This window comes from Leguminivora glycinivorella, chromosome Z (assembly GCF_023078275.1).
Source record: "Leguminivora glycinivorella isolate SPB_JAAS2020 chromosome Z, LegGlyc_1.1, whole genome shotgun sequence".
NCBI classification, from domain to species: domain Eukaryota; kingdom Metazoa; phylum Arthropoda; class Insecta; order Lepidoptera; family Tortricidae; genus Leguminivora; species Leguminivora glycinivorella.
The window spans coordinates 42,172,035-42,316,213 of record NC_062998.1 but is presented as its reverse complement, the minus strand read 5'-3'; the positions used below and the strand labels follow the sequence as shown (position 1 = coordinate 42,316,213).

Here is a 144,179-nt window from a genome sequence, read left to right as displayed (position 1 = left end):
CGCCGAGCTAATATAAGGAAGAAAATGGACGAATTAAAAGTGCATGTAAGGCATTGCTTACTATATGAATTTCAGTCTGGCCATTCAGCCGCCGAAGCAGTGCGTAATATATGTCAGCGTGTTGCTCCTGAAGTTGTGTCTGAGGCCACGGCGAAACGATGGTTCCAGCGGTTTCGTAGTGGCGACTTTTCATTATCAGATTAACCTAAGTCTGGTCGACCGGTGAAGATTGATGTAGCCAAATTAAAAACCTTAATTGAAGGAGAACCGAGGCTAACGAGTCGGTACTCTTGCTACCGAGTTAGGCTGCTCTCATGTCACCATAGAAATACATTTACACGAGTTGGGAAAAAACTACAAATACAGTGTTTGGATACCGCACGAACTTGATAGAGATCAACTAAACCGCCGTGCCGATATCTGCATACAACTTCTGTCTTTTCGCCGCACATTCAACTGGTTGGACCATCTTATCACTGGAGATGAAAAATGGGTCTTATATATAAATCACACACGCAAACGTCAGTGGCTAGCTCCAAACGAAAAAGGAATGATGATGATGATTTTATCCTGTTGTCCCTCATCAGGGGCATAGGGCTCTCAGGAAGGATTTCCACTGTTCCCGGTCCGACGCGGCCTCCTCCAGGCGCGCCCAGCCGAGGCCCACTGAGCCAGCCTCCTTTTCCACCGTGCGCCTCCAGGTCGTCCGCGGGCGACCTCTCCCCCTTGATCTGGGAAACGAAAAAGGAATAGAGGCACCAAAAACAGAGCCTCACCCGAAAAAAGTTATGCTGTCCGTTTGGTGGGATATTCATGGTATTATTCACTGGGAACTCCTACCAAGTGGAATGACTGTTACCGCATCAGTATACTGTAATCAGCTTGAAAATTTAAACCAAAAAATCTGTCAGAATCGTCCACAGCATGCTAAAGTTTTATTCTTACACGACAATGCTCGCCCACACATTGCAAAAGTGACTCGGCTAAAGCTATTGGAGCTAGGTTGGAAAGTGATACCTCATCCACCGTACTCTCCAGACTTGGCACCTACGGATTACGCATTGTTCAGATCGCTAAGCAATGCCTTGAATGAAAAAAAGTTCGAATATCAAGCCCATCTACGACAGTACATAGCTGAGTTTTTTGAATCTAAACCTAAGAACTTCTTCGCCGATGCTATTCATTCTTTACCAGAACGATGGAGACAAGTAGTAGATAACGAAGGCCATTATATTTTTGATAAATGATTAAAATAATAAATTAAATAAAAATTACAATATTGGTTATGATTCGCTCATTACTTTCTTACCAACCCAATATAATTGTCATTATTATTTTACATGTTTAGGGCCTTGATGATAATGCTAATAATATTCATGAAATAAAGTCCTCCGGGAAGTAGCCTGACTGGGTTCGGCCTATTAGGCAACCAGCTATTTGTCACGCGACCTATAGAAACAGCGCCTACTTTTCTTTTATGGGGTAAGCCACCCACTGTTCGATAAATTTGTACCTAGAATTACCACTTAACTATATACATACCTCAACTCAAACACGGGCAACGTGCCAACTTGTAGGGAGATTCTTCATGAAAGGATTGAAAGGCATTAAAATAAAACCGATACTTAAGGTGAATGCATATCGGTAAGCCACACAAACAATGTTTCTGGGTTAGTCCCTAGTCCCTACCTAAGTAAAAGTAGCGCAGTTATGACCGTGTAGTAATATTGAATGAATTCAGGTGAGTAAAATGAGCTATCATTATACCTTTATTATTAGTATTATTACTCCAAACCTTTGGACGTGGAATAATCTTATAGGCAACATACCATACCATAAATAAATAGTTAAGTTATATAGTTTTACTTACCTACTTTATGTTATTTATTTACCTATTTTAAACTCCATATCAATAAAATATGTATAACAAAAGTGACTGTAATCTGTGTTGCTATACACATCTGAGGATTGGAGACCTGGTGACCTGACACACAGGTTCAACCTAGTTTGGGCACCAGTCTCCACCGCACAAGTTTTGCAATTATTGTAACCATCCATTAATTATAAGAAAATTATTGTACATGTATACTTTGTGGTGGAGTTAATAAATACTTTTTTCATTTCATTTCATTTTTTCATACAATTTTCCTGAAAAACCGGCCAAGAGCGTGTCGGGCCACGCTCAGTATAGGGTTCCGTAGTTTCTCGTTTTTTTTCAAAAACTGTTCGACCTATCAAGTTCAAAACAATTTTCCAAAAAGTCTTTTAAAGTTTTCTACTTTTGTGATTTTTTATTTGATATTTTTATAGTTATGGTTGAAAAGTTAGAGCCCCATCCCCCCGTCCCGTCCTAACTTTTGACACTTTTTTTACTTTTGGAGCTCTTATTTCCGAAAATATTAACAATATCAAGAAATGATTTTCGTAAACCCCTATTCATTTGTAAATACCTATCCTACAATATAATCACACGTTAGGGTTGAAATGAAAAAAAAATCACTCCCCACTTTACGTGTACAGGTACCCTAATAAAACATTTTTTCCACTTTTCATTTTACCACTTTGTCGGCGTGATTGATATACATATTGGTACCAAATTTCAGCTTTCTAGTGCTAACGGTCACTGAGATTATCAACGGACGGAAGGAAGGAGGAACAGACATGGCGAAACTATAATAAGGGCCTAGTAGACCACGGAACCCTAAAAATCTAAAAGTTCTTGAGTTGGATTATCTATGTAGTTTGATAGTCGCACGTACTCGTGCGCAATTGATGTCTGTTTGACAATGGTAATCGGGTGATTCTAAGTTAAGAGGTACTTTCGACGGCACTGACAAAAAAATATATTTTTTCAAGATAATACTTCATAATAACATATTTATTTTATAAAACTAAATGTTTTCTACCTGGGCACTCAAAATTATTACAGAAATTCATGTAAATTAGTCACAATCAGCTCTAATGTAGGAAAAATGTCTCTCCCCTGGCCTGTCCCCCAACCGAATTTATTTGTCAACAAGTAATTATGACTTTGTTAAAATTCACTTATTATTTTAATAGCCTTAATTTTACAAACACAAATAACTAAGGAACAGTATTTTATGAGTGGAATTTCTTATATTACTGTATTTAACAACAATTATGAACTCCAAACTTTGTCCTACGTGTTTCGTGTCTCGTCCCCTGGCTTTTTAGTTTTCGTTCAAAAGTCGGTTTAATTTGTTAATCTGTGGAGGTTCTGTCCTCTAATACTCAAGAGGCGCGTAAGGCAACTATGCATCCGTTTTGTTGATTATTTCGGCCACGGCACTCGCTGGGTACAGAAATGTTGAGTGAATGCAGTCTTTCCTCTGGTCACTTTTATTTCACAATCATTTGTTTAAATACTAATATATATATAACAATATCCACTGTAAATGTTGAATATATTGTTACGTTTATTTATGAATTGCGTACGAGAAACACTTTTACAGCTATTTTTGATTTTCATCGAAAATGTATCTCCCCTGGCGTATCAAAAAAGCCAGGGGAGATACTTTTGTACTAGTTTTGATTATTTTTATTTCCGTTTTCTCTTAACCTTTGTTTAGCGTTGTGCCTATTTTTATTTTAGCTTTACGATAGAAGGTTTTCTTTCCAGAAAAACGCAACTATTAAGAAAAAAGAGGACACATTCACATTCAACTTCATATGAAATTTTCGTGAAGCTGTTTAATAAAAAGGTTTAATACTGATATTAATAGGATAGGTTTTTGTTTACTTGTTGCCTATTGATTGTACATTAAAATTATTTTTGTTTTAATGGATAATATGGAGAAGTGAAAAATAAGACAACTCATTAAGGAATTATCACTTTTCTTGCTGTAAGAATGTTATGAAATGTAAAGTCTGAGTACAAATAATCAATAATTATAATAAAAACAATAAATAGAGTTAATTCTTAAAAAATAAAACTAAATTTTTCATACAACTGTCTCTTCCCTGGTCACAAAGTATCCTCCCCTGTGCAATAGTATCTCCCCTGGACTGAGTATTTCCCCTGGTCGCTGATAAAACACGATAAAACAAATAAATTGACTGGTCCTCTTTGTAAACACTTCAAATTGGCAGTTTTAACTAATACAAATAAACAAATAGGTAAAAAACAACAAAAAAGTTCGCGCCGTCTCTCCATACAACGTATTACCTCTTAACTTAGAATCACCCAATCATGATGTATGATAAATATGATAATATTTTCGAATAGCAATCAGCAGGAGTAGAATGTAATCGATTTCGCTGACTTGAATGGGTATCGGCAGCACTTATTATTCTATAGGGCGCTGCGTTTTGTCCTACGTATTTGGCGATGGAATGCGACCAGAGAGCATGTCCTCGTATCATAAGCGGTGACTGGTGACATAAAAAATATATATTAAGACGCTACAAGAGCGAAAATTCTAAAAATGGAAAGGAGCCCTCCTTTCAATTTGGGAATTTTAGTTCAATATGTGTAATATAATATGTGTGTGTCGTAGTGCTATCAACTAGATTTATCGAAAAAAAAAATGTCCATGCAGAACATCTCAGTTAAAAGATATTGCGAAAAAATCTTTAAAATCGAGGTTACGCTCTCGACTGTTTCCTCCTTCAAAACTTAATCAATTGTAACGAAATTTGAGAATCTCAATAACAATGAAATAATCAGTGTCGGACCGTTAAGTTTTCTTGGCTAATTTTTGCGCCATAATCATTAAGGCCGTTTTGGAAATTTTTGATGGGTTCTATTCTAGCGTCTTTAAAAATATCAAAAAATGAAAACGGTCCGACACAAATAAAAATAAATAATAATAATCTGTGTTGAAAAAAAACATTGTCTATCTTCAAAAACAGGAGGAAATAGTCGAGAGCGTTTGGAGAATTGACCCCTCCTGTATCGTCTTAAAGATTTTCAAAACTATGATGGATGTTTTTAAGTTGTGTATGTGTGTTGGGTATATTATACAGATTTAACTGATATCTAAAAAACCGGCCAAGAGCGTGTCGGGCCACGCTCAGTGTAGGGTTCCGTAGTTTTCCATATTTTTCTCAAAAACTACTGAACCTATCAAGTTCAAAACAATTTTCCTAGAAAGTCTTTATAAAGTTCTACTTTTGTGATTTTTTCATATTTTTTAAACATATGGTTCAAAAGTTAGAGGGGGGGGGGGGGGTGACGCACTTTTTTTCCTTTAGGAGCGATTATTTCCGAAAATATAAATATTATCAAAAAACGATATTAGTAAACCCTTATTCATTTTTAAATACCTATCCAACAATATATCACACGTTGGGGTTGGAATGAAATAAAATATCAGCCCCCACTTTACATGTAGGGGGGGTACCCTAATAAAACATTTTTTTCCATTTTTTATTTTTGCACTCTGTTAGCGTGATTGGTATACATATTGGTACCAAATTTCAGCTTTATAGTGCTAACGGTTACTGAGATTATCCGCGGACGGACGGACATGGCGAAACTATAAGGGTTCCTAGTTGACTACGGAACCCTAAAAACACACTGAGTTAAAATTTAAACTTTGAATTTTTAAAGTCGTCACATTACAATAATAGTTTTAAATAAGTGTGCAGAAGCGCTTGAAGTAAGCTACCTCTTTCAGTTACAGCGGAAGTATATAAGTAGGTAACCGTTGCATTATGCAACTATCACGTCGTCGCGTACCCGCTTATTCGTATTCAGCGCAGTCCGCCTTATAATATAGTCTTGAACCGTTAATATAAGCCTCCTAAACATAAGGCTCCTAAACTAGTCTAATTAGGATAGTCGGCGCCTAAATATCTATATAACTGTCGGTAGCTTTACAGACTGTAATCGTTAGGTGTAGTCACTCCAAACGATTATTCCGTAAATATAAGTAATATAACAGATATAAGAAAAGTTCAAAATGATATCGTATACGTTAAGTACGTATGCACGAAATCACTATTTATAATCATTATGTCAATAATAAGTAAAGAGTTTATGGGTGTCAGCCTGTTAGGCCAGAAAAGACGAGTGGCATTGGTAACAAATTGAGGCGAAACCGAAAATTATTAATAAATTGAATCTGTATGTTATGAATGTTGTAATTGAGCATTTCTTTTTTTTTGCCAATATTTTTTTTTATTGTTTTAAGGAATTTTAGGTCAGTTGTACTCAGAATCACGAGTACTTTCAATCTCACTGGGAGACAAAAAGTGTCCCAGAATTTCCATACATTTTTGTTACTTTCCTCTTTTGTTACCCCATACAACATGTACGGAAAATGGTAACAAAATAAGAAAAAAATCGTATGGGACATTTTTTTCAACTACTATTAGGATTGAAATGGCTAGTAATTCTGAGTAGAAATAGTAGAGGAGATATAGCCTTGGGGGTCATAATAATTACCACAGAACCGAAGTTTGTTTTTTTTAGTTCTTTGTGTGTGTCTTTTTGACATACTAAAAATATAGTAAAATATATTTATGCAAAATGCGTTTTTTCGACCGCCAAAAGTTGTATGAAAAATTACTATGGAAAAAAAATCCTAAAATTTAAAAATCGTCTCTGGTATCAACTTACGGGGAATTAGGCGGCAAATTTTTTTATAGCGTTGATGTTTAGCAAAAATATAAATATTTTTCACTATTTTGGTACAATAAAAAATGATAAAAATCATAAATTTGATGAAAGGAAGTAATTAAAACATAAATTTCAGCAATGTAATTTTTTTCATATGTCCCACACGATGGTAAATACGGGTACGATCCGCCTGGTGATTAGCAGTTACGGTAGCCTATGACGCCTGCCAATCTAGAGCCTCCACATGCGCGTTGCTGGCCCTTTAGGGTACCTTTCCACTAGAGATGCGCAACGTGATAGTGTTTGATATCCACCAATCATGTTCACTGTTCACAAAGCGTAGCGCTAGTAGGAACGGGTTCGACTAAGCTGATTGTGGATATCAGAAGCATCCATAACACATCTCTGGTGGAAAGGCACCCTTAACAATCCTCAGCTAGCTCGTAGGATAACGCGCGTCCGCGGGAGAAAAATCCTCCTATTGGGTAACCGTATTTACCATAAACTTGTATTTTGGTGGGGTTCAATATAAGTATATAAATTGTCGCATCCCATAAAAAAACTGTCGATAAAGCATTATATCGAACACGAGAGAAAACCAAAACCTAATAATCATCGGTTTTTCTAGTCATAAATCTGCGCATCCACACACCCTGGACCCGTATATGGTCGCACACTGCGGCTTCTTCTTCTTCAACCTAGCGTTTTCCCGGCCTAGCGCCAGGGTCCGCTTTCCTACTCAGTCTTCTCCACTTTGCCCGGTCTTCAGCATACTTAGACGTGAGATTGTTCTCTTGTATGTCCGCTCCCACGACGTCCAGCCAGCGCTTCTTTGGGCTACCGGGGCCGCGTGACTTAGAGCCTTGGACAGCGAGATTAAGGCATCTGTTTTCGATGTAGGCTTAGGAGGATTTTTCTCCCGCGGACGCGCGTTATCCTGCGAGCTAGCTGAGGACTGTTAAGGGTGCCTTTCCACCAGAGATGTGTTATGGATGCTTCTGATATCCACAATCAGCTTAGTCGAACCCGTTCCTACTAGCGCTACGCTTTGTGAACAGTGAACATGATTGGTGGATATCAAACACTATCACGTTGCGCATCTCTAGTGGAAAGGTACCCTAAAGGGCCAGCAACGCGCATGTGGAGGCTCTAGATTGGCAGGCGTCATAGGCTACCGTAACTGTTAATCACCAGGCGGATCGTACCCGTATTTACCATGGTGTGGGACATATGAAAAAAATTACATTGCTGAAATTTATGTTTTAATTACTTCCTTTCATCAAATTTATGATTTTTATCATTTTTTATTTTACCAAAATAGTGAAAAATATTTATATTTTTGCTAAACATCAACGCTATAAAAAAATTTGCCGCCTAATTCCCCATAAGTTGATACCAGAGACGATTTTTAAATTTTAGTTTTTTTTCCATAGTAATTTTTCATACAACTTTTGGCGGTCGAAAAAACGCATTTTGCATAAATATATTTTACTATATTTTTAGTATGTCAAAAAGACACACACAAAGAACTAAAAAAACCAAACTTCGGTTCTGTGGGAATTATTATGACCCCCCCCATACAAATTCTCATTCCACTCCTCTACTAAAATAGCATATTTTTTTTTCAAAAATATCACACTTCATAAAAGTGGCAAAAAAAAAAGAAATGCTCAATTAACAGAAACGTAATTCCATTTCACCCAGCCGAAGGATACTAAGTGGCCTAACAGGAGTCTATTTTTATAATCTTAATGTCTTTTGGCGGGGACACTGCGGCAAGTGGTGAACACATTTTGTAAATCCAGTGTCTTGTTAGCAATCTACTGAAATATTCTTACTCGTGCTTTGTAATACTACAAGTATACGTAATTACTTTTAGTATTTCACGATTTTGATCTTCATTAGAGATGGGCCGAATATGGACTTTGCCGAATACGAATATTCGGCCGAACATTCGGTTCAGCTCTTACCGAACCATTGAGTAATTATTACTTCGTATAGAGGAGCTATAGCAAACAACGAACGTGTCACCGCCTGTAAGCTGAAGGCGGGGCGAGGGGGCGGGGTGTTAACCAATGGCCTGCTTCCGTAACGTCGCAAGCGCTACGATTTTACTCGACGCTTACGACGTTTCGGTCGCGATGATGAGCCCTGCATAGAGTACATAGATTAGAAGTCGTAGTATAGAAGTGACATGGGTTTACATGGGCATTTTTTTTAATTTATGACTCTCAAATTAGCGTGAGTTGTTAACAAAAAACATAAATCGCTGTTACTTTTGTAACGACAATCAAGCTTGAAATCTGTATTTAAAACTAAACTTTTTTCACGTTCTGAATTTAGATTATAGCTTAGTATAATTTACATAATTAAAACAAAACGATGTTTTTATTGAAATTCCATGCTTAATTATCGTTGCAAAACTGACAGGGATTTAACTTTTTTTAACAACTCTGTGAGTCCCAATTTTTTTAAATGCCCACATATAAAGCTGCATACGGACTGAGCGTACATGTGTACACGTAGCCGCAACTGGATATTAGTTATTTATGTGTCATTTGCATAATGGTAGGATTGGTAGGCATTAAAACATGAGTGTTGTTTTTGTTGTGTTAATAACATGAGTGTTTTAATGCCTAATTATGTATAGTCGCATACATAACTTTATCTACATCCATGTATGTATGCGCGCGTGTTTATCGTCCCATAGAAAATTTGAATTTCGCGCGTTTTTATACTCTCATAATTTGCTTGACCGTCTACCTACCCAAATTCATTCAGGCAGGTTAGGTACTGCACTTACATTTACATACTCACATGAAATTCGACACGCGTATTGAGAATCTGTTATAGACGGACATGTCGGAAAACTGTGCAATTCTGACAATAATAATTAAATAACCTTTTTTGCGTCGATAAATAATAAATTTAATGTATGATAGGAAACTTGAACTAACTTGCGATATTGTCACGTCTACTTTTGTTGCATTTTTTAGTCTTTGGTTTCAACGAAACATGGCTGCCGCAACATGGCGCATCGGCATGAGTTTATATTGATACATTTTTTTTAAAGTAAGCGTGTTTAAACAAAAATGCAGTAAACCTACGTATGATAAGTCACTCCTTGGCTTTTGTTAGATTTTCCTGAGCAGTTTCTACAGTACCTCACTACACATGACGGCATTATTTAGACGAAATATTTTTCATTGCGATACGTCAATCTACCTCAGCCGTTCGGCACAGACTAAACGCGTTTGTGCCGATCGGCTGTAAGTGTTGTTACACAAAATCAAGTTGAGGTGCCCTCTCTAGTTAACATAATTACTCAAAGTACCGAACCGAACATTCGTCCGAATATTCGGTTACGCCATATTTTTAAAGCGAATGTTAAGATTAAAACTATGAAATGATTGATAATGTTCATACATACTACAACTATGTTCTTATGATTTAGTGGATAACTAAAACTTAGTTAAAACAACTCTGAACTCTTCTCAACTCTTAAACTACGGTTTTTTAACTTTTTTACAAAACAATTGTGTTTATATTTTGACGCATTTTTAGTAGTTCCTTAGAAAGCTACTAAAATAGGAGCTTATTCATCATCCTCCTTGCGTTATCCCGGCATTTGCCACGGCTCATGGGAGCCTGGGGTCCGCTTTGACAACTAATCCCAAGATTTGGCGTAGGCACTAATTTTTACGAAAGCGACTGCCATCTGACCTTCCAACCCGACGGGTAACTAGGCCTTATTGGAATTAGTCCGGTTTCCTCACGATGTTTTCCTTCACCGAAAAGCGACTGGCAAATATCAAATGACATTTCGCACATAAGTTTCGAAAAACTCATTGGTACGAGCCGGGGTTCGAACCCGCGACCTCCGGATCGTAAGTCGCACGCTCTTACCGCTAGGCCACCAGCGCTTTTTTTTAAATATGAGCTTATTATCCAATGGAATACGTAAGATCTTCATTAGTTATTTACTTTGTTTATTCGGTAAATATTTGGCAATGCAACCGAACTATTCGGCCGAATACGAACATTGAAAAACTTGTCGAATATGCCGAATACCGAATATTTACCGAATATTCGGCCCATCTCTAATCTTCATAAATCGGAGAAGAATCTAGAAACCAGACCAATTCTTTTATTATTTCTAATTGAGATTCAAAATGACCTATATTTTGAAATGTTTGAATATAACTAGTTAGTCATGCCTATCAACGTGATGGATGTTTGTAAATAAAGGTTTCCCCGACTCCGTAAAAGTAACGCACAGCTCGGGAGTCGCGCATGTTGCAATGAGATCTAGAAACCGCAGCCGCGAGTAAGCCAGTGAGCTATGAAATCATGACACGGTATGCCGACTGCACTTTCTCAACCCACTGCACCACGTCGCTGCACCTAATGTAGCCCACAATAACAATCAATACGAAACTAGCCTTAACTCTATGCTGCCTCACTGCCAATTCATTGACGCTAATGGAAATCTTTTTACACCATTCGAAGTATTTTAAACATTTATTTTTATTAATGTTTTGGTATTGTAAAAAAGTGATTTTTAAAATGCTATAAATAATGACTAATTCGAAAAACACGTACAAGTTAGGGGAATAATTATGATGACCTATACATGAATGTGAATAAAAAATCCATAACGGAGAATCGATATCCTCTGTCCTCCTAAGTAGCGAATCTTGTCGTTTCGTAACAAATAAAATGGCTATTATCAATTCGCTATATCAAAGACATATGTAACTCCGTATAGACGGATAAAGTCTAAGAAAAAAACGTACCTCAAAACCATAATGAAAAAGGTACGGTGCCAAAGATGGCGTTACACCTTCGGGGCACGCTCGGCTAGATGGCGCTAATAAAAATATTTGACATTTTAACACATATCAAGCTAAGAATATGGGCCAATTTGTGAAAACTGAGGTTCAAAAGGTTTTAAGCAAGTGTCGTGAGATGGCAGTCTACGCACTGTGATTACACATTTTACTTTGACAGTAACTGTCTATATTACTCAATCCTCTTTGGCTATACTAATCGATTCTAAAACCAAACCTATCTCGTCTGCGGAATGCGTGAGTCAGTCTTTAGTAATTTTTATAATGTGAATTTACATAATCTGCCTGCCTATCTTACTATGCATAGTTAAACTAACTTATTATGGTATGAGTAGCTTGTTATGTTCCCATAGTTTATACACAAAGGTGATTAAGACCATCATCGATTTATCTTGTACATACATAGTTAGTTGCCTTTGCATTTAACTTCAATCAGCAAAGTGGTCATTATCTTCTGCATTTTGTATTTGTGTATTTCAATGTCAAGTTACTAGGTATAAATTCATTTATTTATAAACAACATAAAAATAATACAATAAACACTTAAATTAAAACTTACAATAAAACTTATAAATAAAATATTTGGCCCAGGTCTTGCTCGTTGGGTAAGGTGCCCAGAAGGCTGGCCGCATTGCCCCGCTGGATAGCAATGCTGATCCGCTGAGCAAGGTATTGACCAGCCCTCTGGTCACCAGAAGCGTCTATAAGGCGCTTAGATAGCTCCTTGTAGAGGCAACGCGCACTTGGCCCCCACGGCCCCATGGTTTCGACCCCAAACGCCGCAAATATGTAACTACTGCCGAGGGTGACATACTTGCGACGCTTGAGGTCTTCAGCCAATGATGCAGCCGCCCCAGCACCAACTTTGGTGCCTGGAACATGGGACGGCGCCAGGGTATCTACACAAGTAGCATCCCAGACAAGCGGCCGACCCATACTCCAAGGCACCAGCGTCATTCCGTCAGGCCTCTTGCCGTCAACCCTGGCCAGTCCATTGGGTTCGAGGACGGCCGGCACTTTTGCACTAACAAGGGCCCTCCGGATGACATCGTTGAGGCTGGCGTGGCGAGGAATTCTCCCAGCACTTCGGCTGCATGAAAGGCCGTGGTGGCCAAGATTATCCACCATAACTCCGCACTGACACCGATGGGGCACATTTGTTGATGCCCCTATTCTGAGGCAGGTAGCCAACCGGAATGTGGTATTGTCCAGCAATGTACCTATTGTGATGGATGGTAGTGTCTGCAGCCACAGACCCGACTCCCATTCCGCAGTAGCGAGGAGGCGAGCCCGATCTGTCGAATCAAGAGCCGTCTCTAGAAGGCGGTCCCTTGTTAGACGACAGAGAGGTTCGTCCCATTGCCTCTGCGAACATGGGTTGACAGGCGGGTCTGTGTTGGGGCATGTTAGCTGCCAAACATTCTTGGCCTCGGTACAGTGCGCAGCCTCCAGGACCCCAATGGAAGGGGCTAAAATTTTCCCGATGAGGATTTGAGCACCGTGTACCGAAGCCAAGAAAGCAGGCAGCGCCACACTAGAAATTTTTCGGATGCCCAAGCCGCCCAACCTGATGGGTAGGCTAGCCTGGGTCCATGTTCTTTCGCCAAAGGATATATTGAAGATGGTGGTGAGAGTTTCCAAAACTAAGTTATCCAAATTAGTTAGTTAGTAGGGCAAGTAGGATATCGTTAGAAAGTGCTAAAACTGTACATACTTAATAAAATAATATAATGTAATAGTTAGGTATATGACAAAAAAAAATATTTTAACGATTGAAAATTTGTACAGAGAAACTGTTTGGCGAGTTCGACTCGCACTTGTCTGTTTTTTCTTTTTAACTATGTCAAAATATTGCTGGAATTGTTATTTAATCTTAAATTTCTTAGAGTCCTACGATAGGTATAAGTATACAATCATTACGATCGTAATAATACTAATAATATGTACTCTCTACCTCTGGCTTGCCTTGGCTGGCCGTCCAGAGTGGAGTCGTTAGGGCTACATGCCCCAGGGGTGGAAGTGAAAATTTGCATAAGACGCGAGTTGGTACAGTGGCTTAACAGCCACTGGGCAGAAAGCGGTGTACACCTCTCGACACTCTTGAGTTCTCACACCGGTGTTGCCCTTGAGCCATCTTGGATGTCGCTTTTTGTGGGGGCCCATCTTGTGGGGACGAGTCACCGTCTGCCGGAAATAAAATTGTATACCGTTTTATTAGGCAGGCGTCCGGTTTTTTATCCATAGCCCAGTATTTAGTCCATCACTTTCATCAAAATAGACCATTTCATTTTAGATTCCATTAACTCTCAAATAGTCCTTACACCCTGGCGGGTGTTGCCTCTGCGTGTGTCCCATGATATGGGTAAGGGCAACATCCGCTCGGTGTACCCCTTACATTTCATTAAAGTGTCGAAAGGGCCTCTACGCGTTGGCTTCGGCCCCGCGCACGCCTCCCAAAGGTCCGGAATACCATTGTTCCGTGATGGGAAAGACATACTAATAATATGTAAGTTACTTAAGTGTTACTCTGACAATAACACCGATTTAAACTTTCACGATTATTACACATTATTTTTAAATCGGGACCTAATCGCGTATGACTACATATTAACCCCTCAAATAAACGCCTTGTTCCAGATCTGTCCCAGACGAGTTAAACTGTAACTGGGTGAATCAACTTTCTTGCCTGTTATTGCCATGGTTACGGTCCCCTGAGTCACGCTGGTTTTATGCTACTGAAATTATGAAAGCATGCATGTAGTCCATGTTTGTAGGTGGCAAATTAAGGAAAGGGCTTGTTAACACCAGAAAAATGCATGTTTGCATAGTTTAAGCAGCATAATTTTGCATAAAACCAGCGTGACTCAGGGGACCGTAACCATGGCAATAACAGACAAGAAAAAGTTGATTCACCCAACTAACAAACTGAAGGTTATTAATTCAGTAGTACATTTTTGACAACGGCGTTCCAGGGGTTAAACTGACCTCTAACGTTTCAAGAACGGCGTTGTCCATGGTCTCGGAGAAGACTGGCTTGAAATGACATCAACACCTTCTGACAGCCGCGCGAGTTTTTCGAACTACCTGCACTTGGTCTTGATTATCAACTTTGAAGTGTTTGCGCACTAGTCCCGATTTAAAAATAATTCTGACAATAACACTTTCTAATAATGCCGATGTACGAATACATTAATATTTAAACCATTAATGGAAAATGTAATAAAAAAAACATTCACGTAGGTACTCCATAAATAAAGCAAGTATTCATCTTGTATACAAGAACGTCAAGTCTGTTAAACGTTAGTGTCATCGGTGGCAGTGGTATATTTTTTTTATTATTATTTGTATGTCTTTCCCATCACGGAACAATGGTATTCCGGACCTTTGGGAGGCGTGCGCGGGGCCGAAGCCAACGCGTAGAGGCCCTTTCGACACTTTAATGAAATGTAAGGGGTACACCGAGTGGATGTTGCCCTTGCCCGTATCATGGGACACACGCAGAGGCAACACCCGCCAGGGTGTATGGACTATTTGAAAGTTAATGGAATCTAAAATGAACTGGTCTATTCTGATGAAAGTGATGGACTAAATACTGGGCTATGGATAAAAAACCACACGCCTGCCTAATAAAACGGTATCCAATTTTATTTCCGGCAGACGGTGACTCGTCCCCACAAGATGGGCCCCCACAAAAAGCGACATCCAAGATGGCTCAAGGGCAACACCGGTGTGAGAACTCGAAGGGTGTCGAGAGGTGTACACAGCTTTCTGCCCATTGGCTGTTAAGCCACTGTACCAACTCGCGTCTTATGCAAATTTTCACTTCCACCCCTGGGGCAGTATAGCCCTAACGACTCCACTCTGGACGGCCAGCCAAGGCAAGCCAGAGGTAGAGAGTGCTGTTCCACCCACCCGCCTTACGGGTAACAGAAACTCCACTCTGGACGGCCAGCCAAGGCAAGCCAGAGGTAGAGAGTGCTGTTCCACCCACCCGCCTTACGGGTAACAGAACTCCCCAGGAGCACTCGGGTACGTGGGGTCGCTGTTCCCCAACAGCTCGCCACAAGCTGCCCTGCGTTGACTGATTGCACTGGTAAAACCAATGGGCGATGGGGTCGTCACATCCATCATTATAATTTTTAAAAAAGACGACAAAAATATTTTACTTATGTCATTTTAAGGGCAGTTTTAAACTTTACCGCGCTGTGTTAAAAGTTAACTTAGTGCCTAATTGTCTATTTATTACATGAAAAAATGAACCTGATAGATAGTATTATGAATTGTAATAAATTAATAATCCTTATTCAATAACTACCGTAAAATCATGAGTGAAAATATGAAGTGCCTTATTTCGAGTGATACCAATAAACAAGTCAAGGGCGTTCCGTCTATAAATGGCGCGGGATCGATTAAATTAAAACACGGCATATATAAGTGTAGGACTGTAGGTAGTAGGTATTCTTTTTTTTAGGTATTTCGCATGCACCATTGCAGCCTTGCTAAAGTGAATTTACTACCTAAAAATTTTCACACAATGCTAAGCGATTCTACGAATGCTTCTGTTTAAATAACGGAGGTACATTGTGTTCTGGCATTGTGTACATTTAACACCCTACTGAACAGTAACACACATTGTTAAAATTGACTTCGATTAGATGGTTGTTGCTTCTTCCACCTAGCAGAGCGCTTTTTCGTACTTAGAATATACATGTTAATAGCAGGATCGTGGATATCTTGCTTGATTGTATTTACATCATTTTTTAGGTTTATTAGTATTACTTATTACGAATACTTGGGAAATTATTAATTAGGTACTGCCTCGTAAAGTGCGTTGCCCGACGTTAAGTTTGTGTCAAAACTGACATGTGCTATGCGTCTCGTAAATGTGTACTTAGTGTATATATTATCATATCATCGATATCACAAAATATTCTATAAACTTGACGCCACAAATTGAGAGAGAAAAAAATGTTAAATTCATTATTATTTGGCATGTAATTTATTCACCGAGTGTCTGAATTCAAGCTGAAACGGAGACCTTTCAGCTTGGGCAAAAAAGCTTTCGTGTGTCGGATGTTCTCCTTTGAAAGTCGTACAAAATTTTACAACGTAAACGTGTTCGTTCAATATTAAAATTTCCATAAAGTTGGAAATATGTATAACTTGTCAAATCCTGTCTTACTTTAAAACATAGAGATTACTCAACAAAGTATTTTATTTTTATTTTTAAGCATCACAGGGTTTAAATAAATAAAATTGTAATTTTACTCTTAATGTGTGTGAATACATGTAACTACTTAATTTGAGAGACCCCGCCGTTAAATAATTTTAGCTTTTCAAGAGTAGTTAGGTACAGATTGAATGTAATTACATTATCGATTATTGGGATAGGTGTCGGCCGGGATTTAACAAAGCTGATTCGATATGTAGAGGTGGTGTATTATGTTATGAGTGGGAGCCTAGACGCGCGGGTCGGCGTCCGCGAGGGCTTCGACCCGCGCCGTGGCAGCGCCTGCGCGGTCGCGCCCGGCGCTCCGGCCATCGACCAACCCCGCGCCTCGTCTCGCCCGGGCTTCCGCCGCTCCCGGTCCCGGCGAGCTCCCGTACGACCCGAACCTAGCGCCCTTTGCTCTTCAAATCGTGTTAGCTTTCAATTTGGTCCCGATTCGGGGGGCGCTCTCGTAAGGACTGTCTGATCTTGTCATAAGTTCATTTTTATTTAGGAAATCATCATACAGGCATGCGAGTGCCAAATAAAATTATAATAAAAATAACCATGTTATTTTTTATTTAAGTGCTGTACTTTTTATTATTATTGAATTTTTTGTCTGGTATAAGTGCCAAAATTTAACCTTTGTAATAAAAAAAATATGACGTTAAAATTGTAGGTCTAAATGAGCTTAAACCGGGCCATTAGGTGACATTATGTTACGTTATCATTAAAAAGCGAATAAAAAAAATTATGCCACCAAAAATATTAACCACGTACGCACGAGCTAGACCCCTTTTTGGAAGAATGGCCGAGGACTGCTCAACACAGGGAAGAGTGGAAGAAGCGGGGGGAGGCCTTTGCCCAGCAGTGGGACATGACAGGCTCTCAATAATAATCTGCGCTGTTGGCTTCGGTCCCACGCACGCCTCCCAAAAATCCGGGACCCCGTGGTCCCGAGAACTGGAAAAGACAAACAAATAATAATAACTACATTACTTATTATAAAAATGATAAACACAAATTAGGTTCACTGAAAGAAATTTAAAAATAAAAGAGATAACTTCGTCTTTATATATGTGTAATATGTAGGGAACTTGTCTGTACTGTATTACTGAAAGAAATATGTACCTACTTATTTATACTACTATAAACGCTTTTTATTATAAGATAAATTATGTCTAATCTGTCAAGTATCAGGAAAACATTCCTACAAATTAATGTAAGAGAGTAGAGGTCAAAACACAAATACCTGCCTATCACCACTGCCATTCCGTTGTGCATAAATATTACGAATTTACGAGCTTTAGAACGGTCACTAACTGCGATAAAAATATCTCCGCTTATCGGAACTTCGAGCATGAATGTGTACCAGTCAAGACTAGATAAAGACCACCCGAACGTCCTGTTGCTTGCGCTTTGCTTTACATGTTGCTGGTTGCCGGTTTACGAGCCTTTTCCCTCCTGCCCTTGCCTTTATGTGGATTGTGGGTCAAGTCGTCCGGAAATGTAGCCTAGATTAAACTTATATCTGTTCATTTCACCTACATACTTATTTGTAAAAGTATAAATAACGGCTTTCTAAATACAGTACAATACAATAAGTAATTAACTAATTATAAAAAGTTACAGGATACTTACACTATGCACATGGGTGTATCTTAAACTATGGCAGATATCAGGCGGTCTTATCGATAAAAAGCGATCTCTAATTACAAATTAAGGAATCTAAGAAATGTTTTTGTGGAGAAAACAACCTACCTACAACTACTACTTGTCCAAATACAGGTGATTATATGCAGTTCTCGTGTAGTTTATTTTTATTTTATTCTTTAACGTATAATTGATCCGTATTTTCTAGGGACTGCTGTCATTGTGGTAACAGACATATAAACTATTGGCTCTGTGCGCTGTAGGCCTTCGCGATATGCTTAGAAAACGCAAAAGTGAAAACTCTTAAAGCTCGGCCACACATGCGCCTTTTGAGAGCGCAGCGTTAGCGGAGCGCAATGATGGCGCTGCGCCGGACGGAGCAGAATGCGCGCGGCTTGCGAGCGTATTCAAAGCGGCGCGCATTCTGCACATGGTAAATTGGTAACTTCTAAACCGCGAAATATATGTACCTAAATGTAAACTTCTAATAAGTATTGAATGACATGAGAAATCAAAACAACAATTTGGAGTAGAACAATTAGCTAAATGGTTAACATTTAATCCATATTCAGACAAGTCCTCTCACAACGCACGCTGTGTTAAGCGCGCGGTTGTTTTATGCGATAAACGCTACGTTACACGCAATGCGATAGACGCAGATCATTTCAAATCAGGTAATATAATTATAGACCATTGTTTTACGCGGTTAACGCAGCGGCAAGCGCAGCGTGAGACGCAATGCGTCAAACGCACATATAAAAATATTTTATCTTCATAGTTTATGTAGGAGCATCCTTGTTTATTGCGTGAAACGTGTCCGTTCAACGCAAGCGGCTAGCGCTTGCGCATATTAGTGTTGTTTTGTGCGTCTACCCGCATTTGACGGAGGAAGATTAGGAAGAATAATTCACTTAGCATTGCATCTCAACTCAGTTTAATTGTGACATGACATTAATTATTTATTAATTACATCACAATGGACCGGTACTCTATGATCTTTCACACTAACATTACAAAAATATCAAACATCGCAACCGAAAGTGGATGGAAATAGGCGAAATAATCGAAAAGTCTGGTGAATTTTAAACTTTTTTATGTATTTTTCAAATAATCATAAAAAAATATCATTGTTCTTGATAAAAATGATTTCGAATTTCTTTAGGGTACATAGGGTCGACTTTACTGTGTAGCGATATGATTGTAAAGAAATATAAAAATCTTCCTCTCCTTCTTCTAATAATAATAATGCTAGTACTTCTTTGTTTTGCCACAGGTTCACCTGCTTAAAAGACACATTAAAACTAATTTCCTAACAATAAACCTTGTCAAGTAATCGCTGCGGTAATCGCAAACAATTTAAAAAAGCGCTGCGAACGGAGCGTTAAACGCATAAAACAATATTGCACTATGTAGCACCCACGTAGAATAAATGACAATGCGCTGTCAGCAGCGTTTAGCGCATGCGTTTGCCGTAAAGAAAAGGGTGCCTTGTTTTGGAACGCAGGCGCGGCAGACGCATCCGTTGATCGCATTCGTCTGACGCTGCGATCTCCGCATAAAACAACCGCGCGCTTTAATGTGTGACCACGCGATCGTATTCAGAGCGCCGCCGATCCGCTTTGACGACGCTCGCATTCCGCTAACGCTACGCTACCGAAACGCCCTATGTTGGGTCGAGGCTTTAGTTCTGTATTCACAGTCAAGTTACGATGGTCTTAAGCGCGTACATGCTATTGGCGCTTATGACAATTACTGCATTTTGCAAAATTTCCAGAAACTGAATAGACAAGAAATCTGTTAAATCATAGAATCAGGTTAATACAATTTTGCGAGAACCGGTTGAGAATTGCGAACTCTAGAGAACATTCTGGATATTCTGCACGGGTAGCATGGTCGCGCGAATATAGTAGGGTTTCTGCTCGAGAGTCTCGAACTCGAGACTTCTCGAGAATTTCGGCTTCATTCGAGACGAGAAAAAAATGACAGGTACTCGAGACGTCTCGAGTCCCGAATGTAAAGTACGACCTGAAGTGAAATGCAATTTTTTGCGTTCTGCCCGGTCTCATCGCGCGGTGGTGGTTGCGGCATCGAACGGCGGCCATAAATTGGAACGTGTTAAAGCGATCTAACCTCTCGTTCCAACGTAAGCTGGCAGCGACTTTTTTGAGCTAGTTTTGACAGCCTCGTGTTATTTAAAAGCATTTCGTCATTACGAAAAAGTCAGCGCGTTCATGTATCTTGGGTCATTGATAAAAGAGTGCTATGGCTAACTTCGACAAGATTTGGAAGAACAGAGGAATCCGACGTCAAAATAAAGTGCGATTAGTTCGATCTCTTGTCTTCTCGATAATCTCGATATTTATGTATGGTGCCGAAACTTGGACCCTGAAAAGCTTTGACGTGGCTAAGATTGACGCTTTTGAGATGTGGTGCTGGCGAAGACTGCTACGAGTATAACTTGAAAAGCTAGAAGAACTAACATCTCTATTTTGCAAGAACTGAATATCACCACACGGCTCTCCAAAATATGCCAAGAGCCACCCTCAGATTTTTCGGACACATTATCACCAATGCATAATATGGCGAACATTCAATCAGTCAATTAATGGTAAACATTCTTGGAGTGGGGCTCGTAAGAGATGGTCTAACTGTGTGAAGAAATCGTGTGGCGGCAGCGTATACTGTGCAGTCCACATTGCTTATGACCGCGTTCAATGGAGACACGCTACTTGTGGTCGCGATCCTCAGCAATGAAGAAACGAGGAAGAAGATATTTTAAACGTTTAATTTCAATGACATTATAATGTAATACATGACATTTTAATTTACTTAACCCGTTCACAGGCGGGGAAGTTAAAGGATTAGGTGTTATTTTCAATACTATAATTGTAGTTTTCTTGTTAAAATTTGATTTATGATTATTTCAAAGAAGATTTTTTTTTGCTGTTACGCATTTTTTATCATAGTGTGGTGCAATAAAAAGTACTAATCATATTGTTGTTTATTATTTTACCAAAATTTTACCATTTATAAAAAAAGACTCGAGACTCGAGATGACTCGAGACTTTGGGCTCGAGATTTCTCGAAACTCGAGACTTCAAATAGGTCGAGAAATCAGAAACCCTACGATAGACGATAAAATATCAGGCCGTCCCTCTCGCACTATTAGTAAGTGCGATAGGGACGGCCAGATGTTTTATCATTTATCGCGCGACCATAATTGCCTGCCTGATGTACAAAAAGCAAATCGAGTTAAGCCGTCCGTAGGCTTACGCTATCGCTCCGATCAATGAAACAAACCTTCATAAATCTATTTTACAAAAAACTTTGGTAGGTAATACTCAAATTTGACTATCTACTCTCTCTCTTTCCTACCTATCAAAGCATTTGTGGTTAAAGTTGGCGAAATATAAAATTTTCCGGTTTTGCTCAGCTCGAGAGATCGGCTTACTTAAGATTTTGTCAACCTGACCTATATATATATTTAACCTCCTTAATCCTGGTTCTGATAAAGTAATTTCTCGTTTCCTTTCGCAAAACGAACAGAACCTCTACATGTTTCCAACGTTTCCATATATCAAGATGGCCGCATCACCAGCGATGAGTTAAGACTTATTCGTGCTAGATCCCCTAAATAATATCATCGTTACCGTAAAGAAACATACCAGGGAACTGTCCCTCACTAGTTGCGGGTCTAGTTTCACTGTTGCCACAGCCTACTAGGCATTGGACTGAAACAAAGTAACTATTTCACCCACCGCCCCCGTTTCCACCCTTAGTAACATAAGTTCAATGGGTGACGTCACGTTAGCTGTATAGTCGTACATCGCAAGGTTGTATAAGAGTGGGCGAAACTAAAATAACCGCAAGCTTGCGAAAGCGCCGCATACTCAAACTTTTGTTTTCAGAAATTATAGTAACTATGAAATATTTATCGTATTTATTAAAGGATACTATAGCTCTATAGTACACACACATAGGTACTACGTACATAACAATATATTCTTAAAACTAGAAAAAAAGAAATAACTTAAGAGAAAAAAAATATAAGCTTCGCTTTTCACTTCCTCGATAACATTCATCTATTACTTTAAATTATGAATAATGAAATGACAGCAAATGATAGCTACGTTCGCGTGGTGTAGCGTCGAGTTTTTTATCAATGACACTCGTCCCGCTCGTTCAAACCTCAACTTAATGGGTTGATTGTTAGCTTAGGAGAACTACGAGCAGCAACAAATCATTCAGTTAGATGCGGGTCACTTACCCACTTACTCAATAAAGTTAACGGAGATACAGGATACAAATACAATGTAAGGTACATCTGTTTTTATTCTAGGCAAACTTTATTTAATGGAAGATGTCTCATTTTAAAGATATTAAACTTATTAAGTATAACATTATTAAATTTAAATGGCTACCGACGAATCATCAATTTTGTTAAATCAGACATGACACGCCACAATTATTCACGCTGAGGGGAACGAACCTCGGGCCTCGCAACTTTGAAAAGTGGAACATTGGTCCACGTTAGTTGTCGTTAGTTCCTCTGCTCTTGAGTAGGTACGTTAGCTCGTGATCTAAATATTAATCTCTCGTAGTCTAGTCAAGTATTTTAAAATTAATGAATTTGTCCTTTTTTCATATATCATGAGAATTCTTAAAAGTAATGAAATCTGGAATAATAAATATAAGGTAGGTAGAGGTACCTGCGTAGGTAAATCATTACAAGACCCTGACGCAACAGAGCTTTCCACTCATTTATTAAGTGCCGAAATGTTTGCATGTAAATATTACAAGTCAATAGGGATGTCACTCGAATTGACAGATTGGGGCTATATAGGTTTGTGCGGCAGTGTCGCGGGACGAGTGAGGGCGGATGGCCTCGGCGGGGCGGGAGGGTAGCCGGCCGCTGAACCTCGCCAGTCGAAATCAATACAGCTGCTCTCCCCGCTCGTCTGGAGCCCGTTGCCATAGCTACGCGGGCAGATAAACGCCGCACCCGCACCCCCCGGCGCCGGGCGCACGCCACGCGCCCGCTCGCCTCCCCCCTCGCGGCGCCCGCTTTGTCCGAACTCGAGTACCGTTCACCGTTCCCTTACACTTACAGCCCTTTATTAGACTTTAACTGCTGTGTTGAAAGCCTATTATTGTGACAACCTGTTGTTGTTAAGCAATTTGACTGATCGACTCATACCTTCCCGGGGATGTCTTGTTTATTTTGGACTTATAAAAATAACGTTTAAGAAGTCAACAATATAAGTTTTGATTAAGTAGTCAAGTTCATACATTTACTACTTGCGTTTACTATCTAAATTATCGCGGCAAACGAAGACGATATTGAAGCTAAAGCTGTCCCAAACAAAAGCAACGAGCGGCAAGCATACATTAGAAAGAAACCCACCCAAATATAGGTCGCTATTCTCAGTTGCAATTTGTAATTGCACGGGCCCTATGCAGGCAATGAACTCGAAAACAAGAGGACAAAACGCGACAAAAATGACAGCGAGCGTGGCCGTGGGTGGATGTCGCAGTTGTTGAGATAGGGTGGCCATTGGGGTGTAATTTGGTCGCTTTGTTTGACGCTGGCGAAGCGTAAGTTGAAACTCCACACCTATTTATTATGCTCTGAGGGACTTGTTTAACACCGGCCACCCATTGAAACTTCACCCATTTTTAGGGTTCCGTAGTCAACTAGGAACCCTTATAGTTTCGCCATGTCTGTCTGTCCGTCCGTCCGTCCGTCCGTCCGTCCGTCCGCGGATAATCTCAGTAACCGTAAGCACTAGAAAGCTGAAATTTGGTACCAATATGTATATTAATCACGCCAACAAAGTGCAAAAATAAAAAATGGAAAAAAATGTTTTATTAGGGTACCCCCTCTACATGTAAAGTGGGGGCGGATATTTTTTTTCATTCCAACCCCAACGTGTGATATATTGTTGGATAGGTATTAAAAAATGAAGAAGGGTTTACTAAGATCGTTTTTTGATAATATTAATATTTTCGGAAATAATCGCTTCTAAAGGAAAAAAAAGTGCGTCCCCCCCCCTCTAACTTTTGAACCCTATGTTCAAAAAATATGAAAAAAATCACAATAGTAGATCTTTATAAAAACTTTCTAGGAAAATTGTTTTGAACTTGATAGGTTCAGTAGTTTTTGAGAAAAATACGGAAAACTACGGAACCCTACACTGAGCGTGGCCCGACACGCTCTTGACCGGTTTTTAAACTGGATTATAAGCCGACATAAAATTAGGTTAACATTACCAGACATAATATATTATGTAACTCCGTATAGACAGCTACAGTCTAAGAAAAAAACGTACCTCAGAAACATATAGAAAAAGGTACGGTGGCCTAGATGGCGTTACACCTTTTGGGGGACGCTCGGCTAGATGGAGCTACTATTAATATTTGACATTTTAACACATATCAAGCTAAGAATATGGGCCAAATTGTCAAAACTGAGGTTTAAAAGTTTTAAGCTTGTGACGAGAGATGGCAGTCTATGCACTGTGATTACATATTTTACTTTGACAGTAACTTTTCTATAATACTTGATTCTCTTTGACATTACCAATAACTGTTCCTTTATATCAAAGAGGATCGAGTATTATACAGAGTTACTGTCGAAGTAACATGTGTAATCACAGTGCATAGAATGCCATCTCTTGACACAGGCTTAGAACTTTTGAACCTCAGTTTTGACAATTTGGCCCATATTCTTAGCTTGATATGTGTCAAAATGTCCAATATTAATATTAGCGCCATCTAGCTGAGCGTACCCCAAAGGTGTAATGCCATCTAGGCCACCGTACCTTTTTACCCGACTACGGCAACGCAAAAGGAGGGTTATGATTTTGACCGGTATGTATGTGGGTATGTATGTATGTATGTATGTATGTTCATCTGTTCCCTCATAACTTCTAAAGTACTCATTAGAATTTGACAAACGATATGTCATTCGAATCGTCTTAATCGTCCGCTGGTTATAGGCTATATGACGTCACCGTAAACGAAACATGGCGCCCTCTAGAAGGCATAAAGTAACGAATCAAAAAAATAAAATGAAGTTAGGATGACATGTTGTATATCATTTGAAAGGGCTTGATTAGCACATTTCAAATATGTATATATTGTTAGCTTTTATTCCCAGCTTTACTTGATTACACCGGATAATTCATTGATTTCTCGGAAAAATTGACTCGGAATTGAAATCCGCAAGCGCTCTGACATAGTTTCACGGATTATCCGACTGCGGTTACACAAGAAGGCTTTTGCCAAAGGAACTAATTTGGCTGCTTTATATATTAATTTTATTAAAGATTTGCAATATTTTTTCGACCTAAAGTTCAATTTCGTACAGCAAATTGTCATAATAAGAACTAGATGAAGTTTGACGCTGTTTTGACATTCTGACGTGTATCATAGATTGCAGGAAACCCTAGATGAAAGGTATGTTACGTCATCATGCCCGAATGACTTTCTACTACGACAATATATTACTGAAAGCTAGTTAATCATCTAAAGTTATTATAATTTTCATAAAGAGAGAGAAAATGCGGTACCACGATACTGATTGCCAGCTATACCTGTCTCTTTCAGTATACGGTATGCTTCATGAGAGTGTACATACCATAGACGCGGTCCTAAATCTACTTAAAGAGTCCTTACAGAGTCACGTCGTAAACTTAAACTTATAGGCGCATATTTAAAGTGTCACGCGGTCCTAAGCCGGGCACCTTCGGCGCCTTCTAACTTGAAGTTAAACGCACTCGTTCCCAAGTCGGGCGCCTTCGGCGCCCTCTAAGTTAAAGTGTCGGGCGAAGCCCGAAACCGGGCGCCTTCGGCGCTCTCTAATTTAAAGTGTCGGGCGAAGCTCTACGCACGCGGTCCTAAACCGGGCGCCTTCGGCGCCCTCAAACTTAAAGTGTCGGGCGAAGTCCGACGCACGCGGTCCTAAACCGGGCGCCTTCGGCGCCCTCAAACTTAAAGTGTCGGGCGAAGTCCGACGCACGCGGTCCTAAGCCGGGCGCCTTCGGCGCCCTCTAACTTAAAGTGTCGGGCGAAGCCCGATGCACTCGTTCCCATCAAGCCGGGCGTCGAAGTTCAAAACTTATGTACCTTAAAGTTTATAATTGTCGCATAAGACCACGGTTATCTTCGGAATCTCTGCAAGTATATATAAAATTTACAAACTTATTATAACATTGAATTTACGTATTGAAAAGAATACACATCTGTGAATACCATGCATGATAATTTCATAAAATAATTCTATCTTGTTTCATACTTTTTAGAGCACATTTTATAGTAGTCGGGTTTTAGTTTTTGAACTTATTTTTTATTCTATATGGTACTGAGGTACGTTTTTTTCTTAGACTTTATCTGTCTGTACGGAGTTATATATCGTCACTACTTTTAGAAAAACTTGTATCTTCATCTGTCAATGAAAAAAAAATTGTAGTAAGTATGTATGGAATGCGTTACTGCGTTTTAACTTTGAGGAACAGCGTGAGATACGAGATTTTTTAAAAGTAGTGACGATATGTCTTTGTTTATATGTATACCGGCCGACCAGTGTTGTGTTTATGATGTTTTGACGACCGGTCTGGCCTAGCGCGTAGTGACCCTGCCTGCTACGCCGCGGTCCCGGGTTCGAATCCCGGTAAAGGCATTTATTTGTGTGATGAGCACAGATATTTGTTCCTGTCATGAATGTTTTCTATGTATATAAGTATTTGTTTATTACGAGTATATATATCATTGTATGAGTACCTGCAACACAAGCCATCTTGAGCTTACCGTGGGACTCAGTCAATCTGTGTAAGATTTTCCTATAATATTTATTTATTTATACCTACCTACTACCCCCATTAAACACACTTGGCTGGGCTGATGACTCAAAATAGACAACTTAAGTCCAATAACTATAATTAAGTCCAATAATATAAGAGCGCGGCACTTTTCTCGGCTTAGAACGGAGCGGTATCGTGCCCTTATCCACGCATTTGTGAAGCCAAAAGAAAGAAAAAATGTTATACAACTTTGAGCAAATTTTGACATAAAACTTACCTACCTACTACCCCCATTAAACACACTTGGCTGGGCTGATGACTCAAAATAGTCAACTTAAGTCCAATAACTATAATTAAGTCCAATAATATAAGAGCACGGCACTTTTCTCGGATTAGAACGGAGCGGTATCGTGCCCTTATCCACGCATTTGTGAAGCCAAAAGAAAGAAAAAATGTTATACAACTTTGAGCAAATTTTGACATAAAACTTGCTTATTGCTTTTTTTAATAATTTTCCACGGAAACCAATAAAAAAAAAATTGTACTTACCTTACTTTGAAACTTTAAAGAAAAGTTTATTTTTTACATTACTTTATTTGAAATAATGCATATTTGCGTTTTTTACGGAACAGAATACTTCTGTGCTAACTACTACTGCTATTGCTAAAGTATTACTAAGACTCATATTTTTACTCCTTGAATATTGATTTATATTATCAGTCAGTCAATCTGTGTAAGAATGTCCTATAATATTTATTTATTTATTTATTTATTTATTTATTATTGGAATGTTTTTTTTTATTATAAAATTCGGTGTACTAACCAAAGTTTTTCGCTTTAGTTTAATTACACGATAATGTCCACGACTGATTATCTAGTGTTGTCGATACAATGGAGTATCACATTCATTTCACGTCTTATGCAAGTTACTTGCATGAATGTAATAGGTAGGTATAAACACGCCCAGACTTAAAATGAAAATGAAAATGAAATATTTATTTTTCAAGTAGGCATATTACAATGCGCATATGAACGTCAAATAAAGCTACGCCGGCTCTAACCCTACGCCTCAGCCTCGAGAAGATTTCAGTCCCCCCTCAGTTGGGAGGGGGGTATCCACTATGGGACCGGCAAGAAACTCGGCGGGCAACTTCTTTTCAAAACATTACATCTTATAACTAACATGCATTAAATAACAAGATACAATTTAACATGCAAAAGTATTCATCAAAGAATATGAACAGACTAGGTACTCTATGGAAATTAATTTCAATAAATTATATTATTGCTTAATAATACGTCGTTCTTCTTCAGAGAAAACATATCAAATTGTCACAGAAGAAAAAGATAATATGAATCTCAATATCATTAAATATGTAATTTACCTACACAACATAAAATATTTGATGTGCTTTCTTATCTGAACTGTGTCCTCTATACATAATACAATTATTTTAATTGCTATTCGTTTTTTGTAGTTTCTGGTTCGGGCCATGCATCTTTGTCTGTCAAATAGTCCTCGACTCTGTAATAAGCCTTTAACATCAATGATTTTTTTAAGTAGTTCTTAAGAGCTGGGAGGGGTAATCTCAAAGCAGTGTCAGGTAACTTATTATAAAAATGAATGCATTGCCCAACAAATGACTTCTGTACTTTACGGACACGAAACTTCTTTATGGCAAGCTTATTTTTGTTTCTAGTGTTATAATTATGGATATCAGAATTCTTAGTGAAACAGTCTAAATTCTTAACAACATAAATTATACTATCATAAATGTATTGGGAAGCTACAGTTAAGATATTAATTTCTTTGAAGAGTTCTCTTACTGATTCACGTGTTCCCAAGTTGTAAATAGAACGAATGGCTCTCTTTTGTAATACAAAGATAGTCTGTATGTCAGCTGCTTTGCCCCAAACCAGAATACCGTATGACATTACACTGTGAAAATAACTATGATACACTAGGCGAGCTGTCTCAACATTAGTCAGTTGCCTGATTCTCCTAACGGCGTATGCGGCTGAACTTAATTTGCTTGCTAGTTTCCTTATATGAGGACTCCATTGTAGATTTTTGTCCAATGTTAAGCCAAGGAACAGTGTTGTATCTACCATCTCTAAGCATTCATCATTCAAAAGTATTTTTGTATCGATTGGTTTAACATTCGGCAGAGAGAATCGAATACACTTGGTTTTCTTAGAATTAAGAAGTAAATTGTTGACAGTAAACCACTGCAGTACATCACCTAACGTGCTATTAATTACATTGTAATCCGTAGATTTTCGGTCAACATTAAAAAGCAGTGATGTATCATCAGCAAAAAGTACTATTTCACAAAAGTTTTTTACTATACATGGCAAATCATTTATATAAACCAAAAACAGGAATGGACCTAAAATTGAGCCTTGTGGCACTCCTAATTGGACAACAGTCCCGCTAGAGCGAGTTTTGTTAACAACTACTGTTTGTGTTCTATTGCTAAGATAAGAAGACATAAAGTTTAGGGCATTTATAGACAAACCATAGTGTTCTAATTTCAAAATGAGCGTTCCATGATCCACACAATCAAAGGCTTTTGAAAGATCACAAAATATGCCAATTGCATCACAAGAATTTTCCCAAATATTATATATATGTTTAATGAGTACCGAAGCAGCATCGGTCGTGGAACGGCCCCTTGTGAAACCGAACTGTTTGCTTGTAAGTAATCTATGTCTGTTGAAGTGTCCCAGTAGTAAGGCGGCGGAATTGAAAAAAGTCGTCTAGTTTTAAAGTTGATGTGACTGGAGAGTATACTGCTGACAAGTGGTATCGTTGTGATCGGTAGACTTTACTGAGTACGAAATAATGACTTGTCGCATTCTCAGACTGTGGGGGGGTTAACTATGACGTCACAAAGATCGCGGTCCCGGGTTTCAATTTTTTGCCAATTTGTCTAGAACCCCTTATCCAATTTTGAAAAATGAGGTGTCGATTGAAAGCGCATAACATGCTGATTAATATTTGTTATAAGTGAAAAGTATTGTTTTGTTAGTTATTTTTTAATTAACAATAATGCAAAAAATACTTTTTTTTTACTCTCTTTTTTTATTTTTGTGACTCAAAAAGGCAATGAAAACGGCCACTTAGCTAAAAAATATGTTATATAAATCATTTAGCTACATTATTAAGCTATCTGTTGCTTTTAAAATTTGTACGATCGGATAATAAATAAGCAAACTACAAGCACATACCTGTAGGCGGGGAGTTCCGTTTGACACGCGTTCCCATACATTCGGCGTCTACCAAATTACACCTCGCGCAAAATTCGTTTCAAGCAGATATACCTCTAATCTTATTCATCGTAACCTATCAATATTGGTATCATTTGAAAGTACAATTAAAGTCCTTTAAGAAACAATACCAACCATTTTCTTAAAATCAATAATCGCCAGTCTACGGCGGTTACAAAGAAAAAAGCGGGGATTCAATTTGACTGGTTCCCTAGGTTTAATACCCTAGACGAGTTTAAAAGGGGAGGTAAAGGTGACAAATATGGGTTGTTCTCTGGCCTGAAAGCTACACAGAGGGCCAGGGGTAGAAAAACTAGGGTTTAAGTTTAGTTTTAAGTTATTTTTTCTTTTATTTGTTGATTTTATTGTGTTAAATTTTTTTGTAATTTTATCAAGAATACACGCTGGTTTCTTTTTGTGAAAATGCCCTTTTTTATGAGAAAATCGATGAATTTCATGGCATTTTCCGATAAAGACTAAAATTAACTTTCAAATAAGGCCACATAGTCATACTTTTACTTATATAATATTAAGGGTAATAGCCCCGGCGGAGTAGTGCAAGCGGGACAGCAGTGTAGCAATCCATAGACCTGACTTCACTGGTTCCTCAGTGCCACACATAGTGTTACGAGGTGCCCTGCGCGCCCTGCTCTCTAATATGTGGGTCAATGATTTTTTTGACACTGAGTGTATTTGCAGGAGCTGCATGTACTTAACAAGTGTACCTCAACAACTATTTCATATTTATAACGCATTATTAATAATAAATATGCTCTTAATGTTATCTTGACTTCTGTCGAATAATTATGTTCTGAGAAAAGTGGCTAAAAGTAATGATTATAATTACTAAAACATTAAAGGTAACTTCATTTTAGTGATTTAATGTGTATAACGACAGAAGTCTAATCGTTTTGATTTTAAGATTACTTTTTAATACCTACTGGGTCAAAAAACCGCACCTCTAAGTCGTTTGAGTTCAAACGGTATTACTTGGTATTACCCTTAATATTATATAAGTAAAAGTATGACTATGTGGCCTTATTTGAAAGTTAAGTTTAGTCTCTATCGGAAAATGCCATGAAATTCATCACATTTCTCATAAAAAAGTGAATTTTCAGCAAAAGAAACCAACGTGTATCCTTGATAAAATTACAAAAAAAATTTAAAACAATAAAATCAACAAATAAAAGAAAAAATAACTTAAAACTAAACTTAAACCCTAGTTTTTTCTCCCCTGACCCTCTGTGTAGCTTTTAGGCCAGAGAACAACCCATATTTGTCACCTTTACCTCCCCTTTTAAACTCGTCTAGGGTCATCAAACCTAGGAAACCAGCCAAATTCCATACCCACTTTTTTCCTTTGTAACCACCGCAGACTGGCGATTATTGATTTTAAGAAAATGATTGACATTGCTTCTTAAAGTACTTTAATTGTACTTTCAAATGATACCAATATTGATAGGTTACAATGAATAATATTAGAGGTATATCTGCTTGAAACGAATTTTGCGCGAGGTGTAATTTGGTAGACGCCGAATGTATGGGAACGCGCGTCAAGCGGTACTCCCCGCCTACAGGTATGTGCTTGTAGTTTGCTTATTTATTATCCGATCGTAGAAATTTAAAATTCAACAGATAGCTTAATAATGTAGTTAAATGATTCATATAACATATTTTTTAGCTAAGTGGCCGTTTTCATTGCTTTTTTGAGTCACAAAAATCAAAAAAGATAGTAAAAAAAAAGTATTTTTTGCATTATTGTTACTTAAAAAATAACTCACAAACCTATACTTTTCACTTATAAAAAATCTTAATCAGCATGTTATACGCTTTCAATCGACACCTCATTTTTCAAAATTGGATAAGGGGTTCTAGACAAATTGGCAAAAAATTGAAACCCGGGACCGCGATCTTTGTGACGTCGTAGTTAACCCCCCCACAGTCTGAGAATGTGACAAGTCATTATTTCGTACTCAGTAAAGTCTACCGATCACAACGATACCACTTGTCAGCAGTATACTCTCCAGTCACATCAACTTTTTCCGAGACCCTCTCGCCGCTCTACTACAGTAGATCATTTAACATTAGCTTCTCAAAGACTTTACTTAGAACAGGAAGTATTGATATGGGACGGAAATTGGTTATATCACTCGAATCACCCGATTTAAAAAGCGGTATGACTTTGCTACATTTCATAAGATCTGGAAAGGTGCCTTGTGAAATTGAAATATTATATATTACGGCCAAGTAAGGTGCTATTATATCTATGACATGACTAATTACTTTAACTGATGTTCCCCATAAGTCTTCCGTTTTCTTTAAATTGAGTGACTTGAATGTTTTAACAATATTTACAGAGTCTACTTGACTAAATTCAAATGAATTATTACATTTCTTAACATTAGCAAAAAGTAATGAATGGGCTTGAGCCGCAGAAGAATGTAAACATTTTGTGGTGTTAACGGCTATGTTTGAGAAATAATCTTCGAATGCCGAGGCAACATCGCTGTTCGACACTATTTGTTGATTATCTGATACAATGTTGACTTGACAATCGCGTGATTTACATTTACCAGCTTCTTTATTTATAATACTCCAAGTTGTTTTCACTTTGTTGTCCGACACTTTCAATTTAGAACTAATAAAGTTTTTCTTGGCAGTTAAACACACTTTCTTGAAGATTCTTGAGTAGTTTCTTACATAGTCCAGGAATTCTGAATTCTTGTTCAGCTCTCTCTCACCATAAAGTTCATAAAGTCTTTTTCTACTTTTGTGAATACCTACAGTAGCTCATTCACTAAACTTTGTTTTAACTTTTGACCCACTAATAGATTTCACTTTGAAATTGTTATTAAATTGATTCAGAATTACATTGAAAACTTCTTGATACAAATGATTACAGTCATAATGCGAAAATGGTATTATAGACAAACTATGTTGAATTTCATTTTTGAATGATTCCAAGCGAGATCCAGTAATGGGTCTATATGTTATTGTTTGTGGAGTATCATGAATAATGTTTAAGAAAGCTGCCCTTTGGCCGCTGTGATCGGAATGAAAACAGTTAAATAATTTCTTATCTATACATTCACAGTTACAAAAAATATTATCTAGGCATGTTGCACTAGTCACACCTACCCGGGTAGGTTCAAGAAATAAATTAAATAAATTAAATGATTTAAACAAACAGAGCATTTTAACAGTATTACTAGATGACTCGAGCAAGTTAACATTAAAATCTCCACATACAATAACATGTTTTTGGCCCTTGCACACTAACTTCAGAACATTTTCCATTGTAGATTCAAATATGCTGAAGTCAGCTGATGGTGGTCTATAAACACATACAATAATATATCTGTCTAATTCAACACATGAAATTTCTATAGTTCTTTCTATGGAATATTTTACAACATCTTTGCGCTCTTTACACTTCATACAATTTTTAACAATAATAAGGGAGCCACCATGAACAGCAGATTTTCTGGCAAAAAAACTAGCTAATTTAAAATTAACATAATCAAATATCAACTGTTCTTGTTTCAACCAATGTTCAGTAATACACATAACTTCAACATTATTACTATCTAAAAATAATCCTACTTCTAATTCTTTGCTGGAAAAACCCTGAATATTCTGGTGAACAACGTTCATACTCAGGTGTTTTTCCGCTGTCTTACAATCTAGTTTAAATGAGGCATGGGGTCCTTGGCTTTGTCAGCTGACTGAGACTTATATATAACACTATTACATCTATTTGGCTCAATATTGAAGGCCAATAACTCCACTAAATATACAAAAAATTTCTTTGGCAAAAATACCTTCCGTGGAGCTAGCATGAAGCGCTCAATGAATTTATTTAAGTCAAAGAAATGGTACTTTTTAGGGTTCCGTAGCCAAAATGGCAAAAACGGAACCCTTATAGTTTCGTCATGTCCGTCTGTCCGTCTGTCCGTCTGTCCGTCTGTCACAGCCGATTTACTCGGAAACTATAAGTACTACAGTGATGAAATTTGATGGGAATATGTGTTGTATGAACCGCTACAAAATTATGACACTAAATAGTAAAAAAAAGGAATTGGGGGTGGGGCCCCCATACATGTAACTGAGGGATGAAAATTTTTTTTTCGATGTACATACCCGTGTGGGGTATCAATGGAAAGGTCTTTTAAAATGATATAAAGTTTTCTAAAAAACATTTTTCTTAAAGTGAACGGTTTTTGAGATATCAGCTCTCAAAGTCGTAAAAAGTATGTCCCCCCCCCTCTATTTTTATAACTACGGGGTATAAAATTCTAAAAAAAATAGAGGTGATGCATGCTAATTAACTCTTTCAACGATTTTTGGTTTGATCAAAGTATCTCTTATAGTTTTTGAGATAGGTTGATTTAACTGTAATTTTGGCAGGTGTATAAATTGACATAATAAGTTTATTATATTTGCTGCTACGGAACCCTTTGTGCGCGAGCCCGACTCGCACTTGGCCGGTTTTATTAACAGCTATGGCATGGTACATTAAAGAATTGTAGTAAGCTATCTTACAATTATAGTCATATGATACATTTTCTGCATAAGGTAGTGCACATAATATAATTTTCCCCACACCAGATTTTTCAATAACATTTAGAGTGGACATCAATTTATCTATGCTAAGCTTATCTACATTAAGACTATTTCCTAATAAAATTACTAATGTAGTACTGCTATCATAACATCCCTTTGAAATAAGGTCACATAAATGAGACAAAGTAATGTTTTGATAACAGTAATTTGTCACTTGTTGCTCTAACTGGTAGCTTAATAATGGGCCCTTATAATTGTAAACAACACTCTTGTTGTTGTTGTCGTCCGTTTGTTTGCTCCAAGAGTCGAGTCCTATCAAGCTATTCTTAGAATATGTCGTGGTGTGGAAGCAAACGTACTAAGTTTATCATATAATACTATACACGCACTCTAACAAAAATCCTTTGTTTAAAAATTGCCTTGCGAAGAGTGATTGTTAAAACTACTTTACTCTATAACCATGTTTTAATGTCGGTTTCAGAACGTCGATCACAAGGCGAAGTTCCGTTCCAAAAAGGGGCAACTGCCGTTCGTGGAGTTGAATGGTGAAGAGATTGCCGACAGCACTTTCATCATCAAAGATCTTTCTGAGAAGTTCCACAAGGATCTCGATGCGGGTACGAACTGCCTTATCATTACCTCGTTAGTTATTTGTATCGTTCATGTAGACTCGTCGCAGTACAGTTCCAAGGCTCCTGTTACAACGTTATTTGATAACCTTTGCATTCATAACACGTCCAGTAATGTACACTTAAATAGGTACATTCAGGTCATTGCACCTTGCGAATGGTTCTTTGTCATATGAAAATCGGGATCGAGGGCCCGGGCGACCTAGAATCCTAGATTCATCAGGCACTTCGCGCATGTGCATTTGGAAGCGCAGCTTGGGTGCAAGGGACTCCAAGTGACCTATTTGCTTTATACACAGCGCTGACGCCGGAGCAGCGGGTGCTGTCGCACGCCATGATCTCCATGATCGAGAACCACCTCTCGTGGGTGCTGCTGTGGTGGCGCGCCAAGTACCCCGACAGCGTCATCAAGGGCTACCAGATCAACCTGCAGAACGCGCTCAACACCCGTCTGCCGAACCCCATCCTTAACTTCTGCTACAAGCTCACGTCTGGTCGCAAGGTAAATATACATACATAATAATCTGTAAGTAATTAATACTGACCTAATTTACAATAACATTTATCTCTCTCCCTGTTAACTTAACCATTGTATAACCTTTATTGTATCCAACATTTATCACAATTTTCAAAGCTTTTAAAAAAGAAGCTCGAACAGCTCCAGTTGTCTAGTCTATGGCATCCGGTACGACAAGTCATTAACTTTTTTGTGCACCAACATTGTCACGTTACTCTCAGAAAATCATCAGAAAATATTGTTTTATTAAATTGTTTAAATAAATATGCAGTGAATAACTATGTCAAAGTTATGTAGACAAGTGATTACAGTGAAAATGAGTGTGATTGACAGGCAAAATCATGTTCTTAGCGGTGATCCGCCTAATGTAAACAATGCGCCGGCGGCGGTCCGGCGCTCACTCCACAGCGACTCGTATTCAGTTTTGAGACTTATGTTTTAAACAAGTAAGGTAACAAGAACCTCAGGTATGTTGCGTTTATTGTTATATAATAACCAAACAAGATTATTTAGACAAATCTCAGTGTCATACATTCATATATCGAAATGGCGGAAGAGTACAACTTCCGTTTTGTTTTACTGTCAAACTCTATTGTTTGGATCAACACCGTCTCATGGACAGAGTATCATACCGTCTCTTTCTTTCGCTGTTATTAACCATACTTTAGAAAGAGTGGGTTATACTTTACCGTACTAGTAATACTGACTGACGCTTTATGTGTGCCAGACTTTATGACCAAAACGTTTGAATTGTTTATATATATATATTTTTTTTTTTTTTTTTTTTTTCTATGCTGGCACTTTCCGGTTGCCCATAAACTATGTTCGTTTTTTCTCTCGTTTGAATACTGGTCTCGAAGTAAAACTATCGTTAACAAGTGCGTCGAAATTACTCTTATTTTTTCGCGAGTGCTGTTAAAATGGGAAAAAGGAAGAGAGATAAAGAAAAAGATGAAGTTTATATTAAGAAAAAGATAAAAAAACTTCAAGAAAAGCTGCAAAGACATTCCGTCGAACCAGATCGCAGTTCTACTCCTCCTGTACAACCGCAGTCGAAGACTCCGCAGCAGCCGCCGACAGAAGACTCTTCACCATCACCGGCGTCTTCACCGTTGCATACTAGGCCACACGATGACCCTGATATAAATGCAGGTGCGTTTATGGTTAAATATACATAGTTCAGATTTATACTGAGGCTTCTTCTTGTCAACATCTCATACATATTAAACCGACCAATATAAGATGTAGCAAATACTGGCTAGGCAGAGTGGATATAAGACATGCCATTGACTATTATATCTTGTTTTATAGCAGGCGCTATCACAATGCGGATAGACAATGCTAATACAATATACAACTTTGCGCTATCACTTGCGGATAGACAGTTTAATACAAAATACACATTTTGCGCTATCACTTGAGGATAGACGAGCCTACATTCATGTACAACTTTGTCATAATATTACCTATTATTACAGAAATTGTGGACGATGAACTCCCTGAGGAGTTCCTACTTGCTCTGGGGACTGAAGGTCAGGAACAGGCAGAAGTTGGAAACCCTATCAGACCTGAATTGGCCTCCCGCTGGACAAAAATTATGAATGACGGCTTGGGTAAAGAGGCTAGAGAAGCAATTGTGAAAAAATACCCTCCACCAGCCAATTTTTCTGCTGCAATAGCACCGATAATTAATCCAGAGATTGCGTCTACACTCTCAGATCCCTCGGTCAAAAGAGATAAAAGGATTATGATAAGACAGGGCTTAACAGGCACATTATTGTCTTGCCTAGGAAAATGCTTAACTGACGTTTTACTAGGAAATATTAACTCTAAAAAGTTAATTGAAGAAATCAATGACGCTGCGAAGTTGGCTGGGGAAATCCACCACCATGATTCAAATTCGAGAAAATTCTTTTGTTTGGCTGGAGCGAATAAAACCATCCAAGATGCTATTCGTCATCAAAAGACCGATAAGTTTTTATTTGGTACAGATTGTGCTGACAAGATCAGAGCTGCACAAACAATCCAGAAAACTTCAAATACTATTAAGAACCATCCAGAGAAAGAAAAGAAGCAGCAGAAACAAGCAGCAAATAACAAACAGTTCAAGCAGTTAAACTGGAAGAGCCCACCACAATACAGTCAGCAGTATCATCGGATGCGTGGTGGGCAACAATACCATCAACCCCGGAAGCACTACAACCAGCCTCACCGGAAAGAGAGACACAGCTCCCACAAGCAGAGGTCCAGATATCACCGATAGAACCTGAGGTACATGCAGGTAGACTTAAACATTTTATTGACAATTGGCTTGAGATTACTGATGATCCAATAATTTTGAAATGGCTGGAAGGGTACGAAATTCCATTTCATACTATTCCTCCGCCTCATGAGGCAATACAAAAAGTGTGGCATGGAAAGGAAAAAGAAAGTATGACCTGTGAAATCCAGAAATTATTTAAACTTGGTGCAATTTCACAGTGTTCTCCAGACCCCAATCAGTTTACATCTCCAATTTTTTTAGTACCAAAACCCAATGGTTCATTTAGATTTATATTAAATCTAAAAAAGTTGAATGAATATGTAATAACACATCATTTTAAACTAGAGGATATTAGAACTGCTTGCAAATTGATATCAGAAAACTGTTTTATGGGTTCCATTGATTTGTCAGAGGCATATCTTTCCGTGCCAATTGCGGAGACACACAGGAAGTTTCTAAGGTTCCAATTTGATGGACAATTATTTCAGTTTAACGCTTTACCGTATGGCCTATGCTCAGCTCCCTATGTTTTCACTAAATTAGTTAAACCAGTTAGTACCTACCTCAGAGAACAAAATATAATTTTGACATGCTACCTAGACGACAGTATTTATTTTAACCAATCATATAATGGATGTTTAAATGATATCAAAGTAGCATGTAAACTATTTCAGGACCTAGGGTTTGTAATTAATTTTGAAAAAAGTTCTTTGACCCCTAGCAAAACATGCAAGTATCTGGGATTTAATCTCGATTCTACTAACCTCTCCTTATCAGTTCCACAGAAGAAACAACTTAGTATTCTGGAAATTATTCAGCAGTTCAAATGTAAAAGATCCTGTTCAATAAGGGAATTCTCCCAATTACTGGGAAAACTTAACTCTGTTTGTCCAGCTGTTCCATATGGCTGGGTTTATACTAAACTACTAGAAAGAGAAAAATATCTTGCATTATTAAAATCCAAGGAGAACTATGAAGCCAACATGATTCTTCCTAATATTATTTTTTCTGAACTTCATTGGTGGAGTCAAAATTTACACAAATTCAACATAATTAAAAATCACGATTTTTGCATTGAAATTAACACCGATTCGTCGAAAACGGGCTGGGGGCAGTATGTGCATCAAATAGAACATCTGGATCATGGTCAAAACTTGAACAAGAAAGTCATATAAACTATCTAGAGATAAAAGCAGCTTTTTTAGGTCTACAATGTTTTGCTAATAATTTACATGACTGTGAGATTCTTTTAAGAGTTGATAATACAACTGCAGTAGCTTATATAAACAAGATGGGTGGCATTCAGTTTCCTCATCTCAATCAAATTACAAGGGAAATGTGGAAGTGGTGTGAGGAAAGAAATATTTGGATATTTGCTTCCTATATAAACACTAACGATAATTTTGAAGCAGATGAACAATCCAGAAAAATTAATATTGAATGGGAAATTTCCCAGAAATATTTTGATAAAATCATACAAACATTTGGCCACCCTGATATAGACTTATTTGCGTCAAGGATTAATAATAAATGCCTGAAGTTCATTTCCTGGAAACCTGATCCATATGCTTTCACCGTAGATGCCTTCACTGTCAATTGGAGTGATATTTTCTTTTACGCCTTTCCTCCTTTTTCCTTATTGTTAAAATGTCTAAACAAAATTAAAAGGGAAAAAGCGGAAGGTATACTAGTGTTCCCATATTGGCCCTCTCAGTCATGGTTCCCTCTTCTAAAATCATTGTTAATTACAGACCCTTTAATATTCAAGCCTAATAAAAATTTACTGTCGTCTCCTTTCAGAGATGTCCATCCCCTACATCGTCATCTTACCCTGGCTGCCGGGCTGCTATCGGCGAGGCGTACAGTAGGCGCGGAACGCCAAAATCAGCAATTCAGATAATGTTAAATTCTCTTTCAAATAACACGCTGAAACAGTATGATACTTCTTTCAAACAATGGTGGCTATTCTGTAAGCAAAATAAGATTGATGTTTATCAGGCGTCTATACCATTCGTACTTAAGTTTTTAACAGAGCGTTTTGAAAATGGAGCCTCTTATGGCACAATTAATAGTACTAGATCCGCTCTATCTCTTCTTATTGGACCTAGAATAGGAAATGATGATAGGATAAAACGGTTTGTTAAAGGAGTATTTCGATTAAAACCTCCTACTCCAAAATATAATATAACATGGGACCCTAGCATTGTCCTCAATTATTTAAAAGGTTTGTACCCTAACGAAGTTATAAGCTTGGAACAGCTTACCCATAAAGTGGTGATGTTACTTGCCTTAACGACAGGACACAGAGTCCAAACATTATCCTTAATTAAGATTAATAATATTCAATTTACTCATGAGGGAGTTCAAATTTTTATACCAGATTTAATTAAAACTTCAGGAAAAAACAGTAAACAACCATTATTAAATTTAAAAATATTCAGTAATAAGATTGAAGTCTGCCCAGTCACTACTTTAAATTCTTATATCAAAAGAACACAGTCTATTAGAGATACTAACAGTCTTTTAATTACGCATAAAAAACCTCACCATGCTGTTTCTACCCAGACTATAAGTCGCTGGATAAAAAATGTACTTAAGGAGGCAGGCATAGACGTTAACATCTTTACAGCCCATAGCACTAGACACGCCAGCACATCAGCTGCAAGCAGATCTGGTATATCCATAGATATTATCCAAAAAACAGCTGGTTGGTCAGAAAACTCTATTTGCTTTGCTAAGCATTATAACAGACCAATTTCTTCAGAACCTGACCAGTTTTGTAGTACGATATGTAACTTGATATCAGACTGAATGTCATGTTGATTATAATTACATTGTTATCTTAAATGTTACTGATTTAATAAACAGCTTTATTTCTTAATCAGATTGTATGATTATGTACTCGCAACCCTATCTTTGAACATCTACAATGGTTAAGTTAACAGGGAGAGAGATAAATGTTATTATTAGATTAAACGAACTTACCTTAAGTGAAGTTCTATCTTAATAACATGATTCTCTCTCCCTGTTAAGAGAGTCCCATCCCTTCCCTTGTGTATATATGCTAATATACTTTTCCCATTTACAGGGTTGCTCTAATAATCTACTGAAATATACTTTAAACGAAATGACTTGTCGTACCGGATGCCATAGACTAGACAACTGGAGCTGTTCGAGCTTCTTTTTTAAAAGCTTTGAAAATTGTGATAAATGTTGGATACAATAAAGGTTATACAATGGTTAAGTTAACAGGGAGAGAGAATCATGTTATTAAGATAGAACTTCACTTAAGGTAAGTTCGTTTAATCTAATAATAATGTCTTTGTCTGAGTGATGGTGTTATTTGAAATGTTCGCAATACATAATTATTTGGTAATTATTTAATAGATTCAAATTTTATGTGCAAATTATTCCAGGGCATGAAGAAGGCGAAGGCCCACGGCATCGGCGTCCACAGCCAGGAGGAGATCATCGAATTTGGCAAGAACGACCTGCGCGTGCTGTCCGACCTGCTCTCCGACAGGCCCTTCTTCTTCGGCGACGAACCCACCCTGGTACGTCACTACTTTACTTCTCCATTACCAACTGTTTCAATTTGATATCTAGCACGTCAATTTGTTGAACGTTGTCTTGTGTTAACAACTGTTGGCCTAGGCATCATAATGGGGTGCCGCTGCCGGTGTTTAATGCGCGGGCTAGCGAACTTGAAACAAATCTAATCAGATGGCTGCGACAATAGGTTTTACATAATTTCGACCCTTTACACGTATAGGGTTCCTAATAGATGTTCTAGTGCATAAATCAGTTAAAAAGTCCAAATATTTACTTAGTTTTAATAACACCAACAATTAAGAGCCACAGGGTAGACTTGCGAACGTGAAGCATTATTCTCACTAGCTACCAACTTATCACTAACTGGTTATAACGGAGACTTTTTCTTAGGTTCCTTTGAGGCTGCTGCGAAAACTAAGAAAATATTTTCTCTGTCCTGGTACTGTCACCTGCAATAATATGTTACTTACACAACGAAGGCCGCTAAAATGTCTGACACAATCTTTTCTCTAAAGCCACAAGAGCATGCCCTATATTTTACCGGGCCTACACAGAGTAGCATATTAATTAACCCAACATAATGTTGTTTATGGATTTTATAACAACATTTCCTTGATAGACCTTCCTTTTACAAAAGTTATCTACTCTCATTGAACAAAGTTAATTGTTCAAAACCCTCTTATCTCCTATCTATGACTGTGCCCGAAAAATGTCCTGATACAATTCAGTCGTTGTTTGAACAGTTTCTTAATACGAGTAGGTACATTTAAGATAAACAAGTCCTTAGCTAAGAGTTCTCGCCTTACTTCCGAGAACTATTTATCGAGTCCCGATGTTGCAATGTTGATAAAATAAAGAAGACTCAAATATTTTAAACCATTGCAATAAGTCACGACGATAGAATAAGATTGGTTAGTAAACGCATTGCTTTTATTTAGGCTAGGTTTCAACGGTCTAGGTACAAGAGTAAAAAAGTTAAGTAGTTAGTACATGTAGATTATAAATGCTATGTAAGATACCAATAGTCCATAGTTGTTGGTGCCTTTCATTATGTATCAGTCACATATTATATTATTATGGATTAATTTATGGAAACAAGTGAGAAAGTTTTATAAAATTTTGGTAGGTACGAGTACTAATCAAGTTAAGTATTCATCGATCGCTTAAGTAATTTATTTATTTATTTATCGTATTATGGCTTTTACACACTGGTTAAAACTTATTACATGTAGGCACATTAAATTAAACACTATGTAAAATTTACAATTCTGCAGATAAAAACTAGCATTTTAAGTAATTACGTATTGAGGCCGACGTTCATACATTATTAGTACGAGTTGTAAAGAAGACCGTTCTCGACAGTTGATTCGTAATTGGGGTACTTCAGCCAAGTTAACTAATGCCTACATTACGTTCCTTTCATCACTGTAATGATATCGTGTCACGTCATCATTGACTTGAACACAATCTACTCATTTTAGTCTACCACATGAAAGTAGAAAATTAAGATAATTCTCCGAAACTCATTTCATACTTTCTAAACGGAGAATTGTATCGTGAGAGCGTCTTTAGTATTTGGTAAATAACAATTTAGCTTTTGACACGGTATTATAATAGTTTCGGAATGGCATCTAGTGCACAATATTTGCTTACCACTTCGAGGTCATATATGTTTGTGAAGCTATGTAGGATAAAAATATTTATTCAACATTAACACTTTCGCTACCAAGAACCCGACTGTCGGGTACACCGCTCGTAGAAGCGTAGCCGATTACATGGGTTTCCCCGTATGTAGCGAAAATGTCGTAGCGCCGCGTAGAGCCCGGTTTCGAAAGTGTTAATAATCAAATCACGTAACCTTAATAATATGAGTTATTCTGTCGTTAGGATATCCATTTTAAAATATTTATGTTAATTGACTAACAACAACTAAACTATTGCTTGGCGACATCTGGTTTTGGCGGATAGGAAGTCAATTTATTTAAGAATGAAAGTGGTCTACTTATTGTTACAAGTTTTACTACGCGAACGCGGCTGTGCCTGCGCGCAACCAGCGTCACCGTCACATTAGACACTCTGGTCACCTGACTTAATACTGATTGTTATCATCCACAGCTGGACGTGGTCGCGTTCTCCAACCTCGCTCAACTGAACTTCATCGACAAGGAGGTGGCCCACCCGCTGCGCGACGCCATGAACGACAGCTTCCCGAACCTCGTGGGGCTCGTGTCGCGCATCAAGGAGCGCGCCTTCCACGACTGGGACGACATCTGCACCACGCTCGACCTCAACGCGCACCTGCCCAAGCCCGTCAAGGACACCAAGGAGACCAAGGAGGGCACCGGCCCTGCTGAGAAACAGCCGCTCCCAGATGAACCTGAAAAGGGCAAGGTACGTTACAATACAATAATATTATAAACATACGACTCTCTCTGTGTCTGTGCGTTAACGGTCACAGCAGCGACTGCGTTGCAACTAGATCGCTGCCTTGCTTTGGACAACTGAGCCTTAGTTAGGTATTAGCGCTAAAATAAAATATAATTCTAAAATTCAATTACGTTGTTTGCCTTATAACACTGCAGTATTCATAATTCAAAATCCAATTCTCATAACATTTGTTTAAAATAAATAAAAAACAACTAAAAACGAACACATTTTACCTGTTAATTTTGTAATGTAATGTTACATTAATTGTGTATTGGCCTTAATAAACAAGTGTAGGTATATATATGTTGGATTCTAGGAACTTACCGGATCCATACATTGAGTATCAAATGGCGCAGGACACTTGAGAAGTTATTCCATTGCGCACGTTGTTTGGTTATTAGTATTATCACGGCTATCTCAATCAAGACCAAATTACACGACTTACGCGAAATCGCCTTCTAATAGATAGGATAAAATAAAACATTTTTACTATATTTATTGTACATCGAAAAGACATAACTAAGCGTTGGAAAACATTTTTCGGATGCTACTTTTATATAGGAGTTTTCAGCTTTAAAAAAAATAAATGAAATATATAACTTTTCTGAATTGCAGTAGAATATCAAAAAATCGAACAATGGCAAATGTAGTAGGTATGTATATGTCAAATACTCTGAGAGAAAATGGGGCCTAGGTGCAGCGTTGTATGGTTCTGCAACCATTTGATTTGGTATGAATCGGTTGTTGATGTGTAAAATATGAAAAAGTAATTTTGCGTTGTAGGGCGACGAGAAGGAGAAGGAGGGCGGGGAGGGCCAGGAGAAGGAGAAGGAGCCTGAGGACAAGTAGGCGGCGGCGCACTAGAGCCAGGCTCGGCAGGCTCGGCAGACATCCTGTACATTGTAAGCGTGTAAATCCATTTGTCTTTCCCGTTTTTTCGTTCACGAGGACGCCCGTGCGCCAATCGGTATAGTGTGCTTTTAATGTTTCATTCACATGTGTTCGCTCGATGTCGTCTCGTCTAGGTAATCTCGAACATAAACCTCTCCTGTCCGTTTCGAATGCTCTTTTTATTGTGACTGACATCTTTTGTAATTATTATTAAATTGTATTTCTATTAGTTTCATACGTCGATAGGAAATTGGCTAATGTAAGCTCTAAGATATATTATTGTTTAGGTACTTACAGGATTAGATAATCTTTTTATTCAGATAAATTATCTATTTAATAAGGGATACGTACGTAAATAATATTAATACTCATACATGATGAAATGTTTTATAAGTATCCGTGAGCGGTAAGTACTCGATCTGTAGTAGAGTAGGTTACTGAGCAGGCCAGGCCGTCGCCCGCGCCCGGCTCTCGTCTCGTAGTGTCCGTCTAGTTTAGCACAAACTATTCCACTATTGTTCGCCGTCACCGAACTCATCGACACATCTATTTCGTTCTCATCTCATTCCTTATGAATTTTAAATAAGCTACAATGTTTAGTCTAGAAAATTAATATTGATACCAAAAATTGGCTGATGTTTAGTAGTTAATTGGGTAGTATTATCAAATTATAAATTTCGGCTCGTCGATTAGAAATGAGCTGGTAAATAATTAGACTGTTTTGAGATTCTTGTACTTTATCAGTTTTTACAACTAAAAATTTACAATTTACAAATTTTTGATAAACGAAAAAGCCTGGAAGACTGTTTTTCATGTTATTATGTAATTCATAGTCCATAAAGTTTTTGATATTGTATTAATTGTTAAGATTAAGAACGAATATGTACTCAAATTTTAATATCTACGAATTAGAATCCCTTGTTTGATAAGAATAATTTGTTACGCGTACGAGTCGGCCGTGTAAGAGTGAGGCACAGGCGCGAGGCCGGCTCCTGTCCACATTCCACCGCATTCGCTCACGCGCACCGCGGGTGCCGATGCCGTGCCGACTCTCGGGCGCACCACTAGCTCCTGTCTCCTCAAATGGCCGGTTTGTTTTCGCACATTACTTAGGTACTTATTTCCAAGTTTTCCTTATTGTAGTAATCACTGAAACAGGCTTAAGATCATGTTTTTTGTCGCATCCAAAACATTCTAGCCCGATGATTCGCCTTGCAAGTTATTGGATACTTAGCATGTTTTTATACATCTAAGTGCAAACAAACACCAGGCTGATAGTAGTAGTGGAAGCTTGTGGGTTTACAGCCGTAGTAGGATGTTACAATATTGATTTAAAAAATGTAAACTTTTACTAACATTGAAATGATTCTTTACATTCGGCTTGTCCCCGTAGTCCCCGTACAACATTACTCACATAAGTATAATAATAAATGATACTTGTAAGTCTCTAGTAGGTCTGAAGATATTGCATATATCACTTATAGATAAAGATAGGATTAAGCATAACCAAATACGGTTTACGGTAGACTAGGAGGGAAGGAGTTGATGAAGATGAAAATATTCGTCGGGTCACTCGTGGATTCGATAATAGTTAACTCTGTATACAATAAGGTCAAGACTTTATTTGACGTAATTTTTGATTTGAGAATTTTTGGGGAATGGTTGACTACGTCCCTCCCGACAACTGCTGACCATCACTGCCATTAGTCTCACAATAAATATAAGGTTTAATATAGGAAGAATTAATGGATTAAGAAACGATTGTTATTCATAAGCTATGTACTAGTTTGAAGAAGTTTTTTTAATCAAACGAATCCTGAATGAACTATCAAACACAAATAATATCAAAACAGTTAAATAATAATGTAGAGATTGGGCTTGTGTAAACGAGTCAGTAGCAGAGCCTGTTTCAGTGTGACACGAACTGGAAAGAGGTACGCATGAGGCTGCCACTTGCTCACCACGGCACATGCACAGCCTGCGAATGCCACCATCGCGCGTGCGACATGGGGCGAGGCTAGCGAGGCCGCTGTCTTTATAGGGTAACCGTCGCGACACTTGCGTGCGAGCTGTCTATTTTAAATATAATAAAACATTTTGGGTTTTTCTTACTAATCGCCACCTAGTTGTCCGTGGTAATTACTGAGATTTAACTAGAGGTCATTTTAATTACCACAGATATTAACTTTGTGGTAAGTAGTGGAAATAACCAGAGATTTTACCCAACATCATTCGAATGTATTTGACCTGAATCTAGGTAGTTTTAGGTGTCAGGAAGCAACTATGAATGAATTAGAGAACTGTAAACGGAAGATTATGGTCGTTCTCGAAGTAGGTACCTATAATAATGTAATGATAATTTTAATGAACATGAGATACTTTTATTTGTGTTGTTGTAAGTTAGTACTATTATTACAAAGTAATTATAATTACCATACAATAGTGATAAGATTTTCAAGTATGTTCATATTATTATAGCATGTAGCAGACAATTTTGAACAATGAGTTGTAATATTCATATAGTTGTTTTTAATTCATATAATCATTCTTAATTCACTTAGTAATTGTGGTTTTCAATTATTGTGTCAATATTCTAATATTAAGTCATATTCAGCTAGATTATAATGGTTCGCCATAAATGTGCCGACTAAGTAATACACAACTGAGCTTTCAGTGGACACAATGTTCTCATTAGGATTTCAGTGTTATATATTCTGTCGCCATTAAAGTATATATCTACCAAATGTTTACTGTGAGGTGCCTCGACTAGACTTTTGACTCTTAAGCCTAGTCAATGTGCACTGAACGGTTTGTTTTATTTCTACACCTATTATAGGCGATGATTGCTTCCCATCAGACTGCCCGTCTGCTCGTTTGCTGCATATGTCTTAAAAAAATATTACAGCTATCAAGGACCATTTAATACAGGGACAGACAAAGCCCATACAAAAAAACTTACCCCTGAAATGTATGGGCCTTTTAGGCTTAAAACTAGATGGCGCGCTGTTTCGCAGCCTGGCAGTGGCCAAATCATACTGCTTTTTTAACATGCTTCTTTATTTTAATATCATGATATTACGTCAATACACATTTTGAAAAAAAAAATGTAGGCGTCAGTGTAGTTATGATAGTATTTAATAGATGGCGCTAAAAAATGGAGATACGATTCTTAGTACGAAGATTGTAAATCCTACATAAATAATCCTTGCAGCTATTAAATATGTTATGCCTATAATTACGGTTAGGTCAGTTGCAACCAACCGTATGCAGTTAAAAATAGTGGTTGGTTGGTGCAACGGTATTCTAATCCTCTGTGAGCATAAGAGCTGAGCATAAGAAACTATTTGTAAAAAATTAAATACGTAACTAGGTGATCTAAAATTTATAGAGGTAGGTTGGCATATTTTTTACTAAATGTTAGTATATAAATATTATATGTTAAATGAATACATTCACTGTTTTCGTTGGTAGTTTGTGAAAACTGAGTGAGCACATGTTAATGACTGTATCTTTTGATTTATCTTTTTACAAATTCAGAGATTCCTTTTACAATTGTTTTAGAACTTTTACTAAATAATCAGCATATTTTTTTTTATTTTCGGAAGGTGCTCACTCAATCCACACGCACACAAGTATTCAGTCATAATCAAGGATGATTTATACAGCGCGTAAACCTAATAAGGGCGATAAATGAAACCAGGCATATAATTCAATATTGTTATCATTAATTACTACATAAAAAATTAAAAAATTAAAATAAAAAATAATTAAGAGGTGTCTTTGAGTTACTCTTAATTTTCACCCCATAATGAATTTTTGAAAAAATTCCCAAAGATTTCAATTTTAATTAAAAGTTATCTAATTCCATTTTGTATGTCCTATACTTACCACCGTTAAGAGGTTCACCCGTATTAGGTTTACACCCTGTATAGGATTTACAATCTTCATTCTTCATCGTACCTCATTGTTTTAGCGCCCCCTATTAAATACTCTCATAACTATGTACTGATGATGCCTACAAATTGTAACACATCATCTATCGAAACTATAATTTAATTGAAACGATTGTGAAAACGTGACCTATAAATATAATGCTTCGTTCACGTCAAATTAAAGTATAGTCCTGAATCAGCCTAAAGATAAATGAGAAAAAATAAGATTGCACTGGATACGTATTGTACTTTTATTAAAATTTTAATGCTTACTACAGGGTCTTATACAGAATATGTCATGTCAACATGTGTCTTGCTAGACCAGCCGCGACAATCTCAAGCCAGCTTGAATGTATGTTGTACAAATTAGTCTGTAGGGCACTTGTGGCATGTGGCCCTAGCCTTGGAGCAGTACTTATTAAAGGTCGATACAGACGATTCTAATTTGTTTGGAAACTCCTGTAAGCGTGCGGTTCCGGTTGCTCCGGATTGCAGCCCGTCTCTACCAGCTTTATACATGTGCAAAGACATATATAACTCCATATAGACTGATAAAGTCTAAGAAAAAAAACGTACCTCAGAACCATACAGAAAAAGGTACGGTAGCCTAGCCCTTCAGGTGGCGAAATCCGGGAGCCGACCGCACGTAAAGTGGCAGGTAACCGGGAGCCGGACTTGAAATAAAAAGCTGTTGAGTGGCAAGGATACCGATAAAATGACAGAAAAAGTTTACCCTTGAGTGGCGGGGCCCTCACGGGTGGTCATCGCGAATGTTACTTATGTTACAAAAATTATAATTAGGTACTCAAAAAATGTAGGGATGTTGTGCATAAACCATATATCACTGGATTCATTATGAAACGGCTAAAATCATTCCGTAGAAAAAAAAAGACATTCCATATACGTGAATTTTGCTAGACTCGATCAAATATCAGATGGCTACATTTTCCACTTCCATTTATTAAAGTAACTTTATTTAGGCAAAAAAACAATAAATTGGAGAAAAAAGTCATAAGAGCCCTTATTCCTTTGAGCACTCATCAAATTCGTGAAATAGCCATCGATAGATGGCGTTGACGCACGGTACGCGAGCACCGGCAACGCAACGCGTGTTTCAACACAGGCAAGAATAATCTTGATAGTTTTGAATTTAATCGCTAGTAACAATTCTTTTGGTTTTACATGGGGATTCTAAGTTTACAAGAGATAAGAATAGATTATGAAAACTTCAACCCATAAGGGCATAAAAATGGGGTGCAAGTTTGTAGGGGGATGATTTTTTTTTGTTATAGTCTTGAAATTAGAGAATAAGAGAAAAGTGATTTCAGCAGCGTTTTTGGATACTCTTCTCCTAAGGGGGTAAAAAATGGAAAAATCACCAACTATCATCATGATGGAGAAGGGGGAGGGTTGGGGTTGAAACATATTACTTTTTTTGTTTCTCTGTGCTACAGTCACCGTCATAAAGGAGTGATGAGATTTCTATACCTAGTCGCTATAGATCGTTCGACAATTTCGTATGACATTTCAAAGAGTATATGACAAGGTACAGAAATCATCACTTATTTATGCCGGTGACTGTACACTGTATGGATAGTAGTTGTAAACGGTAGTAAACAAAAAATCATATTTCGGCGCTATTATTTTAGGGTTCCGTATCTCAAACAGGAAAAAGGAATTATTGGATCACTCGTGCCTCTGTCTGCCCGTCTGTCACAGCCAATTTTCTCTAAAACTACTGAACCGATTTACTGTAATTTTGCATACATATGTTGTTCCTTTGACCCAAAGACGAATATCATCATCTTCCTTGCGTTATCCCGGCATTTGCCACGGCTTATGGGATCCTGGGGTCCGCTTTGTCAACTAATCCCAAAGTTTGTATTAAATAGAGTAGAGACATTGTATTAAATAATTTTTAGTCAAGTAAGATAAGATTTTTAGACCAGTAAGTAAGATTTCATTATTATTGTCAGCCAGTTTAAAATAGGCCAAAAATGTAATATGACGTGATTAATGAACGCCCCTTAACTATAGAGTAACCAGAACCACACTTCAGGACTTGAATTATCTCCTGACAGTCCTGAACTTGGACCTCATCTAGATCGATGCTGCTCGTTAGCCCAAATCTAATGAGCCCAAACATGTGGGTTACGATGAGTAGAATAGCAGTTCTGTTGACCATCTCCTGACTCCATCACGACACGTTGGAACTCATTTAGATCGATGTTGCTCGTCAGCCCAAATCTAATGAGCCCAAATATGGTGGAGTTATGATGAGTAGAATAGCAGTTCTGTTGACCATCTCCTGACTCCATCACGAAACGTTGGAACTCATTTAGATCGATGCTGCTCGTCAGCCCAAATCTAGTGAGCCCAAATATGGTGGAGTTATGATGAGTAGAATAGCAGTTCTGTTGACCATCTCCTGACTCCATCATGAGACCCTGGACCTCATCTAGATCAATTCTGCTCGTCAGCCCAAATCTAATGAGCCCAAACATGGTGGAGTTATGATGAGTAGAATAGCACTTCTGTTGACCATCTCCTGACTCCATCATGAGACCTGGAACCTCATCTAGATCGATTCTGCTCGTCAGCCCAAATCTAATGAGCCCAAACATGGTGGAGTTATGATGAGTAGAATAGCAGTTCTGTTGACCATCTCCTGACTCCATCATGAGACCTTGAACCTCATCTAGATCGATTCTGCTCGTCAGCCCAAATCCAATGAGCCCAAACATGGTGGAGTTATGATGAGTAGAATAGCAGTTCTGTTGACCATCTCCTGACTCCATCATGAGACCTTGGACCTCATCTAGATCGATTCTGCTCGTCAGCCCAAATCCAATGAGCCCAAACATGGTTGAGTTCCGATGAGTAGAATAGAAAGAAAGAAGAAAGAAAGAAAAGACGTTTATTAGCACAGCATACTTATAACTAGCTTAATCTAATTGTACATAATAGTGGATTGCGCTAAAAGGTCATTACTCAGCTGGGTGTCTCGGCGTGAGCCACATGGCTCGCTCCGCGACGCTGATTTTCAGTAAGGACCAGGAGTTGGACTAGGTGGCACTCAGTAAATGGAATGGATGGAATAGCAGTTCTGTTGACCATCTCCTGACTCCATCATGAGACCTTGGACCTCATCTAGATCAATTCTGCTCGTCAACCCAAATCTAATGAGCCCAAACATGGTGGAGTTAGGATGAGTAGAATAGCAGTTCTGTTGACCATCTCCTGACTCCATCATGAGACCTTGGACCTCATCTAGATCGATTCTGCTCGTCAGCCCAAATCCAATGAGCCCAAACATGGTGGAGTTACGATGAGTAGAATAGCAGTTCTGTTGACCATCTCCTGACTCCATCACGACACGTTGGAACTCATTTAGATCGATGCTGCTCGTCAGCCCAAATCTAATGAGCCCAAATATGGTGGAGTTATGATGAGTAGAATAGCAGTTCTGTTGACCATCTCCTGACTCCATCACGAAACGTTGGAACTCATTTAGATCGATGCTGCTCGTCAGCCCAAATCTAGTGAGCCCAAATATGGTGGAGTTATGATGAGTAGAATAGCAGTTCTGTTGACCATCTCCTGACTCCATCATGAGACCCTGGACCTCATCTAGATCGATTCTGCTCGTCAGCCCAAATCCAATGAGCCCAAACATGGTGGAGTTCCGATGAGTAGAATAGCAGTTCTGTTGACCATCTCCTGACTCCATCATGAGACCTTGGACCTCATCTAGATCGATTCTGCTCGTCAGCCCAAATCCAATGAGCCTAAACATGGTGGAGTTATGATGAGTAAAATAGCAGTTCTGTTGACCATCTCCTGACTCCATCATGAGAACCAGAACCTCGTCCTGGTCCCGAAATATAGTAAAAATTCAATTTTCATCAGATTTCAAGTAAAACTTGAAATCCATATAACCATCTGAAATGCAAAAAATTGCATGTATAAAAATCAGGCGGACCGTATGCTTGTTTGCCACTGACATGTCTACGAGCGCTCGGCGCAGACTGAGCGGGCCCGTGTCAGCAGTGTATTTTATTAGAATTTTAGGTGCTTTAAAAAATGTCTATCGACAGAAAGGTATGTCCTATATGTATGATTTTTTTTTTATTATGTCAACAAGAAGTTCTAGTTTAGGATATTTTTGTTTAAGAGTTATAATATACGCAGGAACCGCAGGAAAAATATATAATGTAAACCTCTTTTTATCGAAAAAATGGGGAAGACACGGAAGGTTATTTATCATCCATTTCAAATAAATCTTAAAATGTCAATAGTTGATTATCTCGTATAGGATATAATAAATAGGATTGTGATCATTTATTACCCCAAATGACATTTTTAACAGCACAATCACGATTGGAAACGAGTTATCCCACTATGAAATTTGAAAACGTCTTCCGAAAAAACTGATTTTTTGAAGTATAAAAAGACATATTTTAAAATATTATCTAATTATTACCTAGCTTAAGATATGTTCTTTAAGGAACATTATCAGTTTTTTTATTAATCATTTATAGTTTCTTTATAATTTTGAATGAAAAAGGTTACATTTTGCCAAAAACGCTCGTCTTTAGGAATAAGGCCTCTTAAATATACATTTGTTTACACTTATATCTCTTTTTTAACATATTACAGTACATTTTTTGCAAAAAAGACGGTTTTTAAACACGTGTCTCAAACATGGCAGGCGGATGGTCCAATCAAATTGGGTCATATTTCAAGTTTTGAAGTTGAAGGTGTTGAACCTTTACTGAATGCCGTCCTTGTTTAGTGAGGAATGGTTCGTGCAAGTATGAGGAAGCTAGATATAGTTTTAGACGGTTTTATTTATATAAGGTCCTAATTTATAAGTTGCAGATATTTAAACACATGATACTTTACATTAAAATGTAACTTTTTTGATTTCATTTTCCTAACAAAAAAATTAATTATAATTTCGTCTAAAAAAAATCATCATGTGCATTATCACATGTCACAATAACACTGTCTGTCATGTCAACAATTGTTTGTTGTAAATGTCGTAAAGGTTCGGCGGGAAAACTGCACATGTCATTGAAGTGGCCAGTTACAGTTGAGTGGTACGTAAAAGAGGTACTAGAATCTGTTCAATGAGTTTTCATTTAATAATCACATAAACAGGGTGTTTTTACGTAGCAAATTTGTTTTTCCGTTTTCTCCAAAAAAACATCGTAAAAGCTATAATGTTTCACGGTTTAATATACTCCAGAGACCGAGTACTATCAGCTGTAAAAATATCTGCATCTAATAAATTAGGACCTTATATATTTAGGCATATCGTCGCACGGGGTCCGGGACCCGGTCCCTGCAACTTAACAGCTTGTTTTTCCCAGAGTCCGGATAAAATGACCGCGCCACTTCTCCCCTATGCAACTTGTAGCTCTGCCACCTGAGGGGCTAGATGGCATTACACCTTTTGGGTACGCTCAGCTAGATGGCGCTAATATTAATATTTGACATTTTCAAATATATCAAGCTAAAAATATGGGCCAAATTGTCAAAACGCAGTCTATTCACTGTGATTACACATTTTACTTCGACAGTAACTCTCTATAATACTCGATCCTCTTTCTACATGTGTAATGTAAGTGCATAAATAACAATTGCGCTCGTTGATTTGAATGCGATCTTTGGACGTCTTAAATAATAACTATTTAGGTGAATTGATTTTATTACTGTCCTATTGTCTCGTTCAGCTCGTATCGGCAAATCAATCACCTAAGTGAACAACTAAAACAAACAAACAATATTTATTTGCAGAAAAAGGGTAAATATTACGTTAGGCGACATGATAGTAGCATCAGATGTCGAGGTGATGAACTACAGTATGGGGTTCTTCAAAAAAGGAGTGTACAAGTTTCTAATGGGTCGGCAACGCGCATGTGACACCCCTTGAGTTGCAGGCGTCCATAGGTTACGGTGACCGCTTTCCATCAGGCGGGCCGTATACCTGTTTGCCACCGACGTGGTATAAAAAAATGTAATAGGCTAGTTTCCTATACTAAATAAGTCTAAGAGAAAGATATTAAGTAGGTACATGAATTGACCGTGACGTCACTCCTCAGTATTTCATAGTCATTCCATATTAACAAATCGTTTTGACAGTTCATAAAAAGAAGCTGATTTGACTAGTAGGAAACTATTGTCCCGGATCTGTAAGTTCACATTTTTGACACATTTGTTTTGAAGTATGTTGCGATGTGGCTAAGACGTATCGTTTGCCAAATCTAACGATTAAGTAATTTCGAATTGGTTGAATCGATTAGGCCCTATGTACAAGGAGGCGCTTAAACAAATATACGATTTCTATCACTTTACTGAAATGTCATTTGAATCGATGAAAGACTCTGCCACAGCACTAGTTTAAAAATAAAAATGAATGATAAGTAAATGACATAATAAGTAAATCCTGCGTGATAAATTAATATCGTAAAATACTCACCATCGAGGACATACCCAATAGAGTGGTAATATGGGGCTGTCCGTCTGCGCAACGGATATGTGATTTGTCACTTATAAATGTTAGCGCACGCTCTCACTAAAACAGTACAAAACCAGTATTGGATCCGTGCGTACGTCTCTGCGAATTGCGAAATAAATTATAGTTTGTTTTACTATTATTATAATGGCGTGCTGTGCTATTAAGTTTCGTAGAAAAAACAGCAAAACATCTGATAGACAACATAAGGAATAACTTTTCATCGGTAAGTTACGATTTTAAATTATAAACTACTTTATATTAAATTTTGTCCGGAGGCCAAGTTAAACTGGACAACAAAAGTGAAAGGTGATGACGCAAGCTAGACGTATGTCGTTATCTCTTGCTTCCACGTAACTCAATTCACATCACACCATCTCTTTCCAGTCTGCACTAGTGTTGTACATGCTTAATTTATAGCATCAAGTGGTGTATCGATATTTAAGTAATGAGTAAGGAATATTATTGTGTGTACCTACTACATAATGATTACACTCTATTTAAATAACGAAAAGAGAAAGTTATCTTGCACTAAAGTTTGCATTAATGGTTTATGTCGAATATTTGTATATTATCGATTATGTTAAGCTTGATTGATTATATTATATGTATTAGGTACTTAATTCTTAGGTGTAATTAGATATGTTTTGGGTATATTTAGGTGACACGATTTCGTAAAATCTCTATCTGATATATGTATTAATTTAAATATTACGTTCAAGTAATTTGTAAAATAATAAATTGTTATTTAAATCGAAATAAAAAACACAACTTGAGAAACTCGAAGATACATAATTAGGGATTGGAAAATTTCATAACTTTTACTTAAAATAATTATAATCTGATTATTATACCATTTTTACTTCCAAGAAAATATAGTTTTCCCTTTTTTGTATACCGTGTTTTATACTAATAATAATATATGTTTTATACTAATAGTAATAGATTTCTGCTCCACCGTGTGTGCATGCAATGTTACGGACTTTTGGGGCTTGGATACACGGTGGTGCATAAAGCGCGTAAGGGGTTAAAATATCCTTATCGATAAACCTTACTTACGCACTACCTCATCCCTAGCACCTATTACTTGACCTTGTATCAGCCAATGGGAGCGCAGTGAGAGGGGATATGAGTAGCCGCGAGTTGGCGGAATCGTTCTCGAACAAATTAAATAACATTTCTGCTCTATTAGGGTATGTACTCGATGATACTCACTAACGAAGATCCGCAAAAATGTAACATGTGTTAGATTATGTTTAAAGTAAGCGAAATACTGTTTTTAAGTACTTAATTTTTTTAAATATGATTACAGGATTTTATTTATAATTTCATTAGGTTGCGCGTGTTTACGTTTTGTGGACGCTGTCATGTGTCAAAAAGAGGTTCTTACAGCTCTGGGAGAATAGCCTATTAGGGCATTAAAATATATGTATATCTCTAAATAAGGGCCAGTTGCATCAACCACATTTGACAGACACATCATCGTCACGCAGCAGACGTCTATGGAACTTCCCATACTTATAACGCTTTAAGACCGTTTTCACATTATCCGATCCGATATCGGATGTCGGAAGGATTTCAATAGAAAAAAATCCATGATGGCGGCTGTAATGTATGGGATATCGGTCCGACATCCGATATCGGATCGGATAATGTGAAAACGCACTAACGGTGACAGACGGTTTGGTGCAACCGACCCTAAGTGCGTTTTCACATTATCCGATCCAATATCGGATGTAGGACCGATCTATACTAATATTATAAATGGGAAAGTGTGTGTGTCTGTTTGTTTGTCCGGCTTTCACGGCAAAACGGAGCGATGAATTGACGTGATTTTTTAGATGGAGAGTGACATAGGCCACTTTTTATCTCTTTCTAACGCGAGCGAAGCCGCGGGCAAAAGCTAGTATCCTATACATTACAGGCGCATCTGTGTGTGTGTGGATTGAGTGAGCACCTTCCGAAAATAAAAAAAAATATGCTGATCATTTAGTAAAAATTCTAAAACAATTGTAAAACGAATCTCTGAATTTGTAAAAAGATAAATCAAAAGATACAGCCATTAACATGTGCTCACTCAGTTCTCACAAACTACCAACGAAAACAGTGAATATATTCATTTAACATATAATATTTATATACTAACATTTAGTAAAAAATAGGCCAACCTACCTCTATAAATATTAGATCACCTAGTGACGTATTAATTTTTTTACAAATAGTTTCTTATGCTCACTCAATCCACACACTTTTGAAAAGCCGAATTTTGATGAAAAACATAAGATTTAGACCACTATTATATGTGTATAGTTTAGTAAAAGTGAAATGGGAATTTGTAAAATACAAAACGAACCACTAATGTGTCAGGTTTTTTTATAATAAATTTTTGTAAGTGCTCACTCAGTCCACACGTTTTGAGAAAGTTAAAAATGTAAATATCTTACGATTTGTAGCACCTAAGACACTCGAAAGTACTTCAACATTTAGTAAAAATTTTTACTAAATATCCACCATCTAATATTTTATATTCGTTGTCTGGTTTTAAAGATATTCATACATAACTTTTCTCATACAAATGTATCAAGTAGGGTGACCACACTATGTCGGCTCCTGATTTTCCCCACCTTCCCATTGTCATATTGAGATTGGGGAGTTTCGTTCAATTTTGATAATAGTTTACCGGATTTGTAAGTGGGAGCGAGAAAAGAATAACTATTTCTCGCTCCCACTTACAAATCCGGTACGCTCATCTGTTAGCGCGATTAGATTACCAGGTTCTGGTTTCTTACTAGTGAAGTATATTCTTTGTTTCTTACCAATTATCATTCATGTCCTTTTTAATGCATGCATGTCGATATGGTTATTATCCTGACGTCGATAAAAATTACACAATACACATCATCACTAGGCCAAGAACATAACCTAAAAACAGTTTGCAGATGGAGAATTAATATGGTATTAGTTTAATATTATCAAAATTGAACGAACGAAACTCCCCAATCTCAATATGACAATGGGAAGGTGGGGAAAATCAGGAGCCGACATAGTGTGGTCACCCTACTTGATACATTTGTATGAGAAAAGTTATGTCTGAATATCTTTAAAACCAGACAACGAATATAAAATATTAGATGGTGGATATTTAGTAAAAATTTTTACTAAATGTTGAAGTACTTTCGAGTGTCTTAGGTGCTACAAATCGTAAGATATTTACATTTTTAACTTTCTCAAAACGTGTGGACTGAGTGAGCACTTACAAAAATTTATTATAAAAAAACCTGACACGTTAGTGGTTCGTTTTGTATTTTACAAATTCCCATTTCACTTTTACTAAACTATACACATATAATAGCGGTCTAAATCTTATGTTTTTCATCAAAATTCGGCTTTTCAAAAGTGTGTGGATTGAGTGAGCATAAGAAACTATTTGTAAAAAATTTAATACGTCACTAGGTGATCTAATATTTATAGAGGTAGGTTGGCCTATTTTTTACTAAATGTTAGTATATAAATATTATATGTTAAATGAATATATTCACTGTTTTCGTTGGTAGTTTGTGAGAACTGAGTGAGCACATGTTAATGGCTGTATCTTTTGATTTATCTTTTTACAAATTCAGAGATTCGTTTTACAATTGTTTTAGAACTTTTACTAAATGATCAGCATATTTTTTTTTATTTTCGGAAGGTGCTCACTCAATCCACACACACACGCGCATCTTGGTTTTTTCCATTGAAATCCTTCCGACATCCGATATCGGATCGGATAATGTGAAAAAGGACTAAGTGTTATTTCCCGATATATGCATTGATCCTTTCATTTGCGTAGTTCAAATAAACACTCAATGAAATCATGACTCACGTTACTTTTACGTGGATTCACCTGAAAGAGGAATATAATTAATTATTATGGTAAAATACGAAACTCTAATACCTACTTACAAATCTGAGGTTTTAGCTAATCAATATCTACTCCATAGCTCCCTTGTACCTATTGATCTATGTAAACTACAAGGCCTGCTATCTATTGAAGTGAGGTTCAGGGGGCAATTCTGACTGCAGTACCTTAGTTTCAACTAATCTTAAATTTTCATCTTCCATGTTTTTAATTACCTATTTAGAAGGGTGACATATTCGTATTTTAAATGTCTGTTTTTGTTCGTATGTCCAATAGAGAGTTACTGTCGAAGTAAAATGTGTAATCACAGTGCATAGACTGCCATCTCTTGACACAGGCTTAAAACTTTTGAACCTCAGTTTTGACAATTTCGCCCATATTCTTAGCTTGATATGTGTTAAAATGTTAAATATTAATATTAGCGCCATCTAGCTGAGCGTACCCTAAAGGTGTAATGCCATCTAGGTCACCGTACCTTTTTCTGTATGGTACTGAGGTACGTTTTTTTTAGACTTTATCTGTCTATACGGAGTTATATATATGGTATGTCTGACATTCTACATAATGTTTATTTATTTTATTAATATTTTAGCGATAGTTTAAATTGCCCCGCTCACACTGATACACCATATTTAAGTTAAAAATCGAAATAAGATGTCATTAAACATATTAATTAACCCTTAAATGCATGACCTTGACAAAGATTCATTCAAATTTGAATTTTGACATGCTGTCAATAGACAGAGTAAGATCAGTGGCGAAGGCCGGATTCGAACCGGAGTCTTTAACAATCCGGGCTAACGCCACCTAGGCTACCCCGTCACAGCGTAAGCTGTCGAAATATAATATCTTCTTTTAATTATGCCATCTTTTTAAAACTATGCGTCTTTGACTAACTCTAAGGGCAAGCAGTAGGTGCTTGCACCTCCTAATACGAAACCTTTTACAGGTTTACGATATAGCTAGAGAGACTGGTGCTGCCATCTATACGCGTCTATGGGAACATGTTCATTAATATTTTTAACAAATACTTAAATTAAAAATCGAAATTAGATGTCGTATATTAAAGAAAAAAGAATATTAATTTAACTAAGTACATTGTATCATCATCAGCTGTCCATGTTGTACTTTATATTTTACCAGTCGATATTGTACCCCTGTACCTTACAGAACGGCATGGCATTTTGTAGATACTTAATACATGCGTTCCAGAAAAATCTGACCAAAAAGCGTTTCCAGGGATTATATCCTAGCTCGTCGGGATTCCTGCACTTGGTTCTACATCTAACCCACAGATTTCAGATACTTAGATATATCGTATATGTCAAGCTTTAGCGCGACAATTATTCAACGAAAACAAAGAATGCCTCGTTACGTGAGGTTTAATTGTAACAGTACAATAGGCTTTTCGACCCTTTTTTTAAGTTTGTCTATTATATTATTAACTACTGTCCAATTAACCAAAAAAATATCACTAATTATATTTTATTATGACTTAAAAATCGCTAAATAGTACATTATGATACAAGTGCGTAAAAAAGGAAGTTCGAATTTCCTTTTCGCACGTGTATCGTACGATGTTTTTCAGTAGGCACAGGCCCGTAGCCGAATAGCATTTCTACGACGCGAAACGAAAACCAAACGCCGCGAAAGGTAGTCTGGCTCTGTTGCGCCAATACGCAAGAGCGATAGAGATAGATATCTACGAGCGTTTCGTTTCGTGAGCGTTTGTGCCATTCGGCTACGCTCGCAGATGGCCCTCAGAAGTTTTGACCTAACAAGAAATGAAACACTTCTCGCACTAGTGCGTAAAAAACCCCATCTGTAAGTAGGTACTGATTCTCTCTGAACTCGTGTCGATTAAAAAGACGACCTTCGTTCGTGTTTTAATTTATCGTGACTCGTTTCGAACTTCCTTTTTTCCGCACTTGTATCGTAATGTACTTATTAAAGTATACTTTCACATACCTAATCAGGCAAAAACAACATCAGACTTGTTAATCTACAGATTATCTGTGATTGACGTCATTCAACAACAACACAACACTTTCTGAGATTTAAGTATGAGGCATAAAGGTCATTAACTCATTATGTCAGTGATATTATGTAGGTACAGCTTAAAACTAATTAACTTAAAATATATTTACAAATAAAAAATGCTCCCCAGGTCTTCGTCCGCGGTAATGGTGCCCACTAGGCTGGCAGCGTTGCATTTTTGAATGGCCAAGCTTAATCGCTGGCCAAAGCAGCTGTCAGTCCTCTGGTCACCGGACGCGTCAACCAGGCGTTGGGAAATTTCCTTAAATAAGATTTTAGCACTCAGGGCTCCACAGTCCAAGTGTCTCGACCCCAAAAGGCGCAAATATGTAGCCGTCGCTGAGTGCGGAATATTTGCGCCTTTTGTTCGCCTTAGTGATTGATTCGACATGAAGTTAGTTCGTTTTCTATGACGTCATTACACAGCTAACAGCGTTTTCGGTGGCCAAAAAATTCGCTAAAAATATTGGTTTCTTATGTCAAATATTACAGAAGACACTTTCTTGTGCCAAATCAGATATGAATCTATTAGCCTACAGCATTACAGTTGTCTATTTGTTTACATGTAACAAGGCGTATAAGTTCTTGTTATCAAAGTTGTTGGATAAACGTATGTGCCAATATTGAACCGCGAGCGTAGCGAGTAGTTCAAAAAGTGGGATCTTAAGCGTTAAAAGGGTTTCAGGGCACGAGAGTTACACCAATTTTGCCACCGAGTGAAACACAAATTTCAGGTACAAACATAATGGCGGTTGATAATTTACGAATAAACTTGTCATTGTCATTTACATAAACAATAACCACAGCCGTGGCACGTAACGTATCGTAGTTTACGACATGAACGAGTATCATTGTGTAGGATGATCGTGTATTCAATGGTAGCTCGTTTCAATTATGTTTCATTTCAAATACTGGTCTGTGATTTGTATTAGTAGACACAAAAGTGAAAAACACAGCTCTTCAAAATTATCATTGTCACTTCAAGACGGTCTTAAGCGCCATATACGCTATTAACGCGTAAGTAAGTTCTTTATGGTAATTTCCGCATTTTAATCTGCGGGCCGATTTTTGAGTCTCACGCGTTCGAATTCAAAAAATTGTCACTGAAAATAATAGGCAAGTCACCGTTTTCAACCGTTATTTTAGTGACAGTGAGACTCAAAAATCGGCCCCCTGGTCACAAAATGTCACGAGAATTGGTTACGAATTGCGAACTGTAGAGAAAAACATCAGGACATACTTACAAAAACGAATACAGAAAATATTTAATCCTTATAATGCGTCTTTCCATTCCGTATTTTAACATATTGCGTAGATTTGTGGGGCTAGGCTGCAGGTAGGGACAGTTCGGTTATTACGCGCACGTGTCTACAGAAAATACAGCTCAGCAACTAATCAACTAGTGTGCATAGATTTAAAAACCATTACTATCTATTTTCATTTCAGAAGTACATTCGACAGTAGCTCGAATCCTTTACACTGGAAAATTGGAAAAGCGATAGAGCTATATCCAAAAATCATTTTGTACTAATAAATAATATTAATTGTTTATCTTTTAAACGGAATCCCTAACCCAGAAACTAGGTAAATTCCGGAAAATGTATGCAATATCTTGAAAACATTTCATTCTAACACGACTAAGGGCCACCAACGAAAATGGAGAGTTATCCCGAGGGTTAACCCACCATTTCATATGGAATTTGACAGATGACAGCCCAGAGCCCACTAACCCTGAGTTAAGTGATTGGTGCAAGTGGGCCTAACAAGTTTAGACTTCACCCTAAAACAAAAATTACTGCTGCTACAAAATGCATATTACCTATAGGTAGATTCCGTTTCTGAATTTATATCGGAATTTAAGAATATAATTTTCACCACACCAACTGGTGGGGTTAAAGGCTATCTTGATTCATCGGAAACAGATGAGAAAGTTGCATTGTATCCACAAGTTTAGTGTGCTATGTAATTTCATACAATCGGTGTCCTGCCGTTTCGCCAAAAAACGTTTCGTCAAATTTCATTTCCCAATAATCATATCGCAATAGTTTCATTTCCCAAAGTATTGTTTGGCAAAGGTATGTTTCGCAATGAATTTGTTTGGTCAAATTATCATTTAGCACAAATTTACTTAGTCAAATTTTACTTAGACAAAACTTTATTTCGCAAACGTTTTTAATGGGAAAACTTATATCCCAAAAACATGTTTGGTCAAAATTTCACATCGCAAATTTCGAAAATATTTAGGCATTTGCATTTTCATTTCTACGGGATTAATTTAATTTACCGAAGATTTTTTTTGCCAAATTTAACTTAAAATTGTCAAATGATAATTTCAGTTTTATTCCCAAGGCTTCAGTTGGACAAGAAAAGTTTGCTCAACTTTATTTTTGTCAAAAAATGTTTCTACAAATTACACCATGCAAAACCACGTTTGACAATAAATATTACAAGGCATAAATGTAATGTAATAATTTTATTAGTATTGTAACAGAAAACTCGCGTGCGACAGGGTCAGTTTAGGTGCGACGACGAGCGAAGCGAGGAGGAGCGTGTTAGGTTGACAGTGAGCAAACCGGAAATGGCTTTTTAAAGTAATTAAAAATTAATAGAACATAATGGTCTTGAAAACATAATGTTTCTTTTTAATAAAATGTGGATACGGACATGTAAGTGAAAATGTCATCCGGGATCATCCATTAATTACGTCACACCAATTTCATGATTTTTTGACCGCTCCCTCCCCCCTTGTCACACGTCGTCACACTAAACTACACCCCTCCCCCCTAGTGTGACGTCACATTTAGATTCTTAGTTTAAAAAGGTAAAAATCACAAAACACTTTGAAAGTAACTTTTTATTGGGATTGCTTAAAATGATTTATAAAATTAACGAACAGAAAATGAGAAAATCAACAATATTAAAAAAATTCAACACTCACTCTTCCTCCGTCCAAGGGTTTTGCATCCATTCTTTTATGTTGTGGATGACTGGCATGTCAGGGTGGCTAGCCGAATGGCACAATCGCTCACGAAACGCTCACGAAACGAAGCGCTAGTAGATATCTATCTCTATCGCGCTTGCGTATTGGCGCGACAGAGCCAGCGGCGTATCGCTTTCGTTTGGCGTCGGAGAAATGCCATTCGGCTACGGGGCCAGGGATGATTGAATGATTGTCACACTCTCGACAGATTCTGGGACATTATTAGAGTCCACATCTCCTTCGTCGTACCACAATGCGTCATTTTTTTTTTAATATTGGGGACACCTTACACAGATCAACTTAGCCCCAAACTAAGCAAAGCTTGTACTATTGGTGCTAAGCGACGATATACATACTTAAATATACAATCTGGGCGACCGAGCTTCGCTCGGTTCTGTTTCGTATCCTTGACCTGTGTCGCCATCTAGTTCGAAAATAAATAGTACCTACATCGATCAATCGAAAGAACTCTCAGTCTTAACAACACAACTACTCCACACGAGATGGCGCGCGTTTCGTCACAAAAGCTCAGAGTGTATTTTTCTATTCGTGTTAGCCTTGACCTGTGTCGCCATCTAGTCTTTGAAGTAAATAATACTTACATCGACCGAAAGACTTCTGTCTCAACAATACAACTACTCCACACGAGATGGCGCGCGAAGAAAAACGCGTGAAAACTCGAAAATTCGCGTTTTCCGGGACCTAAGGATATGTTAGATCGATTTTTCACCCACGAAAACCCCCACATAACAAATTTCAGCGAAATCGTTAGAGCGGTTTCCGAGATCGTCGGTATAAATAAATAAATAGATAAATAAATAAATAAATAAATAAATAAATAAATATACAAGAATTGCTCGTTTAATAGTATAAGATTTATATACTCATATACATAGAGAACATCCATGACTCAGGAACAAATATCTGTGCTCATCACACAAATAAATGCCCTTACCGGGATTCGAACCCAGGACCGCGGCTTAGCTGGCAGGGACACTACCGACTGAGCCAGACCGGTCGTCAATTTTTTTAATCAAGCGAAGCATTTCCCTGGCCCGTCTATTTGAGGCCGGATTTTCGGAGCTAGGGATAGTTTCTTTTTTTTTATGTACCTGCTTCATGTGAAGGTGTGCTTTGTATGATGCCAGATACAAGCCACATATGTCAAAAGACCGTTTGAACAGGTACGCTTATAAACTTGGGCCAATATGTATCGTACGGAACCTGCTTGAAAAGTGATGACGCTCGTAGATCCAAAGACAACTGCAATAACAGTGGGGCGAATTTAGCATCGGTGTCATCGGTTCCTACAGTTCCATACCCTTCTGCCGTCTGTTTTATCAAAACAGGTGGTGGTAAAAACCCTTGTCTTAATAACACCGCAACATGCCGCAACGTCGCATTTCACTATCTGTAACAGATATTGAGATTCACGGACGTGAATTGCGTACCAAGTAGCGTAATTTTTAAGCAATTTGGCCTGTTCAATGTCCAAATTGGTGATTGTTGGTGAAATGTATTCGGCGATAACAGGAAAGTTGTCAATAACCAATTCGCTCCAAATGTTGGCTAAGTCAATTTCAGTCATGTTTCAGGTAACACCTGTCAGTTCACGACTGATAGGTGCCATTCGCCTTTCTACTCGATTGAAAGCAATTCTACCTGGAGAATCAGTAGCTATGTATATAGCATCCAGATCAAAATCTTTGAAATGCTGAATTGCTGAAATTATCACTCTTTCATATCTCGGGTTTTCGTCGGGTCCGCCGTCACAAGTAAAAACAAATACGGGCTTCGCAAAACCATCTCAAGTTCTCATTAAGTTTTCGAATGCAGGTAGATTTGACAGTTTATGCACATTGGTGGCGTGAGTCTCTGCATTCGATGAAGAATGCTTGCCACTTCGAATTGATACGTATGTAGGCCTGGAGCGTGTCACTGATTCTGGCTTTCCTTCTCCGCCCTTCTTTATAACGATGCTGGCGTACACTGAAGGGATAAGCTTATGCCTTTCAGCTACTACAAAATCATGGTTCGGTAATGTTACCCGGTAATCCAGGTGCATCAATATAGGTGCCTGAGCGTGGGCAGCTGTTATTCCCAAGGGCACGCGTACCTTATCATCCATTGATAAAAAGAAAACTTGCCCAGGACCCAATATTGATGCTAGAGACTCTAGGTTTCTTATAGTACAGGTAGCTGTACAGAATTTGCCATCCATGTGTTTTGCATGAAGCGTAGTGTCCGGTCTGCATAGTTTTTCAGGGACTGTGTTCGAGCCGATATGTAGTTTTGTTTAGGTTAGTTACTCGATTTCCCAATAGATGTCGCTGTTACAGACGGAAACTAGATAACGATAGGTTTTTATAGAATATATGTAAGAAACTGTCATATTAAGAATAAATGTTTGGTATCGTAGCAACGTGTCTCTTTCAAGTGGTCCTTCGAAGGTAGAAGTGAAATGACATAAGTGACATTAGTAAGAACATTCAAAAGTGATTCATAATAACAGTGAAATAGAGTCAAGAATCTGAAATGAAGTCTCAGAACAGTTAGAAAGTCATTCGAGAAAAGAACCATCAAAAATGTCAATCAAAATTACAGAACGAAAATTCAAGATTCCGGAAGATTACATAAATTAAATACAATTTCAAACCTACGAGTAAACGCAGAAAATTCGCCGCTTTCCATCAGTGCTATTTACAAGAGAAGATTTCACAGACTTGGAAAAAAAATTGAATTCGGAAAATTCTAGAAAGACGTCAAACAACAAAACAACAGAATTCATGATTTTTATGCATTGAAGTATAATGTACTACGTACATAGAACAGACGGCGCAAACAAAATCTGGGTAGCAAGCGCGGCAGTGCGGGGCGGGGGGAGGGCGGCTAAATAGTCATACGATGTCAACTCCGCAGAGGCGTCACTTTTGTTTATATTCTGCCTATTTAATTAAATACGTACGGGAACGTGCAAGTTAAATTTCATATTAATTCGTATTAAAATTGTCTGTTTATTTTTTGTTTATACAAAAAAATAGACAATTTTAAATAACGATTCAAAAAAACCCTCTCATTCTGAGGCTTATATCCCCTGAGGTATGTACAGTTGTACCATCAGATATATCGAGGCGACCAGGGTGCTCAAACATCTGAGCTGGCCTCTATTTGTCATGGCGTTAGAGGGCATGTTCATGTTCAGATATTTTTGAGCACTGTGGCCGCGGTCCTGGATTCGAATCTTGGTAAGGGCATTTATTTATGTGATGAACACAGATATTTGTTCCTGAGTCATGGATGTTTTCTATGCAATAAGTATTAAGTAGTAAATCATAATTATGTATAAACCTTTCGTAAAAAAAACAGCCATATAGTTATGTAAAAATATTATTTTTATTTAATTACCCTTAAATAATATGTTTTGTTAACTTTTGCCGCTTTGAAAAATAATTTATCGTCTGATCAGTTTTAGCTTCGTGTTTCATCCATTTTTCCCTGTCTTTAAGGCCCAGACGTGCAAAACCTATAATAAAAAAAGTAAATGTAAAGTAATATAAGTAAAAGTACTTAGAAAATAAACAATAAATCATATTTTACCTTTTTTCATCTATTAACTTAAGTAAGTTCTTTATACGACTACGCGCCATGCTGCGGAATTTCATTAGAACTGACCAAAATATATGACAATAGTCATATATTTTGGTCAGGCTTTATATTATATTCCGCACATCGCCTTTTACTATCCAAGTATCCACACAATGCACACAACGTCACATCTCTCAATTTTTAGTCTTTGACAAGAGACGCAAAATGGCGTCCACTAAACAATTTGCTCAAATTAAAATTTAAAATGATTAATACAGTTATTTACCTACGGAAAGTTATTCCTTTGCACTTCGACGTATTGCTTGAATTGTTACTGCAATATCGCATCACACACGAGGGCATATTTAAATTATTTAACCAGTTTTTATCCTGTTTCGTTTTAAAACATATTACGACCGCCGCGCTTCAGTACTCGTAAGCGACTGAGTGACGTGCGGCCGGCCGGCCGCAGTTGAACGGAACACGGTAGCGATGGGCGATGTCTTCTCTATACGTAGTAGTAATAGCTCAATGTTTTTATGTGAATTTTTCCTAGTTTTTCAAGAAAATTTATAGCTCAGAAAGATATTTCGAGTTTTGGAGTCCTAATAGTTTCGTGAGAGTATGAGTTTCAAACAAAGATGAGTCCGATTTTAGCAACATTTTCATAAAATCAAGCCCCCGAGATAATTTCGGTAAGCTAACTCCAAGATGTCGGAATTATTGCAAGAGTTGATAGCGGAGCAAGAGTTTATTTATGGTAGAATAGTAAAAGCACGAGAGAATTTCAAAAATTTAACAAGCGAGAAGTTAACAATGGGTCATGTCAAAACCAGAATAGAGTCATTGCAAGAGTATTGGAGCAGATTCTTCGCAAACTACATAACAATTACGAGACAAATCAAGCCGGAAGACCGAGATGCTTTCGACTATTTAAAGACAGACATATTTTTCGAGTGCGAAGAAGTGTACATCGAGTTGAAAGCCGACATGATAGATGTTCGAGAACAGCTCCAAGAGGAAACAAACACAGAGTCACAAGTCAAGTCACAGTCATTTCATAGAGAATCAGTAGCCAAACCAGAGTTATGCGAGCAGCGTCATTCGTCAAGCCAGAGTAAAGAGTTCACATCAGAGAAATACAGTTCAGAGAGAAGTCATCACACGTTGTTGCGAAGAGAGTACAGTACACCTTACCAATCCACTGAGTTAGAAAACGAGTTGAAGAGCATATTCGTAAACAAAAAAGAATACATGAATGATATAGAAAAGAGAAAAAAGTCTGAACACACAGAGCAGAGAGATATGGAGATGAGGAGAAATTTCAAATCAGAGTATAAGCGCAAGGGGAGAGATTTCAAACCCGAGTATAAACGAGACGAAAGAGAGAGAGAAATCGACGAGATTCACGGAGATAGAGCTTTATTTGGCATACATGAGAGAGATGAGTTAAACCGCATGCCAAATAAGTTAGAATTCAGAGAGATAGAGATTGAGAAACATACACTAGAAGAGACAAACAAAGAGTTGTACAAGAAAAGAGTTATAAAAGAAGAAAATAATGGAGAGATTGTGTCGCACACATGGAGGTCTATAGAGAAAATTCTGTGTGACAAAAAGAAAAGTGAGAGGCACAGTGAGGGGAAGAGTCGACGTTCGTCTAACATGATTTTTAGACATGCCTTTATTATCCTAGACACTCAATATAACATTCCAATTTTAAGAATTTGCCTTTGGAAGCCGTAGCAGTCCAGGTTTCTCAAACGAGTAAAGGAAAAGTGGAAATAAAGATAAACGATCACAGGAACTATCGAAGAGAAGAGAAGATTTATGTTTCTTTAAATTTTATTTCATTAAGAAATGACATTCTGTCATTTAGGCGGGAGTATGTTCGAGCCGATATGTAGTTTTGTTTAGGTTAGTTACTCGATTTCCCAATAGATGTCGCTGTTACAGACGGAAACTAGATAACGATAGGTTTTTATAGAATATATGTAAGAAACTGTCATATTAAGAATAAATGTTTGGTATCGTAGCAACGTGTCTCTTTCAGACTGTTACGACATGTCTTTTTCCTTCTTCTGTGTTAACTCGCCTGGGAAGGAGTCTTAAGTACAACCCAGATCTACTGATGTCGTATCCTCGTTTAATCAATTCGGCCTGTAAGTCGTCCAAGGTTTTGCTGCTTCTTATAGCTTCAGTGCGAGGCGGTCATCGGCTGCACCACCAAAAACTGCTATACTCTGTACAGTTTCTACTAAGCCAACTTGATCTTCTTGAGCTGTTGCCAACTCTGTATTTTTATCACAGAGGTTCAGTTGAAATAGATTTTAACTTAGATATTGCAAATATTTTGTATGTGACTCACAAACATTCGAACTCCTCCCTCCCCCCTGTCACAACATGTCACATTTTGTGGACCCCCTCCCCCCCCCTCTAGGTGTGATGTAATTAATGGATGATCCCTCCTTGACATTTGCAGCAGGAGGAAAAAAAGTACGACATACACATTATTTCACACAAATCTTGGACACAAAGTATAAAATCAACAAACAAATTTCTAGTGCGCCATTTAATTACAATATATTGGGAAATGGAAATTTTGCCTAACAATACCTTTGACTAAATAATATTTGGTAAAATGAAATTTGACCAAGTAAATATTTTGGGAACAAATACTTGCCAAAAAAAGTTTTGCTAAATGTCAATTTGCGATAAGTTGTTTTGCCAAACGTTTATTTGGGAAATAATAATTTGGGAATAGACGGAGAGCTGGCAGGATTTTGGAGTAGGTCCTTGAGGCAACCTGGAAAGGTGCTCAGATGCTTCTCTGATCATAGCCAACATCAGGTCTGCAAGTCTGGCAGCTGGGGAGCGGGGCTTTATCGAGCTATGAATTTTTGAAGATTTAATTTTTTGAGGCCCAAAAAAGGTGTTTGAGGCAACCTGGAATTATTAAAAAGTGAAAATAGAGTTCCTCAGAAGTCGCCTAGTATTTATGCCAGATCATTTGGCCGGGTCCTTCACCGTGCCAGAACGGTACAAAGTGGTAAAAAAAAAAATCCAAAAAAGGTTCTTGAGGCAGTCTGTCATTTTTACTAGTGAAAGATGAGGCTCTAAATAGCCATGGAAAAATAATGCCATGACATGAGGTGGGGTCCGTACCCTGCCATTCGATCTTGAAAGTCATTTTTTTAGTTTTTCGTAAATAACTCGTAAACGGTGGCCCGCAGCAAAAAAATATGTTAAACAGAAAATATCTACATAAAATTTCCTACAAGAAAGGTTATGTACGTTTTTTCGATAGGATCAATATATAAATGGATAATTTAGTAAGAAAGTTTTTTTTAATCGATTACATGCTCCGTTTTTCGTCAATACCTCGTAAACGGTGGCCCACAGCAAAAAAATATGTTAAACAGAAAATATCTACATAAAATTTCCTATAAGAAAGGTTATATAAGTTTTTTCGCTAGGGTCAATTTTTTAGTTGGAAAGTATTTTTAAATAGATTTTTGGGCCGTTTTTTGTTGATAACTCAAAAACGGTGGCTCACAGCCAAAAATAATGTTAGACAGAATTAATCTACACAAAATTTCCTACAAGAAAGGTTCTATAAGATTTTTCGCTAGGATCAATATTTTAGTTGGAAAGTATTTTTAAATAGATTTCATGGGCAGTTTTTTGTTGATAACTCGAAATCGGTGGATCACAGCCAAAAATAATGTTATACAGAATTAATCTACATAATATTTCCCACAAGAAAGGTTCTATAACATTTTTCGCTAGAATCAATATTTTAGTTAGAAAGTATTTTTAAATAGATTACATAATGGGCCGTTCTTTATTAATAACTCGAAATCGGTGGCTCACAGCCAAAACTAATGTTACACAGAATTTATCTACATAATATTTCCTAAAAGAAAGGTTCTATCACATTTTTCGCTAGAATCAATATTTTAGTTGGAAATTATTTTTAAATAGATTTCATGGGCCGTTTTTTGTTAATAACTCGAAATCGGTGGCTCACTGCCAAAACTAATGTTACACAGAATTAATCTTCATAATATTTCCTACAAGAAAGTTTGTATAATATTTTTCGCTAGGATCAATATTTTAGTTGGAAAGTATATTTAAATAGATTTCATGGGCCGTTTTTTGTAAATACCTCGTAAACGGTGGCCTACAGCTAAATAAAATATTGACGAGAAAAAATCTACATAAGATTCCCTACAAGAAAAGTTCTATACGTTTTTTCGCTAGAATCAATATTTTAGTTGGAAAGTATTTTTAAATGGGCCGCTTTTTGTTGATAACTCAAAAACGGTGGCTCACAGCAAAAAGTAATGTTATACAGAATTAATCGTCATAATATTTCCTACAAGAAAGGTTATATAAGATTTTTCGTTAGGATCAATATTTTAGTTGGAAAATATTTTTAAATAGATTTCATGGGCCGTTTTTTGTAAATGCCTCGTAAACGGTGGCCCACAGCTAAATAAAATGTTCACGAGAATAAAATCTACATAAAATTTCCTATAAGAAAGGTTGTACATATACGTTTTTTCGCTAGGATCAGAAATTATTTCCAGAAATAATATTAAACAGAAATAATCTATATAATATTTGCTACAAGAAACGTTATTTAAGATTTTTCGTTAGGATCAATATTTTAGTAGGACAGTATTTTAAATAGATTACACGAGCCGTTTTTTGCAAACAACTCGAAAACGGTGGTCCACAGCTAAATCAATCTTCAACGGGAATAACAAACATAAAATTTGCTACAATAAAAGTTTTGTACGTTTTTTCGCTAGGTTTATTTATTTATTTATTTACTCAAAGAAAATTACACAGTATGACAGTATACAAAACTAAAGCACCGTGAATTTTAAATAAACATTACAACAAGTAACACAAAATTAAATATTAAATAAACAGCAAAATCAAAACATTACATACCAAAACATAAGTAATAAATAACAGATGCCTTCATTCCTCCAATCCCACACAAAACCTCATGCATTCGTCACGTATAAACGCCCATCTGCTCGCAAGAATATCAACATCAAGTCACCGGCACCGCTAGTTCGTGCACTGCAAATAGTGAATGAGTTTTTAGACGTGGCGCCTACGTCTAAAAACTCATTCACTATTTTCAGTGCACGAACTAGCGGTGACTTGCGGCAAAACACGGTTCGAGCGGCCGGCACCACCAGTAGGGGCAGTAGGGGGTGCCTACATTCACGAAAAGCATATGGGTCTCTATTGGTTCCCATAATTTTTTAAGTCCGATTTTTACTATCCATAACGTTTTCCGTCATATTATCACCAGTCATAAAATTAAACGTCAGAAATTGTAGTGCCGATTTTTGAAAGTCATAATTATTGTTAGTCATAAAATTTATTAGCCATAATAATCAAAGTCCATAGTTGTACAAATCCATAATGTTGAAGGAAATAAACTTATTCGGAATAATTGTTCTAAGGATTTTATCACAAGTCATAATGATTAATAAGCATGTGTTTCTTCGCTAATAGCATTCAATGGGATCTCTTTTGTTTCCCATAAAAAATGTTGCAATGTTTTTTCGTCTGCATTTTCGTAAGTTGTAATTTGGCTTACACTTTCCTCTTTTGTTACCCTATACAACATGTACGGAAAATGGTAACAAAATAAGAAAAAAATGTATGGGACAATTTTTTTAACTACTAGGATTGAAAAAGCTAGTAATTCTGATTAGAAATAGCATATTTTTTTAAAAAATATCACACTACATAAAAGTGGCAAAAAAAGAAATGCTCACGCCATGGCTTTCGGGGGCGACGGTCGCGCGATGGTCGCGCGACGGAGATGCGACGCATACGAAATCAAACCTTATCGATATGGAAGTAGACGATGCGATGAGACGCGACGGCGACGGCCGCGACGGTCGCCCCTCGCAAAACGGTTTACATAGACTGTGGCGCCCCTAATAATACTTTCTAATTTCTACTCTTTTTTGCCAAACTATTAATGCGGTAAATGTCACCGGTTAAAACTTTGCCTCAAAAAGATTTCAAAAAAAGTTTAAGCGCGGAAATTTAAAAAATTATACCTATATTTGCTCGGATTTATCAAATACCTATGCTTTTCAAATTTCAAAATGAGTTTAGACAAAAGTGATGTGGATGTGGATTTAAACTGTAGTAACCTATAACTGCAGTAACCTTTTCTTATAGGAAATTTTGTGTAGATTTTTTCTCGTGGACATTTTATTTAGCTGTGGGCCACCGTTTACGAGGTATTTACAAACACGGCCCATGAAATCTATTTAAAAATAATTTCCACCTATAATATTGCTCCTAACGAAAAATCTTATAGAACCTTTCTTGTAGGAAATATTATGTAGATTAATTCTGTATAACATTATTTTTGGCTGTAAGCCACCGTTTTTGAGTTATCAGCAAAAAGCGGCCCATGTAATTTATTTAAAAATACTTTCCAACTAAAATATTGATTCTAGCGAAAAAACGTATAGAACCTTTCTTGTAGGAAATCTTATGTAGATTTTTTCTCGTGAACATTTTATTTAGCTGTGGGCCACCGTTTACGAGGTATTTACAAAAAACGGTCCATGAAATCTATTTAAAAATACTTTCCAACTAGTAGATTAATTCTGTATAACATTATTTTTGGCTGTAAGCCACCGTTTTTGAGTTATCAGCAAAAAGCGGCCCATGTAATTTATTTAAAAATACTTTCCAACTAAAATATTGATTCTACAAAAAACGGCCCATAAAATCTATTTAAAAATACTTTCCAACTAAAATATTGATCTTAGCGTAAAATCTTATAGTACCTTTCTTGTCGAAAATTTTATGTAGATTAATTCTGTCTAACATTATTTTCAGCTGTGAGCCACCGTTTTTGAGTTATCAACAAAAAACAGCCCAAATATCTATTTAAAAATACTTTCCAACTAAAAAATTGACCTTAGCGAAAAAACTTATATAACCTTTCTTATAGGAAATTTTATGTAGATATTTTCTGTTTAACATAATTTTTTGCTGTGGGCCACCGTTTACGAGGTATTGACGAAAAACGGAGCATGTAATCGATTAAAAAAAACTTTCTTACTAAATTATCCATTTATATATTGATCCTATCGAAAAAACGTACATAACCTTTCTTGTAGGAAATATTATGAAGATTAATTCTGTGTAACATTAGTTTTGGCTGTGAGCCAACGATTTCGAGTTATTAACAAAAAACGGCCCATGAAATCTATTTAAAAATAATTTCCAACTAAAATATTGATTCTAGCGAAAAATGTTATAGAACATTTCTTGTAGGAAATATTATGTAGATAAATTCTGTGTAACATTAGTTTTGGCTGTGAGCCACCGATTTCGAGTTATTAACAAAGAACGGCCCATGTAATCTATTTAAAAATACTTTCTAACTAAAATATTGATTCTAGCGAAAAATGTTATAGAACCTTTCTTGTGGGAAATATTATGTAGATTAATTCTGTATAACATTATTTTTGGCTGTGATCCACCGATTTCAGTTATCAACAAAAAACTGCCCATGAAATCTATTTAAAAATACTTTCCAACTAAAATATTGATCCTAGCGAAAAATCTTATAGAACCTTTCTTGTAGAAAATTTTATGTAGATTAATTCTGTCTAACATTATTTTTGGCTGTGAGCCACCGTTTTTGAGTTATCAACAAAAAACGGCCCAAAATCTATTTAAAAATACTTTCCAACTAAAAAATTGACCCTAGCGAAAAAACTTATATAACCTTTCTTATAGGAAATTTTATGTAGATATTTTCTGTTTAACATAATTTTTTGCTGTGCGCCACCGTTTACGAGGTATTGACGAAAAACGGAGCATGTAATCGATTAAAAAAAACTTTCTTACTAAATTATCCATCTATATATTGATCCTATCGAAAAAACGTACATAACCTTTCTTGTAGGAAATATTATGAAGATTAATTCTGTGTAACATTAGTTTTGGCTGTGAGCCAACGATTTCGAGTTATTAACAAAAAACGGCCCATGAAATCTATTTAAAAATAATTTCCAACTAAAATATTGATTCTAGCGAAAAATGTTATAGAACATTTCTTGTAGGAAATATTATGTAGATAAATTCTGTGTAACATTAGTTTTTGCTGTGAGCCACCGATTTCGAGTTATTAACAAAGAACGGCCCATGTAATCTATTTAAAAATACTTTCTAACTAAAATATTGATTCTAGCGAAAAATGTTATAGAACCTTTCTTGTGGGAAATATTATGTAGATTAATTCTGTATAACATTATTTTTGGCTGTGATCCACCGATTTCAAGTTATCAACAAAAAACTGCCCATGAAATCTATTTAAAAATACTTTCCAACTAAAATATTGATCCTAGCGAAAAATCTTATAGAACCTTTCTTGTAGAAAATTTTATGTAGATTAATTCTGTCTAACATTATTTTTGGCTGTGAGCCACCGTTTTTGAGTTATCAACAAAAAATGGCCCAAAAATCTATTTAAAAATACTTTCCAACTAAAAAATTGACCCTAGCGAAAAAACTTATATAACCTTTCTTATAGGAAATTTTATGTAGATATTTTCTGTTTAACATAATTTTTTGCTGTGGGCCACCGTTTACGAGGTATTGACGAAAAACGGAGCATGTAATCGATTAAAAAAAACTTTCTTACTAAATTATCCATCTATATATTGATCCTATCGAAAAAACGTACATAACCTTTCTTGTAGGAAATATTATGAAGATTAATTCTGTGTAACATTAGTTTTGGCTGTGAGCCAACGATTTCGAGTTATTAACAAAAAACGGCCCATGAAATCTATTTAAAAATAATTTCCAACTAAAATATTGATTCTAGCGAAAAATGTTATAGAACATTTCTTGTTAATATTATGTAGATAAATTCTGTGTAACATTAGTTTTTGCTGTGAGCCACCGATTTCGAGTTATTAACAAAGAACGGCCCATGTAATCTATTTAAAAATACTTTCTAACTAAAATATTGATTCTAGCGAAAAATGTTATAGAACCTTTCTTGTGGGAAATATTATGTAGATTAATTCTGTATAACATTATTTTTGGCTGTGATCCACCGATTTCAAGTTATCAACAAAAAACTGCCCATGAAATCTATTTAAAAATACTTTCCAACTAAAATATTGATCCTAGCGAAAAATCTTATAGAACCTTTCTTGTAGGAAATTTTATGTAGATTAATTCTGTCTAACATTATTTTTGGCTGTGAGCCACCGTTTTTGAGTTATCAACAAAAAACGGCCCAAAAATCTATTTAAAAATACTTTCCAACTAAAAAATTGACCCTAGCGAAAAAACTTATATAACCTTTCTTATAGGAAATTTTATGTAGATATTTTCTGTTTAACATAATTTTTTGCTGTGGGCCACCGTTTACGAGGTATTGACGAAAAACGGAGCATGTAATCGATTAAAAAAACTTTCTTACTAAATTATCCATCTATATATTGATCCTATCGAAAAAACGTACATAACCTTTCTTGTAGGAAATTTTATGTAGATATTTTCTGTTTAACATATTTTTTTGCTGCGGGCCACCGTTTACGAGTTATTTACGAAAAACTAAAAAATTGACTTTCAAGATCGAATGGCAGGGTACGGACCCCACCTCATGTCATGGCATTATTTTTCCATGGCTACTTAGACCCTCATCTTTCACTGGTAAAAATGACAGACTGCCTCAAGAACCTTTTTTGGAATTTTTTTTTACCTCTTTGTACCGTTCTGGCACGGTGAAGGACCCGGCCAAACGATCTGGCATAAATACTATGCGACTTCTGAGGAACTCTATTTTCACTTTTTAATAATTCCAGGTTGCCTCAAACACCTTTTTTGGGCCTCAAAAAATTAAATCTTCAAAAATTCATAGCTCGATAAAGCCCCGCTCCCCAGCTGCCAGACTTGCAGACCTGATGTTGGCTATGATCAGAGAAGCATCTGAGCACCTTTCCAGGTTGCCTCAAGAACCTACTCCAAAATCCTGCCAGCTCTTGGACCAGAATAATAGTTTGAAGTTTGATGCTTTACAGTTAGTATTTTCCTAGTGTAGGTGTGGTGAACATTTTTGTGTTTCACTCGGTTACCTATACTTTTCACTTATAACAATTTAACATTTATAGCAGCCCGTTAGGATCACCATAACTTCCGTGCCTTGCTCGCGCGTTGAGTGAGCGCTATTAGAGCGTTGCGAGGGTTTGAAGGTACGAAAGTTAAACTCGCTACGCTCGTAGTTCAATATTGGAATCTTTCGCAACCGCACCAGCCCTCACAAACTCTATAGTCTGCACCTTTAATAAAAATCTGTAGGTGCCTAACCACCCGTCGTTGCCTATTACTTATAAATACACAAATCAATAGGATTTATTCTGCTTCAAAAAAATATACCGGGTGCCCGGTAATGAATGGACAACCTTTTAACCACCAAGAGGGCACCTTATACTGGTCCAGAAAATCGACATTAAGGTTTAGTAAAAGCACAGAATATATAATAGTACAAGTACAGAAGGCTTTGATGTTCACGAAATGCCGCCTTTTTAAATGCCTACAAAATTCTAACAAAGAAATGAGCCGCACGTGCGCAACGTCGGATGATAGGGTTGCCTATGGTTTAAAACGCATTAATTCTCAGATAAATAGTTATACCATATATTCAAGTCCTGGGTACTTTCTAGGTATTTATATATTATTGCCTTCAGCATCACAAGCCTTATTGAACTTTTCCGTTGGACTTAATCAATAAGATCAGTGTAAGATTGTCCTATTTTATTCATGGTGTCTATTTAACTAAGCATTATTAGCCATTCTACACGTGGACATCGCAGATGAACCTTGAAAAAATCTCGCTACGTAATGTAACAATAGAAAGTGCGAACGTGCGTTTCGTGAGAACGCGCGCCACCCCTGATTAGGCCGCGAACTCGCGGCTGCCAGCATGTACTTGTAGCGCGGCGATAGAATCGCGGAGTGAGCCGCCCCTGGTAAAAGTCGCCTGGTTTTCGAGATTTTCACACTTTTTAAAATTTTAATACTACCTAAAATTTTAAAATAATATAGTCATATATGTATGTAATTTTGTTGGAGGAGGTGTGAGTAGTGCGTGCGGCGCGGGCGGCGCGGCGGGCGCCGGCGGGATGGCCGCGACGCGCGACGTGCGGCGCGCGGCGGCAGCGCGCGGCATCGGCACGCGCGCGGCGCGGCCCGCACTCGCCAGTGCGCTGCCACTGCACTCCTGGCGCGTCCGCCGGCCGGTCGGTCGTCTTCCCTCGGTCTCTGAGACCGCGTCCGCACCTCCAAGTGCATTAGTACTCGGTGTGAACGAAAAACTTTTTTGAACTTTATTCCAAAAACCAACAATGAGACTTTTAATATTCTTTAAGTTTCTTTTACTTTTTAAATTAAGTTTAACTTCTGGGCAAGATTGCCCGCCAAAATGCGAGTGCGTCCGAAACGCGGTGCGGTGTCTGCGCAAGGGCCTGACTGCCGTGCCGAAAGTTCCATCCGACATACACACTCTGTAAGTATAGAGTTTATATCAGCGCTGGTCCCTTCTATTTATAACCTGTTGTTAGCCTGGTTACATATTATGTGTACCTACTTATGCTGATATACTGTGGAGCGCGGCGCGAATGAGTCGCAGTGTTTATGTTGCGAAACGGATCTTACCAAAGTTTTCTTAGCTACCAAATACCTGATAATTTTATTACCTAGAGGCTTGCTTCTGCGAATATGCTTGATTTAAATTGAGTTTTGTCTCGCGAGTAAAGTTTGCCGGCGGCTGGCGAAGCGGTATTATCGGTCTGTAGTGTCACAAACAAAATAAACTTTCAAAATTGATCACCGATCAGTTTTAGAACTTGGTCTAGCCGTTCAATTCGAACATTCGTCAAGGGCTCTTAACCCTTGAAATAATCTTTAATTTGTTAATTAAAGTCCAAATTGTCTATGAGGTACGGGGACGAGGCATCGGGGTTTAATAGTCAAACTAAAACCTCAAGCGAATCTCTTACAGCGGTAAATTTCAATTTATATTTCGTTGATAGTTAAGTTCCGAAATCCCACAATCTCAGAATTGATAGCCGGGCGGTATAATCCCCTCGGCCAATGCTGCTTTCATAATCCATACTAATATTATAAATAAGAAAGTGTATCTGTCTGTTTGTTTGTCCGTCTTTCACGGCAAAACGGAGCGACGAAATGTCATGATTTTTTTTAAGTGGACATAGTAGAAGGAATGGAGAGTGGCATAGGCTACTTGTTGTCTCTTTCTAACGCGAGCGAAGCCGCGGGCAAAAGCTAGTAATTCATAAGTACCTTAGACCAATAGAGAGAAACGAAAATATAACAGGTCAATCAAAAAAATGGGCTTATTCCTGTGACATGTGACTTTCTGAAATTAATACAGTTTAGCCATTATTTATAAGAATAAACAAACATGTGGCCAAGTTTCTAGCCTACATAAATTACATAATGTTGCTTTAAATTAGGCAAATGACTTAGTTACTATATTGCTTTGCTCTAAAAAAATAACCCAATTTATTCGTTTTAAGTGAGTCTCTATGTACCTATTTAATATTTTACTGAAGACAACAGAAGAGACCTTTAATTGTTATCAAATGGTATTATCTGAAGTTCAAACTATTTGAAGTATCGAGGTCACTAAAACACCGCAAATATCGGGAGACTTATATGTAATATATAGTCATAAGGTAATGACTAGGTTTTTTTATTAGACTTTTAGTGTCCCAAATTCCTCCTCTCGCTTTTTCCACTTGACCATGTCGTCAGCGTTTAGTCACCATTTGGGGTAGAATGCGTCCAAAGTCATTACATAATGACTAAAGTAATGACTAAGTAGGTATAAAGTATTCCCTTCAATAGCTTGTTTGATATCAGCAAAAAAAGACAAGCCTTGCAATGATCTTTAGACAAAAAGTACTGTAATTACTATACAGTAGTAATAGTAGTAGGTACCGTGAATTCATCAGGATTCTGTATGATGAGATACTGATTTATGAAAATTATTTAAACCCAAGCTTTGAGAAAAACGGAAAATAGTTTATGAACTGAACAATGGTAAGCGCAACTAGAAAAAAATTGCCCGTGAATCTCCACATGTAATACCTAGTCGTCGAGATAAGAGAAAGATTTAAATCTCATTTTGTTACAATTTTATTTCTACTTACTAAAAAAAAACCCTATAAAAAATAACAGGGATTTTTACTCATTTACCGTGACTACACTGCTTTGAAGTCAATATTTATAAATACTGAAAGGTAATGTATTAAAAATTTGGTATAATAAGTACTTCAATGACTGTGTCTTCAACTCAACCGAAATGTATTTTTGTATAATACATACACAGTGGGCCTGAATACCCCGAAAGATTTTAACAGTTTATTCCTGACTATGTTTAGAGACTATAATATCATTATAAAATATCTGGATTTGGCCCAGATTCAGAGACAATTCCATCTTTCTCTAAATCTGTTTTTCGTCATAACTCGGGCAAAACCGCTTTTTTGACTGAAGTGAAAAACATATAACCTAAAAAAAAACTGTAAAACATTATTTTTTGGTTATGACTTATTAAAGGCCATGTAAAATAATGTAAACAGTAGTAAAATAATAAGAAAAAAATATAGTATGTCCAAATATGTTACAAAAGTCATATGACATTTTTTGCTTGTTTTTAAATCAAAAACGCGTGGTTAAAATCTTTCGGGACATTCAGGCCCACGGTGCATTCAAATGTCTGCGTATGACCGGCAGTGCACATTAAATGCACACAAATGTTGATCCCAAAACCGGAGTTGTTAGTAATCTTCATAAGTAGAGTGTCTTAAATAAACAATGGGTGACGAAATCACGCCGCCGGACTCGGCCAGAAGATAATAACGGAACAGTTACGGTATGATATTTATCACTCTTATCACTGCAAAGATAACACTGACTACTTAAAAAATAATTTCGTACATCATGGGTTCTGACGGGAATCTTGCCACCGGCGTTCAGTTTCCATAAATATACTGAACCGGTACCAAGGGTTTTAAACGTTTTAGTATAGATACGTTACTCTGTAGTATAAGAGCATTTCAAACTCTTTGAGTTTTCATCGTTTCTGGTAGAAATGCGCTACTTCTAAATTGTCCAAACTTCATGTGACTCTAGACGATACGGTAGGGGTCAATTCTCCATACAAACGCTCTCGGCTATTTCCTCCCTGGTTTTTGAAGATAGAGTAATGATTTTTTCAACACAGATTGTTATTATTTTTATCTGTGTCGGACCGTTTTGATTTTTTTGATATTCTGCTTTTTAAAGATTCTAAAGCCAATCAAAAATTTCCAAAAACGGCCTTTTTCATTGTGGCGCAAAAAAAGGTGTAATACTCAAGATTGGTAACAATTAACCAAAAGAACTAAACGGTTCGACATAGATTATTTCATTGTTATTCAGATTTTAAAATTTTGTTCAGATTGATTAAGTTTTGAAGGAGGAAAGAGTCGAGAGCGGAACCTCGATTTTAAAGTTTTTTTTGAAATATCTTTTGACTGAGTTGTTCTTAATGGACAATTTTTTTCGATAAATCTAGTTAATAACACTTGTATATTTAACTAAAATTCCCAAGTTGAAAGGGGGGGCTCCTTTCCATTTTAGCATTTACGCTACCGTATCCTCTTAAGGACTATGAGCCCAGAGGCGCCCAGACGAGCCGATTTTTGAGTCTCACGCGTTCGAATCCAGAAAATTGTCACTGAAAATAATATACAAGTCACCGTTTTCAACCGGTATTTTAGTGACAAAATCCCGTATGCGAGATTCAAAAATCGCCCTCCTAGAACAACACTGACTTTCCAAATTTTCAAGACTGATTTTTATGTGTATTAGAAAATACTGTTAGGAATTGATAATCATAATTCATTTCATTCATTTCCGCCGGCAGTAAATTTTACCAGATGTTTAACTAACGTACCTATACCTTATTTTCTCAAGTTACTTCCGGCGTAAATTACATTAAGTCACATGTTTAATCCCTGAAAAAATTAGGAAGGACTGGCGGCTTTGATGTTGCTACCGAAGTCAAAGCGGTTGAAGCGCTCAGGAAAATTCTCATAAACGCACGGAAATAGTATATTATTGCAGAGGCCGGGAAACGGCAATTCGTGAACATTAGTATTTTTTGCCGGGCGAAGCGAACTTGAATCATTTTTACGCGTTGCATTCTTGATCATGCTATTTAAAAAGTATTTACTTACGGAATTCTTTTACTTAAACTTCTGTCGCCAAAATAGTTGCTAATCCGAGAGAATTCAAATTTCTACAGTTATTGTCTTTGTATTATGCTTACCTAATTTACCTATGCTTACGAACTTACCCCCTTATTCATAAACGTACTCTATAGTTAATAGTTATCAAGCCGATAAAGTTCGTTTGTGGGATTTCTGACGTATTGGTGTGATAGAAAAGGACAAACGAACTTTATCGGCTTGATAACTTTAGAGTACCTACGTTTATACCCATGCGCCGAAATGTTGAAGGGCCGTCACATATAACGTTGAAGATCTAATTACTCATATACTAGTATTAGATATTTTAAACTATCATTTGACAAAGTATGAAACGGGAGGCGACTACTGAGTTAACATTGTTTTAAATACGTGTTTGTTGGATACCATTCCTCAACCTACCAGCGAAGTGGCAGTTGACGTCCACGAGGGTTCATTATTCATGGCCATCACTGTATAATGTATGTGTGTAATTATACCTACGAAAAATCGCGGAAGAGGCGATGACTGGTGAAAGTTTCATCGGGTCCGCGGTTTTTATCCTGACCTGTGGCTCAGTTGATCAGAGTGGCTGGACCGGCCTACCGGATACCAGAAGGTCACAGTTTCGAGTCCTGCCGGAGGTGTGAATTTTTCCTTAAGTTTAGAAAAATGTAGTTCCACGGTTTATTATCTGCAACAGATAGGTAAAATCGTAGAGAGCTAATTAGCATCTTCTAGTTACAACAACAATATTGAAAGCTCAGTAGACAAGAAATAAGGATACTTAGAATAATATTTCTATAAAATCAAGTAATTATTTTTCTCTTGTTTAGAGTACTTCTTAAAAACGTTTGTATTTCATGTTAGATACGTTGCTAGGTTTTATGCTGGCTTGTTGTGTTCTCGACAGTCCAGTTTATTCAGCGTTTATTTTGGATTTACGAGGCTAAAGTCTGTTCGGGTTCGGACAAGCACGCATGACGGGATATAGCCTACATTACTAGCTTCTATTCTTGAAGTATACCTACTAAAGGGATCAGTAACAATGGCAGCATGGAAGTTACAGTACCTATAAGACAGTAACTATTTTGAACCAGAAGGCAGATGTAAGATTCTTAAACCTTAATTAATAATTTCAGCTGAATTTCACTTAACAGATTCTCTTAACACATTTATGAGTAAAAGCTGAATAGAACTTTGTTGTCGAAAACTAACGAGAATTACAACTTTGTTACCGGTAGCTAATATTTCTAAAAATTACACTTTAGTAACTTCTATAGTTTTTATTTGATTAGGACGAACATAGTTTATTTATATTTTAGATTAAAGCCATCTACTTAATTCTAGAGGACCAAATCCATTTTTGCGTCTTAGATACCTTGATATCTACCTACTTAGATATTTGCCAAGTATCATCAATTCATCACTTACCTATACCTAATACATATATGTATGTAGTCATCTAGTATAAAACAAAGTAGCATCTTGCTGTCTCCATGTCCCCGTGCTGGGACAAAGTACATACCTATAGTAAGGTCAGTGTTGGGAAGACCGTCTACCCAGAAAGACCGTCTACCTACTGAATATAACTTTTGTATTTATATATCTATCACTTCTTACACCTCCGAAGATATACCAGTTTTTCTGTTCATTATGTATGTAACGTGTTAATTTAATAATCGTTCTTCCTGTCTAGTACAATTAATGCTCTTGAAACGCGTTCAATTTATTGTTTTATGTCCTGAAATATCGTCACTACTTTTAAAAAAACTTGTATCTTCGTCTGTCAATGAAAAGAAAATTGTAGTAAGCATGTATGGAATGCATATAGACTTACTGCGTTTTAACTTTGAGGAGCAGCGTGAGATACGAGATTTTTTAAAAGTAGTGACGATATGTAACTTCGAAATTGTGCCTAGTCGGAAAGACCGGCATATAAGTAAGAGTAAGGCACCTTTTTTAGGCTTTATGGGAAATAAGTCGAGTTTAAACGGGTGTTGTAGGTTAATTTTAATTATAAGTTTCGGCTTTGCTTTTGTCTGGACCTGAAAAAAGAAGGTTATCAACCTCATTTACGGGACATATGACGGTCTTGCCTTATAAATAGAAAAAACCGGCCAAGAGCGTGTCGGGCCACGCTCAGTGTAGGGTTCCGTAGTTTTACTTATTTTTCTCAAAAACTACTAAACCTATCAAGTTCAAAACAATTTTCCTACAAAGTCTTTATAAAGTTCTACTTTTGGGATTTTTTTTATATTTTTTAAACATATGGATCAAAAGTTAGAGGGGTTTTTTAATACCTATCCAACAATATATCACACGTTGGGGTTGGAATGAAAAAAATATCAGCCCCCACTTTACATCTAGGGGGGGTACCCTAATAAAACATTTTTTTCCATTTTTTATTTTTGCACTTTGTTGGCGTGATTGATATGCATATTGGTACCAAATTTCAGCTTTCTAGTGCTAACGGTTACTGAGATTATCCGCGGACGGACGGACGGACGGACGAACGGACGGACAGACAGACATGGCGAAACTATAAGGGTTCCTAGTTGACTACGGAACCTGAAAAATGCTGATATGTTGAACATATCAACGTTATTTGTTTTAATATCTGATCTATCACATTACTCCCTGTTATTACAGAATATAACAATGAACATAGTTTTAATACTTATTTCCATATGAAATTACGCGACAACGAGCTCATATAACCCGTCAACCTTCAAATCAAGAGAACAGGCATCTTCTGGGCGAGCTCACTCCATCGTAGGCCACGCCTTTGGCTAGTCTGTGGCCAAGAGTAAGCCCATTTATAATAATAAAAAAAAACTAGACGGTCTTTCCGTATTCAGCGCGTGGGGACGGTCAACCCGCCGAGCCTTAAAAAAAGTGATTTTTTATCACATAATTTTACTTTAATTCACCAAAATATTATAAAAGCTGTGTGGAATATAAAATTTGCTAGTCAATAGGATGGGACCATGCGGATCACTCCAGACAGTCCAGACTACTTTAATAGTCTAGTTTTATCCACTCAAACTTTATTTCAAATAAAGTATGCCGGTTTTGCCCGCACTGACCTTATATGTTTGTTTAGATTTTTAAAGCTACGTGGTGGGTCGCTAGTTTTTAGGGTTCCGTACCTCAAAAAGGAAAAACGGAACCCTTATAGGATCACTCGTGTGTCTGTCTGTCCGTTGTCACAGCCAATTTTCTCCGAAACTACCGAACCGATTAACTTGAAATTTGGCACACATATGTAAACCTGTGACCCAAAGACGGACATGTAATTTAAATTAAGAAAATTCAATTATAGGCGCTACTTTTGGGGGGTAAAAGTGAAAATTAAAAATCAAAGTTTCTAGAACTATATTGTGTTATCAAATGAAAGAGCTTTTTTATAGGTAAGTATTTCAAGAATATTTTCTTTAATAATTTTTTGTAAAGTAATTTTCAAGTAATTTAAGAAAATAGGCAAAAAATGACCATCCCCCCCCCCCTTATCTCCGAAACTACTAAGCGTAAAATTTTCAAAAAAATACACGAGATAGTTTTCAATCTATACATTACAGGAAAACCTATTAGAAATCTACAGTAAAGCGTAAGACCAGGGGCGGCTCACTCCGCGATTCTATCGCCGCGTTACAAGTACATGTCAGCGGCCGCGAGTTCGCGGCCCATTCATTGGCTGCTCGCGTGCGGTCCGTTTGTTAATGTAGGTAAGAATTTAGAATGGCGGCATTTTGTGAACATCAAAGGAGTGAGCCTTCTGTACTTGTACTATTATAATTATATTCTGTGGTGGAGCGCTCTTGAAATTGTGTGAGCGCGTTGGAATATTACATATAAACTCATTTCTGTTTCGTTTTGTTCAAAATATCGATTATTCGCAAAAATGACTTAAGTTCCTACTAAAAAAGAGGCGCTTAAGCCCTTGAAACGCGAGTGCAACTCGCACTTGGCCGGTTTTTTTTTATAAATCGAGGTTGCAGAATTCGCTTCACATTCACAGTAAAAACACGTAAAATATTTAATAAATAAAATAACCTTTAAAATTCCTCTTCTCGCTTAAATTGCTGTGTCTGTGTATGTAGGTATTAGGTATGTATATGAATAAGTCACTTTAGTTCAAAATTGACGTAGATCTCTATATCAATTTGATAATTTATTGAAAAAAAAGTATAAAAACTATTAAAAAAAACTAAATTTTTAAAATTCTCCAAAATTCTACTTTATTTCCAATTTCTTTAGTACAGTTTTAGCAGCGTTTTAAAAAAGCTCTCCTCTGATAAGTATTACCATATTTTAAATGCTTTAAAACCGGAAACGGTGCGAAGTAAAAATAAAATAGAAATACGTGTATTCACGACATCAAGTAATACCTATAACTGTTTCAAATAGGTAGATATATCAGCAAATTCTATGACATGACTAGTGTACGGACATGTGGTGGCATTCTGGACAGAGCGGGCAGTGGATTGTCTATTAACTTCTTGTGATTGAATGAATAAATTAAAATTTTATATGATATTTAAAAAAGCGATCAAAAGTATTTTGACAAACGTAAAAACTTCGATATAGCATGTGGCACATTAATGATCAAAATTTAATTCTTATTAAGGTAACCAATGGCTTAAGACCTACTGAAAACAGGTAAAATAAAAACTAATTTTTGAGTATCCCATTTCAAGGTAATGGCAAGTCCTCGTTTGTTCTTCTAGACTTTAGACCGTAGCTTAAATTTTCAATTACTTTCTGGACTGCCTTTGACTAGTCATATTGAAACATTAAAATATATACTTTTATTAGTTTAAAAACTTTGGCACTACTGGAATAAAATTTAAAAAGTGACGAATATGTACTTATGTTTTAGATAAATCATTTAATCGTTATTCATTTAATCATTAAATGTACCTAGGCGACTCTATTGCCCGCTCTGCCCGGAATCCCACCACATGTCCGTATACTAGACATGACATTATGTTCGCTGTCCGCTTGGCGTGAAATGCCCCCCGATTTAGATGGGTATTGATTGAAATATTTTGAGTCGCAGGGAAGGAATATGTGATTTGATATTAATTGAACCGATTTCGATGAAATTTCACATCTGAAACTACAAAAAAAACTAGCAACGATTGTCGAATGTCACAGTGACAAAATGTGAATGTAATTGTTGTTGATACCGGCAATACCAGTGTATCAACAGAGTCTTAAATAAAATATATACGTGTAATTTGTATGTATAGGAGATTTGTAAAAAAAAATTACATGCGTTTTTTATTGAATCAGTTGAATTCAATGTTTACCATGTAATTAAAATAGTACACATACCTACTAAAAAGATACTACCTACACGTATTTTGAGAGCATGAAAACATTGCGTTGGATAAAAAATTGCTTAATTAACTTCTTCTAGTATAGTATAGAGCAAGGACCATATAATACGGGACAGACAAAGCCCATACAAAAAAGCGTACCTCTGAAATGTATGGGCCTTTTAGAAAGAGACTGGAAGAGGCCAAAATCATCTTTTCCCCAAATATTTTTGCGTTTTTATTTTTTATAAGAATTATGACATGCTTCTTTATTTTGATATCATGATACCACATCAATCAATACACATTAAAAAAAATTGTAGGCATCATCAGTGTAGTTATGATAGTATTTAATAGATGGCGCTAAAAATGGAGGTATAGGTATGATTCTTAGTATGAAGATTGTAGATACTTTATAAAAAAATAATGTTTGGTATAGAGTATAGTACATCTTTGCCACAAAACTTGAATTAGAATTAGAACTACCTACCTAAGTAAATCAATTGAAATATCTACATATATTAAAAACAAAAAATAAACATTAAAGTTGACCACAAACTAACTTGAACACACTAATCTAATTAAAATGTTACATAAGTAGGTACTATGTACTTAACATAATAAAACGAAAACAAAAATCTATTCACGAAGCTCGCCGCGGGCCATTTCCAGATGCAAATCCCACGCTGAAATGCGATAGACAGTCTCTGCATCAGAAAAGACCCGGAACGAGGGCCATGGCCTCTCCCTGAGCTCAGCCGCCGCCCCCGATCAACCATTATGTACCAACTTGTTTTATAATATATCTACAAGTAAATGAAAACAAAACGTGCTTATTAGAACGTATCGGTATAAACGACCGTGACGAGGCCACCAGGACTAAAATAGAATGAAACGCTGTACCTAGGTAATACTGAACCTACTGTAAATGCAAATGACGGTGCCTTTGGCAAATACCTACTAATAGCAGTAACTCATAATATAAACAACATTGTTAATGTCTTGAATGTTGATAATAGGTAAATGTTAGTTAGATGCCTATGGCTTTAGTTAAGTACTATAATATCTTGAAAAATATGCCAAACTGTAGACTTTATAACTAGTTTTTAAGAATGTTTCCCAATTACCCTTCTCTGGGTGTTATGTGGACCTACAACCATATTTAATGTAATAACTATGCACTATGGTGTGCAATAAATGATTTAGTTAAAACAGGAATAATATTGGGTATAAAATGAGAATACCCACTAATATATGGTTAAAAGGGATGTACGTAACGTACATAAAAATAAATACAAGTCGGGTGTCGTGGACGAGGCGACAAATTTAAAATTCATACCTTTCTCTACAGACAAAGAAGCAGATAGTACATACAAAAATGTATGATATAGTGTAGCGTGAGTCACCCCTGTTACAGGTCGATCGCCGAAGCTATGCTGTTTAGACAAGCAGTTAGATGTAAGTCTTAAACAACTACACGCAAATAGATTCTTTAGACAGCAAGGTTTATATTCTTATCGACTGGGCTCAACTAAATCTAATGTGTTTCTTAAATGTAAATTACCTACAAGAATATTTTTTGGATATACTGTGACTAAAATGACACCACATAATAAAATCCATTGCTCAAACAGCTGAAAATGAATAATGAGGCTTAGCTTAGGGCCAGTTGCATCAACCATAGTTAACAGATACTTATGAATATGGATGGAATACAATTAAGAATACGAAGTTGTGAGATTACCTACAGTGACAGGTTGTCAGCCTCTTTCGCCTACGCCACAATTGAATATCCCATAGCTTACTTCTACGACACCCACGGGAGAAAAGCTTGTGGTAAAATTCTTAACACGTCACACAGGTTATCAAAACTACCTATGTATTTAAACGACACATAATTATATAAAAAATGTAGTTCACCTGTTGAGTTTACACGTTTAAGGTACGAGTATATTATGTATAGTATAGTATGTTGTGGCGTGGTGGATCGGATCAGGAATGAGTATATTAGGGGAAGTTTGAAAGTTGCGCCTATAACGGAAAAGATGAGGAGTGGCAGGTTGGCGTGGTACGGTCATGTAATGAGGAGGGATGAGTGTCATATAGGCAAAAGAATGTTGGAGATGAATGTTGATGGATGGAGAGGGAGGGGTAAACCCAAACAACGATGGATGGATTGTGTGAAAGAGGACATGAGAAAGAAAGATGTGAGTGTTGAGATGACGAAAGATAGGGGAGAATGGAAGAGAAAGACATGTTGTACCGACCCCACATAACGTGGGATAAGGGTAGGAGGAAGAAGAAGATAGTATGTTGTGGCGAGATGAAGACACTCAAGACACTGGATTAAGCTCACTCACTCTGTTGGTCTTACTGTAAGCTTTTAATAGTACCATTGACGTTGAACAGGGCAATCGGCATGCACTAGGCTATGGAAACCCGGTGAACCAATCAAGCGCGGATCCAGCTTCGTGCCCAGGGGGGGGTCACGTGGTAAAGGCTCAGGCCCCAGAGGGGGGGTCACGTGGTCTATTTGTATGGCCAACCTGGGCTCCAGGGGGGGGTCATGACCCCCATGATCCCCCCCCCTGGATCCGCGCATGGAACCAATACAGCCCAATGCACATAATACGATGCAGGGCGTAAGCAAGCATCCCAAACCACATTCTACCTTTGACACCCCCGGTAACGGCGGTAACTGGCATCAATGGCGTCTATATGTAGACTATATAGTTTCAATGCCTACGACAATCACAGATCTATAATGAGTAGGTTTCATAGTAAACATACATACAATCAGGCCTGTATCGAATCACGATTCGAATTATATTAAATAAATAACAGGGTAGGCAGAGCACGTTAAACTTCTCAAGTTTCAGTGCCGAAAATTTCAGGGTTCAAAGGAAATCGAAATTTTGACATTTCAGTGACAGGTTGCCACTGTTGCCGGCCCCTCGCCTACGCCACAATTTAACTTATATCCCGCAGTCGACTTCTACGACACCCACGGGAAGAAAGGGGGTGGTGAAATTCTTAACCCGCCACTAGGCGGGTAACGGGTTTCATAGATTAGATTTAGATTTATTTATTTCATAATATAAAATTACATGATAAATTATTCTACCTTAATCTATACGAATCTATATTATGATCGTCGAGTATGATTTTTATATAGAAATGTTAATTACAATTACAATTTGATACTAATTAAAAAAAAAAAAAAAAACTATAAATAAAATTTACATAAAAAAGAAAAAACAAGGTTTATCTCATAATGATCGTCAAACTAAAATTAAAATACGAATAAATACAATAATGGATTACATCAGTCAATTAATATTCCATGTCATTACCATATACTCATTTACAGAATATAATGGATTTTCCAATAAAAAGATTTTCAATTGGCGTTCAAAAGTTTCGTCAGATGTTTCTGTTCGCAATTTCGCGGGTAGTTTTTCATAGTATGTTGGTCCAATCACTCTCGCGGGTTCTTTACTGAAAGTGCCATGCGACGCGGCACTGTTCGCAATCTCCCTGTGGATCGAATTTGTTTCCCGGAAACTTCAACGCGCTTGCAACGCGAATTATTTCTCACAAACATTGGAAGAGGTAAAGTGAGTAATGTGTCATTATACCGTTATGTTTGAAGAGTTCCCTGCACGGGTGTCTAGTTTGTACTCCGGTTAGTAGTCGTACTGCACGATTTTGAAGGATCAAAACTCGCTTCGCATCAGTGGAATTTCACCAAATCAACGTCCCGTAAGATATTAGCGAGTGAAAATTTGAGAAATATACAGCCTTCAGTGCTCTTCTCGATATAAGCGGCTGAAGCTTCTTAATGGCGAAGACAGCACTACTTAACTTGTTGCATAACCTAAAAACTTAACTTGTTGCATAAATACCTACTAAATTTGAATTTAGAACATTGAATTGCTCTTAGGGCCACTTTCACCAACGAAAAAGAAGAGTTAACCCGAGGATTAACCCACCATTTTATATGGAATTTACTAACCCTGAGTGAAGTGGTTGTTGCAAGTGTAAACCAGACAATTCAATAAAACAATCCGATGATTCTGCAGGGCGTTTATTCACGAACACTCCGATAATCCACAAGAATTTACATCAAAACGTAATGATCTCATTTACATGATTTGCACTTATTCCTCGTCTATCTCGTTCTACCTCACAACCGTCAGTCCGTTGGCGCCATCTTGCCCTCCCCACTAGTCACGAACCAAGATGGCGGAACCAGTCGGGAGCCAGCACGAGATGTCAAATCCTAACTTCCGTTACTTATTAATTTAGTATATTTTGATAAACCACAGACATTGTTTATCAAAATATACCGCAATTTAAATTACATATTTGGATCTTTAAATATGACTAAAATCTAAATAATAAATTATGAATGCTAACAGTCGGCCTTTCCTGACTTTTTTATCGTCTCGATAAAATGCCAGTACTATGATTAATTGTTTACACTTACGCTTTAATACTATATTACAATCATTTGTTTTACTTATTTCTTGTTATAAGTATATAATATATGTATTTATTTTACAAGAAATATAAGATAAGTTGGCTCATGATACCTCATTTTCACACATAATAACTATATTTTAACTATGTTTATAATACTAGTAACATTATTAAACGATATTTGTGCAATCATTTTAACCAATGATTTACAATTTTTTTTCTTACGAAACCATTACAGTATAAAGATCCTTTACGTCTCTAATACTGTCTCTAATCTAATCAGTGTCTCATGTTATCTAATCAGTCTAATCACAATCTGGAGCCCTTCATGTCTCATGTCTCCAACACTCATACAATTGACTTTCAGTGTGGAGCCCCTTCATGTCTCCAACACTGCCTATCAACATAACTCACAGCCTGGAGCCCCCAAAATCATGTCTCCAACACTGCTTATTAACATCTAATTTTAGAAAATTTCACAGCCTGGATGTTGATTTAAAAATCTGAAAATTTGCACAAAGGCTTCAGCCCTATTAGGTTTGCTTCATGTCTCCAACACTTCATGCTCCAACACTAATATCATCTACTCACAGCCTGGAGCCCCTTCATGTCTCCAACACTGCCTATTAATATCTAATTACAGCCTGGAGCCCCTTCATGTCTCCAACACTGCCTATAACTACTTACAGCCTGGAGCCCCTTCATGTCTCCGACACTGCCTCAATTAAACTTAGTTTGATATTGGAGCACCTTTATGTCTCCGACATTTTATAGATCATTCATTTTACACAATATTTGATAAGGTATTTTAACATAATGTTCTTGAATATAATCCATTGTAGCTCATCATAATCATATTCTTATTTATTCATAATATGACGCTTGTACATGAATTTACATCAGCTTTGATGCGAGAATATTTGCATTACTCCTACTTACTTGCCAATCAAAAGTTACGACTCATCACTTTCGCTACTAGAATCAGTGTCATTACTTCTATTAAATACCATCCACCGATGCATTTTATCAACGGAGAAAATTCCACTAAATGGTTTATTACCCTTTCGCGAAAGTGGAGTATCTTCAACAACGTACCTATCATTATCAAGTACTTTAACAACACGATATGGTCCCCGGAGTTTAGGCACCAGCTTTCTACTTTGCCCACTCGACGGTATATCTCTTTCCAACCTTACTAAGTCCCCAACCTGAAAAGTGAGTAGTTTTCTGCGCTTATCAAAAGCGACTTTTTGTTTTTCTTGGTTTAACCGGATGTGTTCAGAAATGTCATTACGAATATTATCTACTGACTGATCCTCAACTACCGTACTCTTACTATCGTCAACCAGATCAACCAGAGCGTCAGTCTCGTCATTTTCAATGTGCGATTGTAAAACCGAGTCAGACATTCCAGTCAGCTTAAAACCAAAAAGTGCTTGTGAGGGTGTTTTTCCCGTGCCCTTGTTTAGAGTGTTGTTTAAGCCCCATTGGACTTCATCAACATATTCATCCCATGACGCTTCCGACTTGCCATGGGTAGCAGCAGTAAGAGAGGATAACACCGTTCGGTTATACCTCTCCACCTGCCCATTTGCACGTGGTGTTGCGGTTGCGTTGAGAATATGTTTCACCCTCGAGAATGTAAATAGTTTCTAAAACTTTTAGCCGTAAACGAAGTTCCGCGATCCGATATCAGCCGTTTCGGTACGTCAAACGTATGAAAGTAGTGCTTAATAGCTCTAATCGAATGGACAGCTTTCGTGCTCTTCACTGGTATTAACATGATATATTTTGTGAACGCATCTATTATTAGGAGTAAATAAGCGTTTTTCTTTTTGCTGCGTACGAAAGGTCCCAAGTGGTCAATATGGATAGTATGAAATGGCCGGTCAACCTTTTCAATTGTATGTAATTCACCAGCCTTTTTTCCAGCTGGGACCTTTGCGTGCGCACACTCTAAGCACGAATCAACGTATTTTTTAATGAATCTTCTCATTTTAGCAAACCAATAATTGCTCTTGATTTTGTCGTACGTCTTGTCGAAACCGAAATGGCCAATATCGTCATGACTAGCCTTCAATACCTGCCATCTAACGCCTTTTGGTACAACCCAGCGATCCCCATCTTCAGTCTTCCTAAATAACAACCCCCTCTTAACCAAGTAATTATTTTTGATTTCTACAATATTATTGCTTTCTGGATCATTCAGTATGTTTACTATTCTCTGAAGTTCTGGGTCGCTGTTTTGTACCGTAGTTATCCAATTAGAACTGATACTTTGAATGTTTAAAATAGGGGTAGATTTTAGCTCTGGAGGGTTACGGCTTAACGCGTCGACGTGGGACATAGTTAGTCCGGGTTTATACACAATACTAAAATCATACTCTTGGAGTATGCTCCACCAACGCGCTACTCTCGGTAACATGTCTTTCTTATCAAAAGTGGCTCGAAGTGAGTTACAATCTGTGACGATGGTGAAGGAAATCCCTAACAAATACACGCGAAAACGCTGTACTGAGCATACCACGGCCAGTGTTTCTAAATCATAAGAAGTGAATTTAGCTTCTTCCGGCGAAGTTTGCCTACTAAAGTACGCGACTGCAGTGAATGGGGAGTTTTTATCTCGTCTTTGAAGAAGTATGCCCGCAATGCCATGTTTAGAGGCGTCTGTGTGAACCTGCGTTTCATATGTTGGATCATAAAACGACAATATTGGTCGTTTAACTAACTCATTTTTCAACGTGATAAATGCGTTTTCTTCAGCCTCTCCCCATAGCCAACGGGCATCTTTCTTCAACAGTTGAGTTAAAGGTTTTGAAATTGATGAAAATCCTTTGACAAACCGGCGAAAGAAACTAGCCAGTCCTACGAATTGTCGTACTTTGTGCTGATCAGTTGGTCTAGGGAATTTTTCCACCGCCTCAATCTTACTCTCACCAGGCCGTATACCTTTCTCACTAATTTCGAACCCGAGATAATTGATCGACTGCATCAGAAAGTGACACTTTTTAAGATTCAATGTTAACCCTGAATTTCGAAACAGTTCTAATATCTCTCTCAATTTAGTAAGGCCTTCCTCAACAGTCTTCGCCGGAATATTCACATCATCCATGTATGCTAAAGCATCTTTGAATCTAGCATTACCTAAGATGTTATTAATTGCCCTTTGAAAAGTGGACGGTGCATTAACTAGCCCGAAGGGCATTCTTGTGAATTCATAATGCCCGTCTGGCGTTATGAAAGCAGTTAGATGTCTTGAAGATTCCGCCATGGGGATCTGATAATACCCTGATACTAAGTCCAAGGTTGTATAATATTTATGACCAGAAAGATTATCTAGCTGATCATCTATCCTCGGAAGAGGATAATGTTCTTTGATTGTGCGTTTATTTAGAGTTCTGAAATCCACACAAAGGCGGTAATCGCCAGTTTTCTTTTAACTAACAAAATCGGTGATGCGTATTCTGAAGAAGACTGCTGAACGATACCTGATTCTTCAAGTTCTTGAACTATACCTCTCACTACTTCTCGCTCTGAAAGTGGTAACCGATATGGTCTATATACCACAGGTGTAGGATCATTTAATTTAATATTCATTTCCGTATTGGTGACGCAGCCTAGTTCTTTAATTGAAAACGCGAAGCAATCTCTATATTCATTAAGCAGATTTACCAATTTAAGCCGATCATCTTTATTTATATTCTCATCTACATTTACCATCGTTTCATCAATCAAACAATCTCTGTCCTGTCTACTAGTATTACATTCGATTCTATTGACACTATATGTTTCCGTGGTTTTAGGAGCTTCCTTCAAAGGTATCGCACGGACTAGCAATACGTCTTTTTCTAAATTAAAACCCTCCGCGACTAAACCTTTGATTACGACCTGACCACAGCCATCTACCATTTTAATGACACTTTGTATACTCTCGTATTCTTTTCTTGGCTGTAAACACATACTTGGCTCGATAAACAAATCCCCACTATACACCGGTTTCGTAAACACTTCTACAATCGTGTAGCCCCTAACATTGACTGACTTATGAACATATAATGGCACGTTTTCTTTAATCTGTAATGTGTTGGTTGATATTTTAAGAGTCTTGCTAGTTTTATAAACAACGATGTGTTCCTGCTCGGTAAATGTCTGCCCTACTAACAAAGGTACTTTTAGGAGATGATCTGGAACAACCAGCGTTTCTAAACCCGCTTGAGCAGAGTCAATTTTCAAATTGATATCAAACTTTCCTATACAGTTAACTAGCCCATCGCCGAAACCTGTAAGCACTGGTAAATCTGTCAGAGTCCACTCATCTGTCAATTTACGAGCGTCTGATTCCCTCATTACAGTACATTCACTGCCAAAGTCTATGTAACAATCAAAATCCTTACCATTAACCAATGCGGGTTTGAAGTATTTGGTATCATTTCCCTGTTTAAGTGATATGCGCAAAACAGTCTTTTTCTCAGTGGTATCTTTTTTCACAGAACATTCACTGGCAATATGCCCGACTTTACTACATGAGTTGCATCTTTTGATTGGAAGTTTACATTTAAAATATGGGTGACCCTCTTCGCCACAATTGTAACATTTAGTATTGCTTTTAGATTCATTATTATTGGGCACAGATCTATTAAACCTAGGACGCCTATTGTCCGAAGTGCCGGCCTGGAAAGTTGCGTTAGTCTTTTCGTTGGGTTTCGTAATTTTCACATTTCGTAAGTATACTAATAATTTATCAGGCTCTGTGAATTGAGCAGCCTCAGCGCTTGTTCTTACAGACCTGTCCTCAATGCCAAATAACAGACAGTCTATTGCATTTTTACCCGTTATATTGCATCGATTTAACAAAATCATTTTCCTATAATAGTATTCTTCTAACAGCGATTCACCAAATCGTGCTTTACAGGCCAACATTTCAGTCAATAGTCGCCCATAATTTTCATCACTGGGAAAAGCTGACTTCAGCTTCTCCTGCCACTCAGACCATGAAAATAGGAGACTCGGTAATCCTTGATACCATTGTTGCGCAAGACCAACTAATTTAGGTAAAGCGTAATGGATAGTTTGTCGTTCTGTCCAGCTATAAATTTGCGCACATTCATTAACTTTCAACAACCATGTACTAATAGTCTGCGTCCGTTTAGCAGGGTCATATTCAGGTATCACATTCATAGTCGGAAATCTTTCATTATTACCTCCTGCTTTCATAGTCTGAATGAGTTCTTTAAATTGTGTGGCGAAATCTGTCATTTCCTTATTACTAACAGATGAATTGGATGTTTCTGAAGAAATCGTATCAGCAACTGCCGGTGCCATCTGCTGGGGTGTTCTAGCTGGGGTGACAGATTTACGTTCACGTGATTGCAACCTATTGCGCTGGTGCCGACGATGTGAAGAACTGCGTGACCTTCGCCGATGAGACCTAGACCGCCTCACCTTCTTGCTCTTCCTATGTCGACTGCGGCTGCTGCGGTGCCCGGAGTGCCGACGTCTCTGGCGCTCTGGGCTACGGTTGTCATCAATGTCATCATCTTCATAGGACTCATCTCTTTTCCGCCTACGAGAGGGTCCTGGGCTCGTCTCTTTTCCACTTGCCATGATTGTAACTGCAAAATGTCACCAAAAGTGAATGTTCTTCAATTATACTTTAGATGCACATGATTGAAAGTTTACTGAGTGTTTAAGAACTTATAAATCGCTTGTAAACATCGAAATAATCACTTGCAATAAGGTGCCTCTATACTATAATAAACAATAGCAACTTTATGGTCTTATAATAAACGGTTAAGCATTTTCATAGTAACTGTCGAAATTACTGCTATGACAAAATATTACACGTTGTCAATAAGACAAGGTTTCAGATAGACTTGGAATTGAAATTGGTTAAAAATCGGGCGACACTTTATCTACCATTGTTTTCGCAATTTACAACACTGAAGGATAGTAACCTTCGATAGGTACAATCGTTGTAAACTGTTATGAATCCTGTCATACGTTAATGAAATTTAATTTGCATTCTATCGAGACACTTTCCTCATTTTGTTACGTAATTTAAATATTTTGTAAGTTCGCTATAACATAATTTAACACTTTCAAATAATTTTCAACATTGTGAAGTTATTTTTTTTAGCAGCTGTAAATTAATGTAAATATTTCATTTAAATTTAAATACTTACTATAAATACTATATTTTATTGATTTTTAAAACTACTAAACATATTTAATTTCATAAGGCTTTGTAAACTTACTGTAAATAAACTATGACCTACTGTTAATATTTAAAAACTTATTATTAAAAAAAAATGTAAAACTGCGTTCAATATATTTTATCCTTTCGGGCGAGCGACGTCTATAGAAATGTCGACACATAAGCGTTAACTACGCTTTAAGAGCGTTATAACATTTCGGCGTCGGGCGAAATTAGGTATTTTACCCGCCGCGCGAGCCCAATATGCCGACCCTTTCTAGCACGTCTTATCACTCGCTCGCACTACAATAATGGACAAAACAATCTTGATCCTTCCTATGGAATTTTGATAACAACCACAATCTACTATCTCGATATAAACTTTTGATTTCTAATAAACATTATTTTGTACGAAAAGACTAGAATATAGCGCAAAATAATATTAATTACGTTAAAATTTATTTAAAAATTTAAAGTAATAATTATAAACTGTGGTCATATTTAAGTAGATCCCATCCCAAATGTTTGCTTTTGTTATATGATAAGTATTAGAGTAAAGTATATATTAATATGATGATAAAATAAGTCAAATATAATTCTAATTACTTCAAGGTGTTACTCAAGGTCTGATGATGGAGAGAGATTGTGGTCACCAAAAATCAACTCGCATATTTGAATAACATAAAAAAACGAAGTGGTTCAGTTACATGGGTTTATTGGTACCGGTGACCACCATCTGGCTCCAACATCAGACCCTCAGTACCACCTCTTGTCAAAGGTCTTATTAAGGAGAAGTAAGAACCCAATGAGCCTGATTACTAAATGGTTTAGTTACATGGATCACTGGTACTGTTGACCACCATCTGGCTCCATCATCAGACCCTGAGTACCACCTCTTGTCAAAGGTCTTATTGAGACGATCCCAATGAGCCTAAAGACGATGTGGTTTAGTCATATGGTTCATTGGTACTGGTACTGGTAACCACCATCTGTCTCCATTATCAGACCCTGAGTACCACCTCTTGTCGACGGTCTTGTTGAGACGATTTCAATGAGCCTACATACGAAGTGGTTTAGTTCCATGGTTCATTGGTACTGGTGACCACCATCTGGTCCCATCATCAGACCCTGAGTACCACCTCTTGTTAAAGGTCTTATTGAGATGAACCCAATAAGGCTAAACACAAAGTGGTTTAGTCATATGATTCATTGGTACTGGTGACAACCATCTGTCTCCATCATCAGACCCTGAGTACCACCTCTTGTCAAAGGTCTTGTTGAGACGAACCCAACGAGCCTAAACACGAAGTCGTTTACTTACATGGTTCACTGGTACTGGTGACCACCTTCTGGCTCCATCATCAGATCCCGAGTACCACCTCTTGTCAAAGGTCTTATTGAGACGATCCCATTGAGCCTAAATACGAAGTGGTTTAGTCATATGGTTCATTGGTACTGGTGACTACCATCTGGCTCCATCATCAGACCCTGAGTACCACCTCTTGTCAAAGGTCTTGTTGAGACGAACCCAACGAGCCTAAACACGAAGTCGTTTACTTACATGGTTCACTGGTACTGGTGACCACCTTCTGGCTCCATCATCAGATCCCGAGTACCACCTCTTGTCAAAGGTCTTATTGAGACGATCCCATTGAGCCTAAATACGAAGTGGTTTAGTCATATGGTTCATTGGTACTGGTGACCACCATCTGGCTCCATCATCAGACCCTGAGTACCACCTCTTGTCAAAGGTCTTGTTGAGACGAACCCAACGAGCCTAAACACGAAGTCGTTTACTTACATGGTTCACTGGTACTGGTGACCACCTTCTGGCTCCATCATCAGATCCCGAGTACCACCTCTTGTCAAAGGTCTTATTGAGACGATCCCATTGAGCCTAAATACGAAGTGGTTTAGTCATATGGTTCATTGGTACTGGTGACCACCATCTGGCTCCATCATCAGACCCTGACTAACATCTCTTGTCAAAGGTCTTGTTGAGACGAACCCAACGAGCCTAAACACGAAGTCGTTTACTTACATGGTTCACTGGTACTGGTGACCACCTTCTGGCTCCATCATCAGATCCCGAGTACCATCTTGATGTGTCTTATCATCTTGACCATATTGTAATTTTCGCATATTTATCATCATAACGTTGTAATACTTTAACATTCAAACATAACAAAATATTACAAAAGCAAATATTTACGGATCTAGGATCAAATTCGTTGGTCGTTGTTTACACACACACAATGCGAGGATAGCCCGTGTAATAAACAAGGCGTCCGACCCACACAACGATAAATATTCTCGACGTTTGCGATGAAAACTCGGAGAGCGAAGCTACATACGTCTCACCTCCTCGAGCTCCGGCGCGGCACTGAAATCGCAGGCGTCCGTCGCCGGTAAAATAGCGACAGGAAGGTCCGACCCACACAACGATAAATATTCTCGACGTTCGCGATGAAAACTCGGAGAGCGAAGCTACATACGTCTCACCTCCTCGAGCTCCGGCGCGGCACTGAAATCGCAGGCGTCCGTCGCCGGTAAAATAGCGACAGGAAGGCTAGTTTTCAAAAAATTGGCAAAAAATCATGATAAAATATTATAACGACAAATGGATAACAGCAATTTAAGCACATTGTGCAGATTATTTCTATACTAAAATAACTTCGATAACATGTAGATTTTCGGAGAAATGATCACTTGTTTCGATGTATTTTCAAGACAAAATTGAGTTCGTTTTACTTTCAATTTCTCAATTTCAAAGGATTAAATGATTAATATTGTTTAATGGGCATAAAGTACAAGATATTAGGAATTTAAATTTACCGCATTTATGAGAGTGAGCTTATCAAATTGTACATAATAAAAGCTCCGAAATCTGTGCTTCGCACGGTTTTTCCTAAACGCGCATCAGAAAAAAAATCATTACTAATTGAAAAAGCTTTTTCTTCCATATGTTTTTTAATGAACCGACAGTTAATTAGATTTTCTAACTGAAACAAGTACTTTTACTGTCTTTTAGTATGAGTAAAGTGTACAATTTTGCCGATAAATATTGTACATTTTACAATATATCGCCTTTTTTTGTCATAGCGCTCTTAATTGACATACCACTTGAAAAGTTAACTATAATTGGACAGTGTTATGGAATAAGCGATCAAGCGACAGTTAGTTGAAATCGAGAAAATGAGCTAGAAAGATTTGAAATTTGAATCAGTTGTTGTAAGTTCATTTATAAAGCAAAAAAGTTAATTTTGACATTGAACCTATAAAAGTGTTCATAATTTAAATTGATAACAAAAAATAACACCATACCTATTCAAGTTTCGAAGTTATTAACGTTTTTCCACTTGATTCTTTATTGAACTAATACTGCGATGAGGTTAATTTATTTCGCCGTAGCGTACTATGAGACATATTTTGTCGCTTGATTCTTTAATGCAAATTGTTAGAGGTAAAGTGAATACTGGAATAAAATAAAATTCCATATATTTGAGTAAATAGTGCTATTGTAAATAAATTAACAACAATGTTTTCCTCTACAATGATTAGGACTAATCCGTCTAACAATTTAGTTTTGTTCTGCAATCAACTTTTTTTAATAAATGTCAAAAAAATCAGCATATATGGCAAAATTGGCGTTGTAACTAATAATAATTCATTAGTACTAGCCAGGATTACACACATAAGATATTATGATAAAACAAAACCTCTTGATACTTAGTTCTCATTAAGCGAAATATCCTGCAATTTCAAATATGTAACAACGAATTAAACGACACCAATAGGGCGGTTAAATCGATATTGCGTTTATAAATCATCAAAACTTTAAACCAAAACGAATTAATAACATCTTTATGGCGTTGAACTCGATTTTGCGATTTAGAATATACGCTTATTATAATTTGTAAAAGTAAATTTGGCGTTCAATTCGTTTTTACGTAACGACTTAGTATACAGGGCCATACAAATTTTAACGTGTCGCTTGATTCTACCCCTTAAAATAAGGCTGTAAGCATGATTTTTCAACAAAGAAATAATCAATACTATAGCTTATCACATTTATATCCGAACTGCATTCATAACTTTTTTTTCGGATTTTGGCGCTTAGTTCGCTATTCCATAACACCGTCCAATTTCAACTCTTATATAGACAATTTAAGTTCGTAATTTTTGTAGAAAACATTGCAAACATAAATATATCAAACGTACTCACTGAGAATAACTAAATGTAATTACTAGACAAAAAAAAACTTAGTTAATTTTATCAAAACTGTTTTCATAATGATCATGGAATAATAAGCAATTTCTATGGCTATCGCTTTAATCAATGTTATTAAAATATGGTAAGTGATCACTATTTTTACATACCTTCAAGGGCGTAAGTTTTTTTCACCAAGGTTTATACGATAACCTCGATTAATCCCACCGTCTGATTTGTAAACCAGACAATTCAATAAAACAATCCGATGATTCTGCAGGGCGTTTATTCACGAACACTCCGATAATCCACAAGAATTTACATCAAAACGTAATGATCTCATTTACATGATTTGCACTTATTCCTCGTCTATCTCGTTCTACCTCACAACCGTCAGTCCGTTGGCGCCATCTTGCCCTCCCCACTAGTCACGAACCAAGATGGCGGAACCAGTCGGGAGCCAGCACGAGATGTCAAATCCTAACTTCCGTTACTTATTAATTTAGTATATTTTGATAAACCACAGACATTGTTTATCAAAATATACCGCAATTTAAATTACATATTTGGATCTTTAAATATGACTAAAATCTAAATAATAAATTATGAATGCTAACACAAGTAAGTAATAATTGATATGTATTATATATTCGCATAATTTATTTGACGCATTTTAATGGCTTTCACACCTCGTATGAAGGCGGCATGAACATTTTATTAGATAGATTTCTCGGCAAACTAATCCTACGCGGAAATAGTCTCGTAAACGTTCCTTGAATAATAACATTTCCAACGCTATTAAACGTATGAAACTAGAATTAGTACATTACTATACAAGTGCGAAAAACAGGAAGTTCGAAACGAGTGGCGATAAATTAAAACCATGTTGTGTTTTTAGTTACGAATTTCCTTTTCGCACGTGTATCGTACGACGTTTTTCAGTACAGATGGCCCTCCGAGGTTTCGACCTGACAATAAGTGAACCGCTTCTCGCAAAAAAAGCGCCACCTGAACTGAAAAAGTATATTTCAGTTTTGAATTAATGATATTGATTAGATGGTACCTTCATTTCGCTCTGCAACATACACAGTCGGGAAGTTGTTATATCAAATAAAATCATATTTTGAAATAAGAAGACGCCTCCAGTCTGGTCGACGAGTCTCGTCGCAGATTACTACTTACGAGATATATCGTATTATACAAGAAAATTTCCTGCAATATAAATCACTACCACTGTAGGAGAAAACCGGCAAAAAAGAGAAGAAATTAAAAAGTGATAATATTGTAGTGTCACTTTCAAATCAATATGTGTGACAAAACGTGACGACACTATGATGTTGGCACTTTTTGATTCCTACTCTTTTTTGGCAAGCTGTGCTGTAGTGTACTTAAACAACTGGAAAGACTTTTCACATCACTAGATTATTACCCATCACTTTATTCCAGTGTACGCATTTAGAAACTTAGCCCCGCCCCTAAATTTGGTGCGATGACAACAGCAACCCAGGCGCGAAATTCCGCGTAAAAACCGCAAAAATCGAGGTTTCGCTCTCGACTGTTTCCTCCTCCAAAACTTAAGTAATCGTTACGAAATTGGGAAATCAGAATAACAATGAAATTATCTGTGTCGGACCGTAGCGTTTTTGTTGGATAATTGATCTCAGTTTTGAATACCACGCCTTTCTTTCTGGCAAATTCAATTAAGCCGTTTCGGCCAACTTTGAAAAGCTCTAATTCCTTTTAAAACAAAAATATCATAAGAATCTGTGTTGAAAAAATCATTGATCCAACTTCAAAAACCAAGGAGGAAACAGGCGAGAGCGTTTGTAACTTTGTATGGAGAAATGAGAGATTCCGAATCGTCTTAAGAGTAATTTTGAGTCTATACTCAAAGATAGGGTACTTACCTAAGGAATTGTTAAAAGGATCAATATCAAGTAGATTCTTATTGTGGTTTTGTTTGTTTCTGTACAATGATGATCAAATGCAGTACCTAGTACCTATGTTATATTATGAGTAGGTACATGTACTGTTTCATAAATTTGTATAGAATTGAACTGCCTAGTTGATAATTGAGTTAACCTTGACTAGAGGGTTACCTTTGACAGTGAATCGAAGGCCACAGATAATACGCATTGTCGTGTATGCTCTCAGCCATGTAATAGTTGACAATGGCAGCGGACCGTCTGTCTGAGCTGAGGTGCGGCAGCATAGCGCGCCCTGAACTATGTCATGTCAACCAACAGATTAATCCCATAATTCCAGGCGGCGGCCTAGCCAAATGACAATCGTTGACGCTAGACGCCGATCGAAACGTAGCCTGGCTCTGTCGCGCCAATACTGAAAAGCGATAGATAGCTAGCTATATGTATCCAGTATCCACTGAACACGCGTGCCATATGTGAATAGTGGCTACTATAGGTAACTATTAAATAATGTAAAACGTAGAATAAATTATGATAAGTCGAAATTGCCCTCCTATAATATAACATACTTAACTAAAATAACCCGGTGAACTGTGATTAGTGCCTCTCATTTACCCGGATACAAATATAAAAAAGCGGCCAAGAGCGTGTCGGGCCACGCTCAGTGTAGGGTTCCGTAGTTTTCCGTATTTTTCTCAAAAACTACTGAACCTATCAAGTTCAAAATAATTTTCCTAGAAAGTCCTTATAAAGTTCTACTTTTGTGATTTTTTTCATATTTTTTAAACATATGGTTCAAAAGTTAGAGGGGGGGGACGCACTTTTTTTTCTTTTAGGAGCGATTATTTCCGAAAATATTAATATTATCAAAAAACGATTTTAGTAAACCCTTATTCATTTTTAAATACCTATCCAACCATATATCACACGTTGGGGTTGGAATGAAAAAAAATATCAACCCCCACTTTACATGTAGGGGTGGTACCCTAATAAAACATTTTTTTCCATTTTTTATTTTTGCACTTTGTTGGCGTGATTGATATACATATTGGTACCAAATTTCAGCTTTCTAGTGCTAACGGTTACTGAGATTATCCGCGGACGGACGGACGGACGGACGGACGGACGGACGGACGGACAGACAGACATGGCGAAACTATAAGGGTTCCTAGTTGACTACGGAACCCTAAAAACCATAATAACTTCCGAAAATGTTACCAAATAGATTAAATAGAAGCATTATTTAATTATATTTTTTTAAGCAACAGTCAATTTTAATTTTTCATCAGATATTAAAATCTTACTTACATACCTATATAAATATGTAAGATATTAAGTCACAAGCTTCTTTAAGGAGCGATAATATTTAATAAATAAATAAATATTATGCAATGCCACAGTTTCGTTTTCTTTTAACCCCTAATTTGCCAAGAGTGGCCCTGAAGCTTTAGTAGTTTCATGTGCTCTGCCTACCCCTTTATGGGATACAGGCGTGATTGTATGTATGTATGTATAAATATTATAGGACATACTTAGTACGTTTTCACATTATCCGATCCGATATCGGATGTCGGACGGATATCCCATATATTAAAGCCGCCATATTTGTTTTTTTCCTTTGTAATCCTTCCTACATCCGATATCGGATCGGATAATGTGAAAACGCACACACATTGACTCAATCTCCGATGAGCCCTACGGTAAGCTCAAGAAAGCTTGTGATGTGGGTACTCAGACAACAATATACCTACATAATATTATGCAAATACTTATATACTACTGTAATAAATACGCATTACACGAATATATATTCTCTTGAATCTTGTGCACCAAACTATCTCTGTTTTGCCCAATGGTTGACTGGTAGAGAATGCCTTAAGGCGTTAAGTCTGCCATTTGTACTTTTTATTGATAATTTGTGCAATAAAGTTTAAATAAATAAATATTTATTTGAAACTCACTAGTTGAAGTAAAAGTTAATAATATAGGTGAAAAACTTAAGAAAGTCACCTGTTGTATGTGTGAGTGACGTGTTCGAATAGAGAACACATATTTAAAATTAGTAACACAAACAAAACAAACGCCTATTCGAACACGTCACTCACACATACAACAGGTGACTTTCTTAAGTTTTTCACCTATATTATTAACTTTTACTTCAACTAATGAGTTTCAAATAAATATTTATTTATTTAAACTTTATTGCACCTTACACTAGTAGAGCTAGAGTCTGTAAAATTTTGAAAAACCCCCGACATAGTGGACCGATTTTCATGAAACATGGCTAAGAACACTCCTGACTAACTCAGCCGTTCGGGGGCTACGATGCCACAGACAGACACACACACACAGACAGACAGACAGACACGTCAAACTTATAACACCCCGTCGTTTTTGCGTCGGGGGTTAAAAAGAAGAGTTGAAAGGTATGGAGTCCGATACATTCCACGACTCTTCTCTCTCAATTTGTAACTAATTAAAATTACTATTATTGTAATGTTTTTTTTTTACTATTTATTGTATTTTTCCCCTCACTAGCTCGGAAACACGTGTTTTGTCCTTTAATACCAGCGGGTAAAAACGCATTTTATCCACTAGTGGGTAAAGTAATTTGACCTTGAATAAAGTCAAATTAACTGGTTTAAAATTGACAAAAGTAGGTGAATCTAGTAATAAAGATGATTTACCACCTGTGGAACTACTGGAAGCAGTGATAAACGCATTTTTTGCGTTGTAGTTTCCTCGCTATAGTGAGGGGAAAAGTTTTGTGTTACACTCGGGTGCAAATGTTTTTTACTTCTCGTGTGTTAAAAAACTCGCAAGTTCAGGATTCTATTCTCGTACCACTCGCTTCGCTCGTGGTTCAACTATAGAATCCTTTCACTTGCTCGTTTTTCAATTCCACACTCGGCGTTAAAATACAACTTTGCCCCCTTGTATAACAAATAACTATTTGTCCTACTGTATCTGGTGGGAGGACATTCGTGTCATGTTTCAGTTTCAAGCTCACTCACCTGACAAATATTGAGACGTCTCGCATAGGCGAGCTTACTTTGATTTCCAATATGTATTTCTAGAAGGCGACAGAGTTTCATGGTTTAAGTACCTATTTACCTGTCTTAGGGCCACTTGCACCAACGAAAACGGAGGGTTAACCAGAAGCTCACTACTTTTTAGGAAGGCACATTTGGATGCATTAAAGCAATTGACATGATTACCCAGTAGGTAAATAGATAAGTAAGAAAGAAAATAAAATGGCTAATTTTTCGATTTGTACTTATTATATTATCAATTACACAGAACTAGATTTAGATAGAAAAACAAGTACATAGTACTTACATCTATTTGTATGGCGGCCGAGCGTGTCAGATCTTGTATTGATTGAAGTTGTTACTTGCCCGTGATTTTAAATACATGTCTCAGGTTGTGTTGTTGCAATTAAATATCACGTAACGAGGCATTTTTAATGTTTTTGTTGATTCAACTTACAAAAATTGACGCCCGAATGCTGCAAGCTACGATCAAAGACGGACAACTGGTTTTACTGAGTTCATTTGACACGCTAAATAAATACGTTTAGTTAAGAATTTTACCTATAAATGATGATTTTGAATCATAAATATTGAAGAAATCGATGGATTTGATTTAGTTTGATGTTTTATAGTCAGTATTTTGTTCGTGTTGGGGTGGTGAAAAATTTTCTGTTTCAAACTCGGTGGCAATGTTTAACGTGCCGTACGAAGGTTAATGTGCCTTGAAACCCTCGCAACGCTCAAGATTCCACTTTTTGAACCACTCGCTACGCTTGCGGTTCAATATTGGAATCTTCCGCTTGCTCGTGTATCAGTATTAGCACGTGCAATCTGCGAAAATCTCAACGATGAAATAATATTATTTAAATACTATCCATTTTCAATTTCTTTAGTAAGGTACAGCGGGGCAAATCTAGACTAAAAGGCAATTGTAACTAATCCATTTTTTCCATGATTACACTATTTCTCCATTATTCCATTATTACATGTATCCACATCCACTGAACACGCCTACTACATAACTGGTAGACACGCTATTTTCTGAAAAACACTTATGAAAAACGAAAAAACTTAATAAGTAATGTATAAATAAAATAAAGACTCTTAACTCAAATAATCTTTTTAATTTAAGATTAGCAGTTAAGTTCATAAATGCATGTATGTTTCTTAAAAATAAAGTTTTTTTTTTAATAATGCAAACATTGTAAAACATGGAAGAAATTGAGATTTGCCCCGCTGTACCTTACTTACCCCCATTTTTTTCATGCTTAATAAGTGAGACAGTATAAATTAAACACTCAAAATCGAGCGCTCGAAATTGGAAAATCAGCTCCTGATTGATCCAATCGCTTGCTCCATACAGTTAGTAAGTATGGCAATTCATTTTAGGATAATTAAAGTTATACGAAATAATAGTATGCAAATTTCAATTATGCAGATTCATTGTTATGCGAAATAAGAATTATGCATTTTTAATATTATGCTTATTCAATGTTATGAACAATTATGTTATGCCAAATCTGTTATGCGAATTCAAATTATGCGAATTAATGATAGGCGAAATAGAGGGCACCCCCTTTATTCATAAACGTAGGTAATCAACTAAAATTATCAAGCCGATAAAGTTCGTTTGTCCCTTTCTATCACACTAATACGTTATGCGAATTAATATAGACCCCCTTCGACGCCCGACTTAGGCAGCGTTCCCACTTATGCGTCGCGTGTCTCGGGGCGCGCAAAGGGCGTCCGCGCCACGCCACCTGAGTGTAATTCAAAAAGCGTCTCCTCAGTACATTTTGTATAGGAAGGACGTAAGGCGCGCCGCCAAGCGGCGCGGCGCGCGCCCCGCCGCCGCCACGCCACCTGGGGCGCGTCTTACGTCTTTCCTATACAAAATGTACTGAGGAGGCGTTTTTTGAATTACACTGAAGCGGCGTGGCGCGGACGCCCGTTGCGCGCCCCGAGACACGCGACGCTCTGGTGTGGCCGGTCACTTAGGACCGCGTGCAGTAGGGACAAAAGAACTTTATCGGCTTGATAACTTTAGTGTAGGTACGTATATAAATAAGGGGGTATATGTATACAAAGAACTCAATGTTCTGTCATGTTCTATTTGTTCTGTAACCTCCTATATCCTACACAGTCATAGATGCAAGCAAAAAAACTAGCACTTATAGCGACCAAAAACTTCAGCATACAAGTCTAACAAAGTATGCATTCTTCGTAACGATCTCGCTACCGACACGTAACTATTCAGAACACATGGTAGTCACATTAGTATCGAAGTACCTACTTATATTAATATAAGACATAGATGCGAAGTACCTATTTTTAAGATAGTACACGCACAGAAATTATTCCAGAAGATGCTTGTAAATTATAAATTAAAAAAATTAATTAAATTATAAATTATAAAGTAAAGAATTATAAACATAGAGACGTAGATTTAATGCAGAAGATACAAACATCTTAAAGTAAACGTTCAGAAATATGATTATTTTCTTTCCTATTTTTAAGAGTCTGGATTGTTTCATGGGATTTCTGGGTTTACCGCGAATCTGACCGGTCGATATTTATTTACAAAATTCCAAATGAAACACAGCGAAGTTGAAAACATGATAAACGATTATGTCTGGTTTACTTTCCCTATTACCAAAGATAATATAACTCCGTATAAAATAAATAAAGGTACGGATAATAATAAAACGGACCTACTTAAGTATATCGAAAACATTTAAAAAATTCTGTTTCAGACGTGGTCTCACCACGTCTTTAGTTGATAGTCGGGTAGATGGCGATACTGATTTGATTATACATATTAAACATTTAAAGACATAAGCATAAAAATACAAGCATAAATAAGCATGGCGTAAAATCATCGATGTTATAATACAATGCAATAGAATACAATGTAATTTAAATTAAGAAAATTTAATTATAATGTAAATTACCCTATAATGGACGGTGATGTCATTTATGGACAAAAACACAACAATACAAGAAATATCAACAAATTATAACTGATTTTATACCTCGAAAACTTTGTATATAGTTCGAAAACACACTTACACTTAAAATAAGTTATATTAATAGTTATATATAGTCAAGTATATACAGGCTGTCCCATAAGTACCACACCACTGTGACACCGGAGGTGGGGCAGCTCAAGAGGAACCTAACCTTTCACTTTGAATAGTCCTCTACAACTATCACTGCACCTTGTAAAACTAAGTTGCCCACCGCGTCTGTCTGTTAGTATGTACGTTCGCGTCAAACTTAAAAACTACTGAATGGATTTTGTGCTGTTTTCACAATAATAGTACTTACATGTCTTATCTTTTAAGAAAAACTTACTAATCATATTTTTTTGTACTTTACTTCCCATGCCAAACCGGGGCCAGTCGCTAGTATCCATTAAATATTCATTCTCGTTACCTTACCATTGCCCGTCTATTGCTAGCCACGACTCTAAATCAGCTGACCACACAAACTCATTGCCGTTTGAATAGGCGGTTATTTACATTGAGTTAATGAAAAGGCAGTTATTCGGTCATGCATAAGTAGCTGTAAATAGATCATAATTATAATTCAACTACTTATAAATAAATATAGCGTACAATAGGCGAACTTAATGCCATAAGGCATTCTTTACCAGTCAACCATTAAGTATACAAAGCAGAAAAGTTGTAGGCGGTGCAAAAATTACAAAAAAAACAACCTACCTACCTATATACCTTTACGAATTATATAGCTTTTCACATCCAAATCGAATACAATAGAAAATCAGCGAAAATGTCCAGTCTTCCTCCGAAAACGTAGTTTTAGTTTTCACTACAATAAACTCTTTGTTGTGTTTAGCTACAATGCACTTGCGAATAGTACGCTTAATACAAGCCCAGGACGCTTTGATGCAATGATTCGATGTAAGTGCAGCTCGCGTTTGAAAGTTATGTGTTTTGTACAATTTATCCTTTAATATATCGATACAAGTGTCTTTACGTTATGGTATTAGAAAATAAATAAGACTTTTTCAACTAAAAACTTTAAGACCGTCACTCGCCGTACTCGTCGTTGAGGTTGAAAGTTCCAATTGAAGCTTTATGGACATAGCCGACAATAAGTATACAGACGGTCAACAAAATCTTGATACTATAGTATATGTATAACCAAAATTATTTTACATTTGTTCATCCATATCGAGATACTCCTACATTTATATTGGGAAACTAGCTTTTACCCGCGGCTTTGCCCGCGTAATAAAAGTATTCATTAAGATTTTCATTTGGAACCTTAGGTTTCTCTGTAGGTATATTTACTTATCTGCGATTATTTCGATTGCACATAATACTTTTGCTTGCAATGATTGTAGAAATATTACACATCGACCACAGCGTAGGTAATTCTATATACGCTGGGGAAACCTTTATAAACATCCCACATAGCCCGTATTTCGACACTATGATCGGTGGGTAAAAAGTACTTTTTTCTATTATCCCTTAAAAATTTGCTTATACTTATCGCAAACGTAATCTTCAAGCAAGCAAACAACGATCGTCTTAGAGCACATTGATTGTAAGAGACCGCCGACCGATTATCCGTATCCCTCTAACGATACCCATATTATCCGTATCTGTATCCGTATCCGTATCGCTATCGCTATCGCTATCCCTATCCCTATCGCTATCCCTATCCCTGTCCCTATCCCTATCCCTATCGCTATCGCTATCCCTATCCCTATCCCTACCCTATCCCTATCCCTATCCCAATCCCAATCCCTATCCCTATCCTTATCCCTATCCCTATGCCTATCCGTTATCAAGATGTTCAATGATTTCTTATCAAGTGCTAAAATATAAAGTTTCATGGTTTTATCTTTTAAAATTAAGAAATCCCATACAAACTTTCAACCTCTTTTTCAACCCCTTCATCCCTTTTTTCGAAATAAAAAGTAGCCTATGTTCTATCTCAGGGTCTAAAGATTGTCTGTTCCAAATTTCATCAAAATCGGTTGCGTGGTTTAAGCGGGAAAGCGTAACAGACAGACAGACAGAGTTACTTTCGCATTTATAATATATAATATAATAATATAATAATAATATAATATTATAGTATATAGTATATATAGTATATATAGTATGGAGTATGGATTATAATATTAGTATGGATGGATTAATCCACGTGAATGACGCCGTGGTAGGCAACTAGCTAATTATTTAAAGGTAATGAATAGAAAGGTAGCATGCCATGATGCATCAAAATGTTGCTATTCCCTTACAGGGTCTGTATTACCTGCTACATATATGTAATGTGTAATATTGCAGCAATAAAGTTTGATATTTGATAAATGTTCAACAATTCTAAACTGTAATGGACTTAAATAGGTAAACTTCTAAATCGTTCACAATTTTGAAATGGAATTATAAGCCCACAGTCATAGGCATTCAATTCATCTCATAATACGAGTTCAATGAATTTTCTACCTACCTACATAGTTTAACGCCTACATTAAACATCGGATTATTTAAATCTATAAGATTCAGAAAGCTGATCCAAAAAATATTACGTAACAGTTTTACGAAAGGTACCTCTAATGTACCAAACCAATATAATAATGGTAACCCATAAATTCGTATCCCACGATTTATTGTTTCTGACAAAACTAATAAAAGGCGCCTACCTAAATAACCCAAACTTATTGTACCATAAATATCTTCAAGACACGACATGACAAGACACTACTGCTTTGTTCGACATTCGCTATTGAGTAATACTTAAAATAGAAGAACTTTTATGACCAAAGCTGGATCATACCAGAAATAGTCATAGTCATAGTATTTTTATTCAATAACAATATACATTGTGTTTGAACATACATAGGTACATGAAATGAGAGACAAGAAAAAAAAACAAAAACGAGGACTTATGAAACTACACAAACTGAATTCAATGAAAGAGCCAAAAAAAAAACAACACTTAAAACTAAACAAAACAGATAAATCAAATCAACACTTAGGACCTACGAAAATCAAACACTTCATCTACAGAATAGAAACACCCTCTCAATAAGATTTGCCTCAATTTATACTTAAATAAGCTATATGTGGAAATAGTTTTTAGTTCCAGAGGTAATTTATTAAATAGATTAACCGCCTGGTGTCTAGTAGTGTTCTTCTATTTTTGACAAAGGACGAAAATTAACTTTGATTTTTTTGGTCCGTGACAGTTTACGTACCTCTAGCTCCTCAACAGTTTCGAATCTCGACATATGTTTAACTAGGTCTGTGAGAAGCACGAGCACATATAAACTAGGCACCGTAAGAATGCCAAGTTTTACGTAATATTGCCTACAAGAGGTCGTTTGTGGAATTCGAAACATGATTCTAATAGCTCGTTTTTGAGCGATAAGAGCTCTATTGATATTATATTGGAAACTGTTTCCCCATAGCATGATACTGTATCTGAACTATGACTCTATTAAAGCATAATATACTATTTTAAGATGTTCTAGGTCGATTTCATCTCTGAGTGTTCTCAGAGCATAACATGCTGAACTAACTGCATTCTCAATGACATCTAGCTCTTGTGTCCAGTTTAATCAAGACGTATCATAAAAATAACAGCGCCCTCCTGGCAATAGTCATATATTTCTGGTCAGGCTTTAAAATTAGGGATTTTTCTCACTGACTTATCAACTGACGTCTAAAGCACTCAATTAACATTTAAACTTCTACGAGACTAAGGGCCTATTGCACCAACCACTTAACTCAGGGTTAGTGGGCTGTCATCTGTCAAATTCAATATAAAATGGTGGGTTAACCCTCTGGTTAACCTAACCCTCCATTTTCGTTGGTGCAAGTGGCTCTTACAGAAATAAAACGCATGAATATACACGATGTAACACGAGAAAAGAGAGATTGCACTGCTGGTAAAGTTGCAAGGGATAGAAACAATGATTAAGTTCACCGACATCGACGACACGTTGAAGTGTCAGGGCTGGTCCAGACGAACTGCAAGTCGATTGTAATTTACATGGCAACAAAACGCTGACTGTACAGTTTCCATACAAGTTGCAGTCGGGTTGCCTGCATGACAACAGTGCTAATTTATGATGAGAGATATTGGAAACCATTGGAAACGTTCTGAAACAAAGCACAATAGAAATGCTTTTAATATCAGTCACATAATACATCTGGATATTTAAAAAATAAAACCGAACTACGAACAGTACAAACCAGCATGTCGGGTTGAATAAAGATTTTCTATGTCTATGTTTGCTACGGAGCGGCGTGATACCTATGTGGGATTTTATTCCGTTTAATCGTAGTAAGAAAATAGTTACATTGTGTGGTGACGGGTTAAGAATTACTACCCCCTGTTCTCCCTGGAGTGTCGTAGAAGTCGACTGTAGGTACTGTGGGATAAGGTTTCTATGTAAAGATTGTATCGTTAAGTATAAACACAACTTAATCCTGGCATCATAAACTATCCAGAGCTTTAAAAAGAAAGCTGATTAGTGATTAGACATAATTATGTGACATTGATCACAGAATTGATTTCCTTAAACTTAGTGTTCACATTTGGTTCGCATAAAAAAATGAGAGGCCTCCGCAACAGCGAAAATCGATTGTGATGGACAAATGGTAAACTGTAAAAAGTATCACGTACCGAAAACTAACACAAACGCAAGGGGTCAGTGTGGGGGCAGTTCAAACTACAATCCGTAAGTACGATGAAGACTGTACTTTCAGTGACCGACAACGACCAGGGCAAAGACCAGGTCCATCCAACCCAAAACTGGACCAAAAGATAGTAAAGGCGTTTGCATCTAATATAGAGGTATATATACTATATATATATATATATAGTATATATATATATATATATCTGTTCGACAAAGAAGACCGTCCACCGTCCTACAAAGAGGAATAATTTAGACATCCAAAAAACAGAACTAACTGAAAAGGAGCGATAAGCGCAATGCATCTGTCAAGAAACATGCCCGGAAGTTGTACTACTCAATTTTGTCTAAAAATCACAACTGTGTTATAACGGATGACGAAACTTATGTGACACTGGACTACAAGTCTTTGCCAGGTCCCCAATATTACACAGTTCGCGAAAGAACAGAGGTTTCACAACCTGAAATGTCAATTTGCGTCGAGAAATTTGGAAAAATAAATATGGTTTGGCAGGTCATTTGTGAATGTGGACTGAAATCGAGTGCATTTTTTACTACTTCACCTATTGACACCGACATCTACATTCTACATGAAGGGGTGTCTCCAGAAGCGAGTGTTACCTATGATAAAAAAGCACGACTGTGAAACTACCTATTTTATATTTTGACCTGATAGCGTCTTGCCATCATGCAGCGAAGGTACTAAAATGGTACAAACTGTACAAAGAGTATAATAATGTGCGTTTTGTGGCCAAAGAACTGAATCTGCCAAATTGTCCCGAGCTTCGCCCCATCGAGCACTACTGGCAGCGCCGCCGCCGGCCTGTGCACTCGATCAGGGTAGAGTGAGTTTGAGTTTCGGCGCCCTTGACAAGAAGTTTCACTACGCAGGCAAAAAGGCGCGAGCGTAGCGAGCGCGAAATAATTTATTTATAGTAATGCCGTAATATATAATACAGAATTTATGGATTTCACCATGCAGAGTACGAAAGGGACAAAGGGTTGAACTTTCTCAGTCGCACCCTAGTATAGTTACGCGGGGCTGCACGTGGATATCATGTACCAACATAAAATAACAAACAAAATGGAGTACTATAGTGGCCAAGTCAGGAAAACAGACTTGAAATGAAAACACGAGCGCGGAATCTCCTCTGAAAACACTGTATATTATGGAGATATGCAAGATTGTAAGGCGATATCCTAGTACATATCCGCCGAAAACAAACTTTAATAGCGAAATGCTCATCAAGATATTTGCCCATGACGTCCAGGCTCCTGTGAGCAAATCAGCATTGTTCATGAGATGCCACAGTCAGGTTGCGGCAGGGGTTTACAATGCCTTACTGACAGAAATAAAGTCTCTTTCACCCACTAAATTCTTCAATCGTCTAAAATATCTTATCGAGCTGTGTCCATATAGTCTTAAAGAATACTTTCAGCTTGTAAAATAAAATAAAATGTATTGCATGCTAGTTTTACTTTTGTAAACATTGTTTAAATAATGCTACACCAAGCTGGTAAAATTGTATTGAAACTTATTAAACATGTACATGTACCATCTTATGTAAACATACAATTTATTAAATAACTAAAAGAGAACTGATAATTTTTTTTCCTATTGACGCAAGCTTTGATCTCCTGCAGAGCTAGCGCCTATGTTCCCGACTTTTAGGCTACTGGACTATATTAAAGCCAAATTGCATAAAACAGCCCGCAGTGCCGATGCAGAGCAACAGTTACGATCAGACTGGACCAAGAGGTGGCCTACCCTTTTGGGGTTACATTCTGGTGGCCTATAAACTATTGTCATATTTTCACTTGTCAGAGCACTATTTACATAACATTGTATGTCATAAAACTTGGAAGTCAGAATAATTTTTGAACATACCTGTTTTACGTCATAGCTGTGTTATGTCATATTTTTTATTGCAATATTTTTTATGTTTATTAAAATTTAAGTCATAAGTTTGCTGAGCATAATTGTCTTTATTTCGATGTATTACTATGCATAGTATTAATATTGTATACAAAAAAGAAGTCATATATTTAGAAATCATCATACGTTCCATTTATAACTGGTTAGGCTCGAATTTAATGTACTAATAAGTAACACAAATCTCATGTGACATAGCCCAGTTAGGTGCGATGACGAAGATTTCATCGACAACAAATCATCGAAAGTTTAGTTGAAGTAAAATTGTTTCGAGTTGTTTTGTTTCCACTACTATTTATTTGAAATTTTCTTTTTTATTATAAATACTATTCAAGTAATATTTCTTCATCGCTGATTCTTTTCAAAGTACTTTAAATAGCAGAACTACAAAACATCGCTACTCATTTATTCGACGTATTATGTATTACAAAACTTTACCATTTGTCGTACTACACATTTATAGATGTTTCTATTCTAGGAAACTTCAAATTGTTGATTTTATCATGGCACATCACATACGTCTTTACTAAAACTATGACCATTGGCTTAAATTCTTTATTAGAATAGGTTTAGGTTATGTTAGAACCGTGACCACACCCAAAACCGACCAGCTTACAGAGTAGGCTTACAGATTAGGTTAGGTTAAAACTGAAAAAAAAAATGTTAGAACTGTGGTCACACAGCAATAAATGGCTTACTGAGTAGGTTTAGGTTAGGTTAGAACTGTGACCTACACAACAACGAATGGCTTTTAAATTAGGTTTAGGTTAGGTTAGAACTGTGACCACACACAAAAACAAACAGTTTACAGAGTAGGTTTAGGTTAAGTTAGACCTGTGATTTACACAGAAGCAAACGTATTACAAGCTAGGTTTAGGTTAGGTTAGATCTGTGACCACACAGAAACAAACGGCTTACAGAGTAGGTTTGGGTTAGGTTAGAACTGTGATCACACAGAAACAAACGGCTTACAGAGTAGGTTTAGGTTACGTTAGAACTGCGACCCAACACAACAACGAACCGCTTTTAAATAAGGTTTAGGTTAGGTTACAACTGTGACCAAACAAACAATTTACAAATTGTAAAATTTTAGAAAAAACCAAAATGAAGTAATATTATGCGTAATAAATTGTACTTAATTAAAACAAAAAAATTAAAGTGTTTCAAGGGGATATAGTGAACTATTACTACTTATATAACTTACTAAATATTCTAAAAATCGTTATGTATAAAACAATTATCAAACCTGAGAAGTGTGCTGATAGTTAGTATGACATTTGATTATTATAATCTAAGTTTGTATGAATAAGGAGTATATGACATCTATTAAGTATGACACTAATTATTAGAGCAAAAGAAGTATGACAAAAAATAATATGATTTCCTATATGTATGCACATTGATGATGATGCCATAAGTTGTTATGCGCATAGAAGATATTACAAAAAATATATGCGACCCGATATGGACCCATACTTCTTTCTCTGATCTTTAATGAGCAGCATGAGACAAAAAGTCAGAAAACTGACCAAAAACTAATCAGTTTTGTTTCGTTGTAACATATTTTGGTTTGTGTGGTATTTATCTACAAAGGCAATTAGATATATTATGTATAAAAATACAAAGTCGAAAAATATAGCAATTAGTTTTTGTATTTATACTTAACGATACAGTCTTTATGTATCGATTCCCTCGACACAGGCCGATGGGCTAGCAATCTGTCCCTGAAAAAACCGGCCAAGAGCGTGTCGGGCCACGCTCAGGGTAGGGTTCCGTAGTTTTCCGTATTTTTCTCAAAAACTACTGAACCTATCAAGTTCAAAACAATTTTCCGAGAAAGTCTTTATAAAGTTCTACTTTTGTGATTTTTTTCATATTTTTTAATCATATGGTTCAAAAGTTAGAGGGGGGGGGACGCACTTTTTTTTCCTTTAGGAGCGATTATTTCCGAAAATATTAATATTATCAAAAAACGATCTTAGTAAACCCTTATTCATTTTTAAATACCTATCCAACAATATATCACACGTTGGGGTTAGAATGAAAAAAAAAATATCAGCCCCCACTTTACATGTAGGGGGGGCACCCTAATAAAACATTTTTTTTCATTTTTAATTTTGGACTTTGTTGGCGTGACGCTATTTCCTTTTCTGTCATACTCTTAATTACTAAGAGCGGAACTGAAATTTGAGCAGTTTCATACCATGTGCTCTACCTCCCCTTATGGGTTGTATTTGTTTATGTATGTATGTAAAAAGTATTACAATACATCTCTTATGTTTTGAAATTTAAACAAAGAATTTCAACGTATTCCTATTATTCCATGTAAATTGAACATTCAATTAAAACGAGATATTCAATCTTCGATTCTTGTTTCACATGGATCAAATGCTAGCGCATCTCAAAGCAAATAGAGTGAACTCTCGATTGCGGGTTAGCAAACGCTACCTTTTTCCTGAAAGCTTCATACTCTGCACGTAGCTTTTTCTTGTTAAGAGAGATGGGAGCATCCATACTAAAATCGTCAAGTCAAAAATGGCATGATTTAACAAAGCTCAGGGCCATAAGGTTAAACCAACCCCAAGACCAACAACTTAACTCGGGGTTAGTGGGTCATCTGTCAAATCCCATTTAAAATGGTGGGTTAGCCTCGGGTTAACCCTCCATTTCCGTTGGTGCAAGTGGCCCTAAGTGTTTCAATCCTGGCCGAATCGGGCTCAGTGATGATTATAAATAAAAATCAGAAGCGCTTAGCGTGCGTGGCTTTGTAATGGAAACGTGACTGTCCTAAATGTTACGTGTGATAGTGGCCATGGTTCCTAAGTTTAAATGGCGCGCGTCTGTGGAAAACTGAGGAAACATGAGTGCTAGAAATTGTGAATCATGACTCGTTTACAATTCTATTATTAAATTTAAATGTGAAGTGATAGTAGTGGAGATATTATGAAACGAAATTCACGAAATCTAGTTGGCGAAATTAAAATTTGTAATAGGCGCTTTGATCGTACAATCAAGAAGTGCATGCCCTAATTAGGTGCGAATGTTCCAGGGATCTCCGCTTCAATAAGCTGTACGACATCGGCGGCGGCGTGTTTTCGCACCTGCACCAGCTGCGCTCGCTGCTGCTCAACGACAACCAGCTGCGCGCCCTGCGCTCCGGCGCCTTCCACGGCCTGCGCCGAGTCAAGTACCTATACCTCTACAGGAACCGGATTCAGACTATCGACCCCGATGTCTTTAAGACCATGCCGCATTTGGAACAACTGTAAGTTTACCTTAAAACGGACACTTAAATATCTAGTAGGGCATTATCAAAAAGTTGCTGACTCAGACTGGCTGTCAGTTTTGTAGGTAATTAAATTAAGCATGTAATTTTAATACAAATATTGTTTTTGTGTTAATTACTTAAACTTTAAACGATAATCTACATTGAGAATGTGAAAAAAGTAGATTTTATGCTAAACTGAGAATTTTGGGTCCCAATTTCTGAAAATGCTCGTATGCCATGTGTTTTAGCGACTTTCTTTGTCAGATGACCGAAGACAGCTTTTTAATAATAATTTAACAGGAACTTAATTTAGGTCCTGTATTTTTAGCGTCTTGATACAATATAACTTATAAGGCCAAAGAACACCATACCAGCCTTAATACGAATTCAAAAGGTCCACTGACCGATTTTATCGGTCTGTCAGTTACCTACTTAGGAATAAAAAGTGCCAGCGCCTAATACGAGTAACATGACAGGTCGTTATCACCCGGCGAACTTAAAGTGGGGTTGGTTGCGTGTTGTATTTATGAAAAAGTGGCTGACTAATGAATGCACAACATGACACATTATCTCGGGGCAGCCACAGCACGCACCGTAACCTCGATAGGCGCCGCGATGAGTTAACAGACTCCTCCGTAAAAGGAGCCAGACGATGGCCCTGCCGATACCCTGATACAGAAACTGATGCCACTGCCACGCTCAAGTTACTAGGTACCTACCGCGAATCGGTTCAAGTGGGCACTTTATTACCTACCCAGGGATTCGTAGTCTAATCAAGCGTGTCATTGGAGCTCAAAGGATAATCACAAGCGTGTGCGTTCAGCTACGTCTAATACGAATGCGAATTGGCTACGAATGACTGGCATGGTGCTAATCAAGTACATTATACATTTCTACTGTATTCCGAGTCAATTTCAAGAATAATTAACATGATCTAAATGCTTGTAGTATTTAGTTATGTTACTGTTATGAAATGGATATTCGACCATGAAATCAATATCGTATCGGAATCGGAGGAGTGTCTATACTTTTTTATTCAGAAAATCGAGCAGCATAAATCCACGGTTACTTTTATTAATTAAATAATATTCTATTTTCTACATTACTATTTTTTACATTATTATTTTTTTACTACCTAAATAAGTTATCATAAATTTTATTACAATATGCGTTTTTTATCAATATTAAGTACCTATTTACGTTACCTACTGATCAATTTGTGATTTAATGTTCTTTAATCGACCTTAGTGCGTTTTCACATTATCCGATCCGATATCGGATGTAGGACCGATGTCTCATACAATTAAGCCGCCATCTTTGATTCTTGCCTTTGAAATCCTTCCGACATCCGATATCGGATCGGATAGTGTGAAAACGCACTTACAATAAATCCAGTTTTCGTTTCTGTTTTTGTTTTCACTCTTGTTGGTTTCAGCTACTTGCACGTGAACGAAATCCATGAGATTCAAGCACACACATTTTCACACATGCCCCGCCTGGAACGCTTGTGAGTACCAGTGTCTTGTTTTCAGGGTTCCGTATCGAAAAGGTACAATAGTTATTTGTTATACAAGGGGGCAAAGTTGTATTTTAACGCCGAGTGTGGAATTGAAAAACGAGGAAGTGAAAGGATTCTATAGTTGAACCACGAGCGAAGCGAGTGGTTCCAGAATAGAATCCTGAACTTGCGAGTTTTGTAACACACGAGAAGTAAAATACATTTGCACCCGAGTGTAACACAAAACTTTTCCCCTCACTATAGCGAGGATACTACAACGCAAGAAAATGCGTTTATCACTGCTTCCAGTAGTTCCACGGGTGGTAAATCATCTTAATTACTAGATTCAACTACTTTTGTCAATTTTAAAGAAGTTAATTTGACTTTATTCAAGGTCAAATTACTTTACCCACTAGTGGATAAAACGCGTTTTTACCCGCTGGTATTAAAGGACAAAACACGTGTTTCCGAGCACTAGGGGAAAAAAACTTTATTTATTTTGACAACCGGTCTGGCCTGAAGGGCATCACCACCAGTGACCCTGCTATTGAAGCCCGTGGTCCTGCTTTGACTCCCGGTAAGGGCAGTTTACTGGTACCTACGATGAGCACAGAAAGTTAAATTTTTGTATTGCATGTATTTAAATACATGTACAATTATAATATCGTTGTCTGAGTAGTGAGTCTTCTTGAGTTTACTTTGGGGCTTAAAGCAATCTGTGTAAGAACGTCCTAAGATAAGTAATTTATGAATATTGCTGTTAAGTACTGTTGAATATTGCGATATTATTATAAACTTTAAACTTAATTAACTGTGACTTGATTTACAACATAGGTCAATTCAATACACGCTGCATGCTACAACGGATTATTATCTAATAAGTTGCGAACGTAACAGATCCGTCACTTGCTCACAAAACGACAATACCGACGCTTTATTTAACTAATATTTTACTTACTAATAAGTTACTACTTACGTAAAACTCAGAAGAATAGTAGGTACGTGCCACGTGACTACACAGGCGGGCGCGTGACGCCCCTCGGCCACTTGTTACCTCGAGGCAACTGCTAGCGGGTAGGTATAGTACTTGACGACCGACCGCGAGCGAGTGACGTAGGCCTGCTACGACTAAATGAATATGATAACATTGATAACGCATCCTCGGTTACCTAACGGCTAAAAGTAAAATTCAGTAAGATACGTGTGTTAGTAGGTAAAATAGCAATTAACAGGTGCCGTTGACTCCGAGTAGGTGGCGAATGGCTTTCAAGGTTTCTTTGACTAAATTATTAACTATGTCTAGAATATTAGTAAACGCTGTTGCTGAGTATCTACCTATATACTATCTTATTATTCAAATCTACTTTACGTCGCCATCATGCCTTTGTTTAATATTTCATACCTATTATGTAAACTTTAAAAGTATATAAATTGCCATTAAAACGCTTAAGTATGGAGTTCTTTACATAGCAGCACAATAGGGATGAGGGTGACGACTACATAAAAAATATAGTACCTGTTCTGTTTAGTCCCACAGTTAGATCGTCCAAAAATACTGAACACATATTTTTCGCTTTATCTAATTAATGAAAAAATACAAATAGAGCATCAAAGCTCCGAAGTGGGGGCTTGTGACGTCATTTGAAAGTAAAAAAATTGTACCTGGCGTGACGTCACGCGAAACTTCAACGCACTGTAATACCTATCGTCGTTTACGAGACTCACGTTTACGAGAGTCACTTTTCGTTTATACGAGAAAAAAATGTGTCCAATTTTTTTTGATAATCCTGACGGACTCTATAGTTTTTTTAGAGTCGTCTCGGCTATTAAAAATATTATCATGTATTTATCATTCATGTGTTTCCTATTATAAAACTAATTGTTTGTTTTCCAAGAATGATCATTCAGTTCATACTGATTACAATTGCATAAGTGAGCGTTAAGTTTAGTAACATGCACAGGCGTCATTCACATCGCTTACATGGATGACACTTCTGATTCGAGTGCGATGTGATGTGATCTTCGATTAGAGGAACTCCTTCAGGCTAGCCGACGAGTAAGGTATCCGACAGGCGGATCCAGCTTGGTTCTCAGAAGGGGGAGGGGAGGTATCACGTGGTCAATATGTATATGACCCCACCCTTGGAACGGTTCCAACGGTTACCGTGCATGGTACCTGACCTGTGTAATTAAATTCCCCATGGTATCTGTCACGTTAGTTCAGTCAACGCTAGTTTCGCTGGTACTTCTTGTACTGCGACTGACAAATGCCGTGAAGCGTTCGTGCGTTTCCGTGAAAATGCGATGAAACAACATTTTGCATTACACCTGTATTTGCTTTTTGATTGTCAATACTGCACTGAAATTGTTTTTTGGTTTGCGTCTTATCTTTACTTTTCAAATCTTTTAAAATATGGGTGAAGTAGGTGAATACTTTAGGGGAAAGAAATAATCGAATTCCATTTGAAACGGCTCTAGAGGAGTCTGTAATTAATTTGGTCAGCATATTTTACGCAATCTTATTTCTAAAATCGTTGTGCAGGCATTATTGGGGACCTATGTGCAGGGCCGGATTAAGGGTAGAGCGAGTGGAGCGGCCGCTCTAGGCGCCACATGGTAAGGGGGCGCCAAAATCAAGAATGTGGAAAAATCCATACAAAAAATTATACATTGCGTGGGCGCGCACATATCAAAAAATGGCGAGAGGAGTCGGGAATTAATACAACTATTGAAAATCTAGATTTGTAATTCAGATTAAGTGGAAAGTTGCACCACGTAGCCAACATATACCAACATTCATAAGGGCGCTGTTGCTAGGGCGCCGTAAAATGAGGATTCCAGCCCTTGACTAATCACATTGTTGTGCGGCCCAACGACAAAGCTTACGTCGTTATCCAAATGCAAAAATATGAGTCTATCCGATAGTCCAAAGCGGAGTGCCTCATAAAGCCAAAGGCGCGAAAAGTCTCAGAGAGGCACAATTTTGTGAGTCACAGGAGATGAGCGAACTTCAAAGGACTAAGATCCCGAAGGGCACTTAGTGGCAAATTACCGAAATGGGCATCCTAACGGTGACGATCGAGTTCGCAGTTAATGTCTTAATTATAACTCTTAGTAATATAAAAATAATAGTGATGGCGAAATATAAGGCCTAAAAGACGGGAACATAGGCGCCCTGTGAAGTCAAAATACCCCAAAATATGCCAAACACCGCAACTCTGCAGTTGATCAAAACTTGGAAACTCGCTGCTTCCCCGCTAGCGGGTTGAGTCTTAATAAATTGCGTCAATAGAAGAAAAATCGCGCTCGCTTCGCTCGCGCTTACAATTTATTTCAGTTATCTTTTAGGAAAAATTCCGCGCTTTGTCCCTTACGTATATACTCTGTATGATGAAATCCATAAATTCTGTATTGCGTTAATCTTTAAATTACGGCATTACTTACTATGAAAAAAATTTCGCGCTCGCTACGCTCGCGATTTTTTTTATCTGCGTTGAAACTTCTTCCCAAGGGCGCCGAAACTCAAACTCGCTCTACCCTGATCGAGTGCACGGGCCGGCGCTGCCTATGTGTATTCACTCAAATACGAGAGCGAGCGAGCAATATTTATGAACGTGTCAAAAATTGATTGTTTTATTTAAACGACCGATTTTTTGTAGTAAGCCCGCAGCCCGCCACGTAAATGTAAATACGTCGTATACATTACCGCCAACGCCAACACATATAATATGAATTCACCGACATGTAAGTTTGATCCTAGGCCACGCCTCCTGGCAGTGAATGTGTTAAACAACAGGGTAAATTGATTAGTGATCATGTTATGAATGGGACTAAATTCCTCAAAATATCGGACGGGTACGTTGAGGACCCGAGTACACGTACAGGATAACAGAACAAAGTTATGTACAGGCCAATGGTTATTTTTTCACGATTTCTTAAATGAGAACCATAATAAATCTACTTCAGCTCAGCATGACGTTCATCAAATGATATTGTCGACATTCGGCAACAACGACCGCCATCATCCTGAATATTTTTTCTTCGTTTCCCGAACTTTTCCTTTTCTTTTTACAGCAGGTACAGTCACCAGCAATAATACTTATTTTACACATATGCCATCGAAGACCGCAAAAATGTCTGACCCGATTGTATTTGTAGGTAAAAGCTTGTCACATAGTAAAATATTATTACAGGTACATAATATGTGGCTTTCCACACAGAATAATAAATTTCCCTATAAGACCGTCTAAGGGCATAGAATGCACACCAATGATTTATTATATTCTAGTTCATATGAGTCAAGTACTCGTTATGTGATAGGAACTGAGCTCCGGGCTCGTTATGTTTATGTTTACGCGAGGCGAAACGGGCGATGACAGAGTGCCGTCGCAAGGAAGTTGCGCGTCTATTAAACTTATGCGGTTGTGAGCCGATAACTAACAGGAACTTTTCAATAGGCGAGACGACTAAAAAAAACTATTTAGTCCGTCAGTTAGGTTATCAACGAATTTTAGACACGTACTTATTTTTTTCTCGTAAACGAAAAATGACGACGATACCGTGCGTTGAAGTTTCGTTTGACGTCACGCCTAGGTACAATTTTTACTTAGAAGTGACGTCATATCGCCACTCCGGAACTTTAATCCTCTATATCTTTGTATTTTTTCATTAATTAGAAAAAGCGAAAAATATGTGTTCATTATTTTTGGACGATCTATCTGACGGACTATAAACAGAATGCTATTTTTTTATGTAGTCGTCATCCCTATTTCTAATTTACATGCCACAAAAAGTTTACTGCTCACCTCTTTTTATAAGTAGGTCTGACGCCACTATTTTGATTATAATAAATAAGAAAAGGGTTGCTCCTCCCCACTCCATTATGTAAAGAATACAAGAGGCAAACGTACAGCAACGTACCTACTTTTGATAAATAAATTTATATTATAGGACATTCTTACACATATTGACTATTAGGACCGTCGGCTTAGGAGGCAGGGTCACTGTCCACTAGCCCAAACCGGGCGTCAAGTTTTGTTGCCCTTTAGTGACATAATTTAAATAGGTATATCAGAAAATAAGTATGACAATGATTTCTATGAAATTCAGGCATCAGTTGCTTAAGTTCAGTTCTCATATATCAAGCCTCGCTTGAAGTATAGGGTCGCCCGCAGGAGCGCTCAAGCTGGCCGCTCAAGCTGACACTGACAAATCAGACACCAACAACTGTTTACTAAATGGCGGACTGCTTGTAGATACCTGCACAACAACCGGCTGGAGCACGTGCCGTTCGGCTCGTTCACGGGCATGCCGAAGCTGCGCAAGCTGCGGCTGGACAGCAACGCGCTGGTGTGCGACTGCAGCGCGCTGTGGCTGGTGCGCATGCTACGCGCGCACACCGACATGAACGTCGCCGCCACCTGCTACGGCCCGCCGGACCGCCTGGGCGTCCCCATCGCGACTCTCACGGAATATGACATGCATTGCAGTGAGTCGTTTAGGACCAATGAGACCATGGAATATTATAAACTAAATGTGCGCGTGTAAAAGTATCTCGTATTTAGAAGCCTACTTGCAACTTTTTCTTTCTATTACTCATGAATTATAACCAAAAATGGTTTATATTTTTTTTGGAAAACAAAATTCAGAATGATCCCTTTTAATTGCCATACAATCTAATGAAAAAAAGTTATAATTGACTACTTCTACAATGTTATTCTATCAATTTTATATTTCGTTTTCTAATTTTGAATGAGGTCCCTACCTACAACAACCCATAGCATGAAAAACAGAGCTTTTTATCGTCATGCTTGTTTCCATATTTATAGGCAAAATACGTAGTACGTGTTCGTATGAGAAGACTAAAGTGAACTCTTGTTTCCATTTTCAGAGCAACCCGAAATACACCAAGGTCCCGAAGACGTAGTGGTAGAGTTTGGCAAGGACGCTATATTTACCTGTACCGCCGCTGGGGACCCGAGGCCTGAAATAGTCTGGTTCCGCGACTCCGTGGCCCTCCCTTTAGAGACTACCCGATACGAAGTACAGACGAACGGCAGCCTCATGATACACAACGTGGATGAGACGGACGTCGGAATATTTGAGTGCATGGCTAAGAATCCGACTGGAGAAGCGCGTTCCCGACCCGCAAGAATGATGATGATGTTACATGACGAAGCTACAGAAAATGGTAAAAACATATTTCGTTCAAATACATATGTTATTTTAATGGACTAAGAGCCCAGAGCCGCCAGACCTTCCTCATTTTCTCAAGGATGAAACTTTGGGATAATGTACAGTCATTCGGTATCGAAGTTTAATGTCTGCATATTACCTAGTTCGGCCAGTCGGCCGTTTTTTTGTATGAGGTTTTTTTTGAAAAACACTAACTTTCCTTAAATAGTATGCAATGCTTAGTTTCGTCGAGAGAGGCAAAATAACGAGGAAAGTAAAGAGGAAAAAAGCCACGAAACGCACGTTCGTTAGAGTAGACTTTTGTACCTACCTGTAGGTAAATTTGTTTTATCCGCTGTAAGACAATCAGTTAATAAAGGGCACTCGAGAAGTGCCTTTCGTGGCCTCAGAATTCTAAGAAACAATTCAGGTTGTACTTAACTATAAGAGGTATGTTTTATTTAGTTACTAATTTATCATATACATTTTCAGACATTCCCGTTTTCAAGATAAGGCCTACAAGTCAAGTAGTCAAAAAAAGAAACGTTCGAGTCAGATTTGATTGTGTAGCTAAAGGAAATCCACCGCCTCATATCTCCTGGTACTTCAAAGGAACGAGGCTTCTACTTGACATCAGAACGGATTTAAAGTTGAACGGCTCGATTTTCATCGAGGACGTGCAGTACGTTGATGTTGGAGAATACACATGTGTAGCGGAAAATGTACATGGCAAAGTGAATGCATCGGCTGAACTTCAAGTTTTAGGTAATTGTCCTGTAGTTTTTGCATAGTATTCATGAATATGTAGTGTACATTTGACGACTACTCACCAATCATTTATTTTTGTTACAGTTCCCCCTTCATTTATCAATGTGCCAAAGGACGTTACAGCTACTGAAGGAGATAACATTGAATTCACGTGTTCGGCTCGAGGATCACCAAAACCTGTCATAAGCTGGTTTATGAACACCATGACATTACCAGTAAGTGACGACTATGTCTTTACAAATGAAAATGAAAAGTTTACCATTCTAGAAGTGACAAAGGACGACGCCGGAATTTATCACTGCAGAGCGGAAAATTCCGAAGGCATTACAGAAATTTCTGCAGTTCTAAATGTTGAAGAATTTAAAGTAATACCGCCTCGCATAATTCTTAAGCCGGTCGATACCGACGCCTATAAAGGGACATCTGTACAGTTACCGTGCGATGTTGAGAGTGACCCTCCTGCCTCCGTGGAATGGACTAAAGATGGTTCCTCAATATTGTTGGAAGATAGAATTTTGATAACTTTGATAGGTAGTTTAATAATAAACAATGTAACATTAACTGACACCGGCCGGTACGAATGCTTGGCATCTAATGAATTCGGTAAGGATACTGCATCTTTGTTTCTTTCCGTTAAGGATCACACACTTCCAGGAGAACAATATGTCAACATAGCGCTGACTGAAGCGACAAGAGACATAGATCAAGCGATTGCTAGAACTGTACAAGAAATATTTACAAACACCACAGCAAAAAAAGACGTCCACGATCTTTTTAGAATAGCTCACTTCCCAAACGCGCCCGCACGAGAACTAGCTCGTGCTGCTGAAATATATGAACGAACTCTAGACAAAGTAAAAGATTTTATCCAAGGTGGTCTAAATGTAACGAGTGTAGAATCATTTAATTACAACAATGTTCTCGGTCAGCAAAATCTAGATTTGATTGCCCGATTATCGGGCTGCACGGCACACCGAGAAAGTAAAGATTGTTCGGACATGTGCTTTCACAACAAATATCGCAGTATCGACGGCAGCTGCAATAATTTTGCACACCCTATGTGGGGTGCATCTTTGACAGGTTTTCGGAGAATACTTTTTCCTATATATGAAAATGGTTTTAGTCAACCAGTGGGTTGGAACAAAGGTGTAAAATACAATGGATATGAACTACCAAGTGCTCGGGCCGTATCCACCTCTATAATAACTACAACAGAGATATCTCAGGATATCGAGATTTCGCATATGGCGATGCAATGGGGCCAGTGGTTGGACCACGATTTAGATCACGCGCTACCATCTGTAAGCTCTCAAACGTGGGACGGAGTCGATTGTAAAAAAACATGTGACTATGCAGCTCCATGTTTTCCCATTGATGTTCCAAATAATGATCCACGAATCACAAATCGCCGGTGCATAGACTTTATTAGAACAAGTTCGGTATGTGGATCGGGAATGACGTCCGTTTTATTTGGAAGTCTGCAGCCGCGAGAACAAATTAATCAACTAACTTCATTTATTGATGCTTCACAAGTTTACGGGTTCGAAAGTGCTGTAGCTACTGACCTACGAGATTTGACTAACGAGAACGGATTATTGCGTGTCGGCGTTACGTTTCCCGGAAGAAAGCCACTGTTACCTACAACAGGCATAAACGGAATGGATTGCAGGTTAAACCTTGCAGAAAGCGACCGCGCTTGTTTCGTTGCAGGTGACATCAGAGCCAATGAACAAGTTGGTTTAGCGGCTATGCATACTATCTGGATGCGTGAACACAATCGTCTTGCCCTGAAATTGAAATCCCTGAACTCATTTTGGGACGGAGAAAAGGTATACCAGGAAGCAAGGAAAATAGTTGGAGCAGAAATCCAAATGATAACTTATAAACACTGGTTACCGATTATTCTTGGTAAGGGTTACGATAAATTAGGAGATTATACGGGATACAATAGCAATTTGAACCCTTCAATTTCAAATGTTTTCGCTACAGCGGCGCTAAGATTTGGCCATTCTATGATTAATCCAATTTTGCATCGTTACGATGAAGATTTCGAACCCATTCCTCAAGGACATTTGCTGCTGAGAAATGCATTCTTTGCTCCCTGGAGACTTGTCGACGAAGGCGGAGTGGACCCTTTGCTTCGTGGTATGTTCACAACACCGGCTAAATTGAAAACTTCTACTCAAAATCTAAACTCAGAACTAACCGAGAAACTCTTTTATTCTGTCCACGCAGTTGCTCTAGACCTTGCAGCTATTAATATTCAAAGAGGACGTGATCATGCTATTCCGCCTTATACGAAATGGAGACAAGTTTGCAACATGAGCGAAGTTAAAGATTTTGATGACTTATCTCATGAAATATCGGATGTAAATATAAGAGACAAACTTAAAGAGCTTTATGGATCTGTTCACAACATCGATGTCTGGGTAGGAGGAATATTAGAAGACCAGGTGGATGGAGGTAAAGTCGGCCCACTTTTCAGCTGCCTTCTAATAGAGCAATTTAAGCGTTTGCGAGATGGAGACCGATTATGGTATGAGAGTCCAAATCTATTTAAGCCTGAACAACTGGATCAAATACAAAAAACAAGTCTAGCTCGAGTGTTGTGCGATAATGGTGACAATATTGATACGGTCGGTGAAAACGTATTTTTGATTCCTGAAGTGCAAGATGGAATGGTATCCTGTGATGACCTGCCTTCGATAGATATTCGATTTTGGGCGGATTGCGAATCGTGTGGAGAATAGTAATACGTTGTCGCGCTCGCGTAGGGCTGCTGTCAATGAGACATTCCACGATGCGCGTATATTTGATTTAGAACAAGCAAATGCAGACTTAAAGGAAACTGTGAGCGCCCTTTTGAACAGGATTGAACAGCTAGAAGAAATAGTACGAGAAAATAACAAACTCGCTGAAAATTAATATACATTACAACGCTCGGAGAAACTGATAAAGGACATACCTAATACGTTAAACGTAACACACCGAGAGTGGTATCATGTGTGTACTTACCTACTTTTTTAAGATTTTGATGTCATATGCACCATAATGGCTTCTTACATGAGACGGGCTGTAATTTCTATTTCTAATTATATAACGGTTTTGAAACTAACTTTTGTAGTAACAGTTTATTTTATTAATGAAGTCCGACTAAGGCAAGTCTGTCGTAGCTGGGCAGAGACAAAGTGTGAAGTGGACACCATTTGTTTTATTACACAGCATTTCAATAAAACCAATACATACAGTCACCCTGTCGCCCCGGTCAATAAAAAAGTAATCAATCGGTCAGCAACATACAGTCAACAGTGTGGCTCTGTTGCATCGTGCTCCATATTAAGGGTATGCGCCCACGGGACTTTGTCGTCCGTGGGCACACACTCTAAGAGCCACCCCACACAAGCATGTGCCAGGAATACCATTATCAAAGTCTAAGTAGACGGACTTCATTTTGATTTTATAAAGATATTTGCAATACGTTGTATTTGTATTACATTAAGTTGCTTTCCATTTTAGCGGGTAAGTAATCTAGTCTTTATCTGTAACAGTGTATAAGATTGAGCTTAAAATAAATCACATAATTATGCTAATATTTACAGGTTATTTTATGAATCTATATTTGTCTTTGTAAGAGCTTTGAAATCTTATTAGTATTAAAATTTATTGGTACGAGGATGGTTCGGATTTTATCATCGGGTAGATAGGTACCTACTTTAATAAAAATACTTCACATATTTAGATCAACATTAACAGTTATAATACATATAGTTTAAAAAAAAAATGTTGTTATTGTTTATATATTGTTTAGTTAAAAGGCCTAATATTTAACTTTAACTATATTATAGGCACTATTCAAAAACTCAAACACAGTCTCTATTCAAAAACTTGGTAGGTACCTATTGTTATATACTTATATTACTTATACTGCAACGTATAATGCAAGAGGGTTGTTAGTTAACTTATGTTCGCTATTATACGTGAAACGCGTTTTATTGATGTCTAATGTTAGAGTAAGTTAAAATAAACATTACAGCATTAGCTACTTCAGTAATAGTTATAATCTATAGGTATACTTAAACGGTACTAACTATGTAGCTCGTCAGGTTGAGAGTTTTTGAGAATTTGTTCTGATTAGATCTTACACTTGTAACGGCCTCTCACCGTCAAATTCACAACCTAAGCGTTTCCCTTACACAGCGATCATTAATTTCCTGACATACATCCGACGTTCCACGTCAGCACTATCTATAAAAAAACTACTTTTTCTCAAACATGCAATGAAATATTGTCTTTACGTTCCTTAAAATGGGCTGGGAAGTATCGCTTTTTGGGCGCAACAACTCGAGAGGACTGTAAAGGGATTTCATATTATTTTTAGGCCTAGGCCTGTAAAGTAACTTTTTTTTATAAAATATTGTCATTTAGAGCATTTTTTTTTATTTCATTGTATGTTTGAGAAAAGCACTATACATGCCTCGGCGTGAAAACGGATTCCCGGCCTTGTATCCCTATCCCCTCGCCCCTATATACCCACTTGGCCGGAAATCCTCATTTTCCCGGCCTCTGATGTAATGTACTAATTTTAAAAAACCAGGCGTGTCCCTCTTTTACATGAATGAAGCTTTGTATATTATTTAGTTAACCTAATAGCAATATACACTTTTTACAGTTCTGTCATCATGGGTCTTTTCTTTTCAGCATGTAATGGTATCTTGAATTATTGAGCTTGACTTAAATAAAATAAATGTTATTGTTGCACTACTTCCAATCGTAAGTGTAAAATTCAAACTATTTATAAAATTAAGTGTTGTGATATTGTACTACATGTTACTTATCTATGGTAAAGTTTGATATAATATTATTACATTATTTATATTTTAAAATATGCAATAGGATCTATGCGTCTGTAATTTTGTTTTCTTTACCTACTTCAAATTCCCGTTCACTAGTTTATTTACACATACATTTCGGAAGGCAAGTGTGAGCGTATATATATGTAATGAATTAGGTACTTATAATTTTCAAGAAAAAGCGAATTGCATAAGAAACTATAGTCTTTGGTAAAAATGTTATACTATTAAATAAATTATATTGGAACTTGTATTAGGATGGCAATATTTGGATGAGAAGGGTAGTAATTTTATGCATCGTGTTTAATATACAATGTACACATTGTATACCTAACGATGCCTGTCCAGTGTTATGAGACTACCAACAGAAGGGATCAATTTCGTAGGGTAAGAGTTACGGAATACCAATCATAATTTAAGGGGGTTGAAACCGTGGCAGAGGGTCCTGTCTACTTGAAAATACTATTTATGTTTTGTTAGTAATTTACACTAAGAAGCCCTTTACACTCCTATTACTTTTTAAATAATTATTAATTAATACTATAAAAAAATACTATTCATATTTTAGAATAAGTATGTCATTACATTAATTCCTAACGTAAGTATTTTATATGTTTGAATCCACCGTAAGAATGACAATAAAACCATATCTTGGAATCACAATAAGGCCTCAAATACACTTGCAAGTTTTACTTACGTAAGTAGGGACACAAATATGCTATAGAATAGAATGAGAGATGAATACCTATCTATATCTTATTATAGCAAGTAGCTTTGTCCACACTTACTTAAGTACAATTAATTTGCGGCCTTAAGTTCAGCAAGAGATATAACAAAGGTGTGTCACAATATAACACAATATGTATACCACCACCACCACACTGAGAGAAAATACAACCAGTTTTCACGTTCGTTCAACAAGTTTTTTGGTTAAAATAGCGCCTACGTGCTCTTTGGTTCAAACAACAAGCTACTTGTCATTTGAATCGGCAATATATTTGAATCAACAAGTCGATTTTATAAAAACAACCTGACACATATTGTTTTAAACATACGTTTGGCTGATTCAAACGGATAAACCGCAACAAGTCGAACTTGTTAAATTCACAATGCAAATTTCTCTCAGTGCAGGTATTCGGCCACCTTGGCAATTACTATAAGGTGCTGACTGTTCTTCCGATTATTCCCCTGTACCCTCACTACACCCAGCGCCGGCCTGTGCACTCGATCAGGGTAGAGCGAGTTTGAGTTTCGGCGCCCTTGGGAAGAAGTTTCAACGCAGATAAAAAAAATCGCGAGCGTAGCGAGCGCGAAATTTTTTCATTCCGTAATTTAAAGATTAACGCAATACAGAATTTATGGATTTCATCATACAGAGTATATACGTAAGGGACAAAGTGCGGAATTTTTCCTAAAAGATAACTGAAATAAATTGTAAGCGCGAGCGTTGCGAGCGCGATTTTTCTTCCATCTCCTGTGACTCACAAAATTGTGCCTCTCTGAGACTTTTCGCGCCTTTGGCTTTATGAGGCACTCCGCTTTGGACTATCGGATAGACTCATATTTTTGCATTTGGATAACGACGTAAGCTTTGTCGTTGGGCCGCACAACAATGTGATTAGTCAAGGGCTGGAATCCTCATTTTACGGCGCCCTAGCAACAGCGCCCTTATGAATGTTGGTATATGTTGGCTACGTGGTGCAACTTTCCACTTAATCTGAATTAAAAATCTAGATTTTCAATAGTTGTATTAATTCCCGACTCCTCTCGCCATTTTGTGATATGTGCGCGCCCACGCAATGTATAATTTTTTGTATGGATTTTTCCACATTCTTGATTTTGGCGCCCCCTTACCATGTGGCGCCTAGAGCGGCCGCTCCACTCGCTCTACCCTTAATCCGGCCCTGACTACACCTTACCTCAGTAGACAGGTATATAAATAGTTCACTCGGGAAAACGTGCTAGTCGATACATTACGTATTATGAAAGCAAATGAGGGCAGGGATTTCGTTTAGATATCACTATTTTCATCTATTTATATCTACATCTACATTAACTTACCAATTTATATAATGTTCAATTAACTGTTCATCCATGAATGGTATCTAATATGTGTAATTGCTGTTCGATTTAAATGTTCAATAAATAATATAAATGTCATGTTTGTGTTTTATTTTAATCAGTAATTAATATTGAATCAGTTTTATCATAGATTAAATAAAAGCTTTGCTTATTGTTGTCTTGTTTGCTTATTGGTCTGTCTATCTGTATGCAGCTGTGTACAGGGTGGGTGTTAAAAAACTGCTGACTATTTGGCACATCATATAACATGATGATGTTATTTATTTTCCTACACATGACATAAACTATAGAATACATTTGTAAATCAGCCTACACCACAAATAAAGGATAATGTATTTGGCTTGAACCCCATAAATTAATTCTGATTTTGTTAATTTGATAATTAATGGAATTGCACAATACTAGTGGGACAATAATGAAACTATGCAGTAAAATATCTACAAAATCTTTATTTACAAGTTATACCCCTATATATTTGGTATGTCTACCTGAAGCCAATACTTTGTTAGTGGCTTTGTTCCGTACTTCTACTTCTAAGAATGCAATCTTCTTACCCAGTTTCTTTGTTACTGCTTCTACTTCTATTTCGTCTCCTTCTTTGGCTGCAGTGTAGTATCTGAAAATAAATCAATACAAATAAATCTGACAGTTGCACCTGTACATTGATCTTTTACTGGACATTTTGGTTTATTTTATTCTGTCTACAATAATTATTATAGTAAATATAAAATATATCTTGACCTAATTAATTCCTAATAAGTTAATTGTTTACAACTTGAAACAAATCCATAAAAAATACTGGTTTGTTTTCTCTAAGTTCTAGTGAGTACCTACCTGAAATAAGTTATTTAAAGGCATTGGCATCAAGTAGAAAAACAAGTCCCCAAGGTCTTTTCTATAATGATGAGAAAAGCAGTAACCTCTCAGTTGTGGTGTGACTAGCCTTATATCGACCATGATTTATTACCTTCTTTTTTGTTTGCTTGATAAAAAATAAAAATGTTATCACAGTCTATATCTTGGTCAATATAAGTCTAGAAAGACCACAATGAAATATTACAAAATACTAGGACAATTATTGTGAAATAGTAGTATGTTATCAAGATACTCACGAGACACTAAGATCAATCGACACTCCCCTGGTTTCCACAGTGTCATTGGCCGTGAGGGCATATGTGGATATGGCGTCAACAAGATGTGCAATGAACCCGCCATGTAGAGTACCGCGCTGGTTCAGGTGCTCCGGTCCAACTTGGAAACCTGTGAGAAGCCTGCCGCTGCTACATGATATCACTTTAACCTGCAATATAGTGTCTAACATTAGTTTAGGGATGATTAAATGATAAAATCTTATAGCAGCAGCAGTACCAAACTAAAAGTGACAACCGCAGATTAATATAATTATAAGGTGAAGCCTTTGAATAGGTTTACTTATTCTGTCGTTTGTTATTTATGTTATTATTGCACAAATGCACATCAGGCTCAAGCAATATTTTGTTACTTAGTTGGATTTATATTGTATTCAAATACTAGAGCCCTTTTTAAGTTAAAAACATACTAAACTACATAAAAAATTACGTAAACAGAAATACCTTGCGAAGGTTTTGATCAAAACACTTTGTAGAAGCGATTACTTTTGTAAAGAGCTCAGCAACTTGTGCAGCCTTGTTACCACTCATAGTGATTAGAATATTCTATAGTTTTCTTACATCATTTGATAAAATTGTACAGAATTAGGCTTGTGTCGTTCACGAACTATGAACTGTTAGGAATAAAATCCCATCAATGACCGAAATGAACTGAATCTTTCCGTGCTCTGAGAATCGGTCTTTGCTCATTTAGTTCAGTATAGGATCGGCGAGCGCAAGCGGTTTGGATCGAGAACGAGTGTGTGACTGCGCCGACCGAGAGCGAGAGCTACTTAGCAGAGCAACACAAAAGCGTCAAGTTTTCATATAAAACTTCTGTTACTTACAACCTTTCGGCCCGGAATGTTACTATCTGTGGACTATTCGTATCATTTTGACACTATTCAGTCCCATTCGTTCTGATCTTTCCGACCGCAGTGGTCGCTGGTCTGGCTGAACTAAATGAGCAAAAGACCTAAAAGAGCGAACTAGTTCATGGGACCGATTGAACGAGATCGGAGCGCTCCGATCAACGAACGAAACGGCACAAGCCTATACAGAATATCTTATATTAAATCTAAAATAAATACACGATTGTCAACTAAGTACCTACAAACGTCATTGTCAATTTGTCACTGTCAGTCCTCTTTACAAATCGTCACTACTTTTATATTAAAAAAAAACTTGTATCTTCATCTGTCAATGAAAAAAAAATTGTAGTAAGTATGTATGAGATGCATATAGACTTACTGCGTTTTAACTTTGAGAAGCAGCGTGAGATACGAGATTTTTTAAAAGTAGTGACGAAATGTCAATCCTTGAAGTCTTGTTCCAAACTGTGCCTAGACTAAGAGCCAAATACAATTTGGCAAAATGGGTAAAATAGAGTATAATTAAAAAAAACTGGCGACATTAGGTCATTACTGGTTATTTATTACACATTACAGTTCTTGGTTAGAAAACGGGACGACTTACTTTCCAATTTAGTACTATTTTTGGCCAGGCTGTACATAGGTATACGGGGGTGAATCTGTCCAGCTTAAGGGTGTTAAAGCGTTAAAGCCCACATCAAGTACTTGGTTCTTGTCCCGGAAGGTAATTACGTATATCTTGCGTATTGCTACGTAGGAATGCGAGTCGAATGGAGCCCGAAACGTCCGAACGAGATAGTGTCCGGCGACTGGAAGAAGGGACGTCCCATTTAAGCTAGGAGGCACTGACCAGTTTACGTAAGTGCTATAATAAGTAGGTATAAAGCAAAGCAAAGACAAAGTGGAACCTGTGGAACCCAGTGAATCCTGATCCTGACATTCTTAACTCTCGAGAGCAACTCGAGAGGAATCATTAAGGGCCAGTTGCATCAACCACATTTGACAGACATATCATCGTCACGCAGCAGACGTCTATGGAACTTTCCATACAATAATATTTCACGAACGCTTCAACGGTGACAGACGACCGGCCCTAAAAAAGCGCCTGTATTGTATCAGATAGCAATAAAACTATCATGAGGCCACTAACGGCACTAACACATTTCTAATCAGGCTCTAAAAAGCTAGTTATTAGACGGTCAAAGAAAACACTCTTTTTTTTTAAACTTTGCCGCCATTTTTGTGCTATGATTTTGATTTTATTGACCGTCTATAGAGGTACCAACTTACAGAAAATAGATTTCTGATTTTTGAAATGAATCCAATGTGGCCATTTCCAAGAGTTTATTCCGTTTACGAGCGTTAATTTTCTTTTTCCCGTGTGGTGACGGGTTGAGAATTTCACCACCCCCTTTCATCCCGTGGGTGTCGTAGAAGTCGACTGTGGGATATGGGTTAAATTGTGGCGTAGGCGAGAGGCTGGCAACCTGTCACTGCAATGTCACAGTTTCGTTTTCTTTCAACCCCTTATTTGCCAAGAGTGGCACTGAAACTTGAGTAGTTTCATGTGCTCTGCCTACCCCTTCATGGGATACAGGCGTGATTGTATGTATGTATGTATGTATGTAATTTTCTTTCTTAAAATAATCAAATTAAGTATTAACGCAATGATTTTTTAGACACATATGTAAATAAAAGAAAATAATACGTTCCTGACTCGTGAATGGAATAGTCCCTTTGTTAAAGACGGAACTAGCCGCATTAGCTTCAAGATACTTATTACTTAATTAAATTTCTCATGCTTTAAAAGTAGACCATTGATTACTGACTCGTGAACTGAACTAACTTCGAACTTCAAAAATACAGTAGGTTTTTAAGCTTAGTTACTTGTAAGGTGCTTGTAAGTTACTGGTAGGCTTAGCTTAGGTATGGACCTCGGGTGAGAACTTCACAAATCTGGTACGTTGCTCTGGTTCCTATAAGTACACTATAGGTAGGTATTATTGTAGGTACTCGTACTCAGCCTCTCTTAGGAAACTCATCAAACTCTAATCAGTTAATATAATAGGGTAAACTTAGGAAACAAGTAATTACTATAAAATGTAGGTGCCAACTTTTTTTCCGTTGTAATAAGTATATTTTTTTATAAACATAACCACAGATGTTCTGGTTTTTTTGTGTGTTATCGATATCTTGGCTTGTAGAATAAGGGCCAGTTGTATCAACCACAGTTATAGCAAGGATTATTTAAAATATAGGATTTACGTACTTCGTACTAATCGTAACTCGATTTTTTAGCGCCACCTACCAATTAAATTTAAATACTATCATAACTACACTGATGATGTCTACAAATAATTTTTTTCAAAATGTGTTTTGATGTGATATCATGATTTTAAAATAAAGAAATATGTCATTTGTTCTCATAAAAAATAAAATATAAAAGATTTTGGCCACTTCCAGTCTGCGAACAGCGACATCTAGTTTTAAGCCTAAGAGGCCAATACATTTCAGGGGTAAGCTTTATTGAATGGGCTTTGTCAGTCCAGTATTAAATTGTTCTTGGGCATAAGTAGACACATCAATGTCACGAAGCAGAAGTACCTATATGGAAATTCCCATAAAAAAAAATTGCGAACGCTAATTCGCCTTTGCCCAGCAGTAGGACAACCGCAGGGTTAGCACATGATTGCCGCGAGAGTATGTCGCCGCGAGATAGGCTACCCGTCCTTATGTCATTAATACAGTTAGAAGAAGACGTGTCATCTATCTCGCGGCGACATACTCTCGCGGCAATCATGTGCTAGGCCTACTGGAAATCTAGCATGGGACTTTAGAATTTTAGGTATATGTCTGTACTCCTTGAACTCCACTGCAGTGCAGTTGGGTGAATCAACTTTTCTTTGCCAGCAAAATTACGCATACTTCGACTACATGTGGTCAGAAGATTTAATTTGTATTTAGTGTAATTAGTTGATACTTATTATATTAAAAACAGATATACAAGCTATGCAATACATCATGTTTTTATAGGATTTGCTATTTTATTACTTTATTTCGAGCAGTGACCCAGTGGACATAGCTGTCCCTCACTTTTGTATGAAAAAAGTGTCTCTTCCACTGGGTCACATATAGATTTATAATTGTAAATGTTTTTTTTAATTATTCCCTTAATGTAAAATAAAAATAAGGATCTTTATTCACGATGGCCAGGTTAAAACTCACAAAAGTAGAGCTAATAATAAATAAAAAAGCAAGAAAAAGTTGATTCACCCAGTTGATAATTTATGTTGCGACTTGCGAGCCCGTGCGATCAAAGAGATAATTTTCTCCGAACAATGAACCGAAAGCTCGCTTGATCTGGCTACTCACGCAATGTACCAGTCAATAAACATTTACGTAAGTTCAAAACATGTTTATAAGCGTCCACCTTGTCCAAAACAAGTGCATAATACCTACTTGGCCACTAACAATCAATTACGTACCTACCTACTGGCATAACGATAGAGAAACGCAGTGACCAAATTGGTGATTGATAGGAAGCCAAATTGGCACAATAGGTTACCTGTGCTAGTTCCCGTTCAGCGCTAGGTTACTTCCATTTCATTTACTTTCCTTCTTATTGAAACCTTCTTACTTACTAAACTTTTAAACCTTTTTGTCTAAGCAATTAGGTATCTGCATACAATAGCAGATACATAACAATAGGTATCGTTCGACGTTTTTCAGTAGGTACATGGCTCTTTGAAGTTTCGTTTCGACCTAAGCAAATATTAAACATTTCATTTTTTTTTCTATAAGTACAGTCAACCAATTGGATTGGAACCCTAGGCCACTGTAGAACTATGTCACAGTGACGTTATAAATCGAATTGAAAGAATTCTTTTACTGCTTGTCATTTTCACATGGTTGTAGAATGGCCTTAGGGCACTCTACAACCATGTCAACAGCCAAGCAGTAAGAGATCTCTTAGCTTAGAAGAAACTAATTATGACTAACGAAAATGTGGACTAACGTTACCTCATGACCACAAAAGTCACTATGCAAAGTTTGGCTACTAGTAGTAGGTTAAAAAATCACCATAATAATATGGTTCTTCTATGTACAAATACCTACCTACCTATGACTTTATAATTTTAGGTTTTCGCGGTAGGGCCTCCGAACTAGGCTGAAGTGGCCGTCATCGCGAGTTATGTCATAATTTGGTTCGCGAAGTGTGCCACGCTACACCAGTTAGGCGGTGTGCCACTTATTGCCCGGATTTGGTATTCCCTGTTACGTAAACTTGCGCAAGGTGATACTCGGCAGCCGAACATTTGACATTACGATTATTGCATTGTCCTCGTGTGTGCACACAAAGATTACAAAGGCCTACAGCGGCTACAGCCAACATCGGAACTTGGAAATTGGTTAGTTAAAAAGTTGCCATTGAATAGGTATTAGGTACATACCATGTACATACTTATTTGAGCTTGAGCGTGCGATAGCAGTAAAATTTCTCGAATACTTGATATAACCCCTTATACTCCGGCCGTATTATTTATCATGGGGTCCTATTATGACACTTTGACTAACGATTTTGTGAATGTGTGGCTAATGAAATATTGCCCCAACTTTTGGCGGGAAATTCAAAAAATCTAGGGCTGGTCACATTTGGTATAGTAGGAGATATAGTTTTGATACTAGAAAATATTTTTGTTTTCTGTGCACACTTATATTGAAAATCAATAGAAATTGCTAATATATGTACAGAAATTTGACAAAATCTGTTAGCATTTGACGTATTAACCTAAAAGTTTGACGATGGTTATTGGCATTTAAATATTAATAATTAACGTGTATTACAAGTATGGATGAAAAAATTAAAAGTGCCTGTTAGTATGTCTCACCACAGTTTAAATTAGACTACTATGCCAAATTTCAACTCCAACTTACAACATTTGCATTTGCTTGTTTGCTCACAGGCAAGACAGAGGCCGAAAGATGTGAAGTCTCCAACCCGCATTGGGCTAGCGTGGAGACTATATAGCCCGAGCCCTCTCAGACATGAGAGGAGGCCTGTGCCCAGCAGTGGAACGTATATATAGACTAAATTATATTATTTATTTTATTTTTTATATTTTTATATCAAATTACTACTGACCAGTCACTTCACTGATTTCTTCTAAATATTGGTTTTTCGTAAGTAAGTCGTTACGTTCCAATATTTTTACTTTATTAATGCTTTCCAGAGCTTCGAGTTTCTCCTTGTCTTTACACTCTTTT

At 37.2% G+C, this 144,179-nt stretch overlaps 4 protein-coding genes across 5 annotated transcripts in view; 3 read left to right on the top strand and 1 right to left on the bottom strand.

Moving 5' to 3' along the window:
* Window positions 1-47,952, top strand: part of LOC125240655 (failed axon connections) — a 62,969-nt gene extending 15,017 nt beyond the window's left edge. The window contains exons 2-6 of the mRNA XM_048148653.1: window positions 35,411-35,546; window positions 35,858-36,060; window positions 41,755-41,892; window positions 44,006-44,281; window positions 45,101-47,952. Coding sequence (XP_048004610.1) covers window positions 35,411-35,546; window positions 35,858-36,060; window positions 41,755-41,892; window positions 44,006-44,281; window positions 45,101-45,166 — 819 coding nt within the window. The 3' untranslated portion in view covers window positions 45,167-47,952. The remainder of the gene's footprint in view (window positions 1-35,410; window positions 35,547-35,857; window positions 36,061-41,754; window positions 41,893-44,005; window positions 44,282-45,100) is intronic.
* LOC125240656 lies at window positions 36,884-40,266 on the top strand. 2 transcript variants are annotated; one of them, XM_048148656.1, is made up of 3 exons: window positions 36,884-37,227; window positions 37,554-38,356; window positions 40,139-40,266. In XM_048148656.1, the coding sequence occupies exons 1-2, from the start codon at window positions 36,996-36,998 to the stop codon at window positions 38,336-38,338; spliced, it is 1,017 nt and encodes a 338-aa protein (XP_048004613.1). In that variant the 5' UTR covers window positions 36,884-36,995; the 3' UTR covers window positions 38,339-38,356; window positions 40,139-40,266. The 2 variants fall into 2 exon arrangements, with proteins under 2 accessions (XP_048004613.1, XP_048004612.1); XM_048148655.1 differs by having other exon boundaries at window positions 36,885-37,227; window positions 37,554-38,346; window positions 40,139-40,265.
* Window positions 47,953-79,459: 31,507 nt separating the features above from the next.
* LOC125240774 (peroxidasin) lies at window positions 79,460-134,354 on the top strand. The gene is made up of 7 exons (XM_048148846.1): window positions 79,460-79,747; window positions 121,325-121,540; window positions 122,979-123,050; window positions 128,297-128,529; window positions 128,932-129,231; window positions 129,708-129,980; window positions 130,068-134,354. Exons 1-7 carry the CDS (start codon window positions 79,587-79,589, stop codon window positions 132,731-132,733), a joined length of 3,921 nt encoding a protein of 1,306 aa, XP_048004803.1. The 5' UTR covers window positions 79,460-79,586; the 3' UTR covers window positions 132,734-134,354.
* A 2,995-nt stretch (window positions 134,355-137,349) lies between these two features.
* LOC125240937 (acyl-coenzyme A thioesterase 13-like) lies at window positions 137,350-139,181 on the bottom strand. Its single transcript, XM_048149139.1, has 4 exons — window positions 139,107-139,181; window positions 138,508-138,649; window positions 138,028-138,215; window positions 137,350-137,531 (listed from the first exon to the last, which is right to left on the bottom strand). The coding sequence occupies exons 2-4, from the start codon at window positions 138,592-138,594 to the stop codon at window positions 137,375-137,377; spliced, it is 432 nt and encodes a 143-aa protein (XP_048005096.1). The 5' UTR covers window positions 138,595-138,649; window positions 139,107-139,181; the 3' UTR covers window positions 137,350-137,374.
* Between the last annotated feature and the right edge of the window lie 4,998 nt (window positions 139,182-144,179).

Coding starts and splice junctions, on each gene's coding strand:
- LOC125240937 (XM_048149139.1), bottom strand. CDS start 138,594: ATGAGTGGTAACAAGGCTGCACAAGTTGCTGAGCTCTTTACAAAAGTA. Junction 138,216..138,507: donor TTGATCAAAACCTTCGCAAG/GTATTTCTGTTT, acceptor ACTATATTGCAG/GTTAAAGTGATATCATGTAG. Junction 137,532..138,027: donor TCGATTGATCTTAGTGTCTC/GTGAGTATCTTG, acceptor ATTTATTTTCAG/ATACTACACTGCAGCCAAAG.
- LOC125240656 (XM_048148656.1), top strand. CDS start 36,996: ATGGGAAAAAGGAAGAGAGATAAAGAAAAAGATGAAGTTTATATTAAG. Junction 37,228..37,553: donor TGACCCTGATATAAATGCAG/GTGCGTTTATGG, acceptor CTATTATTACAG/AAATTGTGGACGATGAACTC.
- LOC125240774 (XM_048148846.1), top strand. CDS start 79,587: ATGAGACTTTTAATATTCTTTAAGTTTCTTTTACTTTTTAAATTAAGT. Junction 121,541..122,978: donor ATGCCGCATTTGGAACAACT/GTAAGTTTACCT, acceptor TGTTGGTTTCAG/CTACTTGCACGTGAACGAAA. Junction 128,530..128,931: donor GGAATATGACATGCATTGCA/GTGAGTCGTTTA, acceptor TTCCATTTTCAG/AGCAACCCGAAATACACCAA.